The sequence below is a fragment of the Ursus americanus genome, chromosome 14 (genome assembly GCF_024610735.1).
Source record: "Ursus americanus isolate L20-20 chromosome 14, mUrsAme1.1.p, whole genome shotgun sequence".
Classification (NCBI taxonomy): Eukaryota; Metazoa; Chordata; class Mammalia; order Carnivora; family Ursidae; genus Ursus; species Ursus americanus.
The window spans coordinates 56383198-56524472 of record NC_142140.1 but is presented as its reverse complement, the minus strand read 5'-3'; the positions used below and the strand labels follow the sequence as shown (position 1 = coordinate 56524472).

The 141275-nt window shown below is 56.5% G+C and overlaps 1 protein-coding gene across 7 annotated transcripts; it reads right to left on the bottom strand.

Moving 5' to 3' along the window:
- Positions 1-22151: 22151 nt before the first annotated feature.
- On the bottom strand, positions 22152-118780 carry PTPRS (protein tyrosine phosphatase receptor type S). Of its 7 annotated transcripts, XM_087867371.1 has the most exons (35): positions 88622-88756; positions 81507-81713; positions 75654-75799; positions 74950-75091; positions 69557-69745; positions 63524-63634; positions 52514-52783; positions 50432-51013; positions 49400-49533; positions 48972-49116; positions 44256-44314; positions 44009-44123; positions 42528-42721; positions 39872-39989; positions 37837-38442; positions 37292-37389; positions 36379-36632; positions 35659-35752; positions 35340-35555; positions 34712-34869; positions 34176-34187; positions 33808-33920; positions 32001-32048; positions 30847-30944; positions 30647-30770; positions 29911-30086; positions 29698-29817; positions 28148-28302; positions 27789-28074; positions 27414-27592; positions 26563-26689; positions 26256-26381; positions 24309-24463; positions 24007-24142; positions 22152-23466 (listed from the first exon to the last, which is right to left on the bottom strand). In XM_087867371.1, the coding sequence occupies exons 2-35, from the start codon at positions 81595-81597 to the stop codon at positions 23398-23400; spliced, it is 5646 nt and encodes a 1881-aa protein (XP_087723497.1). In that variant the 5' UTR covers positions 81598-81713; positions 88622-88756; the 3' UTR covers positions 22152-23397. The 7 variants fall into 7 exon arrangements, with proteins under 7 accessions (XP_087723497.1, XP_087723495.1, XP_087723494.1 ...); XM_087867369.1 differs by lacking the exon at positions 88622-88756 and adding an exon at positions 118652-118780 and having other exon boundaries at positions 44009-44314; XM_087867368.1 differs by having other exon boundaries at positions 44009-44314.
- Positions 118781-141275: the final 22495 nt, after the last annotated feature.

The following is a 141275-nucleotide window of genomic DNA, read 5'->3' as shown; positions in this document are numbered from 1 at the left end:
TGGGGGAATAAGTCTGTGCCGTTTGAAGCCACTTGATTCTTGGCAGCAGTAAGACCCGAACGCATTGCTGTGGAGGACTGTGTTCTCTGCTCGCAGTTTTTTTTTTTTTTTTAAGATTTTATTTATTTATTTGACAGAGACAGACAGCCAGCGAGAGAGAGAGAACGCAAGCAGGGGGAGTGGGAGAGGAAGAAGCAGGCTCCCAGTGGAGGAGCCTGATGTGGGGCTCAATCCCAGAACGCCGGGATCACGCCCTGAGCCGAAGGCAGACGCTTAACCGCTGTGCCACCCAGGTGCCCCCGCTCGCAGTTTTTATCAGTGCGATCCCAAAGCGTGTGATCATTTGCCCCCAGCTACTTTCATGTGGCGTCTTGTTGACAGGCATCCCTGCTGTACGAATAATTCATTCCTTTTAATTGAAAAGTGGTATCCATTTTATGCATGGACCGGCTGGCTCCTGCATTCCTTCGGTCGTGGACAGACAACTGGGTGGTTTCCTGTTTGGGGCTATTAGAAATAAGGCCGCTGTAAATATTGGCACGTAGGTTCCTGTGTCATCGGACGTTTTCCTTTCTCTTGGGTAAATACCTATGAGTTGGAAGTGCGCGCCGTGAGTACGCAAATCATTAGCTTCATAAAAATCATTTCCCAGAGTGGTTTTACCCCATTCTGCGTCCCCGCCGGGACGGGCTGTGCGCTTCTGATTTCCCACACCCTCCCCAACTCCTGATGTCAGTCTTTTTAAAGTCTGGATATTCCAAAGCCACGCGGTCCAGAATGGCAGCCGCTGGCCTTGTGTGGCGATTTAAGTTCAAATTAATTCAAATGAGGGAAAATGTAAAATCCAGGTCTCGTGCCGGCCACGTTCCACTGGTCCTGAGCAGCACGGGCGGAGAGCATTTCCATCCATCATCGCAGAAAGTTCGATCAGACGGTGCTGTGCTAGTGGGTACGAGGAGGCAGCTCACGATGGCTTTGATTTTTCATTTCCCAATATCATCTCGTAAGTCCCCCCCCCTTTTTTTTTTTCTTAAAACCCTCCAGCGGGGGATCCTGTCACTGTCAGCCAGTAAGGGCCCTGGCTGTCTCGGGCGCGGTGCCATGTCCCTGCCCCCACTGTGGGCCGTGACCAGGATCTCCGGCTCTCTTGCCGCCCCCAGAAGCAATCCCTCACTGCATCCCACATCCCATGACTCTCTATCCCCACACCTCCCTGCGCCCGGCCCCCACCTCCTCCAGTACTTTCTCTGGGCAAAAGCCAGGTGGATCTTTTAAAACCTAAATCTGATCATATTTCTCAGTTGCTACTCTGTCAGCGTCAGGAGGGCAAGGATCTTGCCCTGGTTTGATGACTATTGGACGTTCAGGTGCCTGGTATGCAGTAAGTGCTCAATAGATGCTTGCCAAATGAATGAATGAACAAATAGCTTACAACTGTTACAGTAGAGATCATGGTTGGCCCACCCAAATGTCCTTTTCCCTCTCTTGTTTAGTCACAGAATCCTGGTTTTATTTGGGGGACCCATGCATCTTTACATGTAGTTAAAAGACTACATTTCCCAGCCTCCTTTGCAACTGGATGTGATCTTATGATTACATTCTGGCCACTGAGATCTTAGCAGAGGTTTCACGTAGGATTTCTAGGGAGGCTTTTTTTTTTTTTTTTAAGAAGCTGATTCAGGTGGAAACTGCATCATTTGGTCCCTCTGCCCCCTCCCTCACCCTTTTCTCCTGCCTGCTGCCTGGAATGAAGGCACGATGGCTGGGGCTCTGGCAGCCACTTTGGAATCTGCAGTGACTCTGAGAAGAAAGAAGCCTGGGACCCTGATGGCCCCCGATGTGCTAAGCAGCCCCGAGTCGCTCACCTGCAGATACCTTGTTTCTCTTGTCTGAGCCACTGTCACTTTGGCAGTTGCTATTTATCCTGGATTGAGCTCCCCAGAAGAAGACACAAGGATTTGGGGGCAAGTAGTTAATGTGGGAAGTGATCCCAGGAAGCCCTGGGAGAGGGTGGAGAATTGAGACTGGAAAGGAAGGGAGTCAATACACAGTGCTTTCATGGGTACGTGACGCCTGTGCGTAAATGGGGCTCAGTCCCACCAGAGCCCCTGGAGACCATATAGTGCACAACCTGAGTCATCCCACCCGAAGCACATCCCTGTGAGTGAGGGGTGAGTGAGAGGTGAGCTTTGGGTGGCAGCCAGCCTAGCTCCAGCACCCTGGCTCACCCTGCACAGGGCTGAGTTGGCTCCTGCAGCTGGAGCAAACCCCGGGGGTGGAGACAGAGACTTCTAATTAGCAGCCTTTGGTGTGTTGAGGCTGGGGTGTGACCCGTATCCACTGACCTCACAGTACCTGAAGCATCTGCCTGGGTTCCCTGTTGTTCTTAGGACAAATTCCTCAGCGCGGGTCTCCGAGTCCCACATGCAATGTTTCCACCTGTTGGACCTTATCCCGCGCCATACTCCCCGCCGCCAAATTCCGCAAATGCCCCAAGCCCCTTCCACCCTGCAGACCTTTCCCCGGGCTGTTCCCCAGAGCACCTTTCACCCCTCCTACTTCTGGCCCCAACTTGTATTCATCCTTTGGGTCTCACCTTGCGTGACACCTCCTCCAGGGAGGCCCCCCTGATGCCACCATCCAGCTTGAGCTCCCTGTTGCAGGCTTCCACACCTCCTTGTGCTCACCTTTGGAGAAATACTCACAGTCGTATTATACGATTACCTGAAGACGATTGAGGGGTTTGTCTCCTCGGCCTGCTCCCCCAAAGGTACCCAGCCCAGGACGTGGTATACAGTAGGTACTCAGTATCTACCAGGAAACTCAGGTCTGCCAAGGGAGGGAAGTGTGGCGCGGATCACACATCCGAGCCTCCTGGCATCCTTTCCTGCTGCCTCCACGGTCCCCCTGGGGGCCCCTCGGCCCTTTACTCCAGATCTCTCGTAATTGAAAGCAAATGTTCCCTCCAGAAGTTTACCATATCTGCGTTCATCTTCTGTGTGGGCTAATTTTATTAAAGTTCCCCAAAGAGAGAATTGTAAATTCATTAGCGTGCATCTTGGACCAGGCCCTCCTGTACGCCGGGTAAGAAAAGATTAGAAGTCAGCTGGGCCCGGTGATAATGAAACAGAAGATGCTCGAACATAATTCTTAATTAAACTGTAACGAGATAAGAAGTTGTCGCCGGCTTGTGGGCCTGGTCCGAGCCGCCCGCGTTCCCAGCCTAACGCCGTGATTTATGGCTCTCTCCCCTCATTGATGTAATTAGTTTTTCTCCCCTCTTAAAAAAAAAAACCTAAACATTGGGATTATGTATAGAACATAAACAAAGACTGGGCCACAGCTGGTTGGTCGGTTGGTTTTTATCCTGGTGGGATATTAACTTCCGCTGAGTAAAAGTGAACGTAGGAGAGGCTGAGGGAGGAGGGGCTCCAGATGCGAAAACAGGGCGCAGTAGTGATCTCGGTCCTCCCACCAGGGGAGACCTCCCATCTCCAAAGCAGGGTCACCCGAGGGCCCCCCGTCCGCCCGCCGGGCCTCAGAGCCAGCCCTGGTTTGAGGCGAGTGCCGCCTTGTGGCGGGTCCTATGGCCCATGTGCGGGGCTGTTTGGGGTCAGCCTCCCAGTCACCGAGCTCTGGGATCAGGGTGGGCTTGGCTCTCCCAGGATAATTCGGGAGCCAGGGGCAGAATCTCTTGCAGCCGTCTTGGGGGGACGGACCTCGGTGGCAGGATATGGATAGGGGGGGACAGTGAGGGCTGCCTCCCTCCCCTCGTGTTACCTGTTCCAAAGTACTAGGAGAGGGTTATTCAGCCTAAACCCGTGACTGCACCTTGCATGGGGTAGTGAGAGGGCATCGTGACACCCCCCAAAACCACATGCAGTGAGAAACTCTGTGACCCAGAACCAGGTGTGATTAAGTGTGGGGGGCACGGGGCCGCGACGGGTGGCTGTCTCCTGCAGGACTACGGCCGGCTGTTTGAAGAGAACACTGTGTAGGGGGTCCGGGTCCCCAGCCAGGACATCACATCCCCCTGGAGCCCAGTGCCTCGCACCCTGCTGTGCACGCTGCCGCAATGACAGGAGTCATCAAAACCGCGAGCACGTGCCGAGCCCTTCTTATGCACCTGACACTGGGGTCAACACGCGTATCGGTCAGTTATTGCTGTGTAACAAGCAGTACCCAAACTTTGCAGCTTGAGAAAACAACACTATGGCACGGCATCTGCGGGCCAGGGCTGTGGGTGCAGTGTGGGTGGGTCTCCCGCTTGAGGGTCTCGCAGGCTCTGATGAGCTGTGGGTCTGGGGCCAAGGCCTCGTCTGAAGCCTCCACTGGAAAAGACTCCGCCTCCACGCTTACAGCCACGGCTGTGAGACTAAGGGCCTCAGTTCCTTGCTGGCTGGCGGCTGGGGCCACGCTCTGTTCCTCGCCCCTGACAACGCCAAGTGGCAGTTTGCTTCATCAGAGCAAGTGAGCAAGAAGGCCAGAGAGTGGGAGCAAGACGGAGTCCCGGACACGTACGGCCTCCTCTTGCACTGACATCTCATCACTCCGGCCTTATTCCGTGGGTTCAAAGGGAGAGAATGGGTCCTGCCCGTCACACAGAGTGTGACCGCCAGGCAGCAGGGGTCCTTGGGGGCCATATCAGAAGCCACCTGGCCATGTCGTATTGGTCCTCTGTGCCCATATCATTCACCACTGTGACCTTACACCAGACACAGCGCCTGGCACATAGTAGGTGCTCAGTTAACAAATGTTTGTCGATTCAGCGACATTCATTCAGCTTCTGGGTTCATTCATTCATTCTTTTGCCTGTCTGACAAATATTTACCCAGCAACTCCTGGATGCCAGGTCTGGGGTGCTGACACCTGGTGGTTCTCAAGAGACCAGATCCCTGCCCCGGGGGACCTCACAGTCTGGTGAGTCAGATTGTGGTTCTCTCAACAAAGACCCATACGTGGAAATATCGCCAGTGTGGTCAACGCTGAGAAGTCGAGGAGCTAGGAGGATGTCTTAAGGGGGCTGACCTGGCCTGCAGGGCCTGTGAAGGCTTCTGGAAGAAGTTTGAGCTGGGCCCTGAACGGTGAGGGGGAGACACAGGAGTGGCAAGAGTGGGTGGGAGGGTTCCAGGCAGAGAGAGAACAGCCTGGACAGCCCAATGAGGTGGGACAGCAAGAGGGGGTGGTGGGGGGCTGGGAGTGCACAGTCGGCCTTCGGAGGCCCTGAAGATTTACAAAAAGAAGTTACATAGCATAAAGTCAACACATGAAAGTTTATAACTCAGTGGTTTTCATTCATTCAGAGCTGCGCAACCATCACCACCCTCTCATTCCAGAACATTCCATCACCCCAAGAGAAACCCCGTCCCTGTCAGCAGTCACCCTCGGCCCCCCTTTCCAGCCTCTGACATTCGCTAATCTGTTTTCCGTCTCTATGGAGGAGCCTGTTCTGGACGCGTCACACACGTGGACTCACACACCGTGGGGCCTTCTGTGACTGGTTCCCTCCCTGAGCGTCCTGGGCTCGGGGTCCGTCCCAGGGGCAGCGCATGTGGGCGCCGCGCTCTTTTTGTGGCTGAATGATACTCCGGCATGTGGATGGGCTGCATTTTTTTTATCCATTTGGCGTTGATGGACATGTGGGCTGTTCCACATTTTGGCTCTTAGAATCACGCTGCTGTGAGCAAATGTGTACGAGAGAACGCAAACGTGTTTGCACAATCACTTGCTTGTGACTCTTGGGTGGACACCAGGGTGCGGAGTCGCTGGGTCATGTGACCGTTGGGGGAAATCCCAAGCTGGCCCCTCTGATGCCCCCCGCCCCCAGCGGAGTGCTCGCCCCAGCACGGCGCGGGGGACCACGGCTAGCCATCCTGCTGTACGAAGCGTGGGGCCGCTCCCTGTGGCTCTCAAGGGTATAAACCCGGAGAGACCCTGGATCATCGTAGGAAGTCACCGCGGAGGGAGCTCCCAGCAGGTCGGCATCGCCGTGGGCTCTGGGTTGGGTGCACCTGCCAAGCCCCCCCCCCCCGCCCCGCCCCGCCCCAGGCTCTGCGGCTCTCCTGTCCCGCCTCCCCGCTGAGGGTGCCTGGGGGGCGGGAAGGAGGGGGTTAAGCCCATCCAATCATCCCAGAACCGGGAACCATCCGCAGGGCCCCAAGACAGCAAGGCTGGCTTTTCAGGAGGTTCATTCAGCCGAGCCCCGTTCTAAAAGAGCCAGAGGGAGGAAAGGCCGTGCGTCGGCCAGGCAACAAAGCTCTGAGACGAGCAGCTCCTGCCTGCCTTTGTGGTGTCCAGGCTGCTCTCGGTCTGGGGGGCTGTGGGGGTGCCGGCAGCCTCCGCCTGAAGCCCTCCGGCCGCAGCCGCCCATTGTTTGCCCTCATTGAAATGCAAAGAGAAAATTAGAATTCACCCGCTCCCTTTCCCCTTTCTTCTGGATTTTAATGAATTCAGCAGTTACAGGCCGAGCTGGGGGGAAAAATGGCTTTTGAGGTTTTTTAAAAAAGAACAATTTTCGTTTCAAGCCCGGTCCTCACCCTTTGTTCATCATCATGCAGCAGGACGCTCCCTGGGCGTGGCGTGGTGTGGACGGCCCTCTCCGGATGCCGCCGCCCTGCCTCCGCGCACTTCATCTGGAGTCAGGAGGAGACTTCAAAGAACCACAGGTGGCGTCACCTGCCACCTGCGTATGTGACAGAGCGTCATGAGAATAAATATGCGGGAGAGTGTATTTGCAAAAGACACCTCTGATACAGGACTGCTGTCCAGCACAAGCAGATAACTCTTAAAACTTAATCACAAGGTCCCATCAGACTCAAACCAGAAAAGGCAGGAGCTTCTCCTCTAAGCTCGGGAACAAGACAAAGATGTCCACTCCTGTCATTTCTGTTCGACATCATCCTGGAAGCCCTTGCCAGGGCAGTCAGGCGAGAAAAGGAGAGACAAGGCATCTGACTGGGACAAGAAGAAGTAAAATTGTCTGTAGACGGCATGATCATGCCTGCAGGACCCCCACTAGCCTACCAGGAACTGGTTAGGACACAAATGAATTCAGTAAAGTTGCAGCGGACAGCGGAGATCGGTTGCATTTCTTTTTTTTTTTTTTTTAAAGATTTTATTTATTTATGTGACAGAGAGACAGCCAGCGAGAGAGGGAACACAGCAGGGGGAGTGGGAGAGGAAGAAGCAGGCTCATAACGGAGGAGCCTGATGTGGGACTCGATCCCGGTACGCCGGGATCACGCCCTGAGCCGAAGGCAGACGCTTTAACGACTGCGCTACCCAGGTGCCCTGATCGGGTGCATTTCTATACACCAACAATGAACTACTCAAAAAAAGGAGTTAAGCAGACATCCCATTACAAACGTCAACAAGAATAAAATACTAAGGAATCAATGTTACCAAAGGGGTGAGAAACGTGTGCCCTGAAAACGATAAGGCACTGATCAAAGACACCGAAGACACAAATAAATGGAAGGATATTCCATGCCCGCAGATTGGAAGAATTAGTAGTGTTGAAATGTCCGTAGTACCCAAAGTGATCTGTACATTCAGTATAATCTTTGTAAGAATTCTAACGGTGGGTTTTTTGTAGAGCTGGAAAACACAATCCTAAAATCCATATGGAACCACACAAGTCCCTGAATAATCAAAGAAATCTTGAATGAGAAGAACAAAGCTGGAGGCATCACACGTCCTGATCTCAAACTCTCCTGCAGGGCTGTGGTAACCAAAACAGCATGGTACTGGCGTAAACCCAGCCACACAGGTCCATGGAACAGAAGAGAGAGCTCAGAAACGACCCACATGTCTATGATCGACTGATCTTTGACAAGAGTGCTAAGAACACACAACGGGAAGGGAAGTCTCTTCAATAAATGGTCTTGGGAGAACTGGACAGCCACGTGCGGAACACTGAAATCAGACCCTTACCTCATGCCATACACAAAATTCAACTCAAAACGTATTAAAGACGTTAAGTGTGAGACCTGAAATTGTAAAATGATAGAGGAAAACATAGGATAAAACCTTCATGACATTGATCTGGGCGTTGATTTTTTTTCAACACGACGCCAAAAGCTTTTAAAAAGCTTCCCCAACAGTAAAGGAAACCATCAACAGAGTGGAGTGACAACCTGGGGGATGGGAGAAAATATCTGCAAGCAACACATCTGATAAGGGGTTTGTCTCCAAAATACAGAAGGAACTTGAACAACTTGGTAGCAAAAAACGAAATAACCCAATTTTAAAATGAGTGAATGATCTGAATAAACATTTCTTGGAAGAAGATACGCAGGTGACAAACAGACACATGAACAGATGCCCAGTGTCACTCGTCATCAGGGAAATGCAGACCAAAGTCACATGAGGTATCACCTCGCACCTGTCAGAATGGCTAAAATCGACAGATGTTGGCGGGGCTGTGGAGAACGGGGAACCCTCCTGCACTGTTGGTGGGACTGCAAAGTGGTGCAGCCACTGTGAACAGTATGGAGGTTCCTCAAAAATTGAAAATACAGCTACAATATGGTCCAGCAAATCCCACTTCTGGGTACATACCTGAAGGAAACGAAATCAGAATCTCAAAGAAATATCCATGCGTCCATGTTCCCTGCTGCATGATTCACAATAGCCAAGCTATGGGAACGAGCTACGTGTCCACTGATCGATGCATGGGTAAAAATGTGATCTATACATGCAATGGAATATTATTCAGCCTTGAAAAAGAGGGAACTATCCTGTCATCTGGGACAACAGGGATGAACCTGGAAGACATTACACTACATGGATGAAGCCAGACACAGAAAGAATAAAACTGTGAGGTATTCACTTCTCTGTGGAATCCAAAAAAAAGTCAAACTCCTAAAAGCAGAGAGTAGAATGGTGGTTGCCAGGGATCTGGGCGGAGGGGAGCAGGTGTGACATGGGGAAGCCTTTAGTCACCTGGGGTGAGTATGTTCTGGAGATCCAGCGTACGGCAATGAGAGCATCGTTGATACCGTTGTAGAGTTGAAGTTTGCTAAGAGAGTTGATCGTAAGTGTTCTCACTATACACACAGAGAAGGCAATTATGGGAGGTGCTGGGTACGTTCACTGGCTTGATTGTGGTGATCATTTCACAGTGTAACCTATATCAAAATAAGCATGTTGTTTACCTTAAGTGGATACTATCTTTGTCAGTGATATCTCAATGAAACTGTGGGGGACAAAACAATAAGAAAACAGCTAACCCAGCTAAGAAATGGGCAAAAAACCTGAACAGACATGCCACCAGAGAAGATCTCCAGAGGGCAGATAAGCACACGAGAAGAGGCTCCACATTTTATGTCATCAGGGAAATGCAGTGGGGATCCCAGTGAGACACCACCACACACCTGCGGGAATGGCCAAAATCCCAAACACTGACAACTGCCAACGCTGGCGAGGGTGTGGAGCAAAGGGAACTTTCATTTGTTGCTGGTGGGGATGCGAAATGGTCCAGCCACTCCGAGAGGTTAGTAGTGTTCTTACAAAACTAGACCTACTCTTACCGTATGACCCAGCAATGGCACCCTTTGGTATTTACCCGGAAGAGTGGAAAATTTTTGTCTGCCCAAAAATCTGCACACAGAGGGTGATCAGCTTCATTCATAATCGCCAAAATTTGGAAGCCACCAAGATGTCCTTCCATTGGCGAATGGATAAATGAATCGTGGGGCATCTGGACAGTGAGAGATTTTTCAACACCAAAAAGGAACGAGTCATCAAGTCATGAAAAAACATGGAGGAACCTGAATGTATATGATCAAGTGAAAGAAACCAAGGTGAAGAGCGCATGGTGTAGGATTCCCAGTAGACGTTCTGGAGAAGCCTAAATCGTACAGACGGTGTTAGAGAAGACACGAATGGTTGCCATAGGTTGGGGGGGGAGGAACAGGAGGAGCACGGGGGATTTTCAGGGCAGTGAAACTACTGTGCGATACCACGGTGATGGATAGACGTCATTATGCACTTCATGTATGACACCCAGAGTGAACCCTAATATAATCTCGGGACTCTGGGAGGTGATGTGTCCACACGGGTTCATCGACTCTAACAAATGCTCTGTTGCGGAAGGATGCCAGTGGCGGGGGAGGCTGTGCATGTGGGGGGAGGGCAGGAGGTTTATGGGAAATCAATGCTTTCTGTTCAGTTTTGTTGTGAACCTAAAGCTACCCTAAAAAGGACAGTTTGTTAATTTAAAAAAATGTAAAGGAAACAATTATGTTCATAAGAATTCGCCTACCCGAGGACCTGAACCCCAGGCCTGATATCCTTTAAAATGAGAGAAGAAGAGGGGCGCCTGGGTGGCTCAGTCGGTGAAGCGACTGCATCCGGCTCAGGGTCCTGCATGATCTCAGGGTCCTGGGATCGAGCCCCGCATAGGGCTCCCTGCTCAGCGGGGAGTCTGCTTCTCCCTCTGCCGCTCCCCCTGCTTGTTCTCTCTCTTTCTCTCTGAGAAATAAATAAATAAAATCTTTAAGAAAAATAAAAAGACAAAAGAAGAAGACGAGGACCCAGCAGTTCTGCTCCTGGGTGTTTGCGCCAGGGCTGGCTCCGTGTCATTGAGCCATGGTATTCTACCGTCTCGGGGAGCATAATATTCCAAGCCTTTGTGCAAGAATGTCTGCAGCACTTGGGTCCTAAACTAGAAGCAAACCCTCGCGCTCATCAACAGTGGAATAAATGTCCTGGCCGTAGAAAATAATAGTGGAGCAGTAGGAAAGCGGGCACCATGTAAAGGGAGCGTGCAGAGCCCCCCAGGAACCCCCTTGTCATGTCATGGAGTGAACGAAGCCAGACTGCAAAGAGCGCAGGCCACGTGATTTCATTCCTCAGAAGCTTGAGAGTAGGCGGGACTATTTCACGGTGAGAGAAATCAGAACAGCGGTTGTCCCTGGGGTGGAGACTCCCCTGGGCTTCTCTCTCTCTCCCTGGGGGTGGGGGGGGGGACAGTCTTAGTCCGTTGGGGCTGCTGTAAGGGAAACCAGGGACTGCACAGCTTATCAGTGACAGACATGCGTTTCCCACAGTCCCGGAGGCTGGAAGTCCAAGATCCAGATGCTGGCGGCTGCCGTGTCTGGTGGGACCCCGCTGCCCGGTTCATAGCCGGGTCCTTCTTGCTGCGTCCTTGTGTATCGGAAGGAAGAGGGAGCTCCCCGGGGTCTTTCTTTTCTTTTCTTTTTTAAGATTTTATTTATTTATTAGAGAGAGCACAAGCAGGGGGAGCGGCAGGGAGAGGGAATCCTGACCTGAGCCAAAGGCAGACGCTTCACCCACTGAGCCCCCCAGGCGTCCCTCCCTGGGGTCTCTTTTATAAGGGAACGGATTTCATTTACATGGGCTCCACGGTCATGACCTAATCACCCCCGAAAGGCCACACCTCCTATGTTATCTCCCTGGGGGGCAGGATTTCAACATATGAATTTGGAGGGGACACCGGTCAGCCCGTAACAGTGGTTTAACTCCACAGAGAAGCAGAAGGAAGATCAGGCTGGCTGGACAGCCGGGGTGGAGGGAACCCCCAGGGGGGTGGGGAGCGTCCAGCTTGCGTGGCCCCTCCCTGCATCAGGGGCTGACTCTGGCCAGAGGGAGGAGCGCGGGAAGGCTGGCGGCCCGCGGAGCTGTGCAGGAGCCTGCGTGTTGGGCACTGGAGAGGTGGCACAGCTGGCCACCCCTGTGCTCCTCCAGGACTGGCGTCCAGCGCCCCCCAACCCTATCTGAGCTCATGGGCACAACCACTGGCCTTCAGAGGGGAAGGCCCACCGCAGTAAAAGTGAATGGGCCAGTGGGGTCGGTGACTTTATGTCTGTCCACATGGTCCTCTGCAGCCGTGTTCCCTTGCTCACCACTGCACGGCTGGGCCTTCTGCCCTCCGCCTCCATGAAGACATTAAATTCCACTCAACTCCCATCCCTGAGAAGCCTTTCCAAACCCCTCCTGTCTGCTTCCCAGCTTGTGTTCTCCCTGGCAAAGTAGCATAGAAATTTCATTTGTGGGTCTGTTTCCCGCACTTGGCACCAGTCCCCATGGAGGCAGGGGCAGGGGTGGGGGTGGGGGTCGTGTGTCTTGTTCACTCTTGAATATCCAGTACCCGACACAAGGCTTGTTCGGTATTATGAACACTCTGGTGCCAGAAAGCCCAGGTTCAAATCCTGCCTCTGCCATTTTTCTGGCTGTGTGATCTTGGGCCAGTTACTTAGCCTCTCTGTGCCTCTGTTTTCTCATCTGCAAAGTGGGGATGATGACAGTGCCTTATTGCAGCGGTGTGACGTACTACAATTATCACTCAATGGGAGTCGTTTTTCGTGATAGTGACGGGGCCGCAAGGGGAGACAGCATCGTTAGCAAGATTTCACGGTGTCTTCATTCTCCTGGGCTGCTGTGAAGTCTCTAATAGGCGATAATGGATGGAAGGGCTTTCCTTTACATTTTGAATTCATTTTTAGTCACATAATCACCATACGGATGCATTTTCCATCATAAACCCAGAAACCTTGGGGCACCCGGGTGGCTCAGTCGGCTAAGCATCTGACTCTTGATTTCGGCTCAAGTCCTAATCTCCGGGCTGTGAGATTGAGCCACGTGTCGGGCTCCACGCTGGGCGTGGAACCTGCTTGCTTGAGATTCTCTCTCTCTCTCCCTCTGCCCTCCCCACCAATAACTAACCAGAAGTCTTACTGTAAAACCCAAAGTACGGGTCCACCCATCTTTCATCGTGGCCACTTCCTTGCCCTCTGCTCTAGGTTGTGTTGCAAGCTTTCCGTGGTCCCCACCGAGGACTCTGGAATGCTGTGGGCCCCGATGCCGCCGGTCAGTCGTCCAGACCATGTAGGTGGGGGCTGGTTTCCATGGCGTGATGTCCGGGCCGCATCTAACAAGCTGGGGTTGCAGACCAGGGCACCTGCAGGGGGCCTCTCCATGTGGGTGGGGCCACTTCACCCTACGGGGGGACCCAGGGGACCACGTCCCAAGGAGCAGCTTCCTAGTGAACGTCTCCAAGAGCCAGGTGGAAGCTCATGGCATTTTATGACCTCACCTCGGGGATCCCTCAGCACCACTTCCCCTGAACCCTGCAGGTCTAGTCACAAGCCCGCCAGGAGTTGAGGGAGGGGATGCGAACTTCACCTCCCAGCGTGTGGTCCTGTGTGGAAAGGGCCATACCTCACGGGGGACGGGCATCGCGTGCACGTGTCGCTGCCCATCGCATTTTCCCTGGATTTACAATCGCAGATGTGTCCTCGAGAAAAGAGCTAGTGTGTCTTGTCTTCTTTTCAGTGTGGATACATTTATAATCCTTACTATTTTCTTTTTTCTTATTGTGTTAAAATACACGTCATGCAAAAGGTAGCGTTGTAACCACTTCGAAGGCACAACTCAATGGCATCAAGTGGGTTCACTTTATCCCACAACTGCCCCCCACCCCGTCCACGTCCAGAGCCCTGTTCTTCTGACAGATCTGCAGCCCCGTGCCTGTTCAACGCCGAGTCCCCATGCTCCCCTCCTCCCAGGCCCCGGAGCCCACCCCTACCATCCAGGGTCTGTGTTATTTACAACTTCTCCTTGGCTAGAGCTGCCATTACAACTAGCTGACTGTAGAAATGGATTCTAACTTTCATTTATCTATTTATTTTTACATTTCTTAATAAAGTTTTATTTATCTGAGAGAGAAGAGAGAGAACAAGTGTGCGGGACGGGGGAGGTGAGGGTGGGGAGAGGGGCAGCAGGAGAGAGGGAATCCCAAGCAGACTCCCCACTGAGCATGGAGCCCAATGTGGGGCTCAGTCCCACGACCCTGAGATCACCATACGAGCCGAAACCAAGAATCAGACCCACAACCCACCGTGCCACCCAGGTGGCCGTGATCCTAACTCTTAAACCCACACTTACACGGTCAGTTAATCTACAGCAAAGGGGACAAAAGCTACAGTGGGGAAAAGACATTCTCTTTAACTGATGGGGTTGGGAAAATCGGACCACTTTTTTACACCATACACAAAAATGAACTCAACGTGGGCTAATGACTTGAAAGTAAGACATGAAACTATCGAACTCCTCAAAGAAAAGGTAGGCGTCAAGCTCTCTGACATTGGTCTTAGCCTTATTTTTCTGGATCTGTCTCCTCAGGCAAGGGCAACAAAAGCAAAAACAAATGGGACTCCATTACACTGAAAAGCTTCTGCACAGCAAAGGAGGCCATCAACAAAATGAAAGGCACCCTAGTGCTGGGAGAAGATACTTGCAAGTAATATATCCGATATGGGGTTGAGAGCCAAAATATATAAAGAACACCTACAACTTAACAACAATGAAAACCAAACTACCTGATTTAAAAAATGGGCAAAAGATCTGAACAGGCATTGTTCCAAAGAAGACATCCAGATGGCCCACAGACACATGAAAAGATGCTCGACGACCCTCATCATCAGGGAAACGCGCATCAAAACCACAATGAGATCTCACCTCATACCTGTCGGAATGGCTAGCATCAAAACCACAAGAAGTAACAAGTGTTGGGGAGCACGTGGAGAAAGGGGAACCTCGTGCATTGTTGGTGGAAATGTAAATTGGTACAGCCTCCATCGAAAGCAGTATGGGGGTTCCTAAAAAATTGAAAATGGAACCACCATATGATCTAGCAATCCCACTTCTCAGTGTTTGAGAAACGCAGAAATATTGATTTGGAAAGATACGCGCACCCCTGCGTTCACAGCAGTATTATTTACAACAGCCAAGACATGGAAGCAGCCGGAGTGTCTGTGACCGGAGAGGATGAAGAAGGCACGGCGCATGTACAGAGCAGAGTATCACTCCGCCATTCAAGGCAACAAAGTCTTGCCATTTGTGACCACACGGATGGACTTAGAGGATTCTATGCTAAATGAAACAAGTCAGAGCAAGACAAAGACTATATAACATCACTTGTATGTGAACTCTAAAAAATGAAACAGAATCAGACTTAGAGGGAACAAACTGTTGGTTGCCAGAGGGGAGAGGGGTGGGGGCGATGGGTGAAGGGGATTAAGAGGTACAAACTTCCAGTTATGTAATAAATAAGTCATGGGGGTATAATGTACAGCATAGGGAATGTAGTCATAATACTGTGATAACTTTATATGGTGGGGGCGCCTGGCTGGCTCAGCTGGTTGACCATCCGACTCTTGCCTTTGGCTCAGGTCATGATCTCAGGGTCCTGGGATCGAGCCCTGCATTGGGCTCTGTGCTCAGCGTGCAATCTGCTTGTCCCTCTCCCTCCCCATCCACTCCTCCCCTTGCTCACACACTCTCTTCTCAAATAAATAAATAAAATCTAAAAAAAACCCATGACTTTATATGGTGGTAGATGTTAATTGGAACTATCGTGGTGACTGTTTCGTCATGTATAAAAACATCGAATCACTATCATGTATATGAAGCTAATTTAATATTGTGTGTGAATTATAATTCAGTAAAACTTATAATTATTTATTTTGAAATAGTTTTATACCCACAAAGAAATTGCTAGAATAGTAGAGAGTTCCTGTGTATTCTTCACTCAGCCTCTCCTAATGTTAGCATCTTACATAAACATAGTACATTGACTGGGGGCGCCTGGGTAGCGCAGTCGTTGGACGTCTGCCTTTGGCTCAGGGCGTGATCCCGGCGTTATGGGATCGAGCCCCACGTGAGGCTCCTCCACTGGAAGCTTGCTTCTTCCTCTCCCACTCCCCCTGCTTGTGTTCCCTCTCTCGCTGTCTCTCTCTGTCAAATAAATAAATAAAATCTTTAAAAAAAAAAAAGTTACCCCCTTTCTGAAAACAAAACAAAACAAAACAAAAAACATAGTACATTGACTGAAACCAGGAAATTAACATCAATACAATACCAGTAACTAATCTACAGACTTTATTAAAATTTAAGCAGTTTTGCCACTCGTGCCCTTTTTCTGGTCCAGAATCCAATCCAGAACCCCAAGTTGCATTTAGTCATCATGCCACCTTAGTCTCCTCTGGTCTGTGACAGATCTTCATTCTTTGGTCTTCCATAGTCTTGACACTCTAAAGGGTACTGGTTGGTTATTTTGTAGAAAGTCCCTCAACTTGAATCTGCCTAGTGTTTACTCACGATTAGATTGAGATGGTGCCTTTGGGGGCAAGAATATCACAGAAACGATACAGAGTCCTTCTCATGTGTATCAGGAGGCTTGTGATGTTGGTATGTCTTATCGCTGGGGGGGCGTTGACTTCGATTACTTGGTTAAGGTCTTGTTGGCCAGGCATCCCCACTGCAAAGTTCTTTCTTTTGCCTTTGTAATTAAAAAGTGTCTTGTGTGTAGATACTTTGAGACTATGCAAATATCCTGTTTTATATCCATTTTTTCACCCATGGACTTTATTATTGTTGTTGTCATTATTAATTTCCTCCCTTGCTCCCTTCTTTTCCAAAGCATCTGTCTCACAGCTAACTTCAAGCCAGGTAATACCTGTGCACATCCTAGTGATACAAAATAATGACTTAAAAAAAAAATCTGTTCTTTCAAACAAGTAATTGCAATCCAGAGAGAGAAGCTTTACTGACTATGCACAAAGGGTAGAGAAGAACCAGTGAATTCCGCCTGACTTTGCAGAAAGTCAGGTTCAAATGCCAAGTGTGGGAGCTGGGTGGACCTCTCTTTTATTTTTATTTTTTTAAAAGATTTTATTATTTATTTGAGATAGAGCAAGGGAGCCAGAGCCCAAGCAGGGGGAGGGAGAAGCAGAATCCCCGCCGAGCAGGGAGCCCTATGTGGGGCTTGATCCCAGGACCCTGAGATCATGACCTGAGCTGAAGGCAGATGCTTAACCAACTGAGCCACCCAGGTGCCCCTGGACCTCTCTTTTATATAGAAAATTACTTTTCTTCTGGCCTGAGGGTATATGGTCATAAAGGTCTTAATTTGAGCATGCTGAGCAGCTGATAGAAATTGGATCAAAGCTATCTGTGGCTGGAAGTGTTCTTAGTTGAGCTGCATCAACTTCAGAAATAGGCCAGTGACTTTTTATGGTGGTTTCATAATCGGTATTTTGTTGGATTTCCTTATGGCTTCTAATACAATTTAAGATGATTCTTCGGAGTTGTCTAGGTAGGCAATCATGTCTTTGGCAATATTAAAACCTTTGTCTTTTTCTTTTTCACACTTGTACCTCATTTCTTGTTCTTGTCTTATTGCATTGGCTGGGGTCTCTAGTACTGCATGAAAGAATTGTTATGATAATGGATATTCCTTGTCTCATTTTTGAATACGGTGGACCATGTTTGTAAAGTAGGGATTGACATGTTTGTAAATTATGGCCTGTGGGCCAAAGCCAGCCCACCACCCATTTTTGTAAATCACATTTTATTAGAACACAGCTGTGCCCATTCGTTTTGTCTGTGACTGCTTCAGTGACATAGCAGCCCACCTGACTAGTTGCACCCAGGCCTTCTGGTCTGTAAAGCCTAAAATATTTATATGTGGTTCTTTACGAAAATAGTTTGCCAACTCTTCTAAAATTTCAACATTACCAAGTAATAAAGTTAAAAAAGTTGTTTATTTTTCAAAATTGGGTGATATTTCTCCCTTTTCCAATTGATAGATTTATTATTCTATTATTCCTGATACACAAAAGTGATATAATAGCAAGACTTCTCACCTAACTTAAAAAGTCAAACACTACACATGGTTGGATGTACCCATGTACCCTTTGCTGAATTGTCCTTTCTCCAGCCAAAAGGGAGTAATTACCCTGAATGTATGAGTTTTCCTAAGAGTTTCATAGTTTACCTCTTACATTTAGTTCTTTGAGCCATTTTGAGTTAATTTTTGGATACAGTGTGAGATAGAGGCCCACTTTCATTCTTTTATAGGTGGATTTCCAGTTGTCCCAGCACCATCGGTTCAAGACTATTCATTCTTTGGGGTACCTGGTGGCACAGATGGTTAAGTAACCGACTCTTGGTTTTGGCTCAGGTTGTGATCTCAGGATTGTGAGATCCAGCCCCACTTTGAGCTCTGTCTTAAGAATCTGCTTAAGATTCTCTCTCCCTCTTCCTCTGCCCCTCCCCCTGTTCTCTCTCTCTCTCTCAAAAGATAAATAAATTAAAAAAAGAAGACTGTCCATTCTTCATTGAATGGTCTTGACACCCTTGTAGAAAATCTATTGGTTACAGATGTATGGGTTTTCTGGATTCTCAATTCTAGTCCACTGATTTATATGTCTATGTTTATGCCAGTATCACAGTATTTTGATTAGTGTAAGTTTTAAAATCAGGAAATGTGAGTCCTCTAAATTTATTGTTCTATTTCAAGATAGTGCTGTCTATTCTGGGCCCTTTGCAATTCCAAAAGAAATTGAGACTTGACTTTGCCATTTCTGCAAAAAAGATCTTTGGGATTTTGATAGGGATTGCATTGAATCAGCAGATTGCTTTAGCTACTATTGCCAGATAGATACAAATTTTTGGTAAAGATTTTATTTATTAGAGAGAGAGCGGGAGTGGGAGGCGGAGGGGTAGAGGGAGAGGGAGAAGCAGACTCCCTGCTGAGCAGGGAGCCCAACATAGGGCTCGATTCCAGGACCCCGAGATCATGACCTGAGCCGAAGAGGGGTGCTTAACTGACTGAGCCACCCAGGTGCCCCTAATTTCTGATTTTCTTCGTGTTTTCCCTAGAATTTCCTTGGGTAGGTCTTTTTTTTTGTAGATGATCAAGGTGAAATCTTACCTAGTTTATTTTATTTTCCTCATAAATTTATATAAAGGCTATGTATTTCCCTCTGAGTCCTTCTTTGGCTGCTTATTTCATTTATAGTCAGTGATCTCTCTCCCCCCATCAATGCATTTAAGGCTTTAAATTGACCTCAGAGTACATTTTTGGTTTTCATTTGCAGTGGTCTCCTCATCCAGCCCTAAATGTCTCGTACTTTCGGTGTGATTTGCCTTTCACTCCTATTTAAACTCTCCCAACTCCGTGGCCTCAAGGAACTACGGATCAACCCTGATTTATAATCTTACTGTGCTGGGGCTGGTGCGTGAAGTCTGAACGTTGAGCTCGCCGTTAGGGCCTCGCACAGGGTCTGGCTTTGTGATGGCTCCAAGTGTTCGGACAGAATGTACGTTCCTTGTTTGTTGGGTACACAGACCTTACGTATGGATCTGATCACGTTTGCTGTTGCGTTAATTATTGCCTGGAGATCCTGATTGTTTTGTCAGCTTGGTCTTTGCATTCCCGAGTTAGGGTCAGTCCCCTGCTCTGAAGGCTGGAGCTATTTCTTTGTCAGGGGTGTTTTTGCTTTAAACATTTTAAGGTGGTGTTGTTTGGGACACAGTGTGTATCACTCTGTCCCCCCACCCCCACCCCACGTGCTAGAAGGCCTTGGCTCCCTGGTGTTGGGCTTGGTGATGGGCTCTGTTCTAGGCTCTGTCCCTTCCAGCTGGGGGCTGCCCTGTGTGGGTGAGGCTGGCCACATGCAGGTGGGACGCCCTCACGATGCCTGTGGGAAATGGGCAGACTCGGCTCCGTGTCCAGGTTCTACCACTGTCTGTGGGATCCTGGGGGAGGGACCTGACTTGTTTGAGCCTCCGTTTCCTTATCTGTCCACCCGTGCATTGTTGCAAGGATGAAATGGGACTGTACGAGCTGAGCATACAGTAAGTGCTCAATGAATGGGGGTGGATGCCATGGTGTCCTGTGGTAAGGAACAGGGCGACTGGAGATGCCGTCTCCGTGATCACGTCTGTGGGTTGAGGCAATTCCGTAAGGTCCTCAGTTTCCCAGAAGTCTTCAGATCGGTCCCTACCCGCTGTCACCTACCACCAATCACAGGCACGAGCATCTCAAGGGCTGAACCCCAGAGCTGACAGTTACACACACTAACTTTCCTTAGAGACCCTCCTTAGAGACCCTCCTTAGAGACCCTCCTTGTCCAGTTTCCGGCACGGAGTGGAAGGTAGACCCTGTTTAGACGCTTCTGCTCCAATGGCTTGGGAGACCAAGGAAGGGAAAAAAGAGATGCTTCCTTAGAGGGCTTTGAGGACTGGGTTCCCTCTGAGGGCAGAGCAGTCTTGGTCAAATCTTGCATGATTCAGGTAAGACCAGGCTTGGGTTAGAATCTGACTGTTCTGAGGGAGCCTGGGGGGCTCAGTCAGTTCAGCATCTGCCGTCAGCTCAGGTCATGATCCCAGGGTCCTGGGATCAAGCCCCGCATCAGGCTCCCTGCTCAGCGGGGAGTCTGCTTCTCCCTCTGCCCCCTCTCATGTTCTAATATTTTAAAAAAATTAACAAAAAATAATCTGACTGTTCTGTCCCTTTTGTCCCACAATCTGTTACTAAGATCCCTCCTCCCTACTTGTCAGAACTTGGGAGGTGCTCAGTGCCCCATGTGAGTCTTAATATTCCTTCAAGGCCTGTCCTCCCCACCCCATCCCCCCGCCTCCCGTCCTGCAGCAGGACAAGGACACCTCCCACGCCAGCTCCCCTGCTTCTCCTGATACACTTCACAATTAAAAAAAAAATGCTTGTCTGTAGTTAATTCTCACCTTCCTGGTTACTCTCTTTTCTTGAGTGTACTTAACCTATGATTTACCTACTTTTGGTGTTTTCAGAAAGTGTTTCGTTTTGTTAACGCAACAGAATAACTCAAAACTGTCCAGAGTTAGAGCCAACTTTTATCTTTCTTTTTTTATTTAGATTTATTCTGTTCTTTTCTAGTTACCTGAATTGAAAGCCTGGTTCCTTTATTTCTGAAGCTCACTTGCTTTTTCAGAATTCCTTGTTTTCCACCTGTTCGAGGCCAGGCGCATGCCTCTGGGTACCCCTCTGTCTGCGTCCCACACATTTCACGGTGTAATGTGCTCGCTGAATCGATCGCTCAGTTTCAAAGGCTTTGTAATTTCTATGCTGGTTCCTTCTTTAACCCGAGCCTTATTTAGAAAAGTGCTTTTAGGGGCGCCTGGGTGGCGCAGTCGTTAAGTGTCTGCCTTCGGCTCAGGGCGTGATCCCAGCGTTCTGGGATCGAGCCCCACATCAGGCTCCTTTGCTGGGAGCCTGCTTCTTCCTCTCCCACTCCCCCTGCTTGTGTTCCCTCTCTCGCTGGCTGTCTCTGTCAAATAAATAAATAAAATCTTAAAAGAAAAGAAAAGAAAAAAAGAAAAGAAAAGAAAAAAGAGAAAAGAAAAGTGCTTTTAAATTTCCCATCGTAGGCCCTTCTCAGGGGAGGGCTAACTTTTCATCACAGAATCTACTCCTGGGGGCCCAAGTCTGGTTATCTTATCTACTATTTGTTTCTTGGGGTTTGTGGAGATCCCCACTGCTGATCCGTGTAAATGTTCCCTGTGTGTTTGAGAACTCGGGGGATGGGGGAGACAGGACTCGATACATTTGTTTGGCTAAGCTAATTCGTGGCATTAGTCACACCTCGTATATATACTTTCTGACTACTGGATCTGATGGTTTCTCAAACGGGTGGCCCTACCCTTCCTAGGCTGGGCCCCTGGCCTCAATAAGACCTCCCTGTCTTGTCCCTGTGACCATGGGAGGGACCGCCCAACCCCTATCTAGCACCTGTGTCAGAGCACGAAGAGGCTCGGGCAAGGCTGCGGACCAGCATGCCCCCCCCCCATGCCCCTGCGTCTGACTCGGTCCACTCACTGGGTGACCTCCAGCATAGGAAAACTAGTGACCCCAACCCCATGCTTCCCTCCATGGACTCAGTTCCATCACTGACCCCTCAGCCGTGGAGGAGACAGACCAGGGCACGAATCCCAGCCCCACTTCAAACCCACTGTGTGACTCTGGGTTGGTGTCTGCCCCTCTCTGAGCTTTGGTTTCCTTATCTGTAAATTGGGCTGATGACCCCCACACCTCAGAGAGCCGGCCCACGGCAGATGCCCAGCCATGGTCACGATTATCACTGAGGACGTGAAGCGGCCCCTGGACACCAGAGCCTTGGTTCTGGGCTCCAATGCCACTATAGCCCCTCAGGCCCTGTGTGATCTCGGGCCAGCGGCACTACCTCTCTGGGCCACCTTCCTTACCAGACGACTGTTTGTACGACCGAACGAAAACGCATCAGCTCTGTGGGCACCCGCCCGCCCCAGGGACGAGACGGGGGCATGACAAAGACTCCACCACCGGCCGGGGTCAGACCATCTTCCTTTAATACAAAGTTGATATATCTACATACGCAGAGGTGGGAAAACCACCCAGCTGCTTCCGTTGGAATAAACAGTGTTGAAAGCAACGGCAGATCTGCTCTTGTACAAAGAGAAAAACTCACTTGCTCAGGGGTGGGGGGGAAATCCCATCCTTCTGCTTCTGCCCCCAAACTGCCCCATAGTCCCGGGGGAAAGGGTCCCTGATCCGGGCAGAACATGGCCTCTCTCTCCCGGAAGACGCGGGACCCCCTGTTTTGTTCAGTCCTCCTCCTCAGGGGCGGGAGACGGCAGGGGCTGAGGCGGCGGGGGCGGGGGTGGGGGTCACTGCCCTCTCCTCGGCGGCAGCACCCACCCCGGTGGGTTTTTGAACCTGACGCTGGTGGGCTGGAGCCCCCCTTGCCCCCCCACTGCCCCCCACCCCAGACCGGTCCTTGATATGTTTCAGAATTAAAAAAGTAAAAGAAAAATGCAAAAAAAAAAAAAAAAAAACGGAAGAAACCAGGAGCACAAGGGCCTCCTGTTCTGGAGCGAGGCCCGCCTTCCGTCGGCGGCAGGGGGAGGAAGCCGAGCGGCCCCGGGCGGGTCACGGGCCGCGCACCTGCGAACACAGCCGCCACACAAGCGCGTTCTCTACGGTGTAAAAATAGACTGTCTGTGAACGGAACAGGTATAAGCAAAGTTCTTTTTAAATTTGTTGACTGGCGAGTATTTTTTTTTTTTTCCTTTTTCTGTTTGTTTCTTCTTTAAAAAAAAATGAAAAAAAAATACACTATTTAAAAAAAAGAAATGTCACTGGATACAGTTACACGGAGTCTGAAAAGAAAGCTGAATTTTGCAACCCCCCCCAGCCCGGCGGCACCCCCAGCCTGCAGGGCAGGAGGGCTCCCCCGGGGGGAGGACTGGGGCTCAAGCGCACGGCCCCGCCCTCCTCTGGTTCCGGGGAGAACCCCTGTTTGCTCACTGCCCCCCACCCCCCCACCCAGGAATCTCGTTTGGAATCGGAAGGAAATGAGGAATGTGCCAAGTATCGGAAGGCGGCGGCCGGTGCCGGGAGGCTGCTGGGCACCACACGGGGGGCTCGGGGGCCGCATCGCTCCTGCAGACCGTGCAGACGCGTGGCCGCTGCCTCCTCCCACCCCGGCCGCCGGGGTCCAGGCCTCCAGGGGCCCACCCGGCAGGGGCAGAGGCATCGGGGCCGGTGGCATCTGGCCGGCGGCGACCATGGCTTTAGGTTGCATAGTGGTCAAAGCTCCCGAGGTACTCCAGCGCCGCCTGGTAACAGAACTGATACTCGTCCTGTGGGGGAGGGGGGCAGGGCTCAGTCAGGGCCTCCGCCCGGCTCCTGCAGGGGCAGACTCACACAGGCTGGGCTCTGGCCCCAGAACGACCTCCCCTCTACCTGCCTGCAAGCCTCCCCTCCCCCTGCAGCAGGGCCCTCGGGGCTGGGGGTCTGACTCCAGCTTTGTCTCCACAGTGACGGGAAGGGACGGCCTGGAGGACACCTGGAATGCCCAACACGTGATCCCAGGGAAGCCCCTTCTAGCTCTGGGCCTCACTTTCCCCATCCGGGGAGCAGGAGGGAGCTTCCGGATCTCTGGCCTGTGTCTGGGTCCTAGCTGAGCCGTGGACTTGCTGTGACTTTGGAGTTGGGACAGACGCCTCTCTGCCCTCTCCATGGGCTGCTTCTCAGCTCTGGATTTCTCTCTACTCTTGCGTCAAGAGGTCTGACTAATCCCCTTCCGCCCGCGACAACCCAGAGTCAAGGCTGACTGCGCCCATCTCCCAGAAGAGGAAACGGAAGCTCGGGAGGACGGAGGCGTGGGGCCGGGCTCTCACCTCCGTCTGCACCATGGCCGGCCTCTGGGTACGCAGCATCTTCACGGTCTGGAAGATGTCCACCACGCCCTCGTACCGCATGCGCTCCAGCACGATGCTGAGTGTGATGAAGACGCCCGTCCTGCCCACGCCGGCACTGTTGGGGCGGGCACAGCGATTCAGGGGTGGGCGCCCTGGAGAACCCCACGTGCCTGCCCAACTCCTCAGGGACGAAGAGCGCCCAAACTCGTGAGCCTGGGGGAGGCTCGAGGCCGTGCTCGCTGGGCCTCAGTTTCCCCAGCCGGGCTTGAGGGGCGGCTCACCTGCAGTGGACGGAGATGGGGCCGTCCTGGCCAAACTGTTCCTTGGTCTTGTGCACTTGGCCGATGAAGTCAATGAAGCCCTCCCCCGACTTTGGCACGCCCTGTTCCGGCCAGTCCGTGAACTGGAACTGCCGGACCGTCCGGGACTGGCCGTCCTGGAATGAGGTCAGCAGTGGTCATGGCTGGTTTCCCTCTCGGGCCGGCCTCCCAGCCCATCTTCTGTCTCCAGCCGACCCCACCCTCCAGCCTTCCCCATCCCCGGCCCCGTTTCCTGCCTCCTGCCCTGGGGACTTGCAGTCTGTCAGCATCTCAGGGTGCCGACGCCACGCTCGTCCACATCCGGTGATGATGACATCTTAGCCGCCCACCGCCCGCCAGTCCACACCTGCGCAGTGCACGTCTCCGGGGCCATCCGCCACGGCCAAAGTGACGTCCAACACCACTGCTGGCCGCCACCCCGTGCTGCACCGACACCCGCCCTTCTCAGTCCACCCGCCACCACGCTCCTCAGCCTCCCCCGCTCTCCCGCCAGGAGCATCACGCCGTCGCACCACCTTCCACCCTTCACCACCCAGCAGGGCGCTGTCGTCCACTGTCCCCCCCGTTCCTCGCTCTCATCTGTCACTTAAAAACCAGCGCCATCAACCCACCTCTCACCACCCGCTGCTGCTAACTCCTAATCCATGGCCACCACCAGCCACCTTCCTCAGACCCTCTCCATCTCCCGTTCCCGCTCCCCGGCGGCGCCAGTCCACACCGCGTGCTCCGCCCGGCTCCAGCCACGGCGACCCAACTCGTCACTAGGAACCCTTCACCCTCGTCCACCCTTCACTCACCGTCTGCGTTCCCAGTCACGTTCTCCCCACCCACACGGTGCCGCCCGGCGATACCCGCTCACCCCGACGGCCTCCATTCCCGCCTCCCTTGGGCTCGTACCATCAACGGCACGGGTAGCACTGGTCAACGATTCCTCATCCTTCTTCGCCACCCAAAGTCATTTTCCATGGGTTCTCTCCACCCCCCACGGGCCAAACGCTTGCCCTCCTCCCAGCACCTCTTCCCCGGCCCGTGGCTGAGGACACCTCCCCCTTTGCCGACCTGGGGGACTGCGTTCTGCTGGCGTTCTCCACGTTCTGGCACCTGCATTCACGCTCCAGGTCCGCCTGCCTCCCGCCCAACACCGTCCATGCTTGTCTCCCTCCGCCACGTCCAATGGCACTGTCCGTGGATTCTCCAGGCCCACGTCCCCACCAATCCGACGGCACGGTCTCACGCCACCCAAGTGCCATGACCAGCCACGCTGGTTGCTCATCGGGCTTCGCCACCCACTGCCAATGTCACTACTGACCCGCCCCATCCCCCCCCCCCGCCCCAGAGTGATCCTCCGTCTCCCCACAGCGCCACCCACCACTGCCAGCCTCCACCAGCTGCCGGCACACCCCTGCCCCTTCTCCACGGAATCCTCACCCACCAATACCGCCTACCCTCCATTCTCCTCTCCCAGCCACGGTGCTGCAACCCAGCCCCGCCGTTCACGACTCTCTTCCAGTCTGCAGCTCCGCGCACCCTGCCTTGCTGCACCCTCTGTCACATCTCCCACCCTGCTTTCGGCCCTGCCACGCCGTCCTCCACAAGGAACACCCCGCTCACGCCCCCCTACACCATCCCCTTGGGCCTTGCTCTCCAGGGAGTGGTGCTACACATGCTCCCGGGGACCCTGTGGCATCAGCACCGGGATGCAGAGCTCTTTCCCACCCGTTTGGTGCCGGAGGGATCGGTCCACTCGACAACCCATTCTGCTTCCTCCCAACACCCAGTGCTTATTCCTACCCCCGGGCCTTTGCTTCTACCCCCAACTAGGGAAGCCCTCTCCAGATCACGAGGTTCCATGCCGCAGGGCCCGGCCCAGGTTCCGGGATCTCCCAGCGATCCCTCCTCCGCACTCACCCGGGCATCCGTGACCTTGAACTCCCGCAGGATATACTGAGGCATGTTGTATTCTGCCATAGGGTCCACTACGAAGTACTGGTAGCGGGCGGAGCGCTCAGCGGGCCAGTACTGGTGACATTTTTCCTGTGGAGGAGACGGGAGCTGCAGTCAGCCCAGCCTCAGGCTGGGCCCCCCCAAGCCCCCGGTCCATTGCTCACCTAGCCACGCCCCACTCCCAGTCCATGCCTCACCCCCCCCACCACCACCCCCGGTCCGTGGCTCACCGCCCTCCCCCCCGCCCGCCCCGCCCCGGGCTGTGGCTCACCCGGCCCATCTCCCGCAGCTTGGTCAGCATCACTACGATGGTGGAGTTGTTCTCCCACAGCATGCGCCAGAAGTCCTCCGTGGTTTCTGCCAGTGGCCCCTGCGTCGCGATGTAGGCCTTCTGCTGCCTGCAGTGTGGGGCGTGTGAGACCAGGGCCAGCGGGGAGACATGGGCCGGGGGAGACATGGGCCCGGGTGAGGGGCCGGCCTGACCCTGCCTGGCGGGTCAGGGCCCCACAGCCACACTTGCCACGCCCCTGCCTCCCCTGGGGTCGCCGGCCGGTGCCCCATCCCCCTCCCCATCTGGCTGAGCCTCCCCATAACCCCGTTTTGCACCCAGGGAAGCCATCGACTGCAGGATCAGTTCCAGAGCCTCAAGGAGGCTGCGGGACGTTCGCTGACCTCTCCTGCCTCCCCCTCCACCCCCTCGAGGGCCAGTAAACTCCTTCCAGGCATCTGCGCAGGCCAAGCTCTCGGCCACCCCCAGCCTCTGTGCAGCGCCCTCCCTCGGCCAGGGGTTCTCCACCTCGGCACCGACGCTGGGGCTGGACCCCGATGCCTGGTGGGTGCTGTGCCGTCCAGCACCCCGGGCCTCCGCCCGCCCCACGCCCATCACAACAAATGTCACCAGACACGGCCCCATTCTCCTGGGGTGGCAGAACTGCCCAGATTGAGAACCACCGACGTAAAAAGGACAGATGGAACCACGTTACAGACAGCAGCCATCCGTTAAATACCCAGCTCAAGATCCCCTCCACCTTAGCCACGACCACACGAGGCCAGCGGGGTGTCCAGCTCTGCTTCCCACGTGAGGCTGGAGACCCCTCGGGGGCCGGGGCAAAGCGAAGGTACCTGTAGCCGTCGATGAAGCTGGCGTTGATGTAGTCGGAGCCCTCCACCCCGCGGATGGGCTGCAGACAGACCCGTGTGCTCTCGTACGGCATGATGTTTACCAAGCGGTTCTTGAACTTGTTACAAGGCAGATTGGCACTGATGAAACGGGATGTGTGGGCTTTGGAGTTGGCCAGCCGCTGCGGGGACAGAGGAGGCCGGGGGTCACAGCGGGACAGCCTCCAGCCGGGGGCCAGCTTTCTCCGGGGCTGGGCCAGCGGGGCTGTGTGTCTTCCCGGCCAGAGCGCGGAGAGTGGGGGGTGTGTGGGGGAGGGGGGCAGCCCCGACCTCCAGCTCCTCGCCACCCCCCGGCGCCCACCGGGGACGCCCGCCCACCTTGAACTCGAGCTCCATGCCAGTGACGTGCTCGCCGGGCTCCACCTGCGCCAGTTTCTGGATATAGGCGTAGAGGCTGCGTGCGGGCACCTCGGTGTTGCCGCAGCCCACGGCCTCCAGCAGGGCCTCGTGGATGAAGCTGTACTGGTCCTCGGTCTGCACCATGTAGTTGCGCTGGGACCGCATGAGCGTCACGTGGCCGTACACGTCCACCGTCTTCTCCGGCTTGATCCGCTCCAGCATGGCATCGATGACGATGAAGCAGCCGGTGCGGCCCACGCCGGCACTGCGGGGACGGGCACGGCGGTCAGGGCCCCCGAAGGAGGCCCCGGGGCGGGAGCGGGGGGCGGCCAGGGTACCTGCAGTGCACGACCACGGGGCCCGCGTCCGGCGGGTTACAGGTCTTCACTCTCCGCAGGAAAGCCAAGAATGGCGTCGGGTACTCGGGCACCCCGTGGTCCGGCCACGCCGTGAACTGGAACTGGCGGACCTCACGCTTCTCACTGGAGCCGTTCTGGGGACCACAGGGACACTACCGGTCACAGCAGCCCTCCGTGCATGGACAGAGGACGCCAAACTCACACCCAGGGGCCCACCTGCCTCACACACCCCCACCGGGTGTGTCACAGTGGCCAACATCATGCCTGACTTTCTCCCCAGATCCGCCCCCATCTCAGCTGGTGGCAGCTCCATCCTCCCAGGTGCTCGCCAGGACTCAGGAGTCCCCCTTGACCCACTGCCCCTCCCACATCCAACCGGCTCCGCCCTCATCTCTCCCAAACCCGCCCGATTCTCGCCCCCTCCATGGCGGTGGCCATCCTGGTCCAGTCCCCTCCGCCCCGGACCCCCTGTTCAGACCCTTGCCCCAACAGTCCGCCCTCCCCACAGCGGCCACCAGAGGGCGACGGTGAGCACTGGAGTCAGGTCTGCCCCACCTCCCCCAACAGGGCTCCCATCCACCTTAGCCCAAGTCCTCACTGAGGCCCTTGCCTCCTCCCTCTCCCCCCATCACTCACTCTGTTACAATCATAATATAAGCCTCATTGTTTCTCCATCATGCCCGGCATGGTCGTGCCCCAGGACCTTTGCACGGGCAGAGCCTCTGCCAGGAATGCTATTTTCCCAGATCTCATAGCTCCCTTCCTCACCATCTCCAGGTCCCCTAACAGTTTACTTTTCTTCTTCTACATGTAAGATTTGTCATTTTACGTATTTACTGTCAATGCCTTGTTGGCACTGGAGACTAAGCTCCAAAAAGACAACACATTTTGTCTGTCTTGGTTCTTGCTGTGTCTTGGTGCCCAAATCGGGGCCTGACACACAGTGGGTGCTTCGTGTTGACAGAGGACCTGGCTGGAGTCTGGGGAACATTGTGGTGCCAACAGCCCTCCACCTCCCCATAATAACAATGAAAAAATGTCCTTCGGATGGCAAACTGCCCCAGTTGAGAACCATGACATAGAAGACACATGGAACCACATAACCAACAGCAGCCATCAGTTAAATACACATCTAAAGATTCCCTCTGCCCCAGGCCTGACTGCCCAGGCTAGCAGGGACTCTCTAGCTTTGTCTCCCACCCGTCATGGGCCTAGGCTGGGTGGGCCAGAGGGCAAGGAGGGAGGGAAGGCCTGGGACATAACCGATGGCAAGGGGACGACAGGCTCATTGCTACATTGGGTTCTGCTGGTTTTGTCTCCTGATGTAGCTGGACACGGGAGGTACCCTCCTCTGGGCCCCAGCTTCCCTGTCTACCAGTGGGCTTTGAGAGAATATGGTCAAGCCTGGGCCCACACGCTTGCTTCTCTCTGTGATGGGGAGCTCCCAGGACAGAAGCTGGGGCCTTCTGTCTGCCTCTTCCACCCCCATATCCCCCTCCCACAGGCCCCAGCCCCAGCCCGGGCCCTACCTTGTGCAAAGAGAACGTCCGGACACAGAACGTGGCCAGCTCGATGGTGTCTAGCAGCGTGACCTGGATGAAGCCGTATGTCTCCGTGCCCCTATTGGGCCAGTACTGATCACACTTGATCTGTAGAAAGCGAGAGAATGGAGGTGAGCGTGGGCTGGGGCTGGCGCTGGCCCGGGGCATGGGGATGCAGGGGCCGCAGGGTCTGGGCCCCACCCGTGATTTCTCCTCTAGCCGTGTCATCATGACGATGGTAGCCGAACGCTGTTCCCACACCATACGCCAGAAGTCGCCGAAGGTCTCCGGCAGCGGCCCCTGCGTGGCGATGTACGCGTTCTGCCGCCGGTAGCCGTCCACGTAGTTGGCGTTGATGTAATCACTGCCCACGATGCCTAGAGCCGGAGCAGAAGCAAGAGGTCAGCAGGCGTGCTGCTGCCTCCCACACGGGTTCAATCTGGCCTACCACTTCCCGGGAGCCCTCCTGGACTGCCCCAAGCTGCCCCCAAAGGAACCACGGAGTCTGAATGCTGCGGTTTCTCCACCTCCACACTGCCGTCACTGGGGGCCAGACTGTTCTGTGGCGGGGCTGTCCTGGTCTGAGCAGCAGCTCTGGCCTCCAACCTTCAGGTGCTGCTTGCTCTCTCTCCCCCAGAATGTGAACACAAAAATGTCCTCAGACATCGCCAGTGTTCCCTGGGCATTGAGAACCACTGACGCAGAGGCACAGACGGGAACATGTTACAACCGCAGCCATCCATTAACTACACGTCCAACAATCCCCAGCAGCTTCTGGCTGGAGCTGGACTAGGCCTGTGACCAGCATCAGGCCTCAGTTTCCCTAATCTGTGCCCTCGCTCGTCCACACTGGCCCTGCCCCGTGGCCAAGTGGAGGCATGGTGTCTGTACGCTCTCTCTGGCCCAGGGAACGGCGGGACGGGGCCTGGGCCACTACCTTCAATGGGCTGGAGGATGACGCGGGAGTGGTCGTACGCGATGACGTTGGCATAGCGGTTCTTGGGTTTGTTCACTTCCAGGTTGGAATGTTCCCACGTGAACTGCTGGCCCGGATCAATGGACTGCAGGGGAAAGTGATGGGGGAGGCATCAGGGCGGGGCGCTGGGGGGCCCGGGCGGGGGGCGGGGGCTAGCTCACCTCGTACTCCTGGGAGAGCTTGAGGCTGTCGTTGGCCTTGAGGCGTTCTGTGTGCTCTGCCATGTCTGCGATGGGGATCGGGGGGTGGCTGAGCATGCCTGGGGGGAGAGCAGACCCCGCGGTGCGGGCCGGTCACTCGGGAGCCAGCCCGGGGGCCGGGGGGCGGGGGGGCGCTCTACAGTGTGAGTCTGTGACGGACGCGCTGTGGTTAGAGCGAGTGGCGGGGGATGGGGAGGGTTCAGGACGGCCCACGCTGGGGCCGGGGGCCCAGGCCCGCGGCTCTGTCTGCAAGTGGAGCGTTCGAGGAGCAGCTCCCAGCTGAGGCTGACACCCCCTGGCTCGTGATGTCCGCCCATCCCAGTGCCCCCAACCCAGCTGGGGATGCAGGGACCGGGGAAGGGTGGCCCTGGAAGAGTCCAAGCTGCTGGTGCGTCGCGGCAAAAAGCAGGCCAGTGACAGATATGAAGCAGACACGGCTGGCTGGGCCCCTGGAACCTTGCTCCCCGGGGCACGGGCCGGGCACGGACTCCCCTGTCTGCACCTCTGGGATCAGAGCGACTGCGAGGTCTCCTGCCAGGGAGCGCTGGGGAACTGGGGAGGGGAGACGGGTGTGTGTGTGTGTGTGTGTGTGTGTGTGTGTGTGCTGGCTGGAGGGGGGTCCCCATCTCTCTGTGTGCCTGCATGGGGCAGGGGCAGGGAGCCCCTGACCTCTGAGAGCTCATTTCCCCGTCTGGTGCATGGAGTGGTGTGGGGTGGGCCTGGCTCTTTCTCCCCAGTGTCTGGGTCTGCAAGACCCGTCTCCTCTCCTGGGGCCCGATGGCGGAGCTACGTGACAGCCCAGAAGTAAAACGTGGCCAGGCTGGCTGGTAAACACCAGCCGTCCCCCACGCCCCGGCTGCTCCCCGAGAGCTAAGGAGTGAAGCTGGGTCCGTCTGCCCAGGGGGTCCCCCTGCCTGTCACACAGGACGCCCCCCATCCCCCGCACACGCAGTCACAACCAGCGACCTAAGGGCCCAACAGACTCCCTTGAGAAGCCAGCAGGACAGGTGGACAGAAATTGGAGGCAGGATGGAGAACCAAGGATGAAAACAAACAGGGGGTGCGGGGGTGGGGGCGCGAAAGGAAGCCGAGAACAGAGAGACACAGGAACTAACTTTCAAAGTGAAACCCCGGCTCCCTGAGGGGGCTGCTGAGGCCCGAATCTGCAGAAACAGCAAACAATAAAAAAATGAAAACACAGGGGGGCCCCCGCCTCCCCCACCCCTCGCTGGATGCACGCACAATGGCCGGCCGACAGACGCAGAGGGCAGAGCGACTTCAACAGGGGATGCATGCTGCCCCGGCCCCGCCCCGAGGACCTACAGGAGCTGCCGTTCATCCCTCCGACTGGACTGAAGCCAGTCCCGGTTCTCAGCCGTGACTTTGGGAAAACCCCAAAGCTCTCAGCCTTTTGTCAACGAGTCCCCCCAGACCAACCTGGCCTTGGGTCCCCTGTTGGGGTCAGCAGAGGAGATTCAGACGAGGTGCAGGATGGTGAGGGCGAAACTTGGGGGCAGGGGAAGGACCTGTGGGCCCATGCCATGAGCTTTAAGAAGGACAGCAACTATCAGTTAAATATGTGTGTTAAAAATCCTCATTTGGAGGGCGCCTGGGTGGCACAGCGGTTAAGCGTCTGCCTTCAGCTCAGGGTGTGATCCTGGCGTTGTGGGATCGAGCCCCACATCAGGCTCCTCCGCTATGAGCCTGCTTCTTCCTCTCCCACTCCCCCTGCTTGTGTTCCCTCTCTCGCTGGCTGTCTCTATCTCTGTCAAATAAATATATAAAATCTTAAAAAAAAAAAATCCTCATTTGGATGAAAATAGAACTGACATGATCTAGTCCAGAGACAGATAAAGGAGTACATTAGGGGTGCCACATGGGACCTTGCATGATCCCTTATGGTAGACTGCAGCCATCAGTTACACTTGATCTTAGCCAGAAGGCTGAGAAGCAACTGTAGCCATCAGTTAAATATAAGTGCTCAAAATCCTCATTTGGATAAAAACAGAACTGATGTGAAACAGTCCAGCAGCAGAAAAGAGAAAGGAGTATATTAAGAACCGCATGTGAGGCCATGCGTGAGCCCTTAAGGAGGACTGCAGCCATCAGTAACATATAAACGTTTAAAATCTCTGGAAACAGTTATTATGGAAACAGGAAGTAGGCAGGAAGTTCAGAGACAGGAAACAGAGAGTGGGTGCAGGGAGAGGGACAGATGTAACCATGCTGTGATCTCATAAGGAGAACAGCAACCATTAGTTAAATGAAAACCTCCTTATTTGGTTAGAAGCAGTTGGCATGAGCCCGCTAAGAGGGAAAAGACGAGGGAGTGCGTGGATCACCGTACATGAACAAGACCCTGGGTCACTGAGTTCCCCCTCCAGGCATGGCAGGTGTCCTCAGTGGACTCGTGTGACTCTACAGGGAACTGGGAAGAGGCAGGGGGGCATGAGCATCTGTGGCCATGGACAAGAGGCATGCAGGGCCCGTGGGAGGCACAATCTCTGTACCTCGCCAGGGGGACATCCCACGGGAGCGTGGGAAAAGGCCGAGGAAAAACCTGAATGCCCACCCGAGTGTCCCCAAGACCAGAAGTGGGGACCAGAAGCAAGCTCTTTCCACAGGAAGAAAGGAGGGCTCTCTGGCTTGTTTGGTTGTTGAGGGGTCCCTTCTGCTCCCAGAGATGACCCCAAACACCAGTGAAACGCAGCTTGCGAAAGCCTCCCTTGGTTGTAACCAGAACCGACCTGTGGAATTCCCAAGCCCAGATCCACAGAGGGGTTTGGGAATCGGGCGTTTCGCTGCACCAGACCACTCAGCAGGAGCGTATGAGGGTCCACCGCAGGGGCCGCTTCCTCGTCCCTCATGCTACAGCCCCCGCCCCCGGCGGTGTTGATCCTGGCACCTGGGAGACTCACGTACCTGGCGTCTGGAAGTTAATGCGTCTCATTTCCACGGGGTCCTTGGGGTGGTGGGGGGCGAGGTCAGCGTTGTTCAGGAGGCATTTGGTGCGGGGCTCTGAGTCCTTGCGTTTACTTTGGGGGAGCAAGCGGAAGATTCCGTGAGTACCGGTGCGTGTCCAAAGACACACGTGTACGTGCGTGAACGCAGCTCAGGTACCAGGAGCGTGTGACCCAGCCGGTGGGAAGGCGTTCCCGGGACCAGGCACGGACGCGCGTGCAGCCTGCCGGCCCAGCCGAGTGTCCCCTCACCTCCGCGGGCGCAGGGCCACCCCGATCCCTCCCCTTGGCCGCTTGCCTGAAGCCCCCCAGGGACGGGCCGGTTCTCACCTGTCAGGTTTGCTGCTCCCGATGGCAGACGCAGGTTAGAAGGAGGGAAAAGAACACAGGTGAGGGAGTGCCGGCTACAAAGCACTTGTTTGTGACGGCCAGCGGCTTTCTTACCCACCAGAGCCTGGGGCTCCCCTGGACGAGGGGGCTAATCCTGCCTGCCTGGGTCCCCACCACAAGGAGGAATGTCGCGGCCTCCCCCTGCTAAGGTGCGACGTGTCCCACGTGGCCACTACAGTTACTCCCCTCGCTAAGCTGGACAGAGGCAGCCGCCACCCCAAATCATCCTGCTGAGTGGCGTGCGGAGCTCGAGAGGCATAGGGGCCCTCGCCTGCTCTGAACCCCGGCCCTGCCACTCCCCAGGCTGTGTGACTTTGATCTAGTGGCTTAACCTCTCTGAGCCGCGTTTTTCTATCTGTATTGTAGAGAACCTCTGCGGTCATCCTGTGCAACCAGCCTTCCCTGGACCTTCCAGACCCTCCCTCCTTCTCCAGGAAGCCCTCCCTCCTGTCCAGTGGGGCGTGCACAGGGCTCACTTCTTGTAGAGCAAGATGGCGATAACGATGCAGATGATGAAGACAACGGCCAGCACGGGCCCGATCACCCAGATGAGCCCCTCCTCTCCGTCCACAATGGGCTGCGGGTCTGGGTTATCCAGCTGGAAGGGATCTGAGAAGGGGCTGGCCGCAAACGTCTGCAGGAACAGGGCGGGAGGGGCCTCCGTCAGTGGCCCTGCGGGTTACGGCGGCCAGAGGGGTCTTCCAACACACACCTGTGTCCCTCCCCTACCGAAACCCTCCTGTGGTGCCCGAATCTCTGCTCTCCCCATCCTTCCCCTGGCTTCAGCCACTCTGAAGTCCTTCTGCTCCTCTCGCGCTGCACTTCCAGGCCTCTGCGCGTGCAAATCCTGGAGACGGCTTGTCTTGGTTGAACTCCTACACGGCCACCAAAGCCCTAGGTCCCAAGTCCCTTCCTCTAAAAAGCTTTCCCCCTTGGGAAAAGACCCCCAACCTCAAGTCCTTCCCTCTGCCCAGCCCCGATCACGGGAAGCTGGGAGGGTCTGTGTCTGGTTCTGAGGTCGGGGCCCTGGGGGCTGAGGCCACACCAGGGCCTGCACACTCAGAGGGTGTGGCTGGACAGGGGCAGACACCGTTTGGGACTCACAGGCTCGCTCTTCTGCAGCACCGCAAGCACAAAGAGGACATATCGGTGGCCGGGCTCCAAGCCCCTGTTGTCGAAGCCCCCGTACTGCTTCTGGTCGCCGGGGTGGAAGGTGGACGGCAACATGGAGAAGCGAGCCGCGATGTAGGGACGGGGCGCCTCCAGCTGGCGTGAGTGCCTCAGGCTGCGCCTCTGTAGCCGCGAGATGTCCTGGATGAGCTGTGGGAACAGAGGTGCAGGGTGCTCAGAGGCCGGCTGGCAGCAACAGGGTTTCCAAAAGTCAGGACAGGTTTGGGCCTGGCAGGTCTGGGCCCCACCTCACCTCCTCCAGATCCATGTCTTCCGGGCTGCCCAGAGGGGTCAGGAACTGGCCACCACGAGACTTGCGCAGCGGCACCATCACAATGAAGTAGCTCCTGTAGGGAGATGAAGGATCAGGGGCCACGTGCGAGCAATGCCTGCTGGAGGTGGGTAGGGGAGTCCCTGTGCTCCGAACCTTCCCTTCTGCTTCTACGCCCCTCGAACCCCAGCCATATAGGACTATAGCTCCTGATTCAAGCCTCCAGGCTTCTCAGTATGTGGTTCCTTCCGCCTACAGAGGCTGCCCCAATTATATTTCTTGAACTCCTACACATCCCTCAAAGCCCCAGCTTCCACACCCACACATCCTTGTAGTCCTTAATTCTTCTCTGCTTCCCAGGCAGAGTCCCCCTCTCCCCGCTGGGGACTCTCACTATCACACCATGGGTCTTTAAAGTGTCTGTTTCCAGATCTGTCTCCCCACTAGCCTGGGAAACCAGAACCCAAAGAAGGTCAGGCACACAGGAGGCATGTTGGAGGAGAAGACACAGGCCACGTTTAGTGACGATGCCCGCGAGAGGCATCAGGGTAACCACACAGGCTGGGGCTGACACGACCCACGTTTTAGACACAGGCGAGGGCACTAAAGCACAGACAGGTCACGTGGCTAGCCCCAGTCACAGAGTTGGCTAAGGGGGGGGGGCTGAGGACCCCTTGGGGCGGTGGGTGGTTTTGGTCGTACTGGACAGGCACGGGGCTCTGGCCGTCGGGCAGATACACCATGATGAAGCCGTCGGAGTCGGGCTTGGGGGCCACGCTGGGCTTGGCACTGAGCAGGTTGAAGGCGGTCCAGGCAGTGACCGTCTGCTGAAGGCCCCCCAGGCTGCTGCCTCGGTTGGTCAACACGAAGTTGTAGAAAGTGTTGGGTTTCAGGTGCGTGATGAGCTTTTTGGTGGTGCGGCCGTCCACGTCCAACGTGAGCCCGTTGTACTGGATCTGCGGGCCAGGGCTGGCTCAGCGGGCGGTCCATGCCGGGCCCCGACCCTGGCTGAACCTTGATCCCAGACCCAGCCTCAACCCTGCTGAACCGTGATCCCAGTCAGAGCCGCAAGCCCCGCTGAGCCTCGACTCTAAGCCCAGTGTTGACTGAGCCCTACTCCCAGAAGACGCCTCAATCCTAGGCTAACTGCTGACCCTACACAGATCGTCAATCCCAGCTGAGGCCTGGCTCTGACCAGGTCCCAATCCTGACTGACCCCTAATCCCAGAATGAGCCCCAATCCTAGACGGAGGCTCAATCCCAGCTGAGTCCCAACTCTGACCAAGCCCTAATCACAGACCGTGTCCCAGTCCAGACTGAGCTCTGACCTCAGACTGAACCTGGATCCGAGGCTAAATCTCCCTGCTAGGCAGATCCTCAACCCAGCTGAGCCCTGACCCGACTGAGAACCAACCTTGAATGAGCCCCAATCCTCATGAACCCCTAATCTCAGACTGAGCCCCAATCCCAGGTTAAGTCTCGACCACAGACTGAGTCTCAATCCCAGCTGAGCCCTGATCCCACTCAGCGCGGAGTCCAGCTGATTCCCAACCCCGGCCAAGCCCCAACCCCTAACCTGGCCCGCCTGCTCCCGGGCCGGGGGGAGGGGCCGCACCTTATAGGGTGTGGGTGAGTTGTAGTTGTCAGGAAACTCCCAGCTCAGCAGGACTGACGTCTTCATGATCATTTTCACCTTGAAGTTCTTGGGTGAGACTGTGCCGGGCAGCAGGCGAGCGGGAGAGAGCAGAAGACAGGCCTGTGAGTGCTGGGGGTGAGGCGAGGAGGGCCGGTGGGGTGGGGTGGGGCGGCCCAGGCGCTCCCTGTCATCCGCTGTGCCTGTGCCCATGGCCTTACTGCCTGGCCCTGCCTGGCCCTGTCCCAAGTCCCTGCCGGGGTAGGGGGAGACGGCGCTGCTGCAGAGAGAAGGCGGAGCAGGAGGGGGGAGGGGGAGGGGGGGTGGGGGTTGGTGGGGGCGGCGGTGCCACCTAGGCACGTCCCACCTTTGCCAACGCCGGAGCCTCGGGGTCCGGACTCGCCTCGAGTGTCCACAAGGAAGCAGAAAAGTGACCACTTACCTGGGCGGGGGAGAGGGAGGGGGCTGGGGTGGGGGTGGGCACGAGGCCCGGTCCGGCTCTGGTGCGGGGATCGCCGCGCGCCTACCTTGGTCCCGCAGGAATGTCCGGTAGCGGACGGGGGGGCTGTAGGGGCCGGGGCCCTGGCGCGTGTGGGCCCGCACTTGGAGGTCATACGCCGTGTCGGGCTTGAGGCCCTGTAGCGTGAGCACATTCTCGGCGCCCGGCTCGGCCGCCGCCGGCAGCTCAGTCTCTCGGGCGGGGCCCAAGGCTCCGGCCTCCCGCACAGCCACCGTGTACTTGACAATGGCCCCGTTGCGCTCGGCGGGCACGGGTGGCAGCCAGCGTAGCAGGACGGTACCAGCTGAGGCGTTGCCGGCTGCCTCGAGGATCTGCGGGTGGCCACGGGGAGTGTCCTCAGGGATGCTCAGGACCTCGGCCGCCTCCTCGCCCAGGCCTCCTCGGCTCCGGGCCGCCAGCCGAAACACGTACGTGGCCCCCTTATGCACACCCAAAGCCGTATAGTGGTCCTCGGTCGGGGGGAACTCCAGCGTGGCCAGGGGCGAGTCCTCGCGGCCAAACTGCAGGCGGTAGCCCAGCACCTGGTCCTCGGCGGTGCCGGCTGGGGGCTCCCAGTGTGCCAGCAGGCTGCCCTCGGGGGTCTGCTGCACCGACAGGGTGGGGCGGCCCAGCACTGCGGGGAGACAGCAGGAGTGTCAGGGCCACGTGGCCATCCAAGTCAGGAAGCAAGGGGTAGGGCTGCAATTTTTAAAAGCAGGCCTCAGGAAGGCTGTACTCCGAAGCAAAGACTTAAAGGGAGCGAGGGAGGCAGGGAGACCTGGGGGAAATGGTATTCCGGGCAAAGAAACAGCCTGTGCAAAGGCCCTGAGGTGTCACTGTGCTGGGTGAGTAGAAGGAAGAGCGAGGAGGCCAGGGACTTAGAGAACCCGATAAAGGAAAACATCTGCAGATGCCAGAGCAGGCCTTCGTATGTTTACCTCTTCTTTTAGTTCATAAGTCACTCATCCCTTGCCTCACTGATTTGCCCCCTTGCCTCCTGCTGGCATATGATTAATATCCACGGGACACAGGAATGTCCAAAACCCTGCCCTTGCCCCACGGTTCTCACGGTCTCCGTAGTAATCAGTGTGCCAAAGTCCTGGTAAGTCCTGCAGGAGAGAAGCACCACAAATAAAACCAGTCTTCTCCTCCCGCAGGACTTATCAGGACCTTTCATGAACTGTGCTTTGAGCAGTCACAGCATATGCAGCGGGTCTGCTTGACAAGCATGGCTGTAGTGCAATGTGGCTGAGAGAAGAGGAAAAGACCAGGGGAGGCTTCTTGGAGGAGGTAACGAGGGTGCTGGACACTGCAGGATTCAGAAACTAGGCAGATGGAGGGAACAGCATGGACATGGACCAGCGGCAGCGTGGGGAGGGGCTGTGTCCAGCTGGCCCGGAATGTTGGGCTCTGTGGGCTGAGGGAGGGTCCGTGGGGAAGGGGTAGGTGTGGGCCGTGGGGTGGAGGGCTCAGGGCCTATCATCCCCAAAACACAACAAACATGTTCCCCTTTGCCCGGGCTGTGCCATCTGCCCACAACACCCTCCCCTTGTATTTTCACGGTTGCCTCTCCCTCCTCCATGTTGGCTGGGGTAAAAACAGTCCCTTGGGACTGATGATAGGGCCCTGGCGGGGCCAGAAAGGGAAACTAAGGCAGGGACACTAGGAGAAGAGGCTTCACGGTGCAGTGGGGGCGATGGGCACACCACCTCCAAATGACAACCCACCCAGGGTGATCAGAGAGCTGTGACGAGGGAAGGGGGGCGCCGGGGCTGCCCGGAGGGAGCACTGGACTGAGAATGCGGGGTGTGGGCGGGGTGGGGAAGGGTATCCAGACAGAAGGAACAGTCCAGGTGAAGCCGGCATGGGACAGAGGCCTGGTTATGGTATTCACCGGGCTGGAGCTAAGCGGTCAGGGAAGCCAGGGAGGAGGAGATGCTGGGGGTCGGCCCCTCACTTCTGTTCTCACTGGCCCGGCTGCCTAGTGCTCTCTCCCTGCGTCAGCTCAAGAACTCCGTGGGATGCTCTGGGGGCAACGGGGCTGCGGTGGGGGAGTCTCCTACCTGCTCCCTTGGTCACGACCACCTTGGGTTTGCTGCGAGCACCGTCGCCCTTCATGGTGTAGGCGGCTACCGTGATGGAGTAGGCGGTCTCGGGCTGCAGGTTTGCGATGACCATCTCCTGCAGGCCGGGGTGGCGGTCAGCGATGCGAGCGGGACTGAGACCGGCCCTGCCCACCCCCATTCCCCGGGCTGGGGTCAAGCAAGGTCTGCGGGCAGAGGCGTGCATCCGAGCTCATGCACAGACCCCGACACATAGCATGTCCATGCGAAGATGGGCACATGCGGCCTGCTCCCCCATCATCTTCCACCTGGACCAGCCCTGTCCCCTGGCTCCCGCCCTTGCCCCCAGTCCATCCTCCCCGCAGTGACCACCAGAGGGCGCCCGTGAGTGCACGCCCGGGCCCCCGGCCCAGTCAGGTCCTGCCCTCCTCTGCCCACAGCCCTCCAGGGCTCCCACCTCCCTGGGGTACAAGCCCAAAGCCTTCACTACCTGCCCCCACCTCCTCCCGCTTTCCCCCTCTGACCCAGCCACCCGGGCCTCCTCACTGCTCCAATATGCCAGGCACGCTCACACCCTAGGGGCTTTGCACAGGCTGTGCCCTCTGCCTCCACTACGCCCACTGGTGTGAGGGAGATTCCCTCTACCAGGCCACGAGAGCCAATAGTTAAATTCTCAGGAATTTCGCAAGCCGGTATTAAACACAGCTGTTATCGGGAAGTCAATTATATAAATGTACTGATAAGTACTAAGAACAATGGTAATACATACTCGAAACCCACCCTCCCCTAATTGTTTCACATCTTACTACTATCGATGCTCCCCAGGTGATTCTGTCTCGTGTCTGCAGCAGAAAGCTACAGCGTGACTACCACACCCCCCACAGGGCGCTCGAACTGGACACGGTGGGAGTCTTTACATCCCAGAAAGGGGGGGAAAGCTACAGATCAGGACTGCCCACCCCCCAACTCAGAGAGCTCATCAGTAAACCTTTACCCCACTGTCTAGACCTCGCCCCAAGCCAGAGCTGTCACTAGACACGTACAGTTGACCTTGGACAACGCGGGGGCTAGGGGTGCTGACCCCCATGCAGTTGAAAATTTGCACAGAACTTCTGACTCCGCCAAAACTCTACCATTAACCTCCTGTTGACGAGAAGCCTTACTGATAACTAACTGACCAACGTATCTTTTGCATGTTACACATACTAGGTACCGTATTCTTACATTAAAGCAGCTGAAGAAAAGAGGTCACAAGGAAGAGAGAGTCCACTTACAACACCACACTGTGTTTCCCAAAAAGAAACGGGCAGATAAGCGGACCCCTGCAGTCCAAACCCGTGCTGTCCAAGGGCCAAGTGTATCTGTGTCTTGTTCCAATTAGCCGTCCTCTCCCACACTGGACTGTGACCCCCAGGAGGGCGGGCTCAGGTCCGTCCTGGTCACCGCTCAGGAAATTACGGCTTGTCCAACACATGTCTGAGCCACCCAACCCTGCACGCGTATCGGCGTCGGCCCTCACGGTCCCACACGTGCCCACGTCCCCGCGCATGCACAACCACAAACACAGTCCGGCATGCCTGGGGGCTGGGGGGTGGCCCCAGGTCAGGAGCATGACGAGGGGGCCAGGGATGCATGAAGAGAGGGTCTCCTGCCCCTGAGCCCTCAGTGGGAATTCACCCCTCCAGCCTGGGGGTAGGGAAGAGGCAAATCCTATGTGAGTGGGTGGGTGGGGCTGGTGTCAATTTAACATCAGACTTGGGGCTCTCAGAAGAGCCCGTGCCTCTGTGTTAGGGCAGGAAGACAGCCCAAGGAGAGGCAGCAACTGGCCCAAAGTGCCACACAGCCATGTGGACTGGTTCAGGGCATCCGGAGAAAGCTGGGGTGGGGTGGGGGGTGTGTGTGACAGAAACAGTCCTGCAGGCAGCCTTCCCCACCCCGGGGCCCATTGACCCTCTCACCACTCAAGGGCTACAATGAAGTGGATGCTGTGGCCAGAGAAAGAAACTTCAAGGTCAGAGAAGCCTGAGCTGGGTGATAAAAGGGTCTGGCTGCGTTGGAAAGTGGCTCAGTTTGGATCTGCCAGGCCTGGGTCCAATAGGGGAGACTGTGGAGTGTAGGGCTGGGTCTGGGCTGCAGGAAAAGCTTGAGCGAAGGTGTGGTGGTGAAAGCCACAGCAGAAGCAAGGCTGGGGGCTGGGCAGGAGGGACACCGTGTGAGCCCACTGGGTGTAGGGGCCATCCAGGTAAGAGGGCTAACGTGTACCCTCTGGGTCCAGGACCCCAGCAGGGCGCCCATGCCCATTTGCCTGATTGAAAACTGAGGCTGCAAGCTCCAAGTAACCAGTAGGCATCTGGGGCCCAGGAGAGAAGATCCTCTTATAAGAGACATGCAGGGGGAGTGTGGGAGGGGTGTCACATCACTGCACAGCCCGCGGGAGAACACTGCAATGGCCGGGCAGGGGTGCTACTTACATATTCGGCTGTGTCGTCCATCTCCCACTGAGCGTGGGAGGAGGCGGCAGGGGAGAGAGGAGTAGGTGAGCAGGTGGCCAGAGAGAGAGAGAGAAGCAGGGAGAAGGCAGGAGCGCAGGGTCTGGGTGCCGCCCCGCCCACCTGGAGCCCCGCCCACCCAGGCCCCGCCCCAGCGCCCTGCCCACCTGGGCATCGGCCAACATGATGTCCTTGATGCGCGGTGGCCCGCGGGCCTCGGCGCCCTCCATGCGTACGTAGTGGACCTGGTAGCCGCGGATCTGGCCGTGCTGCCGGCCGGGCGCGGGCGAGCGCCACAGCACGCGGATGGCCGTGGCGTTGAGCGCCTCCGCCTCCACCTTCCGCGGCGGCGCGCTGGGCACTGGCGGGGGCAGGGGAGGGGCGGGCAGGGCCGTTACTGGGGCGCCTGGCGCTGCCCCCGGGCAGCACCGCTGCCCGATGCCAGGGTGCCAAGTGGCTGCCGGTTAACTTGGCGGTCTGCACACTCACCACCAGCTGGGAGGGCAGGCCTCCTTCACGGCTCCCACGGCCCGGGGGCAGGAAGGGGGCCCGATGCTGTCCCCCACTTACAGATGGGCAACTGAGGCCCCCCAGAGCCTAAGCCACCTGCCCAGGGCCACGTGCCATGGTGGGCCCTGCATGCCCCGCTCCATGGGCATTACCCACCTGCCTCCATACTAACAGCATCCCTTCCAGGCAGGGGCTCTTACTACCATTTTATAGATGGGGAAACTGGGGCCCGAGAGCTGGGCCCCTGATCGCAGAGTTAGTAAGAAGCAAAGCCCGGATCTGAACCCAGGCAGTCCAGCTGCACGCTCCCATGCGTCCCACTATGCAGCCACCCCGCGGATCCCAGCCCTTCCTACCCAGCCACACCCTGAGGTCTGGCATGAACAACCGCTTCGTCTCTTCCCCACTCTCCTGACCTAATGTGGGGCTGCTCACAGAACCTTTTAGGCCATGGCTCAGAAGGCAAGCCAGCTTCCCAAGGCCCAGGAACTGCGTTTTATCGCAGAAGCTGGCTGCTCTCATTTCTCCCCATGCCCCAGCTTCTACCAACTGACTCCAGACCAGAGCCTCACCTCCCTTTGCAGCTCAAAGCTTTCTAGCTGGAAAGTCAGCCCCCGTGGGGATACTTACACCACAGAAACTGGCCATTGCTACAAATTGGGCTCCGTGCCCCAGAAGCTGGTTGTTAAACGTCACCAGCGCGCACAGCCTACCTACTTGCCAGATAAGATGGCCCAGACCGAGGAAGCTGCAGATCCTGGCTTATCCCGGCTGATCCCAAGAGTCTACAAGCTAGGTTTCTGGGGTCAAGGACCCTAAGTTTGTTGCAAGTGCTGCTGGCTGTTCCCCTCACTGTTTCCATACTTTCCACCATCGGACCAAAAAATACGGGGCTGCCAGCTTAACTTTCCAGGTACAAGGGCCCGGAAGAAAACACTGCCTGGAACGTCTAGCACGCAGAATTCCAGAATCAAGGAGCCCAGGATTCCGTGGGGAGGCTGCTTGCTTCATGTCTCGCCCTCAAGACTGTGCCTTCTACCTTTTGACCACCAGCCAGCCCCGTTTTGCAGAGCCAGAAGGTGCCGAGGTGCGGGGCGGGCTGGGGCCTGCGGGGTCCCCGGCTGGGGCCAGTGCTTACCGTCCTCGTCGGTGCGGATGACCACGGGCGAGCTCTCGGGCCCTGGTCCCACCTCTGTGTGAGCGACAGTCGTGATGCGGTACTCGGTCCACTTGTCCAGCGCCTCCAGCAGGATCTGAGTGGTGGTCGGGGGGATGCCGTTCACCTCCTTGGGTTGCGGATCCTCCGAGCCCAGCGGTCGGTAGCGGACGCTATAGCTCACCAGGGCCCCGTTGTGCGTTTCCGGCGGCGGTGGGCGCCAACTTACCAAAATGGCCGTGGAGCGCGTGCTGACACATTTAACGTCTTGAGGGGGGGCTGACGGTTCTATTGGAGGGGGGAGAACGTGGGGGCGGGGAGGGGAGGCGGGATGGGCGGGGAGGGGGCGGGGAAACAAAAGATGGGAAAGAGAAAATAAAACAGAAGATGATAACAAACAAAACAGAACCAAACCAAAGAGAAGTCGAACCCAAAAGAAGTGGGTGTCAACCAAAGGTGAGATGGACGGGTGGGGATGGGGGCCGGGAGGGCTGGCCAAGAACACTGCGCTCAGCGCCCAGGGCTGCACCTGCCCGGCACGCAGGAGGTCCCGGGGGGGTAGCGGTAACATCCGCGTGCGTGAGGCACCTACCGTGCACTGGGCACGGCGCCAGGGGCATCGCAGAGGAACAGGAAGAGCATCTGTCTGTTGAACCCCTGCTATGTGCCAGGCAGCGCCAAGGGCGTCACAGGAGAACAGTAAATGGACTTGTTTATGGAACACCTACTGTGTGCCAGGCACCATGCCAGATACTTGCAATAAAAGCCCATTTATCAGGCACCTACTGTGTGCTAGGCATAGTGCTGAGCTTTATATAGGATAAGAGTAAATGCGTTTATTTGCCAAACACCTACTGTGTGCCAGGGGAGTAGCACTGCTGCGTAAAAGCAGTGAAAGTCCCATTTACTGGGCACCTACTGTATGCTGGACACAGTGTCAGAGCTTCACAGGTTACCGGGAAAAGCATCTATGTACCGAACACCTGCTCTATCTGGGGCCCCGGAGGCCACTCCATGGCTTATTTCAACTAGGACCACCCTCTCAGCCTCCTTGGAAGACAAAATAATGTCCGTGTCTTGAGCACCTACTGTTTGCCAGTTAGCGTGCCAAGGGTTTTGTAAGGCATAATACAAGTGCCTGTGAACGGGACACCTGGGCTGGTAGCAGGCTCAGGATTTTACAGACAGGGCAGCCCCGATTACCGTGTGCCAAGGTCTTTGCCGATCATAGTTCTTAGGACACTACACTAACGCCGTCAGAATCAACGGCCAAGTCTTACTGAGCGCCTGCTGTGGGCTGGGCATCCAGAGCCCTCCAAAGATAAAAACAGCAGGTGCCATTCACACGGAACCTACTCCATGCCAGGTACCGTGCTAAGGACTTTATCAGACAACAGTACTAGCCCCCACATAATGAGGACCTACTATGCGCCAGGCCCTGTGGTAGGGGCCTTACTGAAAAAACAGCAACAGTCCCTACCTACTAAACACCTACTATGTGTTAGGCAGTGTGCTAAGGGCCTTGTAGAACATTAGTAGTTCTCGCTTCTTAAGCACCTACTGTGTGCCGAGGGCTGTGCTAAGGGCCTTCTATATGAATGGTACCAGTTTTCACTTCTTGAGCACCTACTGTTCGCACACCCAGTGCCAAAGGCTTTGCAGACAACAATGTTACGTTTTGAGCAAAACCTGTGTACCCAAAACCCATGCTAGGCCCCATCAGATGGACAATGGCTCCTATCTGAGCACCTACTATGTGCCTAGAGCCAGGCCAATCTTCTTCAATGAAGTGCCACTTATCAAGCACTTACTGTATGCCAGCCATTACGTTAAGGGCTTCACGCAACAATAATCATAGCCCCCGTGTTTGTGGTACCTACTATGCACGGGGCACCAGGAAAAGCTTGTTACAAATGACTAACAGCTTCCATTCGTTGGGTGCCAATTATGGGCCAAGCACCATGACAAACCGTGCTTAGATTTAAAAGAGCATTTATGAAACACCCATGGTGTGCCAGGCAGCGTGCTAAGAAAGGGCTTTGTTAAATAACAGCAATAGTTCTCACATATTAACCACCTACTGTGTGTGTTAAGGGCTTTATGGGAATAACATTAAGTCCTCATCTGCTCAGTACCTACTATGAGACTGTATTAAGGCCATTCCTGGTAACAAACCTCACAGTCTATGCATCGCATCTTCTGCACACCCCGTACCCTAAGCCCTTTACACTCAAAATGTGTCCCCCGATGATACCTCATTTAATTCTCAAGACACACAAATGGCCAGAACTATCACCCCTCCAGCCTCATTCCACATTACACGTGGGGGGATCAATTTCAAAGCCCAGCTGCCTGGTTTTCTATGGCCATTGGCTGTGTACCTACTGGGTGCCAGACCCCACCTACCCTGGGTGCTTTCTGCGTATCACCTCCCACTTTACAGATGAAGAAACTGAGGCCGGAAACAGCAAAGCTGCCTTGCCACGAGCATGTGGCAAGACCCAGGATTTGAACCCCGGCTCAGCGGTGGTCCAGGGGCTGTCTTGATGTGAGAATGGGGACTCAGACCTCAGCCTCAGGCCAGCTGAGGATGGCTGGAACCACAGGACTTCAATTGCCCATGGCTCCAGAATTTTCCTTGCCTGCAGGGAGGCCCAGAGAGGCCACTGGCTTTGCTTCCTGTCAAGGCACAGAGAACCCTTGCCATCATGGCAGGCCCATTTGTTCCCTGAGCACGTGTTTAGAGAGTACTTGTTATGTGCAGACCCCATGCCAGGGCCACCCAGGGAAGAATCAGAGGCCCCTGCCCTCGAAGACATCAGACTACCAGACACCTCAGAAGCCTCTCCAATGGCTTACTTCAACTAGAATGACCCTCTGGCCTCACTTAAGGTGAATGCCGGCATCCCCTCCTCTGATACCAGACACTTAGGGCCCTCTCCCCCATTTCTTGACCAGCCACCCCAACCAAAAGTGCCTGGGGGAATCAGGCAGTGGTGGAAAAACCAACCAAAGAATGTACTGGAAGGAATGGATTCGCTGAGAAGGGGGGGGGGGAATAAAATCAAAACCATAATAAAATAAGAAACAACAGTGATGGTGATGATGATGAAAAAAAACCATAATAAAAGAAAGAAAGACGCCTTCCAGAAAACGCCCAGTCTGGTTACCTACCTTCCACTCTTCAACTGCTAACTTATAAGACTTTCTTACGAGAGAGGGAGTGGCGGAGTGCTGAGCTACAAGGCCAGACCGAGCTCTGGGTGGGTCTCCGGACGCAAGCGGGCCCAAGCCCTGCTCTGGCCCCCAGTGTGGGCACGCTGCAGTTCCAGACTGGCGCCGACGAGGCGGGAAGGTGAGACGGTGTGGGGAGACCCACGGCTGAGTGGTCTGGCCTCCACCTACCCTTGAGTTCAGCCTAAGAAGCCCGCAGTCCCCAGGGGGTATGCCTGGCCCTGAGTCTTGCTGCCAGTTCTCTCCGGCCCCACCCGTCTTGGGGTGAGAAGTGGGGAGTCCCTTCTCCCCCACTCCCTGTCCTGGGCCGCCCCGGAGGTTCGCATGGCTGGGCCAAAGACTCTTTCTTGACGACCGTGGAGGCCGCCTCCTTCACAATCCAGCCCAACCTGCGTGACATCTTAGGGGATGGGAGGAGGGTGGGACAGACCCATGGACAGGCATGGGGGGCAGGTAGTTCCAGATTCCCCATTTCGGGGCAGGCGTGGCTCTTGGCCGTGGGCCAGAAAGTTTGAGGGGGCTCAATTTGGGCTCTGGACTCTGTGTAGCCCAGAGCAGCTGGGGCACAGGCTGGGGGGGGGGGGGCACGCAGGGTGGGCTGTTTTTGTGAACCTGCTTGAGACCAGCGCGTACTCACCTTCGCGGCACCTGTGCCAGTCTCTCTCACGTGGCCACCCAAGCCACAGGACACCCTCACTGATCGCCTCACGCACAAACACACCCAGACGCTGGGAGCTGCAGAGCGCTCGGCTCAGCACGGGGGAGTAGGGAGGAGGGAAGGGAGCTGGGGTGGCAGGGGTGCTGCATCTCCGAGGCCCCTGATCCCAGCGGCTCAGATACCCAGGCCCAAGCTGCTGTCACTCACGACTGACCCGTGACCCCCTGTGTGCACACACCCAGGGGGGACTTGAAGGTCTGAACACCGAGGCTGCTTCCGGAACAAGGCCTGGGGCAGTGCGCTGTGACTGACTGAGAAGGGGGAGGAGAGGGGAAGAGGGCCACGGGGGTGGAGGCCACAGCGGTGGAGGCCACACCGGGCTAGGCTGAGCACAGAAGAGGGGCAGAGGGAGGAGGGGAGGCAGGGAGACAGCGGGATCAGGGGCCTGCCAAGGCCTTGAGCTCAGACCAGGCAAGGAGGGTGGCGGTAGGGGCCACAACGTGGCCCAGAGCCAGCTGCCGGCTGCAGTGTTCTGGCCAAAAGGTGACTTGTCTGTGACAGGGAGGCAGGGCAGGCACAGCAAAGAGCTCCAGGGATTCAAGAGCCTGTCCTGGGACCTGTACCCCCACCCCTCCTACTCCTGCCCCTGGCAATGGGGGACCTTGCCTCGGGGGGCAGGGCCATCTGGGGGGGCGGTCGGTCTCCGTGCACTGTGCTCGATGGGGTGTGAGCTGGGACGGCCTCACACAGCCCTCCCCACGCCTAGGAGTGGGCACAGCGTGGCTGTTCCATGAGCCCCAGATACAGGACGGGGGCGAGGAGGCGAGAAGGTGTGGTCGACACCTGTCCCCGACCTAGGGGGCGAACCTGGGCCCCCCAGGGCTCCAGGTCCCGGGGGCTGGGGGGGGGGGAGCGGGGCCTGCGGGCACCACCGGCGCAGCGCGGGCAGGCACGTCCGAGGCCAGGCGCCCCCCACCCGCTGCGGCGGCGCGGCCAGGGTCGGCGGGCGCTGGGGCCCCCCGCAGGGAAGGGCGGGGTCCGCGAGACACCTACTGGACTGCAGCGTGCGCTGCCGCACCACCGAGGTGAACGCGCCCAGGCCCTGCGGAGAGCGGGCCGCCAGGCGGAAGGCGTACTCCGTGTTGGGCTTGAGGTCGTCCACCACGAACGCCGTGGCCGGGTCGAAGGTCCTCCCCACCTGGCGGGGGGGGGGGGGGGGACAGAGACAGGGACACAGAGTTGTGAAAGAGACACAAAAAGAGCAGAAGAGACAAATGGAGACACAGAGACAGAGACGTCAATGAGGTAAAGAGAGACGGGAGAGATGCGAAATCCACCCGCGGCCAAGAGCGGGGGGGGGAGGGGCGGAGAGCAACATCTGGGCACCGAGTCAGTGAGCCCTGATGGCGTGCCTCACCCCCCACCTCCCTGCCACCCGCCCAGGCCCTGCGCCCCGCCCCCCATACGGCGCCCCGAGGTACCTCTCTGCCGTGGTCGCCCTCCCGGAACAGGAGCTCGTACTTGATGATGCTGTCCTGCCGCGGGGGGCTCCACGAGAGCCCGATGCTCGTCTCCGACTTGGCCTCGGCTCTGAAGTTCATGGGCTGGCCGGGCACTGTGGGGGAGGGGAGAGGAGGAGAAATGGGGGTGGCCGGGGAGGGGTCCACTCCACGTGGGGTGCCCAACCCTCCAGGTGTTCCCGTTCTCTCAAAAAGAGCCCCATAAAGCTCAGCACTGCCCTGGAGGAAAGGCTGCTTGTTCCCAGATGCTCCTGGAATGTTCTCCACTGTTCTTATTTCTCTTCTTTGCCCAGGGGTCCCCTACCACCCTTGTTGTCGTCCCCCTACCCTCTCTGCTTCCTCCAAATTAAACGACAGAGAGACTGTGGGGGTGATGTTTCAACACGTGGATTCCCCATCTTTTATGTGCTCTGTGGCGACACAGTTCTGACCCTTCCGTCCTCTCGTTTGGGCAGCTGCTGAGTCTTCTCAGCTTTGAGGTTCTGAAGCTTGAGCCCGACCGCAAAGGACGGGAAACCCACAGAGAGCTGGGGCCCCGCACACCTAGATGCCCCCACCCCCACCCTGCCCCTCGACCGGAGCTGGCAGGAGGCCAGCCCAGCTGCCTTTGGACGGACGCGCTTCCCCTTTATAACTTCAAAGCAGGTGGCATCAATCCCTCCAACGAGCATGGAGAACAGGGGTTCTCAAACGCAGACAGCCACCAGGAGCTGTCTGGATGTCCAATCAGAGCCCCGTGGGCTTGCCAAATCGAATTTCCCAAGAGAAGACAGAAATGTGGGTTTTCTGGGACAACTTCCTGAGTTTGAAACGCTAGCACGAAAATATTTTATGGCACCACGCAGGATGAATAAACCACTTTGTGGCTTCCAGGCAAGATCAGCCAGCTGCACGCTCCCGGATACACGTCTGCCCCCAGCCCGCCCCTCCCCATCTCAAGGGCCCCGAATCCTGCTGTCTCCACAGAAGCCGCGCCTCCCACGGGCACCTCACCTCCCTGCTGCGTCTTGACCTGGATGGGGTCCGAGAGGGGCCCGTCGCCCACGGACGTGAAGGCCAGCACGCGCACGGTGTACGTCTCGTCCTCCAGCAGGCTGCCCACGGTGGTCAGCAGGCTGTCATCCACGTTGTGTTTCTGCCAGTTGCCCACGGGGTGCTCGGGCTCCATGGTGTAGTAGACCCGGTAGCCGCGGATCAGGCCGTTGGGCTCCACGGGCTCCTCCCACTGGACGATCATGGTCGTGGCGCTCAGCATACGGGCCTGCACGTTACGGGGTGCGCTCGCTGGGGCCTGCTCGCCTGTGCGGGTGACCACCGACTCACTGGGGGGCCCCTGGCCGATGGAGTTGACAGCAGACACCCAGATCTCATACTCCGAGTTGGGGCTCAGGCCCCCGATGCTGTAACGAGTCGTGGTGATGTCCTCCTTGATCTGGTACGGCCCGTCCTGGCTCTTGGATTTATATTCGATGACATAGTAGGACACGGGGTCTGGGTTGCCTGAGTCCCACGTGATGGTGATGCTGGTGGCTGTGTTCTCGGTCACCACGGGAGTCCCCGGGGCTTTGGGGAGAGCTGTGGGGGGGAGGCACAGTCACACATCAGGCACGCTGGCTGCAGACCCCGGAGGCCGTGTGACTTTCAGCCGCACCACCGCCCTCGCTGAGCCTTGATTTCCTCGGCAGTGACCACAGGCCTAATGACCCCCGTCCCCTCATCTATAGCAGGGTGCGGCAAAGTGTGGCCTGAGGACCAGCACCTGTTTTTATAAATAAAGTTTTATTGGGACGCAGCCGTGCCTACGATTTGCAGGGCTGCTTCTGAGCTACGAGGGCAGAGCTGCGGGGCTGCAGGGGCTGTCGCAGAGACTAGATGGCCCGTAAAGCTGAAGATAGTGACTTAAAAAAAAAAAAATCAATCTGCTCTTCAAGAAAAATACTTATTTTTAAGAATCCAAGAAGTCTGTCCCTGTCTCTGTGGTTCACTCTGCTCAGCCATACTGTGTGTTCCCATGTCACACCTGCTGTTCCCTGTACCTGAAATGCTCCATCCCCAGAGGACTACATGGCCAGCTCCTTCGCATTCCTTAAAGCCGCCCACACCACCCTGGCTAGCGGCGCCCTTGCCCAGCGCTTAGCAGGGACCAGAGTCTTGTTCACAGCTGTGTCCCTGGCACCTGAATAACCACGACTTTCTCTCCCACTTGTCCCAAGTTCTTACGCCACAGAGGCCCCAAGAGAAAGTCGATCCCTCAGGAAAAGGACCAAACAACCAGCTGGCGCTGACACTTTCTATGGCCCGAGGACAGGGCTTGGCAAACTCTGCTTGCGAAGGGCTCTACAGGAAATATTTTCAGCTTCGTAGGCCAGGAAGTCTTCGTTGAGAGTACTCAGCTCTGCCCCTGTTGCCCAAAAGTTGCCTCAGACAAGACACGGATGAATGGGTGTGGCTGTGTGCCAATAAAACTTTATTTACAAAAACAAGTGAAGGGCCAGATCCAGCCTGCAGGCCGTAGTTTGCTGGCCCCTGTTCTAAACCTAGAAAAAATATTTGGAGGCACCTTCCTCTGAATCTCACCACAAACTTGAGACGTCAGGAGAATCTATAGTCCTCTGTCCCGGCCCCATCTCTCTGAGCCTGCACAAGCTGTTTCCTTCCCTTAGAAGCGTTCTCCATCGTCTCTGGCTCATTCCTTTTCAACTTTTAATCTTTCTCTGACCTAACTTTCCTGGGAGGTAAGACCTTTACTCTGGGGGGGTCTGAACAGTGCCGCGTGATCCCCGTCACAATCCCCATCAGGCTGTATCACAGCTGCCTGGCTACGTGGGTGTCTCTCACGCTGGACTCTACATGCGGCAGAAAGGGACCATGGCTTGCTCCAAAGGGCCGGGCCCAGAATAACGCGTAACCAATAAGTATCTGTTCATGAAACAACTGTCCCCTTTGCAGCCACAAGTGACCACAGCCAGCATGGAAACTCAGAGCTTTTCCACCTGTACCCCCCAACCTGTGCCAGGGGCGGGAGGGGAAGTCAAGAGGTGACCTGTCTTCCCGGGCCCCATGGACCCTGCTTACATTTCACTGTGATCTGGGCCACGGCCTCGATGACACCCAGGCTGGACATGGCCACGCACGTGTAGTTGGCGGAGTCCTTGACGTCTGTGAGCTCCAGCACATTCCGACCCACGGGCATGTCGTCTTCGGGCGTCAGGTCTTCGGCCCCTTGCATCCACTTGACGTACGGCATGGGCGAGCCCACGGCCACACAGGTGATGTTCACGTTGCCACCTGGCATGATCTCGTGGCTCATGGGCAAGATGGAGAATCGCGGAGCCACGCGGCGGACTGGGGGTGGGCGGCGGCGGGGGGGAGGGGGTGCAGGGTTGGGGGGCGGGGAGACGGGATGAGAGGGGAAAAAGAAAGAAAAGCAGGAAGAAAGAAAGAAAGGAAGGAAGGAAAGAAAGAAAGAAAAAAAGGAAAAAAAAAGTGGAAAACAATTTAAATATAAACAGGGCTGTTTCCTTCCCCCCAGCTGAAAATTTTTTTTCCTTCCAAATGAAAAGAAAACAAAAAAACCAAATTAAAAAATCAAATTCCAACACAAAGAAACCAAAACTTCAAAGGAAGGTACTTCACAAACAATATATAGAGAGATATATCGATATATAATAAAAAGAGACATGAAGCATTATTTCATAGCAACAGGGTTTCAGAGACCAGAGTGGCTGGTCACAGCACAGTTACGAACACAAAAATTTATCAGCTGTTTCTCATCTTTGCTGACAGATGTGGCTTCGGGGAGCAGCCCCTCCACCCGCTCTCCCAAGTGGGGAGCTTCGGAAGATCGCGGCTGCAGGTGTCGGGAGTGGGGCTGGGGGGCTCTAGGGAAGTCGGACGGGGAGCGGGGAGGTCACGGAATCTGATGGCGCCAGGAGGCAGAGGGGGCCGGGATCTCGGCCCCCGACCCTCGTCCCCTCTGGTGACTCAGGGGCCCTGCCCACTTCCCGGGGGCCCTCGAGGAAAAGATGAGAAACTCTAATGAAATTTTTGTGGTTTTTGGGTTTAGAAACCCTTCTAAAAGCTTCTGTCGGATCTGACAAGTTTCCATTGATAGATGCAGCTCTCAGAATCACAAACAGCATGCAAGATAGGTTGGTTGAGAGAAAGAGAGAGAGAGAGAGAAAGAGAGAGAGGCAGAAGGAGGGACAGAGACAGAGAGAGAGGTAATGCAAGGGAAGAGGCCTGAGTTTCAGGGGCCTTCAGTGCACACTCATGGGTGCCGGAGAAGAGAGAGAGAGGAGCCATGGGAGAGAGAGAACAGGAAGACAGGCCCAGAGAGAGGGGGGCAGAGACAGAGAAGGAGGGAGGAGGGGGCCCACTTCAATGCTGCATATTAATTCTAGCGGATGTGACCCAATGTGACACATCACATTGTCACATCACAGCCCTGGCAGAATCATAAATAGGATATTAATTAATAATAATAATAATAATAATAATAATAAAACGAGGGAATGAGCTTGAACGTTGAAAAAACAGGGACATGTTCTGTGCGTTTCTCAGCGGGGAAGCGGGTGCAGCCTTCTGTCCCAATCTCACAGACCGTGAAGGCAGCAGGATGCATTTCGGGGGCTCCATTTTCGGAAGCTGGACAGGTTTCGGGGGTGGGAGGGGAGGGGCGGACCCTAATGGCACCTGAACTTCCAAAAGGCGAGGCTGCTCCACGGGAGATGTTAAACTGCAGCGGGAGGGACCTGGGATGAGCTAGGAGATCCTTCGAGCCAGAAAGAGGGTGACCCTGGCTAAAACCCTGGGGCCTCGAGAAGCCGCATGGGTGCGTCCCCAGCCTTGGGCGGGTCAAGGAGTCTTGTCCCGCGAACTATAGAGATGACAGACTGGAGACTCAACAAGGCTCAAGAGGGCCGCAAGATGACTTTTGGCACCCCGACCTGCCTCTGATTCCACATGCTGTTGGTAGGGGGGTGGCTGTCGGGGGGTCTGGTTGCCTTACAGAGGAGGGGGCTCCAGGGGACAAAGGGAAGCCGCCCGGAAACCCTGCTCTTCCAGCCTGGCTTCTAAGCTGGAAATCCCAACCCTTGCTCCCTGAATCCGGATAGCTGGAGGCAAAGGGGGGGGGGGCTCCATGGGGGTGGAAGGCAGGGCAAAGAAGCAGCAGCCCTTCGGAAAAGGAAGCCCCACGAAAAGTCCAGTGTCACGTTGGAGACGGGATGGAGGAAGTGGAAGGTATTGCTGGAGGGGAGGAGTGGGGGTGCAGGGGGGAAGACAGAGGGGCCATGCAGACAGACTGGGGGTGAGGGGCGGGGCAGGGCACTGGGATGGGGGGTGGCTTTCTGGCAGGGCTGGGTGGAGGGTGGGGGGAGTTGGGGGAGAATGGGGTCTGGCCAGCCAGCGGACGCGGTCCAGGCCAGCCGCCGGCATCCACAGCGAGGCACGAGTGGGATGCCCGACGCTGCGTTGTCATGGAAACGGAACACGATGGGGGATGAGCGTGGGGGAGCTAATTAATCAAGGACAGAAAACGGCATCGACGTCCAAAACAAAACCAGGAGGAACAAATGAAAACATAAAGTGGAAAAAAAGGAAAAATCCAAAAAACCAACCAAACAAAAATCCCCTCTGAAACAAAACACCCAAAAGCAAAAAGAAAAAAAAAAACACCAAAAAAAACCAAAACCAAAAACAAAAAAAAAATCAAAAAGACATGGAATGTGTGGGGCTGAAAATCGGGGTCTGAAAGGGAGGAGGGCTGTGACTTCCCCAGGGAGGTGCCCCCCGCCCGCGGCAGAACACAGGGTCTGGCCTCCCCACCCAGCACTCGAGAACCCCGGCTGCGGGCTCGAGGTGGCCACGGGGGTGAGATCCTCACAGAAGAAGCACCTTCGGGGCAAACCAGCCCAGCCCCACTTCTCGGGGACACCCTGCCCCTGGCTGAGGGCTGGACGAACAACCCTCGTCTCAGACACGCTGAGCACAGAGCAAGGCCTTTCCTCACGACCTCAGAGTCTCACAGAAAACCTCTCCAGGCAGAGGCGGGAGAGCTGATGTAGTCGAATAAGCCCCATGGGCCTTGGGAGGATCCCTTAGGCGCCTCGATTTCTTCATCTGTGAAATGGGGGTAATTGGGGACATGCTCAGAAGGCCATGGGAGTTTAGTTAAAAAGGAAACAGGATTTCTGTAGAACCCCATATCCCTTTATCCGTAACTTCCAATTTGGTGTGGCAAATAGGTGTACTGCCCATCTTGTGCATGAGGCAGTGGAAGCTCAGAGATGTGACAGGGCTAGCCGAAGACACCAAGGAAGTGGTGGGGCCAGAGCTCAAAGCCAGGACTGCCTGGTCCCTGCCTCTCAGGTAGAGAGAGTCTTCTCTCGCCATGGCAAGTAGCAAGGATTATAGCCAAGTGTCTCTTCTTGGCACCTGGCTCTTTCAAACTCATGTGTCTTTACCTTCTGGGGACAGCAAAGAGGACAAAAGTACCCCATCACCTATATCTACCTATCAACTGAATAATAACCAGTGACCACCAGTTGAATACTATCCAGCGGTCATTATAACAAATGTCCAGAAGCCATTAGTAAGATACCCATACAGAAATGGATTATTGGAATATCAAAGGGAATAAATATTAAATATTTATTTAATTATTAGCCAAATTTATCCCTGTGTAATAGGGTTCAACATCTTGCCCCAGAGACCCTGTTCACATCTGAACTTATCTTAAAATACCTCCACTTGAGGAGATCTGGAAGATACCTCCAACTTTTTTCAGAAGCAGGGACAAACGTCTATCTTGAATATGTCAAAGATCTGTGGTATAGGATTGTTAATTATAAGTCAGTTAAATGTGGAAGGGCATTTATCAACAACTGTAATTTTAGTGCTCACAATCCTGACCATGGCCAGCAGCCATCAGTTAAATGGATCTGCCAACATACTGTAAAAGCTGACAGCCGAGAAACTTTGCCTACCTGCTTTCTCATTCATCTCATCTGCTTCTAAGTGTGTGCTGTGCAAAGAGGGCTGGTTTGCCGCGAGTTTGGTGGGGGATCATACCCATTGGCACTAGGTGGTTCAGACCCCCCTGGGGGTCTCATTAGGCCTCCGGGCAACCTCCCGGCTAGCAAGGGCGGGTGGCTGACGCTGTGTTCTGCCCAGTTTGGTGCTGACACCCACCCACATCTTTCCACCCCTGGCTGCAAGCTTGAGGTGCAGGTTAGAAAGTAAGGTGGGTGCAGAGCCCACAGGACGGAGTGGCCCCGCGGGACCCCCGCCCCCAATTACCGACCTGAATGGAGGGTCCAGGCAGGTTATAAGGGGACCACACCAGCCTTGGTCCTCAGCACGCTCCAGCTGGCTCTCGTTTCCAGCTCTTCTCGTCACCGAGTAGCCGGGGGTCCCAGCGGGGAGGACCCGCATGGGTGAGGGGGTCAGGAGGGTGGGCGGTGGGGGGTGGCAGGTTGGGGGGGGTGGGTTGCTTCAAACCCCGATTCACATGGAAAAACAACTCAAAAACCGTCAAAGCAACCGGGAGACGACCCCTCCCCCAGGCAGGAAGAGGCAGAAACTCAAAAACCAAAAGGGGGAGGGGGTTCAGGGGAGAAAGGGTGGGGAGGGGTGAGGGGAAACTCAAAAGTGAGGTGATCTGGTTGAAGCACTAGGTAGGGAACTCGACAGTGTCAGACATCTCAACGATTCGGCAAGCCGCAGCTCCAAGGGAGGGAGGGGGAGCTCTGCCTGGCATTTTGGGGTAAGAGGAGCTGCTGGGTGCTCCTCCAGACTCCAAAATGAGGATGCAGGTGGGGAGGATGGGGGAGAGATGCCAAGAAGTTCTGCAGCCCCCACGGGCTCACTGAAGCTTAGATTACACCTGTCCAGGGAAGGGAGGGGGTCCGAGCCTGACTCCAAAGCCCGGTTCTCAGCCCCTCCGTTGAACCCCAGCCTGTGGCCCAGGGAGGAGGGGTACTGCCCCATGGCCTGCCTTGGGCATCTTCCTGCTCCTGCCCCCTTTCCACCATCCCGCCTCCGCCCTCCCACCGCCAGCTCCCTCCGCTATCGAGATAGCGTGCAAGGCCTGGAGGGACCTGGCTGGACCCCGGCCCATGGGCTGACCAGCGGCCTCGGCAAGTTGCTAGCATTTTTAGCTGGACATTTTGCTGCACTATCGATACTAATTTTATTCTCCTTTTTTCCTTTTTTGGTACCTTCTCTCTTGCCCCCCCCTTTTTTTTTTGGTTCTAGCAGAAAATGGGATGACATCTTGCCAATCGAATGACTCTTCCTCATCCCCCCTTCACTGTGGCCGCCAGAGACGTGGGGCTTTCCAAATGACAAGGTGTAATCTAATATTCCCCTCCCCCTCCCCCCCCAGAACAGAGGAAACAGCAATGCAAGGGGTGTGAGGCAGGCAGCAGGCGAGAGGTTCTAGAGCTCAGTGTTCCTGCAGAACGCCCCCTCCCTGCCGCCCCACCTGGAGCCCCCTCTCCCCTTGGGATGAGGGTAGGATGAGGAAAAGGGCTGGGTCCTGTCAGGGTCATGTCAGGCGCATTGGGGGCAGGGCAGGGGGAGGCACGGCCAGGTATGATCAGCAGGAACTGGGGAGCTCACCAACACACCCCAGTGCAAATCTTTCTGGAGATACGGGAGTGTTGGGGGGCAATTCCGGGCCCAATATCTGTATCTACTCCTGTTTGGGGGTGGGGGTGGGGCTGGAAGTAAGGAGAACGCCTAGCGGTCATACCCGCCAATTTGACATGGCTTGGGTGTCAGAGAGTTAATTTTAAAAACCATCTGTCCCATACAAATCCCATGGCATGGTTTGATCTGCAAAGGCCTGGGGACGGGTCACAGAGACGGTTCCGGGGAACACCCGGAAATCGGGGCAATCTAGACCCACCATAGGCATTGGGCATCGAGTCCCGTTCCTGAGCTCAGGATTCGAGACTTGTCACTAAAGTATCCCAGCCCCATCTGACCTCCTCCCAAACCCTAAAGGCATCCTGAGTCCCTGGAAGGCAGACGGCTCTTCCCCATGCCTCCGGCTCGCTGCGAGCTCTCCCCGCAGCTCTCACACCCTCAGGTGGGTGACACATCATTGAACTGGGTCCTGCGCATCAATGATGCTAGGTCGCTGGACCAGTGGTAAAGGCGCCACCTTTAGCCCCGAAAGCGAGACCCTAAAGCCTTACAACGTTAAAGAGACAAAGGAGAAAAGGAACAGCCAGGGAGAATGTAACCTGATCAGCTACCCCCTTTGTCAAAAGCCTGAGCTGCCTCTTCCCCAGGGGAGTCCTGGAAGTGGCATCACCAGCTGTATTAAACACTGGGCTCGGTTTTGACGTCGGCCCTTAGCATCTCAGAGATCCGTTTCAAGAGGAGAAGGGCCGCGACTGAACAGCCCGCCCCCCGAACCACCCGAGGTCAGCAGAAGCTGGTGACGGGGGAATTAAAGGAGTTCAGCTGGGGGTAGGGACTCCTGGCAGCCGGCTCTTGGGCCAGGCTGCCCAGCAACAACGTAATGGCTTGTAGCTCTCAGGGCCGAACGTGCCAGGTGCCCCCCCTTCTGGGGGGCTGGTGCTTCTGTGCAAGGTAACTCAGCACCCAAGCTGGGCCTGTTGTTCGCCTGTTCGGACTCTGTGGCCACCGAACTCCCTGGCAGAATGACAGGGGGGCAAGATGAAAGATGTGACTCTAGGGCAGCCACTAATCTCACAGGAATTGGGTTGGGACCAGGAGAAAATGAAATCATGGGATGGGTTCAGAAAAAGCACCAGCGAAAATGAGATCTGAGCAAATGAATTCACTTCTGCCCTGCAACTCTCTGCAGAGCAGTTTGCCGTAGCCACCTCACTCACGTGGAGTACGTAATGGCCCAGACGAGGTCCCCAAAGAAGGGAAGTGACTGCTCGGACTCTTTCCTTCCTGCTCCACAACTATCCCACTAGTGATCGCTTACACGCCGTGCGCCGCATGGGGCACCTGGGCGTGGATTAGCTCAACGGAATCCTCCCAACTCCCCTGTGAGCTAATGCAGGGACGACCCTTCTTGCGCAGATGCAGAAATGGGGCCCCAAGAGATCAGGTGACTAGCCCAGGGTCACACAGCCAGGGAGGGGCAGAGGCGGGGTTTGAATCCAGGTGGGCCGGAGCCCAAGACCCTCGGCCACCTCTCAGCTCCAATTCACTGCGACCCGGTTTTGGTGGAGGGGCTGGGAGACCTCTCCTCTATGTTTTGGAGCTCCTCTGGGGGTCGGCCTGGCAGCTCTCACCCTGGGTTAAAAAGGAGACAGGAGAAAGCCATCTCCTCTTACTGCTTCTAAAGTCCTCTTGCCAACTTGGCCCCAGACTTCCCAAGAAGTGGGAGATTAGGGAAGGAAGGTGAGGGACAAGAGGGGAAAAACAGTGGCCCCAACAGGCTGGCCTCTCCTCTACCACCTACATTGGGTAGTCAGCTGAGGGTCCGGGGGCTAGAAATCTAAATGAACTTTTTTTTTTTTTTTAATTTGGGGTTGGAGTAGTATTCTCAAGGGCTTGCCTTTTTTTAGGGAGGGAGCAGAAAATGGGAGCGTGCATCTCTGAATCTCCAAAGGTTTGCAGGAGTGAGAGAGACACTTTGATGGGGGAGGGAGGGTGGAGACAGAGAAAGAGAGAGAAAGGGAGGGAGAGAGAGGGAGAGAGAGAAAGAGAGAGAGAAAGAGAGGCAGAGGCAGGCAGTGGGAGAACCGGGGAGAGAGGCTACGTCCAAAGTTCCCCTGGGTCTTCTCCAGAATTCCACAGTTCTGATGCTTAGGTACTCAGAAAGTGACCGTGCTGTGCTGCTGGACAAGACGCCTGTGACTGGGGCCAGAGCAGGTGAGGGGGTGGAGGGAGTGGCCAACGTCACCTGGGAGGCGGAGGCATAGCACTGAAGGGTGGGCTAACTGCCTGCATATTTCTTCCAAAGTCAGTCATGCTACATTTTCTGACAGTTTTGTATTTGTGCCCAGCCAGGATGCCAAAGGCATCACACCAGCTGCCATCTTGAGAGCTGTCTATGTGCCAAGCACGTGTCATCCAATGTAAGGCAGCCACTTCTCAACTTGGACTGTGGCTCTCGTGACCAACACCTCGAAAGGCTGGTTGCCCATTTAGCTGCGCTTCGAGTGCCTGTTCTCTGGGTCGTTTGGGGGAGTGGGAGGTGGTCTCATGCTGAGGCAGAAAGACGGGAACATGCCTGCTTAAGCCCCCTTCCAACATGGCTGCACTGCGGGGCTGAGGCGCCAGCTCTGGGGAAGAGGGGGCTGGCCAGCAAGGCCAGGCAAATGGGGCTGCTCTCCCCACACACCCCACCATCTGTCTATGTCACCTCCCTTGTGCCCTTGCACCCGGGCGGTCACTTTCTGCCCCAGCATCCCAGCTGTGGGACCCCTACCGCCCTCCTGGATGGTAGCTGGGACAGGAACACTGGCTTTTAAATCACAATGCGTTTGGGAAGAACAACCACAGAACAGCTCAGCCCAAGAAACTGAAACCAAATAGCACGGAAACACGAGACAGAACCAAAGACGAAACGCTTTGGGGTAGAAGGGGACCGGGTGAACGGGGATGGGAGGGGGAAAAAAAAACGAACTGATCGGTTTTTTCCCCCCAAAAACAAAACAAAACCAAAATCATAGTAATAATTATTAAATAAAAGAAAGAAAGAAATACAAAGGAAACCAAAGGAGAAAAACAGAACAGGAGACGAGAAACACTCCAACAGAAGGCGCTGGGAATTCACCAAACCAAACCGACAAGAGTGGCATGCAGAGAAATTTTTACATTCTCCCGGCATGCATCAGGCCCAAGTTACCATGACGACGAGGAGTGCAAAAAACTTAGCAACAACATTACCAACGGATGCATAGAGGCGACCACAATGCAAGCATCGCATGTGTGCGGCCGGCCCTAGGCCGGGCTGGGCGCGGCTGAAATTTTCGTGTCTTTCTGGGTTTTTGCTCTCGCTTGGCGGTTTTTTGTTTTGTTTTGTTCGCTTTGTGCTGACTATTCGTATTCCGTCATTTATTTCTTTATTTATTTATTAGTTCTTTTGCTCTTGTTTTCCATGTGTGTGTCTGTGTGTGCGCGCGTGTGCGTGTCTGTGTGTGTGTCGTGTGTGTGCGTGTCACTTTCAGAATGTAAAAATGTGGGTAAAGAAAGTAAAAAAGAAAAAAACACACCAACCTTCTCGAAGCTCTGAGGGATGTAAAGGGGGTTTGATGCAGAACACAATGACATGGGGAGAAGAGAAAAAATAGGGGAGATACAGAGAGTAAAAAGAGGACTTCCCAAGGCTAAAAGCTGCAATAGTTTGTTGTTTTTTTCTTTAAACCAAAAAAAAAAATTAAAATTAAAAAATAAAAAAGAACAGCAATGACCTTTTTTTTTCTTGACATATTACAATCGTCTTCCACGTTTTTTTTTTTTTTTTTTAATTCATTTCTGGAGCGTCTGAGACCCAGGCAAAGACTGGGAGGTTGGACCCCCAAAAGATCAGAGGCTCATGCTGGGGACCCCACCTCCAGGGGGCTGAGGACACGGGGGTCCCCCTCCCTCGTCGCACCCTCGCTAGAGGCCTCCCCCCCACCCCATGCCTGCTGTCCACGCTCTCTCCTTGAACCCTGCCAGACTTACAAACCCCCATCCCACGTGTTTGCAGAGAAATAAGCAGGTTAGACGAAGACCAGTCAGCTGGAGTCACGGACGCGCTATAACTCACCAGAGGTGCCGTGGCAGTGGATCGGTGTGTGCCCCCTGCCCACCCTCGCGCCCGCGCCCCCGTTCCCCCCCCCTCCACGTGGCCTCCTCCTCAGAAACAAGATGTCAAACCCAAAGTGCAGAACCAAGGAGCTGCTTCGGGGCCGGTGGGGCTGTGCCTGGTGGGGACCAAGCAGGCAGGGTCTGTGGGGGAGGGAGGAGCTGCCCCGCCTCCCAGCTGGAAAACGGCGGGGGCGTGGTGCCTCGCGCGGGGGAAACTGAGGCCCGGAGAAGTGTGGGTGCAGTCAAGTATACAGAGCCAATCAGGGCAGCCCTGGGGCTTGAAGGGGGCCCTGTTTCCTGGCAGCAGAAGCTGTTTCTACCAAGAATCTGATAAGAAACAGCCACTGGGAGGCGGGAGAGGGAGGAGAGCGAATGGAGGAGGAGGAGGCAGATTAAAATTTCTAGAAGAACTGAAGAGAACCAACACAGGAATGAGAGGGGTCAACCCAGGTCTCTGGGGACAAGGGGAGCCCCCCGGCGCCTCTGAGGGGACACCAAGGGACCGAGAAGGAAGTCTGTGTAGACGCTCCCCAGGGCTGCCTTGGGGGGCGGGGGCGGGGGGCACTGGGGCAAGGACCCGGGCTTCCGGGCATGACGAGAGCGACAGGCCTCGCTGGCGTGCCGTGCCTGCCGCAGCCTGATGGGGTGCCAAGCCCCAGGCCTGCGTGCCTGCCGTGGCCTCGGCCTCGCTTGGGCCGGAACGAGTCCTTTCCTGAGGGTGACTAGGAGACAACGAGCACCGGGCTCTGGGACAGCCGGAGGTGCAGGGGCCGGCGGGGGGCGGCCTCAAAGACCCCCCCCCAGCTCTCAGATTGAGGGCACTGGGGGGGGGTGAAGCAGGGAGCTACGAGAGGCCACGAAGTTTGGAGAAGCAAAGCAAGCACACAGCAAGGGGGGGCACGGCACGACACACCACAGAAGCCGACTCGGATGGGCGGGTGGGCGGGCGGGGCAGTGGCCTGCAGGCTCCCCCAGCCCTGTGGGCCCAAGACTGACCCCCTTGGCCCTGCCCCGTTCCCTCCTGCCTCCCCACCAAGTCCTGCAGCCCACGGGGTATCTGTCACAGGCATGGGGCCGGGGGGTGTAAGCAGCCCCCATTTTAGAGGTAAAGAAACTGAGGTCCAGAGAGGGGTGCCGCCTCACCCAAGGTCCTGCTGTGACCAGGGGGTGGGGGGCCCTCCTGCTCGGGTCTGCAGGGAACAGGGGAGCCCGGAGGCTGTGAGCCCAAGGAGGGAGGGGGAACAGGACAGGACGGGTCCCTGCCTTTGACCTGGATACGGCGTTCCCTACCTCGCACGTAGAGGTTGGCGGGTGAGGAATAGCGCACGCCGGCACTGTTGGTAGCCACGCACTCATATTTGCCTTGGTCCGTCTCCTCACTGCTCTCAATCTGCAGGGCCCCTGTGGGGAGAGGGGAGAGAGCCTGGCCAGTCAGGGAGGGCCTGGGCCTGGGCTGGGTGGGCTGTCCCAGAGCCCCGTTCCGCCTGTCTCTTGTTCTGTCTGGGCCAGAGAGAGGCAGACGAAAGTGATGAGTTAGCCTGGAAACCCTGGCTGGGCTGGGGGCTCCCTCGCTCGTCTCCCCTGCCCCCCGCCCCCCTGCTCCAAGCCTAGCCCAACACCAGCCTAAACACACTGCAGTCCCCCGCAAGTCCTCCACCGGGACACCAGGTGGATGCCTGGCTCGTGCTTCAGAAATGACCGCCAGGTTTAACTCCAGAGCGGAGAGGTACGTGCCATGGAGATATGTTTGCAAAAGCACTGAGTGATGCTCTCCAGGCAAAAGGGAAAGAGTGAGCTGGCATTCACCACCCACAGCAGCCGTCTGCGAGACCCCGGGCCCTCGGGGGAGCCACAAGAAATGTGCAAGTTCAGAAAGCCGGTGGTTGTTCGCTGGTTTCCACCAGTGCCCATGTGTAAATGAACATGGGTCTGGGTTCCTTGAGTGTGTTTGAAATGACAGGTCTCAAAGCCTGAAGTGCCCATAAAGAGAGACAAGGTTGCCTTTCTTTAAGACGAACTGAAATTGTAGGACTGGGATACCTCTCACGTTAGCTAAGGTAAAGGATGTGGAGACCGGTATGCATCAAGTATGTTTGAAATAAAAAAACTTGGGATCGGGCCGCCTGGGTGGCACAGCGGCTAAGCGTCTGCCTTCGGCTCAGGGCGTGATCCCGGCGTTATGGGATCGAGCCCCACATCAGGCTCCTCCGCTATGAGCCTGCTTCTTCCTCTCCCACTCCCCCTGCTTGTGTTCCCTCTCTCGCTGGCTGTCTCTATCTCTGTCAAATAATAAAATAAAAAAATCTTTAAAAAAACAAAAACAAAAAAACTTGGGATTAAAGCCCCCTGTACCTGAAATTAATTGAAGAGGAGCTTGAATTTCCCACGGATTCCCCTAATGTCATCTAAGCAAGTCTGAATTCACCCACCTGTTTTAAAACCACAGGCCTGGATTCAGGATCCTGGTGCTGATGAGTAATCAAATGAATTTCCTCAAGTGTGTTTGCAATTACGGCCCTAGACCCAGGTCCACGGTACTCTCGGGTTAACGGGGAAACTTTTTGAGTGTTTGAAATCAAAGATCTGAATGAAAACCTCTAATACCCACAAATAAAATTGAAGTTGAAGTGCCACAAGTGTGTTTGAAAATCACAGGCCAGGGTCAAACAATCTGTTGTTCGTGAGTGAATAAAAGTTTAAAGAAGAGGCCAATTTTCTCCAGTATCCTTAAAATCATAGGCCCAAATCAAAGGTCTTAACGCCTATGAATATAGGAAAATAGGGCTGGTTTCCCCTCCCTGTGTTTAAAATTACAGGCCTGAAACAATATTTGAACACCCACGAGTAAATAAAAACGAGGCAAATGTTTCCACAAGTATGTTTGAAATAAAAGGCCTGGATCAAAGTTTTCGTTTTCATAACTAAATACAACTGAGTGAACATCTCCGAGTGTGTCTGAATCACAGGCCTGGACCCACATGCTTGTTGACCACGAGGGAACGAAAGATGAGTGAACATCTCCAAGTGTGTTTGAATCATAGGTATGAGTTCGTGGCACCAGGAGTCCAAAAATCCAGTCCAAGCTCCCAAGAAGACCCCTCTACCCAGCTGTTCCTGGCTGTTCCATAGACATGACATGGACCCACAAATCAGGACCCCAGATTAGCTTCTTGGGGGGCTACGGAGGCAGGTTCTTCCCCCATATCCCACACTTCCTACTTTCCCCCAATCTCAAGGCTCTGAATATCAGGCAGGCAGGCAGGCATTACTGTGGAGGCCCAGAGAAGGCAGGGGGCCTGCTCTAGGTCACACAGCATTCCGTGGCAAAGCCAGGACTAGACATTGACTCTTCCCTAGGGCTCCCACCCAGGCCTATTCTAGTCTATTGCAGTCAGCACTAGGGGCTGGCCTTTGACACTGCCTGACTCTCTGATCCCTCGGGCTGCACCCTCAGGTCAAAAGGAGCAGCAGAGCCAGAAGGCCCCCTCTGCATGCTCATTTTAGAGACGAGAAGAATGAGGCTGGAGAAAGACAAGGCCTGTGTACAGAGCAGTGATCAGAATCTGGCTCCCAGAGCTCTGGGGGGGCATGGGAGGCACTGCCCCTTCCTGAGGAGACGGCCCCTTCCCTGCAGCCAGGTGGCCTGAGGGGCAGTCACGGCCACACTTGGCCCCCCAGCCACACACAGCGACACAGACACAGAGACTGGACAGACACTGGGCAGGGTGGCAAGGGGGAAATATGTGGAAGGGGCCTGGGTGTAGCCCCCCATGGAGCCTGGGGGGCCAGGTGGGCAGTAAGAGAGAGCGTGAGTGGGTGGGTGGGTGAGGGAGGAGCCTCTTACCTCGGATCGGAGTGCTTTCTGTAAGGGAAGCAGAGAGAGTCAGGTGAATTTCAGAAGGCAGTCCTGGGGGGCCGGGGGGCCCCAGGGAGGCCAGGCTGGGCCACGAGCCAGGCCTGTCCACTCTGCCCCCAGGGGGTAGGGGACTGAGCCAGCCCTGAGCCTATGGACCCTGCAGGAGCAGGGCAGGGTCTGAGGGCTTGTCAGTCAGGAAGGCTTCCCACAAGAGGCGGTAGTCTCCTGGGGAAGGAGGGACTGCGTCCAGAAGCCCCTCTAGCCTGGTCTCAGGGGTGTCCCTATGGCCCAGGGAGGTCTATGGCCTGGCCTGGCCCTGTTGGCTGCCTTCCTTCTGGGCTAAGGGAGGGAGGTCACGGACCTCCCTTTGTTTTTTCCTTCTTGGAAGGGACAGGGAGCAAGGAGGGTCTTGGGAGTCTTGTTAGAGACGGGGGAAAGGGGTTAGCGCCCCAGGGCTGGGCATTAATAAAGCAAAGGGAAGGTGTTACAGACAGGCCAAGTAAGAGGGACAGGGGAGAGCAGCGAAAGGGGAGCGAGGGTGGAGGGAGGACCCTCCCATCTCCTTAACCTCCAAAAGGAAAAGAGGAAAGGGCGATCTGCATGTCATGTCGACCTGGGGGCTGGTGGCAGGGGACAACTCAGGATGCACACAAAAGGCAGTCATGGCTTAGAGATGTATACCCCCAGCTCATCTTCCTGGGATAGATCCGGAACCCTCTCTCTCTGCTGATGGACAGCTGAGAACCCCTCCAAGAACAAGGGGGCCCCAGGGATCCCAAGGCCAGGGCAGAGTGAGAGAACGCAAGTCCTTTGGGAAGGCATAGGCAAACCGATGGGCGAATGGATGCCCAGAGGGGCCAGCGAATTGTCACACCATGAGTCAGAGGCAGGGTGGGCTTTGAACCCAGGTCTCCAGCCTCTAGACCTCTGTATTACTTCTTACAGAAGCCTCAACCTGACGAGGCCCCCAAGGCCACTATATTGAGAGGAGAGAATATACCTCTTAGGTATTAAAGGTGGGTCTACTGCTTAACCCGAGGAAGAGGAGAAGGAACTTTCATGGGCCAACATCAGTCATTCTCACTCTAGTATGAATTAGCCCAGCAGTTGGTTTCAGGGGATTCAGGCTGGATGTTGGTAAAAGAAGGAAGTACCCAGTGCCAGCCCAGCTGGAGAAGTCCTCTCTCCCCTCAGACCCAGCTCCCAAGCTTCTCTAAGTTCCTCATTTTCCAGCAGTGTCAAGGCTGGGGGACTATTAGGTGCAAAACTCCACTACCTCTAGGATTCCCCTAATTTCCCCTTAACCCCTCTTCTGGGGTCTGACTGGCCCCTTGTGGCCTTGTGCTTTTTCCTCTTTTCCTCTTGGGCTCCTCTCTCTGCAGCCCCCTGATGCCTGATGGAGGAGGGCTGGGTGGCTGGTGGGGGAGGGGGGTCGTTAGTAAACATGCCACGTGGAGTGGATCACCGTTACTGTCACAGTGGCTGTTAGTCTGGGGGGGGAGGGGGCGGGGGGAGGGGAACGAAGAGGGGACGTTAGTTGTTGACGTGGGGAACAAATGAGACTTACCAAAGGTTTCTGAACGTTTACAACAGAGGGACAAGAAAAGAGAACAGGATCATTAATGGGTGTTATATAAAAGCCTGTATCCTCCCTGGGGCGGGGCAGGGAGGGGAGGTCAGAATAATAATCAGATAAAGCAGCTGATGTTCGCTGAGCACCTAGTCCCTGCCAGGCATTCCGTCTCAAGCCCCTCACACCAGTGCCAGGGAGCAGGCGCATTTTATGGCCCCAGAGGAAAAGCCCTGCTCTAGGACACAGCAGATGCTGGCCCAGGTGCCTGGGCCCCGGGGTCCGTGCTCTCCGTCAGCTCTCTCTATCGGGGCCGTGAGGGCACAAGCCAGCAGGGAAGCAACTGGATCCTCGGGCTATCATCCCCCCACTGAACCCCCAGCTGCAAGTATCCTCTGACAGCACAGGAGGGGGAAGGCTGTCTCTCTCCCCCCGGGGCAAGGTCCCCATCTCTCCAGGGAAGAAACTCTGCCCCTTCACAGAGCTTGGCTCTTCGCTGGGCAGAAATGGAAAACAGGACGGGCAGACGGACCAGTCAGAGGATGAGACCGGGCAGTGAGTGGGGGCATTAAGAACAACTGGGAGGCCTTCAGGCAGGGCTGGCTCCAGGGTGGGGGTCCTCAGAGGAAGGGGGGAAAGAAAACAAAGTGTACCCCAACATGTGTAATCACAGTGGACTGACACACGGGAGCGCACGGGGGGGCACATCCCTACCATGTGTCTGCACACATGGGGATGGGGGCGTGGCCTCAGACATATGCACGCACCGGGAGGGACAGTAACGTGGGTCAATGTGCAGCCAAGATGCAGGTGGACAAGCTCTGCTCCGGGAGGGAGAAGGCAAACCCACGTGCAGGCGGCTCAGCCGCACACGGGAAGCGGGTCAGGCCGGCACAGCGAGCCCAGACAGGCACATGTGGACTTGTCATGAAGCAGTGGGACAACTGACATAACACACACACAGCCCCCGAGACAGACAGACTCACAGATGGGGCACGTGGGCGCTAGGCCGAGACACAACCGTGGAACTACCCATCCCAAGGTGGCCAAGGCCTGGTGCTCTGGCTCAGCCAGGGCCCGGACAAACAAGCTGGACTGCCTGTCTGTGCCCCGTCACGTCCTTAGTGCTTCAGTCTTGGAGTCACTCTCTCCCTGCAGCTCTCTATGGCTCCCCATTACCTTACCTGTCTAAGGCCTCCTACCTGCTCCAGAAAGGCTCACTGCAGCAGCACTGGAAATACTCTCTTGCCTTTGCCTTAGACATCTCCCCTCTCCTCTGACGTGTCCGGACCCCATTACATCCTCACTGGACAGACCGACTGCTTCAGCAGGAAAGACACTCTCCCTCCACCACCTTCCATGCCTCCCCATCATCTTGACCATCTGTGCCCCATTACATACTCAGTGGTGAGGCACTCGAGACGCCCATCCCTGCCACTCTCCATGGCCCCCCTCACCTCCGCCTGTCTGAACCGCACTCTGTCCCCACTGCGGGGGCACTGCAGATACCCCCCACTTATGTGGCTCTCCATCACTTGCAACATCTGTGCCTCATTAGGACTGCACTGCTTGGGGACTGGAGACACTCTGCCCCTGGGATCTCTGTAGCTCCCCATCACTGTGCACACCAGGGTCCCTTATAACCCCACTCGTGCACGGACACACTCCCCTCCTACCATCTGCCATAGCTCCCCAGTATCCCTGCCTGTCCACGCTCCATTATATCGCTTCTAGCTCAGCTCTGAAGATACTCTCCCCACGCCAATGCCCTCCCTATGGCTACACATCCCCTCTGCCTTTCTGTCTCCCATTAGTCCTCAGGGCTTGGCCCTGGAGATGCCACCCTCCCCCCGCTGCCCTCCATGGCTCCCGCATCCTCCCAGCCACCTGTGCTCACCTGACCGCAGCTGCTTTATGCGCCCGTTGCTGGCACTGGGGTCCACAGGCAAGAAGTCCTTGAACCAGGTGATCTCAGGGTCAGGGTTGCCACTGGCAGCACAGAGCATAGTAGCTGTCCGTGTCCGCTCCACCACCTTCAGCTGGGGGCCCATGTCGATGTTGGGGAAACCGGGGGGCAGCTGGTCCTCTGAGGGTGGAGACATGGGAAGAACAGGGCGGGGGCCCCGTTGCCACATGGCCGACCCTGCGGCGGGGGTGGTGGTGGCTGGGTCCCGCCCCTGCCTGGCCGGGGCAGCTCCTATGGCCTGCTTCCTGCTTGCCGCGTGGGGGGATTACTCCCACGGGAGGGCGTGCTGCGGGGGGTGGGGGGGGGTTAGGTCAGACCGGCGCTTCTCACTCAGGGCCACTCTGCCTCCCAGGGGGCTACTGGAAAGGTCTGGGGTGATTCTGATGGTCACACCTGGGGTGGGGACCGGGGATGTTCTCAACACCCCATAATGTCCAGGATGCACCCCCTTCCCCGAGAACGATCCAGCCCCAGGATCAGCAGCGCCCAGTGGGGGAGACGCTGGGGGTCCTTTAGAGCATCCAGAGCTAGTAAAACATAAACACAGGCGCCTGGGGGGGCTCAGCTGGTGAAGTGTCCGACTCTCGATCTCAGCTCAAGTCGTGATCTCAGGGTCGTGGGTCGAGCCCCTCGTGGGGCTCTGTGTTCAGCGGGCAGTCTGCTTGAGATTCTTTCTCCCCCTCTGCCCCTACCCCCGTTTTAAAAATACACACACACACACCGAAGCCCACTAACTCCGTGCTGCACGCCTTCCGCTGTGGTCCTCGCCACCCCCCGGGGGGACCCAGGATCCTCGCCCACCGCTGCCCCGCCAGCCTCGGCAGCCCCATTTCGAGCCACCCTCACCCTGTCTCCGTTCAGCCACACAGACCTCCTTGTTCCTCAGAGACATCAAGCTCCCTCCTGCGTCCCCCTTGGCCCCTGTCTACGCATCCACGTCCCCTCAGGCTGGCTCACACACCCGAGCTATACATCCTCCTGGACCCCAGAACATCTGTCCAACTCTGTCATGATGTACATGTGTCGCTGCCACGTCCCCACTGCCCAAGAAGGGCCTCGCATACAGTAGGTGCTCAATAAATGCGTGAAAAGCTCAGTTCCAGTTGCTGTTAACCCACGAGAGTCTCACCACACCTCCAGGCCTCAGTGTCCCCGTTCACTGGCAAGGTCCAGCTTCCCTCTGCAGTAAAGGGGGTGGGAGGGCCACCAGGAGAAAATGCCCCTCTCCCTGGAGGCCCTCAGCCTGACGTCCAGGGCCCGGCAGGAACGTGGTCATGGGCCGAGGTGATGAGCAGGCCAGCTAACTGGCAGGTGGCCTTCATTCGTATGCCTGAGAACCTTACCGGACTCTGTGGCCTAATTGAGCTGGAGTCTCGCCAGGGAAAGGAGGAAACTCGGGGGCCTCCCAAAGGGTCCCACCTGCTCCCCCACCTCCACTCTCCCTCTCCAGCACCTGGAGTCCAGGTGCCTTTTGCTCTGACCCCAAACACCCCCAGCTCCAGTCTAGCCTGTCATCCGCAACGGACGAAGGATTCCCCAGGGCCAGGGACCAGGCTCCGCCGTGTGATTTTAACAGCCACTCACCCCATTACAGGCCGAAAGGAGCCTCCCCCCCAAGTTCATATTGAAGCCCAAACCCCCGGAACCTCAGAATGTAAAGATCAGGTCTTTAAAGGGGTGATTAAATTAAAATGAGGTCACCGGGGCGGGTCCTAATCCAATCTGACTGGTGCCCTTGCAAGGAGGGGAGACGAGGACACAGACGTGCAGAGGGATGAGCACGTGAGGACAGGGGAAGAAGACAGCCGTCTGCATGCCTAGGAGTGAGGCCCCAGGAGGAACCGGCCCCGCCGACACCCCAGTCTCAGACTTCCCGCCCCCAGGACTGGGAGAGAATATGTCGTTTAAGCCGCCCAGATGGTGGGACTTGGTTACAGCAGCCCTGGCAAACCCATGCGGTCCCCACCCCATCCCTGATGGCCAAGTGACAACAAAACTAATCACGTGTGGGGGCTGGTGAAACTGAAGGCACACAGGAGGGAACGGGGGTGGTACAAACCCTACGGGGGGGGGGAGGGTGGTGCCCTGGGGCCACCTGCCAGAGACCCCTGACCCCCAGCTGCACATCCACGGTTTCTACGTGCCGTGCACCGGAGGAGGAATGCAGAGTGGCTCCGAGCAGCACAAGGCTGGCGACAACCTAACCAGCTGTCAACAGGGATTCATTAGCTACACGCCGGGCCACCCATGGGATGTGATACAAAGTCCAGACACACCGCTAAGTGGACAGGGCTCAAAGTGAAAGATGCTATAGACAAAGGATCAAAAACTACCGCCCCCCAGGCCAAACCCGGCCCTTGGCTTGTTTTTGTTAATAAAGTTTTATTGACACACGGCCACGCCCCTCTGTGTCCATGTCATCTACAGCCGCTTTCTAGCTACGACAGCAGAGCTGAGAAGTTGGGACAGAGACTGGCCGGCAGAGTCAAAAAATTTCCTCCCTGGCGTTTTACAGAAAAAGTTTGCTATCTTCCGGAACAGACGATGCTGCTACCTGTGTGAAGGGAAACACTACCCAGGTATTTGCTTACAAAGGCCCAGAAGGGTCAGTGGGCATGGTGAGTGCTTTGGGGCACGGGACTGGGGGACTGGGGAAGAGGTGGGCGAGAAACCACCATGCAAGAGAGATCGGAGCCCCAGGCACACCGTGGTGGTGGGGGAGGGACAGGAGGCCAAGACGGGGCAGGGGAGAGGCAAGCAGGGACGGCACCATCCCATTCCTCCAGTGGAACGAGAGCTGCGGTCCTGGTCCAGGGGTGCATGGAGGGCAAACGGCCCCAGTCCCAAGTCCTGAACGCCATGTACCAGGCACTCCACAGCAGCATTCCTATGTCCTCCTCAAAGATGGCACCTAGTTCACAGAGGGGGAAACTGAGGCTCAGACAGACACACAGCTGCTCCAGGTCATACAGCCAGGACACGGCCAGGCTGGGTAGGATTTGTACCCAGGTCCAGCTAAGCCCAAAGGAAGCTGGGAGGGGCCAGCTGAGGAACCCACAACCCCCGGACTGGACCTCCTGGAGTCTGAGGGGGTGGCTGGACCCTGTCCAAGGTGGGTCAGGCCCTGTTTGCTCTTCTTGGGCCTGAGGCCTGAACCCCAAAGGTGGTTCTGATTGGCTGCCCATGATGTCACTGGAGGTTAAGGCCAAAACAACTGGGCCTCGCTTCTTGGCGCTCTAAGCTGGCACGTGCGCGCCTGTCACCCGAGAACGCATCCACGCCCCACGCGCGCTCATACGTGAGCACCTCCCATGTGTGTGCGGCCCTCGGGGGTCCCCGTGAGTGCGTGTGGGTGGCAGCCAGCCGCGTGGGGAGCAGGCGTGCACGGGGACTGGGGGAGGCTGCGGCTGCCCGACGGTACCGGGAGCTCCTAATTAAACAAAAATGTTCATCGCGTACCACATTGTGCCCGATTCCTCGGAGTTTAATTAAAACAACAGCACGGGAGGCGTGCGCAGGGTCCACAATCAGAGGGAGGGGGAGGGAGGCGGGGAGAGCGGGGCCCAACAGCCTAGTCCTTCCCTGCTCGGCGGGAAGAACCCCGGGGCTCAGGGCCCGGGTGGGGGGGGGCGCCGGGAGGACAGGCGCTCCTGGGTCAAAGGCTCCGGTCTGGGCATCCAGCCCAAACACCACGTCCTCTAGGCGGCCCGAGAACAGAGCGAAGCCAAGGAGGCCTTGATGGGGGGGGGGGGGGCAGGGAGCACAGACGGATCTTTCCCAGACTCCCAGCGACTGGGCGGTTAATAGATTCACAGCATGTCCTTTTAACTCTCTGAGCGCTTACAATGGAGGCTGGCACGGGGCAGCGGGAGGCAGGCTGTTCCGTCTGTGCCCAGGAAAGGTCAGGGCAAGAATATCTGCTGGGAAGAGGCGGGGCGGGGCGGGCCTGGCCGAGCCGGCTCCCTGCCCCTCCCCCTCCCCCCCTCCCTCCCCCAGCAGGACCTGCTCCAGGACCCAGCACGGATGAAACTAAGGGGCCTCTTGTTAAACAGATGGGATGGGCAGAGCGCTCCGAGGGAGGGACCCCGTGCAGGCTGCACCCACGGTCCGAGACCAAGTGCCCCCGGGGCCAAAGTGCCGCCCACCCCGGCTCTGCTGCCCTACAAGAGGCTGAAGAATGCCACCCCGGGCGCCACAGAACGCCACAGAACGGCTGGTGCCAGTCGTCCCACTAAACTCGGGAGTGCGAACAATAAGCTCGCCAAGCCCTCGGGCCTGGGCCCTCAGGAGAAGCCCCAGCCTCTCCTGCGCATGCTCCACCTACCTGGATCACGTGACTACCCCTCCAGTGAGCCTCGTTATTCCCCACTGTTATTCCCCACTAGGGAGGTGAGCAACCACAGCTCACGGAGGTTTATTAACTTGCCCAGGGTCACACAGCTCACAGAGGCTAAAACGCCCTTGCCACAGAGCAGGCAGGAGGGGCAGCTGGGTGGGTAGGGGGTCTGTGGCGGGACTGCCTGAAGGGTGCTGTTTTACAAGGAGAATGTGATTTCCCGGTGCCCCCAGCCCGCCCCAGCGACGCTAGCCAACAGCCCAGCAAAGCAGTGTTCCGGAAGGATCTGTGTGAATGCATGGAGGGTAGTGGGCAGATGTTTGCGCCTGTCCAACATATCTATTCCTCCTTTGTCCCTTTGGGGGAACCGCCCCTTGCTGACCCTGTGTGGGCTGACACACCCCTGACTCCAGGGAGGACCCTGCCAATCGGAGTATTTGTTCCTCTGGCCACAGTAAGTGGCTCAGGGATGGCCATCTCACCCAACCCGGGCAGGATCACCTGGTTCTCTCTTTGGGGTGGCGGCGTGCAAGCCTGGAGCTACTGGGGGTCATCCCACTAGGACATAGTCAGTATGGAAGAAAATAAACCCAGAGGCAGAGAGAGGGTGAGACCTAAGAACACCGTAGGAGTTCCTGGATCTAGCTGAACCTGAAGCTACCTCATCCACAGAACTTTTCATTACACAGATCAAGAAATTTTCTTTATTACGTGAACCAGTTCAAGGTGGATCAGGCTCTTCTAATCAGAGAATGATTAAGATGACAAACGGATGACGCTAGTCCCTTAACACCGCTCCTTCCTGCAAAGGCTCAATAAATCCCTACTGGCAGGCTCAGGGCAGCACTGGTGTTAACAGGCTGGGGAAGAGAGATCAAGGTCCCCCAGAGAGAAAATCTAAACCAAGATCTTTAATGATTCTTTTAGTATTTGCCCCAAAAGCCCGGGGCCCGGCTCCCCTCCACCCCCACCCCAGGGAGCCCAATACCTCGGAGGACAGTGAGCTTGGCATGGACCGTGACCTCCCCAGCGGAGTTCTGGGCCACGCACTCGTACACATTCTCATCCCGGGGTGTCCGTAGCGGCTGGATCCTCAGCACGGCCCCCGCACTCTGGTCAAACTCGATTGTCTGCCACGGGCAGGGGAGAGAGCAGGGTGAGACTGAGGTCCCCGGCGTGGCTGGCAGGGGAGCTGGGGGCTGTACTGTCCACGTGGATGGGCGTCCTGTGCGAACGCACCGCAGGCAGAAACCGGGCCCAGGTCTGTGCAAGTAGGAGGGCTTGTGTGTATGTGGGTGTGTGAGAAGCACGGGCAAGTCTGTGACAGGCGTGTGAAGGCACGTTGGCCCTAGACGCGTGTGCGTCTGATCGTGTCCGTGTTATGGAGTTGTGCGGAGGCTCCGTGTGAGAGATGGGACAGAGAGGGTGGGGCCTTGCTTGAGGCCACGCAGCACACGGCCAGCAGAGCAACCCAGCCTGGCCGGGCCCTCAACTGCGCAGGCAGGTGGGGCGCATGGCAGGGGAAGGGGTGAGAGCTGCCCAGGCCACGGAGGGTGGCAGCCTGGCCTGGCCGCCAGCGTTCGCCCGGGAGACGTTTCTGTGACGTCTGCGGCTGAGCGTGGCTGAGCCGCTGTGGCCCCGTCTGGGGAGGGGGTGCTGGCCCCAGACCGTCTCCCCTCACCCCCGACTCACCTCAAAGCGCTGGGAATTGACCTTCTTGCCTTTCTTGTTCCAGGTCACCCGTGGCTTGGGGTCACCCGTGGCCTGACACACGAAGGAGGCCACACCCCCCGACACACCGATCTGGTCCTTGGGTTCTTTGATGAACCTGGGGGGCTCTGGAGATAGAGAAGGAAGAGGAAGGGTCTGGTGGGCCCAGGCGTGAGGCCAGCAGCCCACAGGGCCATGCAAACACGCCCTCCCTCCCCACGCTCACCCCTGAGACCACAGCCACACATGCTCACACGTGCTTCCAGCCTCACAGGGGCCACAGAGGATGGTGGAAGGGAGCCCTCCCCCAAGACTCCGGGGTCCTCAGATTTAGCGCCTAGAAGCCCCCCGTGGGGTGCCCAGCCAAACCCTGGAGGGTCCTTGGCCCGGAAAAGACTTGCAAGGAGATAATCCCCTAGTGGGACACATGGGGAAACTGAGGCATCAAACAGGGAAGCAGGGGGTGACCAAGGGATCTGAGGTCCCAGCCCACATTCAAACCCTGGGCTCCAGCCTCTGAATCCATGGGAGACGTCCAGACGCGAGGGGCCAGCGCTGGAGGCAAGAGCGCAGAAAGGCTGATCCCGTTTCCCTAGGGGTACGGTGCTGACAACCTACTGAGTGCCTAGTGTATGCCGCGGGGTAGTTCAGTAATATGTGACCCTCTGATGGCGCTGAGCACGGGGCCCCAGGGTCCCCATGTGACACATGCAAGACTGAGGCACAGAGAGGCAAAGCCTTTCCTTGGACATACACAGCCAGCCGCCCGAGGGCCGAGCCGGAATTGGACCTCGGCTGGCTCCTGAGCCCACATTCTCGGCCGCTCCCAGACATATGAAGTATTAACTCTCCAGGACAGTCTCGAGTGGGGCGGGCGGGGTCTTTAAGCCCGGACAGCCGCTACCCTGCACGTGGACAGGCTGCCGTCCGTGAAAGCACATTCCCAGTGCTCTCTCCTTACTGAGTCTTCTCAGCTACTGCTGAACGGCCCAAGCGATAGGGGACCTCCACTCGCGCTGATGCTACAGCCGAGCCCATGAAGGCAATCCGGTGACTCCTGAGGTTCTCACCGGCAGATTCAAGGGCTGCGGTGGGCTGGCGAGGTCCTTCAGGAAACAACCTAGCTACCCAACAAAAGGGGACGGACGCCATGTCCCCGGGGCACCCCAAAGTGGGATGCTGGGCAGCACAAAGGGATGAGGGGGCTTTCCTAACTACTAGGGCAGGAACAGCAAGATCCAGAAACTGTAAGACGCAAAACAGCGAGGGGTAGAGAGTACAGCGGATGTTACTGTTTGTGGGAAAAGAAAAACGGGGGTGGGGGACAGAGAAAAACAGGGCGGGGGGCGCACGGAGTGAGCATGTGTGCGCATGCAGAGAAGTAAAGGCCGCCCCAGAGGGAAATGGGGTGCCTGGACACGGGGAGGGGGAGGGGAAGAGGCCTCCTACTTGGTACCTTTTTGAGATTTTCAGCTGTTTAAAGATAAATAGAAATTCTTCAAATAATTCTTTGAACAAAACGGGGAGCCCATCCCAGTGGCCTCGCCTCCCCTCTTCAAGGCTCTGCTCCCACTGATGTGACCACGCGCGACTTTACTGGCGGTCCGTCTCTTCTGAAAATCTGTAGACCCACTGCGAGCAGGCCCGTGCGGCCTCCTTCAAGTCCTGTGCTCCCTGCGGAGCCGTGGTGGTTTCTCACGTTGTGCGGATTCAGGGTGGAGAAGCTTGGGTGAGGCCATGCGGCCCAGACCCGACAGCACCCGCATCTGAACCCGGGTCTTTCTGTCCACAGGCGCAAGTCTTAGGCTCCTATCACCTCCAGGCCTTGGGCCTGACGGGGATGTTTTGCTGCACGCTGAGCCCTGCACTGGGCCCGCCTCCCTGGCTCTGCCTGCCTGGGCGGCCCCTCCTGCAAGCCTCAGGAATGGTGACCCAGGCCATGCGAGTCCCCAGCCGATGTCACGGAGGAAAGTCACTGTGGCCGGGTCAGGGCTCTTACTTAGGGGGAAATCCTCTCTTGGGAGGCCCTGGAAGGAAGGGCAGGAGCGAGCTCCGGGGGGCATCCAGCTGCCTGTTTATGACTCGGAGCTGGGACACGCCCCCAGCACCCTCCAATCCGGGGGAGGAGACAGCGGGAGCCCCTGCTGTTCCTTCCTGCGGGAGTCCCTTCCTCCTCCCTTCATCTGGCAGCTTCCACCTCAGCGAGGCCAGCACCTCCCCTGGGGAGCCTTCTCAGATGACCACATGCTGGGTCAGGAGCTGCTTGGTCCTCACCGCTGCCTGGGGACCCCCCATCACAGCCTTGCTCATGCTGGGCCGAAATAACTGGTTATGTGCCGCTTAGGGTGGGCACGGGGTCGCCAGGACCCCACCACACCTCTCTGGTGACCCCTGACGCCCACCTAACACTGGACCCAGTGAAACAGCCCACTTGCTCCTGGGCTCCCCGTCTCTGCAGGGCGGACGTCTTCTCAGCCCATCTCCAGGTGGCTCTGGGGTCGCAGACAGTCTGGAAGAGCTTTGTCCCCTCACTGCACCCCATTAGAAAATATCCTGTGGACACTTGGATTCTCTCCTTTGGACGAACCCTCCCCTCCTCTTCTTGGCAAAGGGACCCCAACACAAGACAGACGCCCTGGGTATGGCAGTCACTTGTGGGGAGCCACCGTCCCGTCTGTCCTGGGCCAGGTGGCACTCAGCACTGTTCCTGCACCTGGGACACATAGAAGCAAAACCAGGGGTCAGGGAGGGTGAGAGACGTGCACAGGGTCACCCAGCTCGTGACAGATGGGAGCTAGGATTCCACGGGCCCGGATCCAGCGACCTACCCCCGGAAAGGGCACATTCGATAAATAGGGTTGTGGGTCCTCATCCTGAGAGTGTGCCCCAGGGGTCTCCCTATCTTCGTTCCGAGCGGTGATACCACCAGCATGGAGGCTGGGAGAGCCCTGGCCCGGATTCTGTTTTTCCACTCTGGACTCTGCAGCGCCGGAGACCCACCCTCCGGTCCCCTCCAACCCCGCCTGGGCCAGCCCCACGGCATCCTGGGAAGGCCCCACAGGACCCAAAGCCCTTTCTAAAGATGAAATCGCTCCTCTTGGCGCTGGCTGGTGGTTTCAGCTGCCCACTTGGGCTCTCTGTGGCCCAATGGCCCCCACCCTCTGTGGCTCCCCAAGGGCCTGGGTCATTCCCTGAAGCTGGCCGTGCAAATCGTGGTGGGTCCCAAGGACGGAGCTCCTGTGACACAGACCTGCCTTTGGAGGCAAGATGCAGACCTGGGGTGTAGGGCAGTACCAGCACCTAAAGCTACACAGCAATCATAACTCCAGGGCTCACTGCAGGGGCACCCACTGGGCCTGCTCCAGCTGCACACCAGGTGCTAATATCCTGGGTCACCCTCTCTGCTCGCCTGGACCAGCGTCCTCACCGGCGCCCTGGTCCCCCAGCTCAGGCCCTTGCCCCCGGTCTGTACTCCCCTCAACGACCACCAGAGGGTGCCGGTGAGCACTTGAGCCCGGTCCTGCCCTCCTCTGCCTACCGCCCCTCCAGGGCTTCCACCTCCCTGGGGCAGAAGCCCAAGTCTTCTCTGAAGCCCCCAAGGCCCTGCACGACCTGCTCCGGCCCCTCCCTACCCTTCCCTCCTCCCTCTCTCCCCCTCACCCACTCTGCTCCAGCCACACGGGCGCCCTGGCTGTTCCTCCAACACCCTGGGTCTTGCCCCTGGGCTTTGGCACATACTGTTCCCTCTGCTTGGGAGTTTCCCCCAGATACCCACAGGGTGCACTTCTCAGCTCCTTTAGGTCTCTGCTCAGAGGCCACCTCACTGCGACCTTCCCTGATGTTCTCCCACGCCTTTAAAATGCAGCCCCCAACCCTCCCCTCACACCCACATCCCCACCAGCCAAGTCCACCAGCCTGTCCACCAGCCAACACACTTAGTGCTTCTCCCTTGCTAGATTATGAGCTCCGTAAAGGGGTGGGATGTTTGCTTCATTCCCTGTGGCTAAACCAGTGCCTGACACACAGTAGGTACTTATTAAAGACGCACTGAATGAATGAAACCACAAGTCGCTGTGGTCACACGACAGAGCCCGGATTTAAACCCAGGCCAGGGCAGTCTCCAAATCCTGTGGTCCCCCCTCAACCACAATGGGTCTCCGGCTCTGGCAGCCTCAGTTTCCCCAAGGCTGGTAATTATCCCTAGAGTAAGACGTCAAAGGAGTAAACATATTATTTATTCAATCAGTGTAAGTTAAACCAGCAATTCTCACCCTCGGGGGGGGGGTGAGACATTGTTGCCTGTGGATGTCTGTGGTCGTCACGACTGGGGGTAGTTCCTGGCATGGAGTGGGTGAGGTCAGGAATGCTGCTTGACCCCCCCACAGTGCCCAGGATGTCCCTTCCCAGTGAACGATCTGATCCTGCATTAAATGAATGAATGAAATGTTCAAATGCTTGTCGCCTTCGCCTTGCTGTTCCCACGTGGGGAACAGAGCCCCGGAAGGCACAGGCTCGGGGAAGTGACCGTACGGATCCCAGCCCAGCCGCGGCTGGCTACTGTCCTGGAGGCAGTGTGGTGTGATGGTCAGGGACCCAGGCTCTCACGCCACACGGCCCGGGTTCAAATCTTAGTGTGGCTACTTCCTGGCTGCCATGAAACCTCGCTGTGGCTCAGTTTCCCCATCTGTACAATGGGAACAATGAGAACAGCATTCATCCCATCAGGCTGTGGTGGTTGATCTGAATGTGTTAGGCATCTACTAAAAAACAACACGAAAACAGGGAAAAGCACGAACCGCTAAGGCCAGCGTGCACGTCTCTGGTGTTCTCACCCAGCAGCCATAATTACTGTGCTCATGGGAGCATGGGATTGTGGGCCTACTGTGTGCCAGGCAGCATTATCGCGTGTCTTTGCCACGGGAATGCGGGGGTGTGGATCTGTGCTGAGTCTCATTCAGTCAAGATGGAAATGGCAGCTGAGAGAGGCTGAGTCACTGGCCCAAGGTCACACAGCAGGTTGATGGCAAAGTCAGGATTCAAACCCAGACTAACTACAGATCCCAGTTTCTTTCCTGCTGGCCTGACCCTGTGTGTCCCCACGGGCCTGAGTGACGCCTCCTCTAGGCCCCCCGTGGTAGCTTCAGTCTTGGTGTTGGGCCCAGGATGAGGGAAAGGACCCTCATCCTTTCCATGTTACGGCCAGAAACAAAGCCTTGCCCACCCCAAACTACACCAACCCCTTTCTTCACCTCTAGGCCTTTCCACAGGCTAGCCCCTTCACCAGTAATGCTCTTTCCATCAGCGAACTCCTACACACCCACAAAGCCCCAGCTCCAATGTCTTCTCTCTCAAGAAGCCTTTCCGGGCTCCACCTGGGAAGGTCTGGTTGCCCGTGTATCTGCCCCCCAGGCCCTGGTGTTTCTATGTGTGGCAAGGGAAGGGGAACTCTGTGGCTTCAAGGCGTGACTTCAAGTAAGTCCCTGCCCCCCTGAGCCTCAGTTTCTCTCACTGCGAAATGCGGAAGGTAATGGAACCGGCCGGCTCAGTGTTAGGAGGCTGGAGGGAGGTGACACAGGCGAAGGTACAGAGCTGATGCTGGGGAAACAGCCATCATCATCATCATTGTTCCCGTTACTGCTTTTAATGCCGTCGTTATTATTGGCCTCTGAGCCTCCCAGGACCGGCGCACGGTGAGCACTTTGCTCCGCCTCCTCCGTGGAGCACAGAGGCTCTGCCGGGCAAAACCAGGGACCTGGGGAGGAGGTGGGGGCACGCGCACTCACGCACACGTAAACACGGACGCGGACGCCCACGCGGCCCGCACCAGACTCTTACCTTCTGCTGCGCAGCCTCCGACCAGCAGGACCACGAGGAGGCCCATGGGACCAACCACAGATGCCACGCCGGGGCCCCAGGCAGGCGCCATGCTTGGCAGCTACCTGCAGCCTCCGGCCTCTGCCCTGGAGGGGGACGTCCCCCCCCCCCCCCCCGGTCCCTCACAAAGAGGCCTCGAGCCGAGCCGAGCGTCAGACGGGGCAGCGTCTGCAGAGACAAGGGAGGCACCGTGAGAGGGGAGACGGGCAATCCGGGCGCCTTCATGGAGGAGGCAGCGGGGGGGGGGGGGGGGTCACAGAGGGGCGGAGGAGAGGGAATGGGGCCGGGGGAAGGGGTTGTAGGACAACGGGGGGGTGGGGCAATGATGGGGCGGAAGGAAGTGCTGAGCCCCTGCTGAAGGCCTGTGTCTCCCCCCACATCCCTGTGCTGAAACCCACCCTCCCTGTGACAGCGCTAAGAGGCAGGGCCGTCGGGAGGGGATTCGGCCACAAGGGCGGAGCCCTCAGGAACGGGCGCAGTGCCTATGAAAGATCCCACAGGGCTCCTCACTCCCTCTGCCGCCCCAACAAGGCGAGAGGAGGGCCGGCTCCAACAGGGTGAGAGGAGGGCCGGCTGGGAAGCAGGGAGCAGCCCTCACCAGAGCCCAGCTCTGCCGGCGCCTTGATCTTGGACTCCCAGCCTCCAGCACCGTGAGAGACGCGTGTCTACTGTCGCTAAGCCCCCGGCCTATGGTATTTTGTACAGCATCCCCGACGGACGGAGACTGCCCCCAGCCCCCAGCTGACTGCGGATCAGTCAGCCTCCACTCTGATGGAGCCCGGACCTCAGACCCCCGCCGATTGCCAGGACTGAGCAGCAGCTCCAGGGGTCCTCTGAATACCCACTGCTCTCCGCCCAGGCTGGGCCTCCGGAAGGACGAGGCTCCAGCGAACGCTGCAGGCTGTCTGCATCCCACCTCAGCCCTGCTCAGCCCGCAGACAGATCTTCCCCAAACACACCTGCCCGGCCCTGCCGCCTGCCCTGTTCTAATGCCTCTGTGGCTCCCGCTGCCCCCAGAGGAAGCCACTCCTGCTGATCTCACTTCCTCCGCTCACGGAGGTGTAGCTCAGTCCTGCCCGCCAGCCTTTGCCCCTGCTGCGCCTTCTGCCGGCACTGCTGTCCCCCCACCACTGTGTGACGGGTCTCAGCTCAGCTGTCACTTCTTCCAGAAGCACCCCACCCCGTCCCCGCCACCCATTCCACATCCCACAGCCTCAGAAATGAGTAAGACCATCATCCTCCACGACTTCAGCCCAGTTTGCAAATTACATGCGAATGTTAATCACTCAGGAGTCGGTTTCTCCCACAAGAATCTAAACTCTTCTAGGGCAGAAGAGTCCCTGATCACAGGGGCCAAAGCCCCTCCCCAATCTCCACTTTGGCCAGAGCCGGGGCAGAAGGCCGGGGCAGAGGGTCGGAGAGAGGCAGGGAGAGGTGAGGCCTAGGTCAGCCCCACACCCACCCCAGGCCATGCCCCGGGCGGGTCCAGGCCACGACCACAGGGATGGGTGCCATATAATGGTGGGGCAGCCCCTGTGATTCTGCCTCCCGAAATACCCAGCTGCGGTCACCTCGCCCAGCCCCAGAGAGGCCCCAGGAGAAGGCTGGGCTGGTGGTGGCCTGGTCATGGCTCAGGGCTGGGGGTGGGGAAGCCAGGATGGGAGAGTGAGGGGTGGGGGTGGGGGCTCAACCTGCACGTAGTCAGACCATGGACAGACAGACCAGACAGAAAGAAGGATGCCTGCACCCGAACCACAGACAGACCCACAGTCAGACCACAGACACACAGGGAGACCAGACGCAGACGCCGACGTATTCGCACAGCCGGGCAAGAAGGATGGGTCCACACGCGTAGTCACGCAAGGACAGCTTGCACAGAGACCACCAACAGGCACAAAATCAGACCTCGGACACCCAGGGTCAGATAAGATGCACGTACAGGGTCAGCACGGGGCAGACAAGCCACGTACCCAGTCAGACCACAAGCACGGTGGGATCAGACACATGGGTCCACGCAGAGACCACAGACAAACAGCATGACCAGATACACAGAGTCGTGGTCAGGCAGACGACACACATACACCGTCGGGCTGTAGGCGAATAGGGAGTCAGATCAGAGGTCTACGGCTTGCAAACAGGCAACCAGAGCGCACGAATCTGAGACTCAGATGTGCGCACAGTCAGACCACGGAGACAGGCTGGGCAGGCAGCATGCCACACTCGTATCAGCCAGACAGTAAATACAGAGACGAAGTCAGACCCCCTCGTCTAAGGACACACACAGACTGGCACGCACAGTTGCAATCCAGGTACACACTCAAACACGACTAGTCGGGGACCGGGCAGGTAGGGAAAGAGAAGCCTAGAGCACAGCCCCTTACCCCCAGCCGGTACCCCCACCATGGGCCCTTTAAGAGCGAAAGTGGCCCAAGAGCAAGGTGGAGGCCCCAGATGGGGAAAGGAGCCGCAGCCGGCTGGGGCCACGGTGACCACAGCAGCCCGATCCCACCCACAGACACACAGCTGCCGGGCACATCTGAGTAGGGGGCTTGGGCCCAGGCCACTTGGGCAGGCCCTCAGAGAGCCTCTGGGGAAACTGAGGCCACACAGAAAGCCTGTAGCCCAGGGGGGGCTCACACTCAGGGCTGCTAGGCCCACCATGGACCCCCAGGAGGGGGACCTCCTGCTTTACCTCGGCGCCCCCCCCAGAACGCAGGCGTGAGCCGGGGCTACCTGCACGGAGATGACCTCCCGCTCCAGCCACAGCCGCCTCCCCCACTCCCCGCACCCCCAAGAGAGCCAGGGGCAGCCGCCTTCAGAACAGAGAGGCCCCTAATTACCCCCTGGCTCCCGGAGCCCCCGCCTCGCAGGGCCCACGCCTCCTCAATAGTCCGGGCAGGATGGGGCTGATCCGGGTGCAGGCTCCTTCATATCTGCCACGCCAGCCCGCTGGGGGGGCGGGGGGGGCGGTGGCACTGGGCGCTGCCGGCGCCTGGACGGTCCAACGGGAATGGGGGTGGGAGGTGGGGGCAGACTCGAGGAGGAGAGGGTCATGCACCGCAAGGAAGAGGGAAAGTTCCGGGGTCTCTCAGGACGCCATCCTCCCGGAGGAACTGGCCATGCTGGAGGCAGGCCCCTGCCGAGCCCCCCTGGGGCTCCTGCCCTTCCTTCTCCCTGGGGGACTCTGAGTGGGGTCTCCTGCAAGGGCTCAGGGAAGAACAGAAGCAAGTGCTCCCAGCTCTGCCTTCAAAATCTACCCCAATTCCTCCCATTTTCTGCCCCTTCGTCCACCTCCACCTGGTCCAGCCCCATCATCGCCCACGGGGACCAATGCAGCCATTTCCTGCCCTCGCCCCCACAATCTGTCCTCCCCCTGAAGCCAGAGGGCGCCTCTGCCCACAGCCCTCCAGTGCTCCCACCTCCCTGGGGTAAAAGCCCAAGTCCTCCCCTGACCCCCTAGACCCTGCATGACCTGCCCCATCCCCTCCCTGCCCTCCCCTTCTTCACTCTGCACCAGCCACACAGCCCTCGCTGTTCCTGCCCCAGGACCTTTGCATGTGCTGTGCCCTCTGCCCAGATTTAGTATTATTTGGCTGAGAATAAAAGGGTGAATGGGAACAGGGAGGGTGTCTCTGCACAAGAAGCAGCATGAGGAAGGGCAAGAAGCAGAGAACCTAGGAGAGAGATCAGGGCAAAGAGGCAGGTATGGACCGGACCTACAGGACATCAAGGAGCTCTAGGCAGCTCTGGGCTGGGAGGGACATGGTTAGCTTGGCCTTGGCCAAGCCTCCTCCCTGTCCCTCTTATAGCAAAGCAGCCTGGGCCACCACCCCTGCCACTGCCAAGAAAGGGAAACTGAGGCAACCACATTGGGGCCACATGACGCAGCAATCCGAGTTCCTAGACGATGGCGTGGCTGTTAACAAGGGAGCAGCCACCCGTGGGAGTCACAGAGAATAACTTGGATAGGAAACGAGTCTGGGCTTCGGGGAGGGTAGAAAACGGCCTCTGGACCTGGACCGAGGGCTGGGGGGTCCCTGCCCACCGCCGGGCCATCAGTGACCGAGCTTCCTCCGGGGCAGGCGCGGAACCATCCAGTGTTTGTTCTCGGCAGCCAGCCAGAGGCAGGTGCTCCCTTTCACAGATGACAACACTGCGGCTCACAGAGTGGGGACTCGCCCAAGTCCCCCAGCTGGGTGAAACCCTGGGTCCAGAGCCCACATTTCATCACATGACTGTGCCCCTCCCTGGCCCCTCTGGGATCCCAGCAAAGTGGGTGATCCTCTCTGGGCCCAGTGCAGCCCGCTGGGCCGCCTCTGAGTGCTCGGAGGCCTTGATCACAGGGGTGGGAAGATACCCATGCTAGCCGGTCGCCAGGGCGTGGGTCACGAGATCCTGGAGCCAGCCTTGTGTACCCACGCGGAACAGGAAGCATAAAGGGGCAATTATGACCCAGGACTGGGCAGCAAATAGGCTCTGTGTCACCCGCACGAGATGCTGTCCCTGAGGCTGGAGGGCACCCCAGTGCCTCTCCCTGCCCCCACCTCAGGGTTTGTCCTATCCAAGAGGGGCAGGGGCTTCTGTGCACAACCCGACCCTCAGGGGACTTGCATGGCCCCAGGCCAGGGAATCTAAGACCGGGGATGCTGGCAGTGGGCCTTAGGGGAAAGCCCCCCCTCCTCCCAGCACAACCTTCCATCCCCACACTCCCTCCCTTCTGGGCCCACAGACTGTCCTTCTGACTGGAATCCCTTTTCCAAGGCAGACCCTCAAGGGCATGACCTGTGCTTCCAACCTTCCTGGATCGCTGTGTCCCCAAAGTGTCAACGAGGGTCCAAGCTCCAGCTCTGTTGTCACTTGTGGGCTCAAAGTGGCTCTAGCCAAAGCCCCTCTCCCTCTTGGGCCCTTGATGTCCCCCCCAACCCCCCCCACCAGGAAATGGGCTCAGGGTGGGGCTGAGCGGGGCCAGCCCTGCCAACCTTCCGAGAATGGGCTAACACTGGCCAAGGGATCCGCCTTTAATTAACTCTAGATTTGTACTGGGTGCTGTCCCCAAGGGTCGCCGCAGCAAGCAGCGGATGGGAGGTGTGGATGGGGAGCCAGGCCCAGTCCCAGAGGGAGGAAACGGTAATGCCAGCCGGGTGGCCCCACCACGTGCTGAGCCCTCTTACACGCTCCCCATGCGTCCTTCCACCGGACAGATGAGTACATGAGCTCAGAGAGGGGTAGCTGCCCGGTGAGGGGCATGCAGCTCGGGGAGACAGGGCTGGGCTGAGATCCGAGGCCGGAGACCAGCTCTCAATCACCCTCCTAGGTGCCCGGGCTGCCAGGCTTGCCCCTGCCCGTGTGTCTGCCACGCCAGCTCCATGGAGAAGCCTGAGATGCCAAGATTTGTACATTTCAGCCCCACTCACACCCACCAGGGCTCTCAGCTCCTGTGCTCAGCATTCTGGGCCCTGAAGGATGTGACCCTGGGCCCATCCTGCTGCTCTTCCCACAGGTTACTGTGGTTCCCAAGATGCACTGGGCTGCCTCTGGGCCTTTCTTAAGGCCTGGCAGGTACACCCTTCCCCAGCCAGCCCACCTGTGGACTCGTGCTCCAAGACCCAGCCACAGATCTCCCAACCCTAGACCGAATCTTGACCCCTCTTGACCCCCAACCCGGGACCCTTCCTTCACCCAGCGCTGACCCGTCACTGGGGCTGGGAGTGGCTAACTGACTCTGTCCCTCCGTTGCTCTCAAACGTTCCATCAATGTCATTAAAATCCAGATTCCTAACCTCAGCCTGCAGAACTGCTGACCCCACCATGTTGCACCCCCAGAGCCTGATGCACTCCATGGGTGCCCCTACTCACTGCCCTCTGGCTCACAAAGGGGAACGAGCACATGCTACTCCTTCTACCCAGCACACCCTTCCTCCTTCCTCACTGAACTTCAATCTTCACACTCATCCACAGGTCTCAGTTGAGCTGTCACCTCTACCAAGAAGCCCCCCGGATGTCCCAGGCTAGATCAGGGCCCCCTCGGGGCTATCCCCACACCCTGTGAGTCTCCCATCACAGGCCTGTCATCCTCCAAGACGGTAGCTTCCTCCCCACCCTGGGAACGTGGCAAGGCCCCTACATATATCAGACGCCTACTGCATGCCCAGCCCCAATGGGCACTTTACCCACATCATTCCGGTGGTCACATCCATTTCAGAGGGGGAAACCGAGGCCAGAGGGAGACACCACACACAGGGGAGGCCAGCAAGGGCACGGCCTCCAGCTGGAACTTACATCTGCTCTGAGGGTCTGCTGGAGCCTCTACGGGATGGAGATGAGGTCCAGGACAGACCGGGCAGGACTTGGGTGGCTGGGACCCCCAGCCGGGAAGGCAAGGGAAGACACTGGGGGTTGTTGCCCAAGACTCGGAGAAGGAATCCTGGGAAGCGGGACTCTGGAGGCAACAACGGGGTGCTGGCAATGATGGGGGGCAGAGGCATGGAGCTTAAGGACAGGAACAGGAAGTGTAAAGGTGGGAGATGATACACTTGTCCTGATGCCCCAGTTCATTAAACCTCCAACAAGGTACAGCATTAACCTTGGATCCACAGACCCGAGGGGTACAGGGACAAATAAAAAGAGGGAAACTTTCTGTGAGTTTGGGGGGGGGTGGCTAAGAACAGGGATCCCAACCCCAACCCCGCAGTCCAGGTTCCCAGCTGAAGGGTGCCGAAGCCCCCTATCAGAGCGCCCCTGGGTTGGCAGAAGGCTGCCCTGAGCCTGGCTCCGCCCCCAGGAGGTGGGGGAGGAGGTCGGGCTGGGGGCCAGGCGGGGGAGGGGACCCCGCAGAGCATAACGGTCTGGAGTTTTCCTAAGTCCCAGCGACCCGCCTGAATGGGGGTGCAGGGCGGGCGCCAGGCAGAAGCGGGCTGGAGCTGTCCCTGGAGGGTGGCTGGACTGGCCCGAGCAGAGAGGGGGTGGGGGAGAACGCGGGGGTCCCCCCCTCCCGGGAGCCTGGAGGGGGGCAAGGAGGGGGACAAAGCCCAGGGCACACTGGGCCTCGGGGCAGAAGGGGCTCCGGGCGCACTCACCCCGCGGATCTCGGCTTGGAGATCGGGCCCGGGCCCCTCCGGCCGGGCCCGCGGCAGCCCGTCCCTCGGTCTGCCTGGAGCGCCGCGCGCAGCGAGGACTCGGGAGAGGCCAAGGCCCAGCTAGCTCGGCCTGGGGGCGGGCCCGGGGGCGGGGCCTGCGGGTAGGGCGGCCAGGGGGCGGGCCCGGGGAGGGGGCTCCGGAGCCGGGCGGGGCGCTGGCCGGAAGTGGGGCGGGGGGGACCAGTGGGGAGCTTCATCAGGGGGGCACTGGAAGCCCAGATGGGGGTCCAGTAGGGGGAGGCCTCCAAGGGGGTGACTGTGTTCCCCCAACGTGCACACACATGAGGGGGTGCCCCAAGAGGCAGAGCCCAAGACTCCCCCCCACTTTGTAAGCCTGATCCCAGAGGGAGCCCCTACCCTGCTCCCCCTTCTCTTCCAGGCACTGATCGTGGCCATGGCAACGGATGAAGGGTCTAGATGCCGGACACAGCGGCCGCGGGCTCCCCACACACACCCAAATACAGGTCGGAGAAGGGGCAGAAAGATGCCCTCCCAGTCTGGGTTGGATGACAGAGGCCGCGCCCCCTATGCACAGAGACCCAGAGGGTGGGGGAGGGGTGCGGGCACAAAGAAGCTTCCCTCCCGCTGGGAGTCCGGCAGGGGTCTGGGAGGATGAATGGGGGACACCAAGGCAGAGGCCCCCACGCTAGCCACAACCCCGAGGAGGGGGCGGAGAGTGCACGCAGGGCCAGATTGGAAACAGATGGGGCCACCGTGCCAGGTCCCAGACATCCCAGGGGGGGTGCGGGGGGGGGGGATGGCTGGAGAGGAACGCGAGAAGGAGGGGCAGCCCCACGCAGGGAGCCAATCCCGGCCAGCGCTGCGGCCCCCGTGCGGGTTTGAAAACTCCACCGGAGAGGCAGGGAAGGCAGAGGCCCAGTGGGTCCAGGGAGCTCGGGGAAGCGGTCAAGGAGGGCCAGGGACCCTGATGGAGTCCCAGGGCCCGCTGCAGGGGGGCCGGCTTCCCCATCTGCTCCTATTCCGGGTGAAAATGCTTCCAGTTCCACCATTAGCGCTTAGGATGAATCCCATAGCCAAGGTGTAGTGGGCTCTTACTGTATACCATGCACTGGTCCCGTCCCCCCCCATCACCCCCACTTTGCAAAGGAAGAAGAGGTAGAAAAGAGAAAAAGCACTTGCTCAAGGTCAGAAAGAACAGAGATTCGAACCAAGGTTTGGGTCCAGAGGCAGAGCCCTTACCCACAATGCTGCAGGAGGCCTGGAGCCCAAAAATAACAAACCACTACAATTTTAAGCCCCTGGGGATAAGGCCGTGCAGGAGCCAGACAGGCCCCGCCCTCTAGAAGCTCAGTGCCCAGTGGAGTGAAGATGGGCTCAGAGGAGGGACACACAGGCAGCTGGAGGAGCCCAGGGGAGACCTAGACGCCCACTCCCCACACCTCTCCCCTGCATCCTTGCTGGGTGATCTGCCCCTTTCGAAGTCCTGCACCTCAGTTCCTCGTTCCACACAATGGAGCATATAATCCCATGTCCTCTGGCATTGGGGAGGCCTGTACTGGAGTCCCCCCAAGTACCGAGCACACAGTAGGTGCTCCGTGAATGTGTGCACGCAGACTTTCCACCTGCCCCCTCTATAACGAGCACACAGTGGGTGCTGCTAAACGGATGCTCTGACATCTCTCCAGCAAAGCCCCAACCCTGGGAGGCACACAGTAGGTGATTTATGAGGCGGGCCACCTGGCACCCTGTGGGAAATACAGGAGGTGCCCTGTGTCAACATGGGTGTGGAATCTGCAGCATAACCTCCCCCAGCTTGGCCAGGCACACACTGGGCCCTCAGGAAAAGCCACCGGGAGCGTAGTAGGTGTTTCGCTTGCATCCGCATGCTGACCGCCCAGGCACAGGGCTCGTGCAGACCTTGGTTTGAATCCAGGCACTCCCCGTGTGATCTCAGGCAAGAACCTGCGCCTCTCCGAGCCTCAGTTTCCCCAGTTGTAATATAAGTCACGCATCAGGCACTCCATGAATCCAGTTGTCAGGACGCCCAAGGCTGTGTGACCTGGGACAAAAGCGCCTGAGTACCTGCCACCCTCCTCCCCAACTGGCCCTGCTCCATCTGGGCCTCTTGCCCATGTCTCCCTGGAGACGACCTCTTGCCAACATACAGTGATGGTGACCACAGCCACCCCTGTGGTCAGGGTGGGGAGATCTGGGGCAGGAGGGAGGCAGGAGCGAGGCCTGGCCTCTCCCAGCTGAGTGGCCCATCTACACAGCGCCCAACACACCCTCACCTGACCACCGCACATGCTACCTGCTTGGTCGCGGGGCCACCTCTCCCACCAGACTGCGACCTCGGGGGGCAGGGCTGGAACTGTCTCCGTCTGGAGCAGAGCACATCCCGGGCGCCAGGCCTGACGGCACACAGCAGAACACGAACATAAATAGCCAGGACCCGCCTCACCCGGGAGAGCCCTCTCCAACCTTAGTCTCCCCCCAGAGGCCACACCGTGTGGCATGGCGCCCTCACGATACAGCAATTTTCACCCATGTTACTTTTCAAACATTTTGAACACCTACTGTGTGCCAGGCCCAGCTGAGGCATGGTGGACACAGCAGCGATGAAGACTGACAAAGACCCCTGCCCTTATGGAGCCAACATTCTGGTGCCGGCAACAGATGGGAAGTAAAAGACATGAAATCCACTGTGGGTCAGTTGGTGGTAAGTGGTGGTAAGTGCGACAAAGATAAATATGTGGGGGGTATGTTCACCGAGGTGGGACGCAGTATTAAAGACGGGGTGTGGGGGGGTGAGGACATGACATCTGAGCTAAGACCTGAAAGAGCTGAGAGAATACAAAGCAGGTATGGATGTCTGGGAGGAATACTCCAGGCAGCGTGAACAGCCAGTGCAAAGGCCCTGAGGCAGGACGGTGTCTGGCATGATGTAAAAACAGCGAGGAGACCCATGTGGCTGGAGCAGAACGAGCGAGGGGGACAGAGGGAAGAGGGGAGGGTGGAGAGAGGACAGGGCAGGTGGAGCAGGGCGTTGGGGGAAACCCAGGGGAGGTGCGAGCCCTGGAGGGCTGTGGGCAGAGGGCAGGCCCCGACCCAGGTGTTCGCAGGCGCCCTCTGGCGGCTGCTGCCCCGAGGGGAGATGAGGGAGGCGAGGGCAGGAGCTGGGGACCAGAGAGGAGGTGACTGAGAGCACTGGCTCAGACCAGGTGGAAGCAGAGAAATGGGGCGTAAAGAGGGAGCTCGAGGATGACACCAGAGTTTTTAGCCTGGACACCTTGAAGGTTAGAGCAGTCAACTGCTAGAAGACCTACCTGACTGCTTCTCCCACCCAGCGCCCTGGGGGGCTGACTCTGGGGGCCCCCCAAAGCTCAGTTGATGTGTCCTCTGGATACACCCAGAAGCCAGATGCCCTTGGGGAGGAGCGTGGGGCTAGATCACGTCAGCTCCCGCAGCTGGGACATTTGGGGGTTTTTTCAAAATAACTTTTTTTCTAATTATAAAATAGGCGCGTGCAGCAGAAAATTAGGGAAAATCAGCATAAAGAAGAAAATAAAAATTGCCCACAATCCACCCCTCGCCTGGAGAGAAACTGTCAGCATGTGGTCATTTTCATTCCTTCTGTCCACCAACAGTTATTGAGCACCTACTGTGTGCTGGGTTGAAGACACAGCGGTGGGCATGACAGGGCCAGCTCGCCTACCCTCACGGGGCTCACAGACAAGTGGGGGAGATGGACACCCACAGGGAAACAAACACTGTCAATAACATAATGCCGGGCAGTTATAAGAGATGCCAAAAAAGAAAAGAAGGTTCGCCGTAAGGCTCTGAAAGCCTGGAGAGGTCTGCGGGCCTCTCTCAGATAGTCCGGATGAAGTAAGCAAATCAGACATACAAACACCTATGGGAACAGAGTTTCAGGCAGGAGGAATGGTAAGTACAAAGGTCCTGAGGTTGACTGTCCTATGTGTGCAAGTGGGTACTTTTCTTTTTCAAGTGGGGGAAAATGTTATGAGACCATTTGCCAACAGGGTTTAATCAGTCCCCACTTGCTCTCCATTATAAACAACACTACGAGGGACATCCACAGGTGAAGCTGGGGCTCATCATTTCCTGCACAGAACTTCCAAGCAAAGGATGACTGTTGGCATGTTCTCAAGCCTCTGAAATGGGCCCTGACACAGATGCGGGCAGAACTGCACCCTCGGCATACCTGGGCAGGACCCCCAGTCCCAACCCTCCCCCACGCTGTCCCAGCTTCCTCACCTTTGTCAAATTTGCCAAAATTCCTAAAAGTTTCATTTAGGGGCAATCACCAAACTCCATATCCTTCGCTTCCAGAGTGAGAAAGAAACTGGTCGGGCAGCTTTCTCCCTTCTCTAAGCCCCAGGACTCCTCTGCCCCAGTTGCCCAACACCTCCTCCCACCCAGCATGGCATTCATGACCTGGGGTGATGAGCGTGTGCCGACCAGCCAGAAGCCTGCCTCACCCACACTCACATCACGCTCCTGGCGCCGTGTCTGCCTGCCGGCTACACCGCAGCAGGCAGGCTGCCCACCCCAGGCACGCCCGGGCTCCTCCTCTGCCTTTTTCACCTGCTGGTTCCCCCAGGCCTCCCACTTTCCTTTCCTTCTGGACAAATCCAGGATGTCTTCAGGTGTGGCTGGATCCAGCAAATCCGTTCCTCCCATGTCCTCCCCTTCTCAGCTGATGGCAGTTCCATCCTTCCGCGGGCTTAGGCTAGAAGTCGGGGGCCAGGCTTGACTCCTCTTCTTCCCTCACCCCCACATACTGCCAATCTGGAAATACTCTCAAGTTTCCCTCCTAAATTTCTTGTGTATTTGTCCACCTTTCTCCATGCACCCTTGGACCCTGCCCCCATTATGTCCTCCTGGACCAGCACAGTCCCCTGTATCCTGGTCCCCCAGCTCCCGCCTTCGCTCCCCAAAACATCCACCAGAGGGCGCCCATGAGCACCTGAGTCAGGTCCAGCCTGACCGGGTTCAAAAGCCGCCTGGCTGAGCCTCCCGAACATGCCAGGCCCAGTCCTACCCCGGGGCCTTTGCACATGTTGTCCACGCCACCTGGAACATCTTCCCCCAATTTTCACGGCTGTTTCTCTCTCACCATTCAGGTCTCCCTCAAACACCACTTCCTCAGAGATGCCCTGGCAAATCACTCCGGCTCCGGTAGCACCCCTGTCAACCTTGATCATTCATCCCTCTATTTTTTTTTTCTTTTTTGGCACTTATTTTCATCTGAAAGTATCACTTGTTTACTCTCTAGATCTCCGCTGTCCAATATGGGAACCACTACCCAAATGTGACTAGTTAGATTAAAAAAAAATGAAATGCAGCTAAAATTCCAAATTCGGTTCCTCGGTCACACTGGCCATGTCTCCAGCATGGCTCTCGGCCACAGGAGTGAGGTGTGCAGACAGAGCACCTGTCTATCACCGCAGGAAGTTCTGCAGGGCTCTGCAGGAGACGGTGGGGGCAGGGAGGGCAGGGCTGTGTCAGCTCTGGTAGCTTCTGGGTCCCAGAGCCGGGCACACAGTAGGCACTCAGTAAATGCTTTCCAAATGGATGACTGAACTAATGAATGGCTGAAGAGCCTCCGTGAGGCCTGGAGGGGCCGACTGGCAGGGCAGGGCGGAGGTCGGCAGGCACCATCTGCAGCCAGAAAAACCCACACGGCTGCGCTTTGAACCTGGGTCTCCCTGGTTTACAAGTCAGGCACCAACGAGGGGCCACTGCTCCAGCCCCGAGGGCAGAAATGTGTAAAAAGCTGCCCCAACCCCAGCCAGCCTCCGCTTTGCATCCCGGCGCCAGGGTTCTGAGTCAGCTAGAAGGCGGCAGAAGGAACAATCCCCCTGCCACAGCCCAGGCAGAAGGAACAATCCCCCTGCCACAGCCCAGGCCTCCGCCTCTGGGGCTGGGAGGCTGGGACCCCGCCAGGCGCCATCTCCCACCTTAAACCCGCCAGGGCCGCATCGTCTCTGCGAGATGCCTCCGCACTCACCAGGTCCCCAGTGAGGACGTGCCTGGTGTTCCCCAAAAATCCTCCCCTCCTTGTTCACAACTTCTGCCACAGCCCCAAATCCCTCATTAAATCTTTCATTCAACTGGCTCACGCCTTTCCCTTAAACTAATTTACTTTAGCAACGAACTCTATAATGCAGGGCTCTAACTGCCAAGCCTTGAAAGTCGCCAGAAAAAAATGTTACAATGAAAATATGTACCCAGTTCTTCCATTTTCCCTGGATACTGTTGCTAAAGCCGGCAGCCCAATGGTTATAAAGAGACTGGCAGGTGTTGGTGTTAAAGATCACACCGCACCCGACGGAGCCTTTCTCCTTGAACTGCTATGAAATGAAAGGGGAGTCATTACTGATCTGTGATGCTGGATGCCTCCTCCGTAACAGCCCCCCCCCCAAAAAAAAGCCTCCCCCCTAGGGTGTGTCCGCAGAGTGCTATGTGGTCCTGAACAAGTCCTTGCTATTCTCTGGACCTCAGTTTTTCCCACCTGTGCAGAGGAAGCCTGGCTGTTTTGGTGCTTGGGGCTGAGTGTTGTGGGTTCAAGGTCTTTGGAGATCATGGAAACGGACGGACGCACAGGGCGGAGAGGTCCCCGAGGCAGAGCTGGGTGCTGCCCTTGACTGACTTCCCTCGTGAAGGTGGGACCCAGTCTTGGTCACTGCTACGCCAGGTGCTATCCTGAGTTCTGGGGAACAGGCCAGGCACCAAGGCAGACAACCTCCCAGGATTCTCTTCTTAGGAGGGCCAGTGACAAAAGGCAGCCATGCAAAGATGGGAGTGAAGAGGAAGTTCTGGGCAGAGGGCACAGCATGTGCAAAGGTCCTGAGGTAGAAGGGGACACACTAAGTTCTAGGAAAAGAGGGGGCTGGTATCGCTGGGAGACAGGGTTTTCAGGGTACGGGGTGGGGCGTGTCATTTGAAGACTGAACATATATGAGGAGCGAGCAATCATCATACTCTGGTAACAATGCTCCTTTTACACACACACCTGCATTTGTAGAGGACCTACTGTATACCCAGCTCCAGCCAGAGCACTAGGGAAGGGACACAGGATGACCCAGGCAGCTCCCGCCCAACCTCAGGGAGTTCACCCGTGGAGGAGGCAGGCTTCAGGGAGGAGGTGGCATCTAAGACGTGAAGGAAGAGAAAAAACCAGGAGAGGAAGCATAAGCAGTACTGAACAGAACAGAAGAGGCGAGGCAGGAATAGGAACTCTGGGCCAAGTCCCAGCCCACAGGTGAGAAGCCAGAAGGACCAGGCACCTGCTGAGGGGGGTGGGGAGGCAGGGCTGGCTCTCTGCTGCGTGAATTCAAGGGCTCGCACACCCCCCTGGGCAGCTCCCGAAGCTCTCAAGTGCTGGGCGACCAGAAGAAGGGGACATCTTTGGACAGGGGTTTGCATGTGGACCCAACCCCATCTCCCCCAACACGTACAAATGCTCGGTAAACAGTTCGTATGCGCAAAGCACGCAGGACTGAGCTGGGCACACGGCAGATACTTGATAAGCGCACTGCCCGTTACTCCTGGCTTCCGCCACCGGCCGGGCATCCACGAAGCAGTTCACTGAATCCCCTCAAAGACTGGTTTTATTACTCTCCCACTTTTCAGTTGGGGAAACTGAGGCACAGGAGTGGGGCCCAAATTCTCACCACCAACGACTGGCGGAGCTGGGACTTGAACCCAATCTGGTTCTCAACTTCTCCCACCACCTATCTGGGCCTCAGTTTCCCTTCCGCAGCCCTTGCTCTCCCGCGCCACCTAGAATCGCACGGTGCTGGAATCCACAGCATCTCTAACGGAGCCCATCTGTGACTAAGCCATCTCCACGTGGGCAGGGGCTGGCTGCCACTCGAAGGCATAAAGACAAACCACTGTATTAGTATTATTATTATTAGTTATTAATTATTTCCCAGCAGCTGCCTCTGGCAAGCAGTGCTCATTGGGAGCAGTGGCGGAGGGGACACGGGCATGTGGAAGGACAGCAGCTTGGGTTCAGCAAGTGTCCAGGGAGGTCTCACCGGCGGGCCTGTGCGCTCTCTGTCCACCCACCAGGAATGCTCTTCCCCCAGAAACCTCCTTGGCTCCCTCCCTCCCCACCTCTGTTCAAACAAGGACTTCCCAGACCCCTTATTTAAAATCCTGCCCCACTCTGGCACTCCCCATTCCCTTTCCCTGATTTTTTTTCCCCTAGAGCAACACAACACAACACCCCCTGACATCTGATGTGGGTTTTTTTTTTCTTCTGTGCTTTGTTTATTCTCTTCATGTCCCCAACTGGAGTGCTAGCTGCAAGAGGGCAGGAAATCTGTGTGTGTGTTTTTTTTAATTCTTCCTGCCTGGAACAGAGAGCAGCTGGCATACCGCAGACACATTTGTGGAAGGGAGGAAGGGAGAGTCCCTCTTCTCTGCCCCCAGAAGCCACCTCTGCTGTTGCTCTGTGCCCATCTCTGCACATCTCTGCCACGAAGTCACCGACCAGAGGCAACTCTCGAACGGAGTGAAACTCTACCATCCCGTGTGTATCACGTCCCAGCGGCCACCTCTGGCCACCTCTTTCACATGATGCTGTTATCTACTGAGCCCACACATCCCCAGGCTCTTTTTTTTTCACCTGCTGTGTCATCTTCCCTCACAAGGCTGAGTCCCATTATCCCCATCCCCTGGCGAGGGACACTTACGTTGGCTCCATTTTTTTTTTTTTTTTTTTTCTTCTCAACCTCACCCCATACCATGGTGAATCCGTGTCAATGCCTCCCAAGCCTGGGGGAAGCAGCTCGCTTTCTCGATGCTGAGGGGGGCCGGGGAGTGGGAAGGGGGTTATGCATTCCCTTTGGGTCTGCTAACACCATCTCTAGGAATTTATCTGATAGATGCATCCCTGTGAAATGACGCGCATAGGAAGTCCCCACCGCAATCGACTTAAAGCAACCTAAGCAGTCATCGGTAGGGGCTCGGTTAACTGTGTAACAGCACAAGGGCCTGAAGAGTGATGGACGAGTTTTGTATCTCTTAGTATTACGAGATTAGTATAGCAGCTGTGAAAGGGAACGGGGAAGCCAGATGTACAATTATGAAATTACTTTGAAGATGCTATATTTTTAAGTAGGGGGAAAACACACACACACACCAAGGTACAGAACAGCATGTAAAACATGCTCCCATTTGGTTAGACAAAGGGATACAAACCTACCCGCCTGCGAACCGCTCCCAGATCTCCAGATAACGGCACTGTCCAAAATGGTAGCCGTGAGCTGCCTGTGGCTGTTTACAGTTAAATGGAATAAGATGCAAAATTCCAGCCCTCGGCTACACAAGCCACATCTCAACTGCTCCCATTTGAATAGCGCACACGGCTTAGTGGCTCCGTCATTTGAAAATGCAGGCAGGCACATTTCGGTCATCACACCAGTTACACCGGACAGCGCTGCAGAGCAGGGGAGGGGGCAAACTACAACCCACAGGCTACACGGCCCCTCGGGCTGCTTGTATAAATAAAGCTTTATTGGCACACGGGCCACGCCCCTTCATTCACCTACTGAATCTGGCTGCCTTCACGCTACAATGGCAGAGTTGAGTAGTATCAACAGAGAGAGACCTCAAACCCACAGAGCACAAATGATTTACTATCTGGCCCTTCACAAAACATCTACCTACCAACCCCTGTCCTAGATGGAGGCTGGTGGCTGCTCGCGGGGAAGGAAGGGAGGGGAACTGAGGATCTGAGGGAGGGGTAGAGAGACTCTCCATTGTGCGTCCTTCTGGGTGTCCTCAACTGTGTCCCACATGGAGGCGCTCTCTGGCCAGAAAAATGAATTAAAAATAAAAGATGTTTCAAAGTGGTGATGCTTATTTGTTCTCCTGCTGGTGGGGCTCTGAGGGCATGATCCCTCTGCCGTTGTCACTCTGGATATTACAGAAGCTTCCGAACTTTTTGCCACGCGAATGGACAAGAGATGGGCTCTTGTTGATTTAATTTGCATCTCCTGGGCAAGAGATGGGGGAAATCTTCAAAATGTGGATAAATGTGTGTCTACCCATCAGCCATGAGCCCCCAGACTCTGAAAGGGTGGCACCTCAGACACCCAAGCATCCCCGGCACCCACAGCGCCCACGTGGGGCCGTGCAAACAGTTGGAGCCCAATAAATGTGTGTTGAGCGGAGGAAGGACTGAGGGAACTGTGCCCAGGGCCATGCGGTTCCACAAGGCCTGGGGTCACTGGGGATGGCGGTGGGCATCGAATGCCGAGCCAAGCTTCCCGGAGGCAGTGTCCCCCACGGACCCGTATAGGCCTGACAGCCTTGGAGGGTGGGCTGCGTTCAGCAGTGGGGGGCACGGGCAGGGGGGTCCTGCAGCCGCGGAGGTGGGGGAGACCCCGGGCTCCAGGCCCGGAGAGGGATTATATATTCATCAGAATCTTAAACAAAAGCCCCGCAGCCGCCTGTCAGCCAGGCTCTGGCTTTTATGGTAATCGGCGATGAATTACCCACAATGCCCGGCCAAGCGCAAGTGGTTCTTGGCCCAGATCCTAAACTAATTTTTATATGTTCGTGTGTATATAATTTCGCTTGCTCCCTCCCATTCCTCGTCCATCATTAGCGGGAGCGTGGGGGGAGGGGCAGGGGCAGGGGCAGAGGAAACCCTGGGTGTAAAAGGGAGGAGGGTGCTCCCCGAGACCCCTGTCCCTCGAGCCCGCCTGGCATCAGGCGTCGGGTGCGTGGAGGCGGGAGGTGAGTGCCAAGCTGGAGCCTAGGGGAGCCTGGAAACCACCAAGAACTGAAGTTGGCAGCCCTGGGGGTGGACAACACAGAAGGAAGAAGGAAAGAAGCAAACCAGGAGGGGCGTGGGCCCGTCAGTGGGGTCCTGCCTCTACCACGTGCTCTGTGCGCCCTTGGACAAGCGCCTCAACTTCTCTGGGTTTCAGCTCCCTGGTCTGCAAAACAGGCCCCCTTCAGATCCCCACCTATAGGCCGCCAGCGAATTTCAAAATGTGTGCTCCCAGGGTCCCGGTGGCGCTGGGAGATGGCACAGCTTCAATCCCAGCCGCATCCAACCCCCTGTGCATAACTGGCCCCTGTTCTAAGCGCTTTGTGCCGAAGGCGGAACGAGACATGTGCCTTGCCCAAGCCGGGAGCCACCACCTCCAGGAGGCCCGCTCCAGCGCTTCCAGAAAGAGCCAGACCCTTTGCCTTCTGGGAACTTTGCGGGTATTCAGTAACATAGGGGTCCCCAGGCCTGCCCCTCTCCTGTGGATTGCAGAAAACCAGCCATCGCCTTGGATTCCACTCAGTCCCAACCTGCACCCACTGCTTGGCCAGTTCCACTGGTTCTTCTGAAAATCTTTTCCAGAATCCTCCCACTTTTCCACCCTCCTCTCCATCTGGTCCCGCACCCATCCCTGCTCACCTGGACAAACGCAGTCACCCTTACCCCTCTCTGACCCTTACCACCCCAGTCCCCCATAGCCGCCACCAGAGGGCGCCCATGAGCACCGGAGGCGGGTCAACCCTCCAGGGCTCCCCCTCCCCCCACCCTCCAGGGCTTCCACCTCCCTGGAGGGAAAAGCCCAAATCTCCAAGTGAACCACATGGCCCTGAATGACTGCCCTCTCCCCTCCCTGCCCTCCGCGCCTCTCTCTCTCTCCCCAGCTCCCTCTGCTCCAGCCACAGGGGCCCCCTTCCTGCTCCTCCAATGAACCACACCTGGTCCTGTCCCAGGGCCTTTGCAAAGGCTGTTCCCCCTACCAGGAACACTTTTCCCCCAGAACTCGACACAGTTCACTCCCTCACCTCCGGCTGGTTTTACTGAAATGTCACCTCTTCAGAGAGGCCTGCCTTGATTCCGCAGTTAAAATAACCCCTACTTATCATCTCTGCCCTTCCCTGGCTTCATTTTCTTAAAATTTTCTTCATGTTCTTAAAAGCGTGGCATCCAGTGTAAGTCCCTAATTAAATCCTTAATCTAGACTATACTCCAGCGAGGGCAGGGCTTTGAGCTCTGTCTTCTTCACCACTCTGTTCCCAGCACCTGGATCAGGGCCCAGCATACAGAAGGCGCTCAATAAATATCCACTGGTGAATGTCCCAGAAAGACCCCTATGATCGTTCTCAACACTCAAAAGCTCTTCTCAGGGGCCCAGAAGAAAGTTTCCGATCCGAAGCCATCCCCTAGGCACCCCTTGCTCCGTGGGAGCAGCCAAGGAGAGCAACCCATCATTCCTGTCCCGCGAAGCTGTTCCGGGGAAGCCGGCCGCTCTCTGCAGGGTGACCAGGCGAGAGCCAGCCGATGCTGTGTGTGAAACCTCACACTCGTGCCTGAAGCCGGTGTGCGAACAGGCTCGCCTCGTGGAAACGGGAAAGAGAGAGGTGCCTGGGTCTGTCGGCCAGGTGGGGCTGGGCCCACCAGTGGCGTGACACGCAGCCCAGAAGAAGAAGGCACCAGCTGTGTGCATGGGGTCTGTTAGCGAAAGAGTACGGCATGGGACAGCAGGTGCGGGATGGGTGGAAAGAGGGACAGGAGAACCGTGGACCTATATTTACTAACACGAAAACAGTCACAGCAGTAACACTCACTAATATTGAAGACTGTTCAACGTGCCTCATGTATAGAACCTCGCCTAATTCTCTCGCTCTTACAGATGAGGAAACTGAGTCTGAGAGAGGTCAGGCCACCTGCTCAAGGTCACAGGCTGGGGGTGGCAGAGGGAGATGAGGGATGACAAAGTCGGCTCGTAGCCAAGCATAACACCCGGTACACAGTAGGTGCCCCATAAACGCCATGAAGATGCCCAAGGACAAAGCCAGGAGAGGCAGGGCTGTGCCCAGGTGGAGACGGCAGGAGGTACTGAGCAGTCAGTCGGGCGACCGTGGGGGAGAAGGGGCAAGGGCTCGAGCAGTCAGTGCAAACATGTAGGAAACTGGGCATCGGGAAGAGAGGCGGCTGGCTTGGAAAACAATTGGCTGCCAATCTCATTTCCTCCTGTGACAGAGCTGGGCAGGCCTGGCCGGGGCCCACGGCTGGCGCGGAGCCAGGGTCGGCAGGGACCTCCCCACCTGTCACCCATGATGTGTTCATCAAAAGCAAGGAAAACGTCATGACCATCCGGGGTGGCTGGCAGGAGGGACATGAGTGGGCGCTTCTTGGGTGGGGAGGGGAGAGCTGGCCCAAGGTCCATGTGGCCTCTGGCAAACCTGTTCTCCTCCTCTGCCTTGGTTGGACCAACCCACCACTCAACTTGTGTTTACGGAGAGCCCTGTGGTGTGTGGTCCAAGACCATGGGTTTTAACATGAATTCGATCCCAAGCTCTGCCCCTTGCTTACTTCAGCAAGTCGTTTCCCTTCTCTGAACCTCAGTTTTCCCATGTGGAAAATGGGAGCTGTCACCCCTAGCCTGGGACAACGTTCCCAAGCCATGGACTTTAGATTCAGAGCCACGTGAGTCTGAACTGTGGCTTAACCTCCTCCTAGCTGTGTGGTCTCAGGCAAGTAGTTTACGCCACCTGGGTCTGCTTCTTTCATCTGTTAAAAATGCCTTGTTTGAGCCCCTGGATCAAGCCATGCCTGAAGCTATTCTAACATCAACCTTCTGAGTTCTAAGAGCCAATCAGTTCATCTGCTTTTTTAATAATGCACTTGACTGGAGTTTCTCCTCCTTTCAAGCTGCAGGCCCACTGTGCGCCTGACGATGCGGCCTCATCAGGAGCGAGGCAGGGAGCTGAGGATAAGAAAGAAACCTTGAAGGTTATTCCTGCTCAACAAAAAATGGGACCTCTGGGTCTCAGGTCTTCCAGAACGCAGTCACCGCAAAGTGACACCCACACGGCATCATCCGAATCAGAGATTGTGGGCAGTGCCTGTTTACTGAGCACCTATCATATGAGCATCGACTGAATGCCTATTACGGACCCACTAACCTAACATCTACCAGGATCCACTTAGTGAGTGCCTGCTAGGCCCAGTGCAAGGCACGGGTGACACTATTTCACCTTAAGGGCTCACAGTGACTTCACAACTCTGCCTGGAACACCCTTCCCCCCCCCTTCTACCCAGATAACTCCTACGCGACCTCCACATCTTAGATCCGCCACCATTTCCTCCAGGAAGCCTTCCCTGATCTCCCCTCCCATCATTCACCCCCAGAGCCTCTGTCCTCTCTTCCCCTCCCCCTGTTCCAGTTCCGGGTCTGGTGATTTCTGTATTTCACCGAGTTTAAGATGCTTTGTTAAGTATCCATGCTGGGAAAACATGGACCAGCTGAACTGGACACAACTTCTTTACCACAGAGAAGGACCTGACAGCTACTGAAAGAGCTTTCTAGACTTTGTTAGACCTAGACTTTGATCATGTTTTTTCTCCCGAACTAGGTACTTAAGTGGGAAGTGTCAGTAACTATAAGGTTCGACTTGAAACTCCTCTGTGGCCCGAGCCCGGCTCTTCTGAGTTGCTTTGCAGCCCGGACCTGTCCGGCTGGGGTTTTGCACACAGCACGGGTCTCTGAACTTCCAAGCCCTAGAGCCTACCATCTTCCACGGGCGACCCTTGGAGCAGCCAACGCCCCCTCAGTGCACTCCCACCCAGCCTCGCCGGGCTTGAACACTGTGCTTTGTCAACGGACGCTTTGGGGGCGGCGGGTGTCAAGGCGGGAATAACTCTGCCTAAAACTGCCCGGCACACAGCACGCGTGCAGCCGATATCACTGGTATGAACAAACAGCTGAGTCCGCTTCCACAGCAAACAGAGCGTTCAGAGAGGCCAGGCAACAGCCACAAGGTCACACAGCTCAGTAAGAGGTGAGGGCAGATTGCGAATCTGGATCTCTATCTAACAGAATCCCCAGTTTCCCAAAGGTTCATGCAGCTGACAGCCCCTACAAAGTATTTCCCCAAAATGGTGGGGGGGGGGGGCAGCCCCCCCAACAGCTCAACTAAGAGAACCCAAACTCACACAAGTTTTTAAACACATGTCTTTGGTCAAATCTATAAATTAGGAAAAAGTGGTGGCCAGTCAGTGCTTGGGGACCAGGCTGCATCCCAGCCAGGCCCCAGCAGTGAGTCAGGCCCTCAGGCCACCCGGCCTCCACGCAGCAGCCAGCTGTGTGACCCTGGCCAGATGCCTTGACCTCTTTGGGCCTCAGTGTCCTCACCTGTTACACGGCAACAGGAGTGCCTCACAGAGCTACTGTAAAGATGAAACCCACGAAGTCGGCCTTCAAACTCTATCCCAAATCTGCCTGCTTCTCCCCCCTCCTCTCTCTCTACCTGGTCCAGCGGCAGGATCTCCTGCCTGGGCCAACTGAGCCACCACCCCTCCCAGTCCCTCCTCCCACAGCAGCCACCAGAGGGCGCCGTGAGCACCCGAGTCAGATCTTCCCTCCCTCCTCTGCCCACAGCCCTCCAGGACTGCCACCTCAATGGGGTAAAAGCCCAAGTCCTACCCGAGTTCCCCAAGGCCCTCCTTTCCTCCCTTTCTCCCCAGAACTCACTCTGCTCCAGTCACATGGACCCCCTTGCTGCTCCTTCAATGAACGAGGACTGCTCCGGCCCCAGGGCCTTTGCACAGACTGTGCCCTCTGCCCAGACCATTCTTCCTCCACGTATCCACTCAGTTCCCTCCCTCACCTCCATCAGGGCTTTCTCAGACTGTCACCTCCTCGATGAAGCTGTTCCTACAATCCCGTTTAAATGACAACCCTCTCCCCTCCCCTCCCCAATCCCCTTCTGTCCTTGCTTTCTCCTATCACCATCTAACGTGACAAATATTTTATTTTGCTCATTGCATCTCCCCAATCAGACCTTGAGTCCCACAAAGGCACGCACTTCCTCCCGTGCCAGGTCCCAGAGAGAGCCTGGCACCCAGGAGGGTCCAAGAAACCTGCCCAGACGACTGAGGGCAGAAACGCGAGGGAGGCAGCAGCTACAGCTGAGCCAGCCGCGGGGCCACAGGGGCTGGCAGCGGAAGCTTCCACGCCTCCTCCCAGGGGGCCCTTCCTGTCCCCATTTCTGAGCCATCCCTGGACGCTGCCCCCCCTGCCCTTTCCTGAGCCGCCAGCCCCGGTCTGTGCCTGTGTCATCCGGCAGCCCGACACCTGCTGAGCGAACGCAGGAAGCAGAGGCCGCCTCCGCAGTGCCTGTGGCCTGGACCAGGCACGTCCCTCTGGGCCGTATAATCCCGCCCCCTCCCCCCGGTGGGCAGGCGGGAGGCCCCAGAGGTAGAGCCAGGACCACGAAGCCAGACACACACACACAGATGGACGAGAGGAGCGTTCATCTCCCCGCCCCCACCCCCAGGCAGAGCCAGCATGGGGAAGCGGCCTGAGGTTCAGCAGATGAATGCCACACCACCCCCCTCGGAGCCCAGCACTGCCCTGGGGCTTCACCCTCAATGACCCATCAGCTGCTCTGAGGGACCCCGGGGGGGGGGGACAGTCATCAGTATCCCCACTTTACAGAACAGCACACTAGGGCTGGGAGAGGCCACGTCACAGCAAGCAAGAAACCCCTGGCCGTCTGGCCCCAGAGTCCGGTTCTTAACCACGGTCTCCGTGGTCTCGGTCGGTGACAAGAATAAACGAGGCAGGAAAGCGTCAGTGACGTCTCCGGAGCATTTGCTGTGCACCCAGCCAGGAGGCGAGGGGAAACCGCGGAGGAGGTGCCGGCTGCCTCCTGGCTGCCTCCCAGCAGACACGGCCGTGAAATGGGCCCATTTTAAGGATGAGGAAAATCGAGTCCCTGAGGGAGGAAGTGGTTTCCTGAGGGTTCCTGGAAGTGGCAGGCCCAGAGCTGACACTAAATTCACTATATCCTTCCCTCGGAGGGATGGTGGCGGTCATTCCAGAGGGACTGGATGGTGTAACGAGGTCAGCTTACATCTCGAGAAAACCCAGTGGGCCAGGCCCTGAGGGGAAACCCTCAGTCGTCTCGTTGGCAGATGGATAAACTGAGGCTCAGAGAAATTCAGCCATCTGCCTAAGTCCTGAGACGTCCCCATGTCACAGGCAGGTAAACGGAGGCTCAGACGAGTTCCACCCTTTTGACCAAACCTGGACATGTCCCATTTCCAAAAAAGTAAATTGAGGCTCAGAGAAGTTTCTACCTTGCCCACAGTCACACAGCCAGCAAGAGGTGGTGCTGGGTCTCCAGCCCGAGGCTTCCCAACCAGACTTGGAACTGCGGGCCACACAGGGCCACCTGGGCTGGCTGGCATCAGCCAGCAGGGGAAGCCCCCAGCTGCACAAACCAGACACCCCTCGGGAGCCGCAGCTCCAGGGAGCATCCCCGGTGACACACAGCACAAAACCTAAAGGGCGAGTGTCGAGAATGGGAAAGCAACCGTGTGGACGGCTGGGCATCTTGAGGCATAAAAGAGGGGGAAACACCTAACACCAACTATATTTTTAAAAATCCCACAGCAATAAGGAGGCCGGCCCGTCAGCACGGCGTCACGACCGTGGGCAGGCAGAGGCCCGGGAACGTGGGGACGCGGCTATTTTAAAGGGGCTATTTCTGGAGGCGAGGTGAGAACACGGGGGCGAGAGGAAGGATCAGGAGCAGCCGCTGGGACGCTGGGACCGACTCGCCGGCAAACTGACCGACTCTGGGGGGTGGGGAGGAAAGGGGAGAGCTCGGGAGCCACCAGCCAGCTGGAAAACCTCGGGCGTCCCCCAGCCTCGTGTCTCCCGCTGTGAACAGAAACCTGTTTATGCAAAACACAGGCACTGAGCCCTACTGTGCACGCACAGGTGCTGCTGTGGACACAGCGGAGGAGACAGGCCAAAAACGCCTCCCCAGGGAGTCCCAGCCAGAGCGGGAAGCAGAGGATAAGTAAGAGGCATACAACAGGAAGCCGGGGACAGGTGCCTCACCTAAAATCAGAACAGGTAAGAGGTCAGTCGGAGAGTGGGGGAGAGGCGAATTTTGCAAATGATCATTTTACCGATTATTTTGCAAATAATAATTTTGCAAATCTTAGTAGGGAGGTCAAGAAAGGCTCAGTTCACAATGAGCAGAGACCTGAAGGACAGTATGTGTCTGAAGGCTCACATACGACCACTGTTAGGACCAAGTTGGGTTTCAGGTGCCAAAAACCTCACAGGAGAGGCGTCCTTGCTCTCTTCACGTAAAGGAAGCTCCCAGATTGGCCTTTCAGGGCCATTTGGCCCACTTCACAATCTTTGGGACCAAGGATCCTTCATCCTTTTGTTCCCCCATTCTTGTCCATGATATCTGCCTCGTGGTCCAAAAGAGCTGCCCGAATGCCTACCATCACCTCCATATTCCAGCCGGGGGGTAGAAGGGAGCATGTGCTACTCCCTTCGAAGGCATTTCCAGGAAATTCCATTCATCTATCCCACTGGACAGAACTGAATCATGGAGCACAGACAGCAGCAAGGTGTACTGGGAAATTTTTTTTTTCCTACCAGGTGTCCCTGTGCCCAGATAAGTCATAGAATTCAACTGCCTTGAAGGGGAGGAGAAGGGATATAGGGAGACCCCACCACAAACATGTGGCCCGAGAGGGTGAGGCCTTAGGTTTCAAACCAGCGCATCCGAGAGACTTTAGCCCAGGTAGAGAAGAGAGAGGTCATGGGAGCCAGCCCCTGCCTCCACAACCGGCATAGTTTTCACTCATCCCTGAGCCTGCCTCCCCGAAGACTCCACGGTCAGAAACAGTGGCCGGAGCCCAGTTCAGACCCTGCGTTCCACAGCTCCCCAGAAGCAGGACCCCACCCACGGTCTGCGCTCCCAAAGCACCAGGGCCCGAGGCACCCGGCCTCCCCCATCCTGCCTCGTGCCTGCCTGGTGAGGCCGCCTGGCCGATCCATCTCCTTCTCCTCGGTAAACAACTGTCAGGGAAAATAAATAGTTTTTAATAGGCTCATTAATTGAATTCAGGGAGAAATAACCTTCTCCCCAGGCTGTTGGGAAAGAAAACTCAGATGCCACGGGCAAGTCCAAGCACCTTGGTCAGAAGGTGGGAGGGGACCCAGCCGCCCAGCACGGCCGGGAGACCCCCACGCCAGTCCACCACATTCGGGGACACTGACGCCACCAGCAAGGGGGCCGGCCCTGTCCTCGGCTCCCTCCAGCCTTTGGAAGCTTGGAAGTCTCCAGTGGGTGCTAACTCGGCTTTAACGCCTCAGGAGCCCTTGGCCTCTGCTGTAAGCCTGCAGCAGCGGGATAATTTAATGTCAGGTTGTGTGGTGTGGTTTTTTTTTTTTTACTCTCATCACATTTATTTTTGAGGTCCCACCTACTTATGTCAAGGACATACCAGGTCCCCCATTCATGAGAGTAAGACAAAGTTTCCTCTTTTAAGTTTTAAAAGAGATGGGTTTAAAAGAAAACGATCATCGGGGGACCAGGCAGCTGGGGCAAAAGGTACACATCACGGTGGGTGGAGGAAATTTGGGTGGTGCTGGGCAGAGCACTGGCCAGGGAGTCCAGAGGCCTCGACACAGCCTGCAGGGTGACCGAAACATAGCCCTCCAAGGTCAGCACTGAGTCCCCGCGCCCGCCGAGGGCTCCGGCCACGCTGGATGGGTTTGCCCCACTGCGGCTCAGGTGGTCCTGGGGCAGCCTCTGGCCCACGTCAATCACGTCTGCCCGGGGCTTGCCTCCCGCTCCCGCCAGCCTGCTCTTGGCACTAGAGCGGGGAGGCTGCGGGCCTGACTTGACACCCCTGGGAGAAGCCAGATGTGGGCCCAACGGCCTTCCAGCAGCCCCAAATCCTTTGTCCGCCAAAGTTCTGTATGCAACTCCCCCGACTTGCTCCCAGAAGGTATTAATCATCAGAGAGTACTGGACAATGTTAAGCAGGTATCAGGGGGCCTTTGACATACCAGCACTTTCCAAACACAGTCAGTAGGGACCCTTCCAACCTCCCAAGAAACCAGCTCACTCCCATTTGACAGACAAAGAGACAGAGGCCCCAGCAGGTGAATCCACTGGCCCAGGGACACACTGCTCATGAGGCCAGGCCAAGCCCTGAATGTGGGTGCCAGAATGCCAAATACGGTCCCCAAAGGAAAGCCTGGTCTGTTCCTGGGGCTGCTTGGCAACTTCTCTACCCATCTGGCCAGACACACAGAGCATCAGATGAACATCAGGGTCAGCTGAGTCTTCAAATCCCCTGGCCCGGCTACTATGCATTTTGGGGGGTCCCTGGCCTTTGGACTTCTTACCTTCTCCCCAGGAGACAGGAAACCTCACAGACTGTTTCACGGTCTCCTGACCCCAACACCCATCCTCAGGACCCCTGGCTCTCAACAGCCACTCATCACTGCTTCTGTGCCGGACATCTCAGACATGTAGAGACTCAGAGAAGGCGAGCAAGTGGCCGAAGTCACACAGCATCTCCACTAGCGAGCTGCTCTCCTAGCCTCCCGGCCCAGGAAGCTGCAGACGCAGGGCTTTCCCCGCCATGACCTGCTCAATCTGGACAATTAGACACACCGATGCTCGTGGCGATGGGCGATGGCTCTCAAAAGCCAGGTCTGGGGAAAGCCCGGTAGAACTCCCATTCTGGAAAGCGCAGGCAGACAGAGCATTCAACAGCAACTGAGAAAGTAAAAATCAGAGCGCTGGGGACATGGATGGAATAGCTGGCCTGGCCAGAAATGGAGCTTCCGTCAGAGGGAACAGCAAGGACTGAGGCCTAGAGGTGGGAGTGAGGAAGGTCCCCCTGGCTGGCGCGGAATGAGTGAGGGAGACAGAAGCAGGAGGGGCTTTGCTGGCAAGAAGGGAGTTTGGGGGTGCTATCCAGAGAAGTGAAGCGACTTCCCTCAAGTCACACAGCTTGTGAGAGGCCAAAACAGATCTGGAACCCAGAAGAGCCAACAGCAATGTCCCTCCCTCTGCTTCCAATCCTCAGCTTCCCCATCTGCTAGATGGGGGCAACGGCTGCCACTTTGGGGGCCATTCTCAGGGTGAACGGAGAAAAGGGGAGCAGAGCCGGAGGGCCAGGCATGTGGCTAGGGGGATTTAATGCCTGTTTGGGCAACGTCCCCTCTGTGGCAGTGGTCTGGGAAATTGAAGGTTTGGGGTCCTCCGCTCCCTCCAATTCCTCATGAAGATGACAGGTGGGAGGGCACAGTCATTGAGTCCCTATCTGTGCAACCTGGCCGCCCGGGGCTGTATCAACATGACACCATTTAATCCCCATGACACAGCAGGCAAGATGTGTCCCCATTTTACGGATGAGAAAACCAAGGCTTGGGCGGGGGGATAACAAGTCGCCTCACACAGCCGGGAGAGCCCGTGTCAGGATTCCAACTTCGGCTGCTCAGGCCTCCCGAAGCCTTTCCCTGTGGGGACAGAGTCCAGGCTCCCAGGGCCAGGTGGAACGGAAGGGAAAAGGTCTGGACGAGGTAGCCCCTCCACACTCCAGACCCAGCACGCCGCCAGAAACCCCAGCCGGCCACGCTTTCCAGAAGTCGTACGTCAGGGGCAATTACCCACTTCTGAAAATCAGTTGGGCAGCGGGGCCGGGACAGGTGTGCGGCGGGATCCCATCAGTAATCCTTCGTTCCGTCCAGCACAGCCGTGCGGAGCGTGGGAGGTGCAAGGTCACGGGCAAGCCGACAGCCATCCTGCCTCATTTCTCCCGCCGCCACAGGTCTGGAGCACGAATCAGGGTTTCTAAACCTCGGCACTGTTGACATTTAGGGCCGGGTCATTTTGGGGGGCGTCCTGGGCACTGAGGGGGGCTGAGCAGCGTCCTGGTTCCACCCACCCGATGTCAGGAGCACCCCCAGTCGTGACGACCACGGATGTCCCCAGAGATGGCCCGGTGTCCCAGGGGGAGCAAAACTGCCCCTGGTTACAAACCACTATGACAAACTACACATCATGCTGGTGACCGGTGGCCCGGCCCAAGACCAAAGAGCTACATTCCAGAAAAGACCAGAGCCTGAGGAATGGGTCCTGCAGCCAGAAGATAATTCACAGCCCTGCCCCTCGGGACAAGCAGGCTCCCTTCTGTGCGGCATTTCATCTAAGTCAAGTTTATCATTATTACCAATATTAATATAATCAGAGCCAACGTTTATCAAGCGTGGACCTGGCCCGGGCCGTCCTCAGCCCTCCCCGTGAGTTATCTTGCCGGGGCCTCCGAAGAACCCGTCCAGGCGGCAGTGACTCTCAAACCCATAGGACAGCCCGGAAAACTGAGGCTCAGGGAGGGGCAAAGGAAGGGTCGAGGCCACCACCAGCAAGGGCAAGTGTTTTCAGGAAAAGAATGCTCCAAGGATGTAAAATGGGGCAATTTCATGTAAAATTGGGACTTTCTGCTTTTTCTCAGATCTGGCTGTGGAGCCGCTGCGGGTTGGTCAGGAGGATGGGGGGGCCCGCCTGGGGCACATCACCCACAGGCATTACGTTCCTGCCACATCCTCTTGCCTCAGTTTCCAGCTCCAGGCTGGTGGGAGGGCAAGGCCCAGCCCAGCAGACAGTCAGACGTGGCTGTGTGGTCTCATGCCAGTTCCTCTCCCTCTCTGGGCCTTGGCCTGATGGCTGTTCCAAGCAGTGTTTCCCCATCTCCCCACAGGGGTCTCTGTCGGCAACGATATTCACGCCCAAGCTCAGGGCGGGGGGGCCTTCCAGCAAACTCTGGCCGCACATGTTTAAAATACAGTAGGAACTGCTCAGCGTCAGGGTCTGTGTGGTCGGCCCGGGCTGCCTTACCGCCCGCCTCCCCCCTCCCGGAGGCCCCTCTCAGCTTTGCGCTGCTGTCCCCAAGGCCTGAGCATCTGACTGCCTTCAAGTCTCAGCTCGGAGGTCGGCCCCTCAGAAAGGCCCTCCGTGTCCTACCAGACAGAATAGTGGCCAGTGTCCTGCCAGGTCCTGCCCGCATTTCCGGTCTCAGCAGAACCCGACCGTAGTCAACCCTACCTTGCTTATTTATGTACTCACTGCCTCCCCCAATAAACTCCAGGGTCCAAGGAACACGGGACCGAGCCTGCCTGGTTTACTGCTATATCCCCAGAATTAAATTTCAATTTGCCTTTATTTAAAACAAAACAAGGAAAAAGAACACACACAGAGCTTTCTGTCTGTCGGGCAGACTTTAGCTCCTAGAGCCCTCATGATAACCCCACCGTGAGTGAGGCAGTGCCAAAGCACCCATTTTACAGATGCGGACACCGAGGCACGGGTCAGCTATAGAACTGGCCCGAGACGTCATAGCTGGTGAGTCGCAGAGCTGGATGCAATTCGAACCCAGAGTCTGGCTCCCGCGTTCTCTAGCCACCAGTATTCAACAAAGGCTAATTGAGTGAATAAATGAATTTTGAACGAATGAATGGCCCTGCGCCAAGCGTACACACTGACCCTTCGCAGGGCGCCTCTCCATGGGGCTGCCGTCTAAGCCGAGACCTCCCCCAGGGGGCGCTCCCTTAGACCCACCCTGGGCCTTGGAAGCCCCGGGCCACCACCCAGGGTCTCAGGAGTGCCCGACTCTCTCGAGTCTCTCTCGCGGCGGCCGCCTGCCTTCCCCGCCAGCCTCGCCGGGCCTCCCGTGGCTCCGATCCTGCCGCAGAAGTGGGGCGGCCTTGATTAGGCAGCCAGTGACGGGGAACGCCCCAGTTTGCAGTGGCTGAGTCATCCTGACATCCCTCCCATGCTGGACCCCATCGGGGGGCTGCTGGGGAGGCCCTGCTGGGCAGGTCTAGCCACACATCAGTGCAGCGCTTTTCACGTATTCACTCACTTAATCCCCCCAACAACGCCGAGCGAGGGGTACCATTATTCTCCACTGTGTAGACGAGACAACGGGGGGACAGAAGTTGAGCAACTCGCCCCATCACATAGACGGAGTGGGGATGCGAACCCCAGGCAGCCCCAGTCCAGCGTCCACGCTCTCGCCCTCCGAGGAAGGCAGCGGGGAGCCTCAGTGTCTCCACAGGGACCCTCAGGAGCCCCAGCAGGTGAACCAGCATCAGACTGACGTCTTGGACAACTGGATAGAGAGCCAGGCAGGCACCTGTCCTCAGGAGTTAAGCCCCAGGTTCTAATACCCATTGGCCCCGGGTAAGACTCCTTGCTCTGTCACCCATCTGTGTGACCTCAGGCCATCCAGGGCCCTTCCTGGGCCTCAGTCTCCCCCTCTGCAAAATGGGGCTCCGCACTTGAACACTGCAGTAACGGCGGGGGGCAGGGTGTGAAGGTTAAAGGCGACGGGAATGCTCCTTATATGCCTGCTCAGCACAGGGCCTGGCACGGGCGCCAAGTCCAAACAAGGCGGAGTGGCTATTATCATCTCCCCCCGACATCCCCTCATTTGCTGATCACGGGGTTAATTATAAGCAGCATTAAATTATACACACACAGACGCGCCGACCTCGCTTCCCCAGAACCCCTGAATTTCTACCCACGCAACAGCATGACAGGAGAGCATCCTTCCAGCCCCTGTGCACCCAGCCTGCCTCCATCCCAGAGTCCCAGGCCTCTAAGCCTCTGGGGCTGGGGCTGACGGGCCACGCGGGGGTCTGGGTGTCGCAGGGCGTGCGAGGCCAGCGGCGGTCACATCTGATACCCGGGGGAGGTGCTTTACCAGAAGCATCCTGTGTCCTGGCTCACCATGAACGGGGTGGTGACTGTCCTGATCTCAGAGATGGAGAAACAGAGAGGCCAACCAACCTGCAAGTTTGCACAGCTCTGGTAGAGTAGGGGGGCAGAAGTCAGGACCCCGAAGCCAGAGGCATAACCTCATTTTGCAAGCAAGGAGGCTCCCACACAGAGAGGTTAAGGGGCAGAGGTGAGGCCACACAGAGGGAGATAGGAAGGAGAAAACCTGGCAGGGAGAAGAGTTGGGATTTTCAGTTCTCCCAGTAGGACAGCACACTCCTGACCTTCCCAAAGGGGGCTAACAGCAAAGATTTTAAAAATCAAACAAATACAAAATTCAAAAGCCGCAGACACCGCCTGGGGAGTTCGCGACAAATTCTGCCCCTTCAAAAAAAAAAAGAAAAGAAAAGAAACAAAGAAAAAAACACTGTGATCCAGCCCCAGTTAAGGCATTTTTGGGGGAGGGGTCACTGCAATCTGGAAACCCAAGCCCCAAGACCCCACCCCCCACCCCCAACACCAGGGTAAAATCCATGGGAATGACCAGGGAACACAAATGCCGGGCAAGACCCTGGGTGTATTTTCAGGTACGGAATGCCTTTGGCTTCCGCAGGACTGAGGACGCCTGGATCCCAGGGAACAGAAGAGGGGATTCCTGGGAGCTCGGAATAGCACCCCCCCCCCCCCCCCGCCAACGTCCGGCCTGGCCAGGCCCCAGGAGGGGCAGGGGCACCAGCGTCTCCTCGGAGGAGGGCAGGGAAAGGAAAGACAAAAATGAGGCAGTGTGAGAAAGTCGAGGCCCTGTCCATGAGTCACTCCCGCCCGCTCGTTAATTTTCGCCTTTGCAGAAGTGTAAGCCAATTGATTTTTCATATTCCCCACGCGCAACCCCCCCACGCTTCTGAAATATCAGCCAGAGACAAGACAGAAATGGTACGTCGGGGTTTTTTTCTTTTTTCGTTTTTTTTTTTTTTTTTTTTTTCCTGAGTGTCTTTTCTTTCCTTAAAGAAAAAAAAAAAAAACCCACATACTACACTTGATACCTGGAGCTTCTAGAAGGCTAGGCGGGTGACACTCTGGACCGCAAGGTTGAGAGACCCAGGTGTCAGCACCTCCTGTGCATGTCAGAGCTAGGACGGGCCTGTCTCTGGGCTGTCCCTCCTCCCTGTGACAGGGTGACAAGCACCTGGACCTCCATCCCCTTCCAGCACCCTCTCTCCTCCACCCTGTAAGCCAAGCCGGCAGCTTTCTGGTTCCAGACCAAAGCCAGGCGAGGAGAAGACAAAATTTTAAAAAACATCCGAAAAGCCCTTGAACCCTCCTTCCCCTCCCCCCGCCCCAGGACAGGCAATGGTGTGACTGTCCACGGACCCACAGCAGGTTTTCTGTCAGATCGGCACGTGCATCCCACACAGGGACAGCAGTCATGCCTTCATCTCGTCCCCTCCTGTCCCCGCGGGAGGCTGAGCCTCCCTGCCCGGCAGGCAGATGGGGTCTCTCCAAATACCCCACCCAGGCACCTTTCCCTGCAAGGAAGGACAGAGCAAGGGCAACGTGCGCCAGCTTCGCAGGAGAGGGGCGGCCCCCTTCTTGCAAATTCTGGGAAATGGGATGCCCACCCGTGGGAGGGGTTGCCGGGAGGCTGCTCTGGATGTGCTGGGAAGCTGGGGCCGCTGGCGTCTCAGCACGCTGGCCTGGGCCCCCTGCCTCCCTCCAGAAGCAAGAGAGACCCCTGAAAGGGGACCACAGCCGGCAACTCACCCACGGAGCCCACTATACTTCAAGAACCTTCTGCCGGCTCCGAATGACTTCACAAATGGAACTAATGCAGTCGGGGGGGGGGGGATCGCTCTCAGTTGAAAACATTAAGCTTTGTCAATTATCCCCCAAACCCGCTGGGTTTATAAATATCCACCTTTATTTTTAGGGTTTTCCTCCCAAACCCGAACTCTCTACACGCCCCCCACACCCCCCCCCCCCCGACGCACGGCGGCTGTACTAAAGTCACGGGAAGCAGGTGAACGCAGGCTGCAGGGCACCTGGGTGGAAATGCCACACTGCGCCTTGGAGCCTCAGCATCCCCGCCCATCCTTCGTTCCTCGTCTCTGTCCCTCCCGGGCCACCTCGCTGACCATCGTTCGGGCCACTCGGCTGCGGTAGTAATCAGCGGAGCCACAGGTCTCCCGGCGCCCGGCTTCAGGAAGCAGCAGCCGGAGGGGAGCGCTGCACTCCAAGCCCTGTGACAAGCTTCTCAGGGCTGACCCAGAAGGCAGGAGGGGAAACCGAGTCACACCCCTCAAGTGGACAAGTGGAGGCAGACAGTCTCTGTCACCAGCCCCGGGTCCAGGGAACCCGAGGCAGAGCCCCAAGCTCTGTGTGACCCAAAGAAGAAGCAAATGGGTGGATGGTGGTGGTTCCAGAACCGCCCACCCAGACGCCACCACTAAGTCCCTGACGTCCGGGGAGCTCCTCCCCCTTGCACCCGCTCCTCACACCCTGGTCCAGACCTACAGTCCCGGGGTTAGGAGAAAAATGCCTCAAGTCTCCAAGGGTGGCCCAGGGGCATGTGGAGACACCCAGAACCCCCTGGGAAGCAAAAGAGGTGCTCAGAATCTCCGCTGGAGGGGACAGAACAGAAGCACGAGTCCACGGGTGGTGACCCGTGCAGGCAGCAGGCAGGTGCCTGGCTCTTAGTACCCCTCTCCCTGCACCCAGCACTTGCCCAGCTCAGGGGTCTGGAAGGGATCCTGGGGGGAGGATGGATCCCCCGGGGAGCCCAGCGACCACCCCGGGCAGAGTCCTCCAAGGCCATACCCGGCCACACCAGAATGCCCCATCCTGTCTCCTACAGCGGGTGGGGAGTGGGCCAGGCCATGGCCTCTCCTCTCAGGACAGCCACTGGCATGACAGCGCCAGCCCCTGTCAGCCCCTGGGGGGCCGATGTCATCGGATGGGGTGGCAGGAATAGGAAAGCGCATGAGCTCACCAGGCAGGCCGGGTCTCCCGCGACGTTTTGTTTGCCTGAGCCCAATTATACCAAATCTCAGGGCAATTGAGTATGGCGGGTGGCATCCCCCAGAGGGCTGCGGGGGGCCCAGGCCCCAAGCAGAAGTGCACCGTCACGGTGAAGGTGCCCCCGGGCCCAGGGGATGGGGCAGGACGAAGCTTTCTGGAGAAGAAGAATGGAGACACACGCAGACAGCAGGCAGCAAGAGAGGCTGGGCGGAGGGCATTGTAGGGGGCAGGGGGCTGCAGCCGGAGACCCAGGTCCAAGTTGGTGGGCTCTGCGATGTGGGGGAGGCAAGCAGCCGCCCCCTGCCCCAGCTGCCTGCCTTCCGCAGCCAAAGTATCAGCTGGCAGAGGAAGAAGAGAGCTGAGGGACAGAAGGCGGGCGAGATTGGCAGGAGGAGGGGGGCACAAAGGAAGGGACCCTGGGAGGGGGAGGGGAGCTATGCAAATGGCAGAATCGACCGAATCCCTGGGCCATTAATAAAAGCTCCAGAAGCAGCAGCTGGTATCACAGGAGTAGAGGAGCGGAAGGCTCTCTCCTCTCTTGGGCGGGAGGCGGCTCTGAGGGGGAAGCAGGGTGCCCAAAAAAAAAGGAGCCCTTGCCCCCTGCACACCAGGAACAGTAGCGATGGGGGACACGGAGGGAAAGCAAAAACCCCAGCAGCCATAGTCTGCGTGGAGGCCATTGGGGGCTCAGAGCAGGTGGGTCCCTGTCCTTGGGACTCTCAGGGACCCACCAGCTTTGTCCGAGCTTCTTAGAGTGAGTGCTAAGACACAACCTGGACAGCTAGGACACCCCCCCCCTTCGCTAGCTGGGTTGGCCAGGCTTGCTTTTCAGGGGTTTGGCCAGTGATAGAAGGGCCCCACGCTCAAAATGGGGACTCCCCCAGATGGAGATGGGGGGAACAGGGGAATCCCAGTTGAGCCTTAGGAAGGAGAGGGGAGGTGTCCCCACTTGGAGGCGCGAAGGAGGCTTCTTAATTTGGGAGATGAGGTCCCTAGGGGGTGACTAAATTTGAGGAAGGGGTATTCTCAAAAGCTGTCCATTTACAGGGCTACCAGAGGAGAATTTGAAATGGGGACAGGGTCACTAAGCAGGAGGTTCCACACGGCGGGGGGCGGGGGGTGCAGACTGTGGCTGAAAAGAAAATCCCAGTTTGCGGAAGGGTTCCCTAATTTGAGAATTCTGGAGAAAAGCAGCCGAAGGGGAGTTCTCCGATTTAGGGGGGTTTCGCGGAGGGAAGTGTCCAGGACTTGGGGGGTGCTAAGAGGGATCCTAAATTTGGGAGAAATTTCCATAAGGAGCAGCGGACTTGGCCGCAACCTGGCCAAAACCCTTTCGACCAGGGCTCGGGCACCCTAACTCCGGGGGCTCTCCTCAAGGCACGCCCCCCCCCAGCGCCCCCTTCACCCGGTTCCGACGGCTCCGCCCCCTGGATGACGTCACCTCCCCTCCCCCCCCGCCCCTAAGGGGGCTCCCGGGGCACGCAAAACCCCCGGGGCTGCTGGCTCAAGAGGCGGCTTCCCCTCTCCTGGGATCCCAAGGGGCCCCCAGCGCCGAGGAGAGGTCAGGTGCCCGGTGCGCGCCCCCGTCCGTCTGTCCGCCAGAGTCCCTGGGGCTAGGGGCTGAGCCTCGCCCCGCCTGGGGGGCTGGGAGGGGGCGCCCGGGCCGCAAAAGGGTGGGGCAAGGCCAGGGTGCTGGAGGGGTGGCCCCCCTCCCCCGGGATCGACGAGGCCGGGAGGGCGCTAGGGTGAGACGGCGTTGAGTCAGAGGTCTCCAGGGGAGGGGGATTGGAGAGCGAAGGCGGCGAGCAGAGCAGCCGTCCTGGGCGCACCGGCCGGTCCGCCCTCGCTCCCACCTGGAGCCACCCGTCCCGGGCTGGTCTCCACTCCGGGGCGCCCGCGAGCCCCCCTCCCCCAGCACAGCGCCCCCTGCCTCCAGGACCCGCCCGGGGAGCCTGGCCGGGAGCCGCCGCGGCCAGCTGCCCCTCCGCACACACGCGCGTCCCCCCTCCGCGCCTCTGCCCCGCCCGCAGCCCGGGGTGGTGCAGCCGGCGGCTCTGGGCAGCTTCCAATGCCGCGCTCCGGGTGATTCCAGCCCAGCCCCCTCCCCCGCCGCGGCGAAGCCCCCCAGCCCCGCCCGCAGAGCCCTCCCCGCGGCCCCTGCCCGCCCCGGCCCAGCCCCTCGGGGGCATTGTTCGGACGCCGCTCGCCAGGCGCAGCGGCTGGGCGTGCAGCCGGCTGCAGCGGAGCATCCTCCGAGCACAATGGCCGTGCAGGCTTTCCCGGCACAAAGCCGGCGCGCTGCCCACTCCGCTGCCTCCGAAACCCCCACTGGAGCGCCTGCAATTTTTTTTTTAATCGAATTCACGTTTTTTCCCCTCCCTTTACCTGGAGGCTGGCTGGGCTGGGCTCCCCCGGCTCTGCCCCGCTTCACATCCTGGCTGTTGCATGAGATTCGAGCGGAGCCCGAGCGCCAGCGGCTCGCGGCGTGCGCGCGCCGGCCGGGCTGCCGGGCGGGCGGCGCGAGGACACTCACTGCGGCTCGCGCTCCCCTCGCGCCGGATCGCGCGCCCCCCCAGCCGGTGACGTCATCCCTTCCGCCAGCGCCGCCGCCGCCGCCGCCGGCCGGGGGCGGGGCCGGGGCCGGGGCGGGGCCGGTCCGCGCGCGTCACTGCGCAGCCGCGCGGCAACCACGCCCCCCCGCCAATGAGAAGGCGCGGGTTGGTCAGGTGGCCCCGGGGCGTTTAAAGGGCCGCGAGAGCACGTGGGGCGCGGGGCTTTGGGATACGCGGGACGCGTGGGCGGTGGCGTCAGCGCGAGGGACTCCTCCGGCCACGATTCCGCGTCTGAGACCCAGGACGCTTGACACCTAGGGCGTGGTGCTTGCCAGGCTGTGCTTTCGATTCTGCCGCGGCTCCCCCAGCGCCCTTCGAATGCATCCACACTGGCACCCCTACTTGCCCGTGGGTGCCCAGGCTCCACCCCAGCCGGCTCTTTACGGTTCCTCCACCCTGCTCCGTCCTCACTCGGGGTCCTTGCCTCGGCCGTTCCTTCACCTGGAATAGTGCTCCCCCGAGATCTTTCCCTTCTCCTTACGATTTCTGCTCAAACGGCAGCTCCTGGGAAAAGCCCTCCTTGATCACCGCCACCAGCCACCGAGGCTCCATTCTCCAATCCATCATGCTGTTTTTATTCTGGTCACAGTAGGGCGTGACTGCAAAGGGCCTGGGGATCCCTGCGTATTGGTTGAATGGACGAGGGAGCATCTGCTACCGAGTGAGCACTTTACAAACATCCCACCTCATTACCGTTCACTACTGGCCTGGAGTCAGGACGAATCACCGTAGGAACCCCAGCTCAGGCACTGCCTCGCTGTGTAGGTTCCTGAGCCTCAGTTTTCACACCTGCAAAATGGGCTTGCCCCTTGGGGGTCAGTGTCCTGTCCGTGAAATGGGGCAAGATAGAGAACGTAAGGATGAACTGTTGAGGATGCGCTGCTTAGCCTGTAGTTGGTGCTTGGAAATGGAACGAGAAAAAAAGAAAGAAAGGGGAAGGATTACCATAGGAGGTTGGAGGGCTCAAAGACACCAAACAAGATCGCACACTTCCAGATGAGTTCTGAACACGCAGAAGGTGTTTTATTTCCCCAAGGTATGTATTTGGAGAGGGCCTTGTGCCCACGAAAAGGACACAAGTTGAGAATTCGGGGTTTTTCCTCCAAAATCGTTGATTCATTCATTCCAGGCCAAAGATGCAGATATAAACAAAAGGCATTAACCCCGGGAACAAAATGAGAAGGCGGAAGTCATAAATAGGAGAAGAGAGAGGAGAGAATGAATAATTAAACAAGGAACCTAAATTAAGCTCGGAGTTTCCCAGCGGCCAGTGCAGCGGCCAGGTTTGCGGAGCCTATCTCGTTCTCCTTCCTAGCTGCATGACCCTGACCTAACCATTGACAATCTGGCCTTGGTTTTCTCATCCATGCCACGGAGACCCAACCCCATCTTGGTGATGGTTTCTCATACACAGTAGGTGCTCGAGCTGTGTGTGCCCGATGAGGGCAGAGTGAAACGAGGCTGCTGGCTCTGGAAGGCTGGGTATGGCAGGAGCCCCAGCCTGGCCACCTGTTAGGGGAGGGACCTTGAACAAGCTACTCAGCCTCACTGTTCCCATCTGCAAAAGGGGCAACTACATCTCCCACTGAGAGTTCTTGTGACCAGCGGAGGCAAGGGCCTAAGAGGCAGTGTGGCATTTGCTCAGGAAACCCATCCATTCGGGCCATCACTCTGTGTGCCCTGCTGTTTTAAGCATTGAAGACCCAGAAGTGAACAAAACAGGCTAAAAAACGTTCTTGCCTTCCAGGAGTTAACAATCCAGTGAAAGAGATAGATACTATCTCACTCAGGGAAAAAGACCCAAGTCCTCCCTACAGACTACAGGTCCTGAACAACCTGCCCCTGTCACCTTCCTGTCCTCACCTCCAGCTGTACCCCTTGCTCACTCCACTCACCCACACCTCCTCTTTCCTGTTCCTTGCAAATGGCACCGTCCAGCCTCGAGGCCTTTGCACTGCCTGTTCCCTCTGCCCAAGACACTGTTCCTCCTGCTCTTCCCATGGTCGGATCCCCCTTCAATTCTCTGAGAGACCCTCCCTGATCATCCTGCTAAAGTTCACCATTGTCTCAGTACCAGGTTATTACAATTTGGACTGACTTTATATATTTGGCCAGTTTGCTTGTCTTTGTCTGTCTCCCCATGCGAGCTGTGCCTCCATTTGCCCATCTGTAAATGGGGGATTGGAATAGTCTCCATCTCCTAGGGTTGCTGGGAGGGAAAAATGAGTTACATCATGTCAAACACCTGGCACCTAACCTAGAAGAGTCTTCTTGATAAATGGGGCCATCGTAAATGGGAAAACCAGGGTAGCTAGCTGGTTGACCAGAAAAATCAATACCAGGAGAACAGAACACTCTAGTCTGATATTGTCACAGCTTTCTGGCAGCCGCAGGAGCTTGACAAGTGTCAGGAAGGTGTTAAGGATTCAGTAACACCAGACCAAGGCTTCCCATAAGCCGAAGCTCCAACAGAACCAGGAGAGAATGTTCTCCCCAGGGGCATGGCTTAAGCCTCCAAGCACCACACGGTGGAAAGCAGTAGGATTGGGAGGTGGGGACTGGGGGGCTCTGGGTCTCTTTCGTGTCTGCAGACCCCAGCACCTGGCACGCTGTGGCTGCGATTCATTCTTTGTTGGGTGAAAAGTTCAGCCCATGAACACTTTCATCTTCTTCTGCAGGCGGGTGGGGAGGGCCTCCTCCTTCCCTGCCAGCCCAGCCTCCACCCCAGAGTCTCCCAGAACCTGGTAATTAGCTCCATCGTGTTTTTGTGGAGACAACTTCAAGAAGACCGTCAGCTGTCCATTACTGCAGAGAAACAGGACTCCTCATGCCAAGTTCAGGATCGTCTGCACAGAACCCAGCCTTAAATTCCCGCAAGACAGGTCCAAAACATCTCCCCAGCAACTTTGCCCCATGCCAGCAATTTCAATGTGATGATACATCCCCTCCAATTAAACCCTGTGCATATGCACCCTCGCTTTCTCTCGTTGTAGGTTTCCCTCAAATGCCAAGGAGAAAAGGGGCAGATGGGAACACCTCATTTGCTGACCACCTGCTCTTCACTGGGGTCCACGTGGGTCTCCTTCGGGGGTCCACTAATTTAGTATATCAGGCAAACACCGGCGCTCTGGAGTCAGAGAAGCATAGCTTCAAATCCTGGCTGTGGCATTTGATGAAATTCAACATCTCTGCATGATAAAAAACACTCAAGGCATAGAAGGCACTTCCTCAGCCTGATAAAAGCGCATCTATCGCTAACATCGTAACTTAACAGTGAAAGACTGGTTCTCTTCCCCCCAAGATCGAGAACAAGACGAGGATGTCTGCTCTCACCATTCCCACTGAACATGGTACTGGAGGTGAGAACCTGGCAATTAGGCAAGAAAATGAAATCAGACACACCCAGATTGGAAAGGAAGGAGTAAAACTAGCTCTATTTGCACGTGACCTCATGTTGTATTTAGAAAATCTTAAGGAATCCACTAAGAAAGTATTAAAAGTAGTATACCCGTTCCTTGGGGCTGCAGGACATAGGATCAATACACAAAAATCCATTGAACTTCCTATGCAGTAGCAATGAACAAACAAAATGAAGTTAAGAAACCAATTCCATTTACAACCGATCAAGAATACAATACATAGGAATACATTTACCAAAAGAGATGCAAAACTCATACTATAAACACAACGAAGTATTGCTGAAAGAAATGGAAGGAGACCTAAGTAAATGAAAGGCAGCTCATTGGTGGATGGGGTTGGAAGGCTTAATATTGTTACAATGGCAATATTCCCCAAATTGAACTACTCATCCCTATCAAAATCCCAATTGGCCTCTTTGCAGAAACTGACAATCTGATCCTAAAATTCCTAGGGGAATTCAAGGGACCCAGACTTCCCAATTTCCCAGTGGTATTTCAAAGCTACAGTCACTGGGGGTTCTTGGGCAGCTCAATCGGTTGGGCATCTGACTCGATCTTGACTTGGGTCTTATTCTCAGGGTCATGAGTTAGAGCCCCGTGTTGGGCTCCACAGTGGAGCCTACTTTAAAAACAAAAAGCAAACATAAAGCTACAGTCATCAAGATATTGCGATCCCAGCATAGGAACAGACATGCAGATCAATGGAATAGAATTGAGAGCTCAGAGTAAACATGTAGGGTCAATTGATTTTCTTTTTTTCTTTTTTTTTTTAAGATTTATTTATTTGAGGGGGAGTAAGGGAGAAGGGCAGAGGGAGAGGGAGAGAGAATCCCAAGCAGAGTCCCCACTGAGCTGGGAGCCTGACCCTGAAATCATGACCTGAGCCGAAATCAAGAATTAGTCATTTAACCACTTAGCCACCCAAGTGCCCCAGGGTCACATGCCCTTGTTGATTTTCAACAAGACTGTCGATTTAGTGAAGGAAAAAAATGGTCTTTTCAGCAAGTGGTCCTGGGGAAGCTGCATATCCTCATACAAAAGAATGAGTTTGGACCCCTACCTCACACCATATATAAAAATTTACTCAGAATGGATCATAGACCTAAACATAAGAGCTAAAACTCTTGGGTGAAAACATAGGCATAGATCTTTATGATCTTGGATTAGACAATGAATTCTTTTGGGATTTCTTTGGGGGGATGAAAATATTCTAAAATTAGATTGTGAGTGGTTGGTGATGATGATGGTTTGTTAATATACTAAAAACGGTTGAATTAATATACTTCAAATGGGTGAATTTTTTGGTGGGTAAATTATATCTCAATAAAACTGTCATAAAAATTCTTGCCTATGCCACTTCTGTGTCGTATGACCCTTGAAATTAGGTGTAATTGAAGCGATCTCGCTTGGTCTTTTCATGAGAGTCACCAGAGCTGTGACACAGGGAATTATTTTGGGGAGTGTAAAGAAATAATCAAATCTAAACATCCCAGTGGAGGGAACAAGGTTGAATTAACCAGGTACAACCCCACAGTGGAGTAGTATATAGCTATGAAAAAGGATTGGGAGCATGGACCCATGGGGAAGGATCTCCAGGATAATCTGTTAGTGACAAATGCAAGTGGAGAGCTTTGATGATCACATTCTACCTCTTACAAAAGTTTTCAGCTTATTTTTCCATTATTTTAACATGAGCAAATGCATATATTTGCATGTTTATAAACCCAGGTCAGCACCACCATCCACATTAAACAAGGAGTAGAATTGATGGGTAATTCAAACAATTCTTTCTTAAAATAGCATCTTTCTGTCTTTGTGGTAACAGAGTAGCTGTGCATCTTCGTGCTGGTAATGGTCGCACAAAGCTGACAGTGTGATAAAATGGTAAAGAATGACACACACACACACACACACACACACACACACACACACACACACACTTAAACCTCAAAAGCCTGAAAGAGGTTGGTGGATTGTAGAATGCCACTTTCCTGATGTTGACAGTGTTCTCTGATTTTGGAAGATGCGACCATTGGGGGAAGCTGGGTACAGCGTACATGGGCTTCTGTACTATTTTTTGCAACTCCTTCTGAATCTACAATCATTTCAAAATAAAGTGTTTTTAAAGGAACATACTGAAAGGCGAAGAAGCACCCCACAGTGTGTATGTGCAGGGTGCTCCCCGTGGCTGGACCTGAGTGTTGCTTCCAGGTTTTGGTGCCTGTGAACAATGCCAGGCTGCACATCCCGACTCACATCATCCCCGTGAGCTGCTTTCCCTAACTCTCCATCAGACCGCACCATTCTCCATGTGAGCTGTTACGGACAGTTAGTGAGAGAAGAAACCGAGGCAGCCCTAAGTCTCTGATGCAGGAAGATCAGAGGGCATTTGTGGGGTGGAGCCCAGGACTCAGGGTCCGGACCCCTCATGTTCCCCAGCCCTGGGAGCCTCTATTTGTTTTCTGCAGCTGCTAAACAATGGAAACGTGTTGTTTCCAGCCCTGGTGGCCAGAAGCTGTGTGGGCAAGGCTGACTCCTTCTGAGGCCACGAGAATGAGTCTGTCCCAGGCCCCTCTCCTGGCCTTGTAGACGGCCACCTTCTCCTCCCTGGATCGCTCACACCATCTTCCTCTGTGCCTGTCCCTCTCTGTGTCCATTACCCCTCTTCATGAGAACACCAGTCATACTGGATCAGGGCTCATGCCAACGACTGCATTTTAACTTGATGACTCCCTGAAAAAAAACTGACTTCCCAGTAAGATCACATTCTAAGGCCCCGGGGGGGGGGGTGTTAGGACTCCAGTGTATCTCTTTTAGGGGGGTGCAAGTCAACCTGTAATGGAACCTTGCCCAGAAGGTGACTCAGCTTAAACTCATCCAGCGCTTCTCTGCTCCTAGATAATTAAGGGGCTTGGCACCCCCGAGACACACTACTGGAGACGCCGGACCCCAGACCATAAATCACCAGCAACCAGGCAATGAGGTCCAGGCTTTAGGGCCTTGGGGAAGGCTGGGGGACCCCATACCTGCCGGGCACATGGAGAGATCAAGGGCTTTATGGCACCACCTCCCTGGGGATCCAATGACAGTCTTCAAAACTGGGCTCTATCATGTCCTACCAGCTGCTGGAGCAGACGGGCCTCCTGTCTTACCTGTTCTCAGGGGCAGAGTCCTAGATTTTCCACGGGTGGGGTGGGGGGCTACGCTAGGTGTTGCAGCCAGGGTCCAAGGGACACACCCGGCCTCACCATCCAGATGCCAAGCCAGGGGCCTCCCCCCACTTTTGTCACAGGCCCCGTGCGTGGCACTGGGACCTCAGGGAGGGCACGGGGAGATTTAAGTGATTCACATAGAGCATGAAAACCATGCAATCACTGACTGCCAGAGGTATTCCCTTGTATTTTCTTTCCAGGAGAAAGTCTTAGGCAAGTGCTAGGTGGGTCCTGAATGCTTGCCTGCCGATGTTTGCTCAACACTTTTCCCAAGAAGGAGAGCACCGACCTGGCTGGGAGTCTGTGCAGGAGAACCCAGCGGCTGCTCCAATCTGATAATTTCGCTCCTGAACATTTGTTAATTTCACGGCTGGGCCCCCATTGTCTGTCTCTGTAAACTTCAGCCTGACTCCTTGAACTTGCTATTTTTACTTGCCTTTGTGTACCCCTTCGCTTGGCTGGAGAGGTGTGGCGTATTGTTTCTCTTTAAGAAAGAAGTTTACTTACCTGGAAGCAAGTGAATTTAAGGAAAATACTAAGTAACCAGTGGTCAAGGTCAAGCACTACCCAGAGACTGCTGTTTGAGGAGCACTCAAGTCCAAATACAGCTTGAATTATCTTGTTGAAACTTGGTGATGCCCGGGCAGGATGGACCTTCCTGAAACCCATTTTACGGAGAAGGAAACTGAGGCTCCGTGATGTGACATCACGGGCTCAGGGACAAGATTGGAACAAAGACCAGCCTGACTGACCTTTTCTTCCGTGACAGTCCTGCCTCTGGACGTTTTCCCCACCTGTGCCTGCTGCCTCGCTTGTCCTCCTGACCCTTCCCCCCCAGCCCTTGGTGCTACTTATGACTTACTTGCGGAAGTCACTAGGAAAGCTCACTGGGGACGGGGGCGGGGGGGGGCTGCTCATTAACCCATCCCACAGAGCCAAGCACACCCTGGGGATAGCTGAACACCTGCTGAGTGTGTGGGACCTCCCCTTTGTGTGAAAAGGGTTAACTCACTTCATTTACATCTCACGCCCAGGTGCATCTTGGGAATAGGCTGTGGCACAGCTGCAGTGGGGTGGGGGCTGGCCCTGGAGCACCTGGGACAGGTAGATGAAGGGGAAAGGGTTTATTCTGGGCAGAGAGAGAAGGCTCCGAGGTGGGGCATGCGGGAAGGATGAGACACAGGTCACCCTTACTGCTGTGAGGTCGGTCAGGGTGACATCCCTTCTCCCCATGATAAGCCAGAGACGTGCAAGCATTTAGAAGTATGTTTCTCCCCCCAGAAGATTACAAAACTACCCTTAGTCTGTAGTTTGGGTACAAGGTGTGTCCTTCCAAAAGTTGAGAGAGTAGCAGCCAGTGGCAGGGGATTCAGCCCAGCCTGTGTGGACATGTGGGTGGTCCACACTGTGCCTGTCACTGGGTTGGCTTTAACCACATGCTTCTTAGGGCAGTACCCGGCACACAGTAGGTACTTGATAGACTGTTGCTATATCACGCCTCTGAACGAAATCGAAATCTCCTTCTTTGGGGAGCGGGGATGTGGCTTGGCCAGGACACACAATGGGCACGGAAGGATGTCTCTGTAGGGGCTGGAGCATCCCCCCCCCCCCGCCGTCACCCTCTCAAGCTCCCACCCAACCACGCGGCTGCGAGTGGGATCGTCCTGGCAGCGGAGACGTCGCGCAAGATAAAACGGGAAGTGCTAAATAAATCTGCTCGCCTGGCGTCCCAGTTACCCGTGCAGCTCCTCTCCTGGTGCCTGGCTCTCTGGGGCCCTTGAGGGGGGCGCTTTTCCTGCGCCCGAGAGACTTGGGGCCGCTGCATTTACACGCTGCCCATGGGCCCCCAGCTTATGGTCACTATCCTTGTCCCCCAATGTTGTCATGACTTTTCTTGGAACAGGAAAAAAACTGAAATATTGGGACGTTCCTGAGCTGGGAGCAGGTGGCCCAGGGAAGGGGGAAGGTCATGGACACAAGACAATAGAAACTTCCATCTCATGAGCACCTGGCTGGGGTCTGAGAGCTTCCCATACAGCCAAGCAGCAATAATCCTCTTCGTGGGGGGAGACTGATGATTTCTGCCCTTTTTACAGCAGAGCAAACCGAGGCTCGGGGCGGGGGGCACTGACATTCATAAGGCTTGGGGGAGGCAGGGCTGGGCTTTGGGCTCCAGGTCTGACTTTGCTCGTTCCTTGATTCATCCATGCATCTGACAGGTACTTATTGGGCGTCTACTGTGTGCCAGGCCCTGGGGACACAGCAGGGAACAAAATAGGAAACAATCCCTGGCTGGCTTGTTAATAGGAGAGACAGACATGAAATCAGACAAATAACTCTGTGGTGGGAAGTGCTGGGGCAGAAAATGAAGCAGGAAAGGGGAAGGGCTGGGGGTGTGCTTTTAAACAGGGTGGTTAGGGAAGGCCTCACTATGATTCGTTAACAAAGGCCAGAAGGTAGTGAGTGAAAAACATCCCAGGCAGTGGGCACAGCCGTGCAAAGGCCCTGGGGCAGGGCAGGGTCGAGCATGTTGGAGGAGGAGGCATGTTGGAGGTCGAGCGTGTTGGAGGAGGCCCCCGTGGCTGTAGCAGAGTGAGAGAGAAGGAGGAGGGAGGGGCAGGGAGGGAACAGGGAAAGTCACACAGGGCCTTGTGGGCTTTTACCTCATGCTTCCCCCCTCCCCCCAGAGGAGGGAGCCCAGAAGGGCTGAGGGCAGAGGAGGGAGGCTCCTGATTCAGGTGTTCACAGGCGCCCTCTGGCTGCTGAGGGGAGGACGATGGGGCGGAGGAGGGAGCGTGGCAGGGGATCCAGGTGGGCGATGATGGGAGGCTCAGGTGCTATGAGACAAGGTTGAGCTGTGCAAGCCCCCCACTCTGGGCAGGGCCCCAGGGGCCCCATGACTCAGTGAAGGGGTGCCCATTCCACCCTGGGCATTTGAGCAGGAGTCCCCAGAGGGCTGAGATGGAGACACGGATGCCATCGCTCCTAGTGGCCTGTCAGGTGCTGCCAGGCACTCCCAGTGTGTGCCAGACCTCGCCACAGCCCCAGGGACAACTACAGTCCCACTGATGGTCGCAGTTAGAGATACCACCAGAAATGATGTTTTCCAGGTGCAGTATCTGTTTCCAGACACTGTTCCTGGTGCTTCCCCGGGACCCCCTGCAGCCCTGGAGTTCTGGACTGTTATGACCCCATTTTATAGGTGGGGCACGGACAGGTTGAGGACCAGCCCAGGCCTGCACGGAAGATCTGGAATTGGAAACAGAGTCTTGGTGACACTGAGTAGAGCGAAGCCAAGGTTGCCTTGGGGTCTCAGTCGGGCCCCCTCTGCCCTCCCATCACAGGCACCCAGAGAGACAAAGGGCCTAAGAGGACAGTGGATTTCCCAGGCAGAAATCCCTCTCTGACATAGGCTGGCCTTGCACACTTCCAGGGATGGGAGCCTCACTCCCCATACGGATAGTCACCTTTGCTTGGGACATTGCTAAGAGCTATTTTCCTCTAACCTGGCTGGTCTGCATCTTCTCCCCGGCCCTGGTCCTGCTGCCTGGAGGGTGCTCAGAAAGTCTCCCTCCTCCCCCAACTTCTCCTTCCCTCTCCCCATTTCCCCCCTTTCTGTCCTCCTCCTGGCAGCCCCTCAGATTTTTTCCTAAGGAACAAGATCAGAGACCAGATGAATCCCAGGTTTTGGAGTCATACACGCCACTTGGCAGCTCTGTGGCCCCGGACAAGCCATGACATCTCTCTGAGCCTCGATTTCCCCATCTATTAAAAAGAGGGGCAATATTCCCCGTCTTGGTGGCCCCTGGGGCCCCCGCACCCAGCTCACATGGCAGATGCTCAGTGAATGTTTGTCAGATGAATGTTTCCCCTTTCAAGTGTTGGTCCATTGCTCATTCCTTGTATATGCTCCAAGCCTGACCCTTCTCAAAGCATCCCAGGGCTCCCGGGGTGACTCTCCAACCCCCGGACCCACAAGGCCTAGCCAACCTCTATCTGCTCTGTCTTCTCCTTCTCCACCATGAGCCCCTTCCTGGCTCACAACCTCTGCACGCGCTGTTCCCTCTTCTAGGAATGCTCTTCCCAAGCACTTGGCTTTCTCCCCTTTATCTGGTAGCTAAGAAGTCAGATGCGGTCCTCCTCCCTGCTTCCTGCCTCCTGCAAGTTTGTGTTTAAATCATTAACTGGGATAGTTAATTGTGTAATTAACTGCGTAACATCTGTCTTCACACACATTCTGTGTGCCACGAGGGCAGGGCTTTTTATCTGCTTGTTCGCACTTGTATCCCCAGAACCTTGGACTGCACCTGACATACATTAAGTGCTCAATAAATGCTTGTGAGTGAAAAAAATGAATGACACGTGTTATATACCCAGTTCCTCCTGCTTCTTCCCTATGTTCCAGTTTATCAGAGTTTTCTGAATTAAATACACTCCTCCTGGTGAGGTTCCAAACAGAGAACGTGGCACAGTCACCTCCCCATTTTTACACTCCATACTCCTGTTAATACAATCAAAATGTTTTCACTTTCCACCCCCACCCGCCCTTTTCTGCTTTTCTCATTCAGGAGAGGAAAACGTTAAAATGTGTTGATGTAGTCAGAAGTGTTTTAAGCCTTCAGACAATTCAGACTTGAGAATCAAGTGATGGCGGAAGAGCTAAAAAAAATACATTCTCGTTTATTAGGAGGAAAAAGAAAATGCCATTTCAATGAGACTGAGGCTCAGTTAATGCCGGAATATAAAGATAGACACTTCCTGTCCTCGACACGCAAACTTCACCCACAGCTGCGGGTGCCAGGCCCTGGAGAGAGGCTGGGGCAGGGCAACCACAAAGAGAATGTAATTGCTCCGGAGTTAAAACCCTACATGGTCGTGTTCGCGGAGCCATGCCAAGACTGAATGAAGGTCGCAGAGGATGTGAGACACTGTGGGGAGGGAATCGTCCTTGGGAGGAAGATAGGAAGGGCAGGGCCACAGCCCCCAGGAGAAGGGATTCTCGTGTCCTGTTGTCAGACACGCGTGGGGTCTTGGCTCGGTCTGGTCTTGTGCAGATGTTTATCCTCCTGGGGAGGGAGGTTTCTAGTGAAAACCCAGGTACTTACTGTGTGAGCCTGGGCACATTGCATTCCCGCCCTGTGCCTCAGTTTCCCCACCTGCCACGTATGGATCATACTTAATATTGAAATTTTAATATCAGCTATGATTACTTGCTATTATTATTCGCTCTACTTATTGTTTTACTGTTGCTTTTACAATACCTCTTCTGGGGTGTCTGCCCAGCCCATGGGCTTTTCCTAAGAATTGCCCTTGATCTCTGCCCCACTAACACGTAACCCCCCACCTCGTTCACAGTGTGACCCCACCCTCCTGTCTTAACAGATTGGACCAGGGGCCAGGCTGAGCCAACCAGATTATTTGCCCTGGGGGTTTAGACAGAGGACCCCCAAGTGCCAATGGCACGTTCCAGACCCTGCGGACCACACCCTGCCTTGTGGGAGGGACAGGCAACCTGAAGAATTGCAGATCACAACAATTGTTCCCAAGAAGTAAAAGCATGGTAACCCGATGGAGTGGGAGGTGTTGGGGAGCCTTTAGCCGGGGTGTGGTTGGAGGCAGAAGAAATCCCTGAAGAGCTACGAGACACCGTGGTGGGCAGAGCGAACAGCCAGGGCAAAGGTAGGGCTGGGAGTCTGGATTTCATCCTTGGGGTAATGAAAAGAAACTGAAGGCATTTTTAACAGGGAAAGGATTACGTTTGTGACTTAAAAATGTCATTCTGGAAGATGAAGGAGCTGTGTTTCCTGAAAAGAGAAGTCAGCCGGTGTTTACCCCACAACTCCAACTGCACACCTGCTCATTGATGGGAAGTTGCTGCTTGGGGGCTGTGTTGAGAAAGATTCTGAGCCAGTGTCCCAGTTCTGCTGTGAAAAGAGATGCTACAATCTATTAGTGATGCCTGGATCCTGTCTCCTGGGGAAAGAGTTCAGTTGTTGATTAGTGATGCCTGTCATGGGCAGCTGAACAGACTGTCTTGGTCTGTGTGTTATGTGTGTGCCATCCCAGAGTGAAGGAGTGCTTCTGCCCACAGAAAATCCTCCACACCCTTCTGGCCAGGACAATAGGACAGATCCAGGACTCAGACAGATCAGGGTTCAAATATTGGCTGGACTGCTTCTTCCTTGTGTTGACTTTAGTTAAGTTGCTTCCCGCCACAGAGGGTCATTCCCTCCTCTGCAAAGAAGGAACAGAAATCTTGCCCTGGAGGAGTTCTTCTGTGGGCTGTATGAAGTGGTATGTGTGACCTGCCCAGCATGCAATAGGGCTCGGCTGTGGTTGATGTCGGCCTCCCCAGAACCCCTTGCTGCACCCCAGGATCTGAGACCAAATCAGTTTTATCTCCAGACCCAGCTCCAGGGTTGCTTCCAACTCTGCCCTCCAGACCTGGCAGATCCCCTCGGCTGCATCTTGCACCTGGGTTCTGTCTCCAGAACTGCCAGTGCCTTGGCATCCACCATCCACCGGCATGCCCCCACCTGGTGGTGTCATACATGGAAAAAGTGGGCACAAGGACAGATTGGCCTTGGACTCCACTGTGTATGGGGGGGTGGGGTGGTCTCACGCCTGGCCTCCACTTGCTTCCCCCCACCTGGGCCTGCCAGGGAGGTGCTCCCTGCCAACCTAAGTGGGGACTGTCCTTATGCCTGACCGCCCCCCAGCTCTTGGCCTGCTATGCCATCATCAATGTTTATGTCTGCAGGTGGCCGGAACCACTTTGCCTCCTCTGTTACTTGGCATGGACTGCAGGGATCTTGGGGGACTGTGAGAAGGGGGACCCCTCAAAAGCATCTTGTTGGTGTCTGACCCAGGGGTGACTTTGGACAGCAGTGCATATGGAGGATGGCACAGTGGTGAAGCAAGCTGGGGACCAGAAGGCAGAGGTGGCCTCTCCCCGCTTCCCCAGGCCCTGCCTGGCCCCTTGACTCCCACTCCTACCTCCCACCTCAACATCCCATCTTCTACTCAGCAGCCAGAGGGAACATTTCAAAACACAGAGCCTACTCTGTCCCTGGGCTGCCTGGTTCCATCTGTGGCTGCTCCTGTCCCCAGGCTAAATCCAAGATCTCACACTGCCTAGGAGGCGCCCCCAGACCCTGAGCCATCTTCTTCCTCCTCATTCCACTGCCCCACCCTGTCTGGCCCTCTTTCTGTGCTGAGCTCCGAACTCCCCACCCTCTCTTCGTGTCCTCACATGGGCCATCTTTGATCTCACCTCCAGACCTTTGCACATGCTGTTCCTTCTACTCCAGTGCTCTTCCTTCCCCCTCTCACCTGGCTGACTCTTCAATCTTCAGGTCTCAGCCCTGATGTCGCCTCTCCAAGGAAGCCCCGTTGATGCCTTCCACCTGGGGTGGGTCAAATATCCTTGCCTGGGTTTCCTACCACTCTCTGTATGGCTGCCATTGAAGCTTCCACTGCCTGTTGTGCTCCCCACTCATGTGTGCCTGCTCAGTGACATTCCCGTCACCCTAAAGTGTTGCTTCCCTGGGGGTCCCCATGATTCACATGCAGACCTGGGGCTGAGGGAAGCTGCTAGAACTCGGGTCTGCCTGCTAGGCTTAGGTTCAAATCCTGGCTGTGCCACCCACGTGCCACGTGACTTTGGATCTGGGGTTCCAGCTCTCTGAGATTGTTTCCTCATCTGTAGATAGGGGCTACAGGTAAGGTTCATTCAGTGAATGACTGCAGAATGAATGGGTGAATGAATGAATGAATGAATGAATGAATGAATTGCCCTTGTCAGCCTGTTTTACACATGGCATCCAGAGTTTCTTTAAAACTTGACTCAGAAGATTGAGTCACTCCTGAACCAAAATCTTCCATAGGTCTCCAGTGCTCTCTCAATAAAGTCTGCATTTCTCCCTGCCCACCCACACAGCCCTGCATGACCTGCCCCGTCCCTTCCCTGGCCTCACCTCCTACCACACTCCCCCTTGCTCACTCTGTTCCAGCTATTCAGGCCTCCTCATTGCTCCTGCAACATACCAGGCATGGTCCTGCCCCAGCCCCTTTGCTGTGTCAGGCTGACACAGTTTCCCAAAGTCTTGGCTGAGCTTCCAGCTTCTCCTTATCACTGAACCCTCAGTCTAAATGTCACCTCCACTGAGAAGACTTCCCTGATCACCCTGAGAATACGCCCAATTATTTTCTGTCCCCATTCATCTCCTTTTTAGCTCCAACCCCCGTTTGGTAAAAATCCCTGCTTTTGTCAGGGATTATTCACCTGTCCAGTGTCCACCTCTCCGGCTAGAGCTGTGTCACCTGCCTTCTTTTGAACCTGAGTTTGTTGATTTGTCAAGAGGGGGAGTGTATGCGCCACCAGACATTGAGCCCATAATTGACCACCTTGTTCCGTTCCAGCACCTAGAACAGAGCCTGGCACACAGTAGGCGCCCAGTACGTGAAAGGATACATGAACAAGCAGACCAGCTGGGCAGCATCCTACCGGGCTCCTCTGGCAGGCTCTCTGAGCTCCATCTCCCTGAGGCTGATGAGCTGGGTCTCAGTGAGGAGGCACAGGGGAAAGGGTGTGGCATCTGTGTCCCCCACGTGTGTCCTTGCTCCTGCCCGTGAGCAGAGGCAGGTGGATCCCATGATGTCCAGGGACTCCCTGCGTGGGCACACGCCGCACCCGCTCATCAGAGGACACACACGGGAGCACATGGGACTGGTCCCTCCAGCATACCAGTGCCTGGGCTGCCCCCCCCCCCCCGCCCCATGAACCACCAACCCGCATCCCCCCTGCATGTTTTCCCCTCCCTGCCTCCCCATATGCCGTCAGCCAGTGGACAGACGCTCTGGATCTGGGTGGAAGGGCGAGGCTCTTTCAAACCTCCCAGGAGGACAAACATTAATTAAGCACTTACTGTATACCAGGCCCTGTTCCAAGCCCTTTATTCCGGTCTCCACATTTAATTCTCCCACCGTCCTATAGGGTTGGAAGTGTTATGAGCCCCACGTTCCAGGTGGGGAAACTGATGAGCTGAGAGGGAGCGTCTTGCCTGCAGCACAGAGCTGGAAAGGATGTGTATGGCGGTGTTGTCTGCAGTAGCAGAACGAAAATGCAAGCAACCTAAATGTCCATCCCCAGGGATGGGTTCCAACAGTCTGCTTTAATACCCCAAAGAATTGCAAACAGGTGTTCCAACCAAAACTTGTACACATATATTCCTCGCAGCAGGATCCACAGTAGCCAAAAGGTGGAAACAGCCCAAATGTCCACTGACAGATGAATGGATAAACACGATGCAGTCCATCCACACGCTGCAATATCAGTCATCCTTACAAAGGAAGGAAATCTGACACAAGCCACGATGTGGACGGACCCTGAGGACACTGTGCTCGGTGAGAGGAGCCAGACCCGGAAGGACACATCCCGCAGGACCCCACGCCCAGGAGGACCCCAGAGGAGTCCCGTCCACACAGACAGAGAGTGGATGATGGGAGCCAGGACTGGGGCAGGGGCTGGGGAGTCTGTGCTTCATGGGGATAGAGTCTCCGTGTGGGGAGATGGAAAGTTCTAGAGACAAAGGGCGGGGGTAGCTGCACGACGGTCTGAGTGTGCTTCCTGCCGCGGAGTTGTGCACTTAGAAATACTTAAAATGGTAAATTTTATACTATGTGTATTTTACCACAATAAAAAAAAAGCCCGGCTTAGTGTCTCAGAGGAGTGGTAGGCAGCTGTAGAAAAAGTAAGGGTCCATGTACCAGTAAGACAGTCTCTCAAAGGCGTATCGCTGAATGATGGCAAGGAAAGTGCGGGACAGCGTGTGAGTACACGCGCACGAGTGCCTGAGGAAAGCGGGTAGGAAGGGAAACACACACACACGTGCTTATGTGAGCACCTGTGGTCCTTGGATCTGTAACAATGGCTGCCTCTGGGGACGGGAGCCACGTGACTGGGGCCAGCTTGGGGAGGAGGATTTTTTTTCCCCTGTGAACTCTTTTGTACCCTGAAAGCAGAAAAACATGATGGTAAAAAGCCCAGCTCTGCCTTTGACCAGCTGTGTGACTCTGGGCAAGTCACTTAACCTCTCTGTGCCTCAGTATTCTCACCTACAAAACAGGAAAGGTGAGACCTACCTCAGAGGGCTGTTCAGATGAGGATATAATGAATTAACACCAAGCAGGTGCTGGAAACAGGCCTTGGCATAAGGTGGGTGCCATCTAAGCATTGCTCTTGACTTGTATACCCTGTTCCATCCTGATCAATCCAAACAAAGAAATCTCTAAGACTAAATTTTTTTGAACATTGAATGAATGGTGTGTGGAGAGTGCTTAGTGCCTGGCACGTAGCCCATGGTTGGCATCAGCAATCTCCGAGCTGGTGAGCTCACCCTTTCTCCTCCCTGCTCCCACCCTCAGCCTCCAGGGACCCAGACTTAGAGCAAGTGACGCAACCTGGGGAAACCGAGTCCCTCTGGCCACAGGCGCTCCTGCAACACCTTGCCTGCACAGGGGATGGGAAAAGGGAGGGCCCTCCGGGCATTTTGTCCTCTGGGGAGGGTTGAGGGTGAGAATCAGCTCCTATTTGCCTTAATTAGCATCTTGAAGGAGCTGGTTGCCATGACTTCAGGAGGAAGTTGTGGTCTGGGGTGGAGCCTGGCCCTGGGGCGCCCCAGGAGGAACCTCATTCCCCCTCCCACCAGCAGCTGGCCTGGCCTGCCCACTCAGCCTCCACACTCAGCTTGATCTGGGTTCCCATCCAGACTTTCTTCTCGCCCCCGCCGGCCCCTTTCCTCTTCTGTGAATTAGGACTAATAAAATCATCTCCTTTCTAGGGCTGTTGGGAGTACTGTGGCTGTGATTAATTATTTCACTGGGAGAGAGTGGTTTTAAATATGACCCCACTTGTGATTCCCAAACTATTTCCATGCATAAAAAAACGCAAGGAACACACACCACAATGTCAGTAATGGTCACATCTGGCAGCTGCAATATGAATAATAAGTATTATTAATGTTTTATAATAATTATATAATAATTTAAATAACACTTGTAACTTACTACTTAAATAATAATAATCTAATAATAATACTTATTAAGCAACTACTAAGTGCTACAAGCTTTAGGTGCAGAACTCATCTAGTCTTGAGGTGGGGGTAATGGTGACCCCATTGTACAGACAAGGAAACTGAGGCTCAGAGAGGGGACATGTCTGAAGGATAGTGAGGCAGAGCTGGGACGAGACGCCTCTGTGAGGGTTTCCACTTACCTCCACCTGTCCAATTCTGCCCACTTTTCAGGGGATGAGAGACACAGAAATATGACACAGCTCCAATGGGGAAATGTTTGGTGCAGGTGCTAACAGGTCTTCTGATCAACCAGAATAGCAGTGAGCAGAGTTTGTGGTGCAAGAGGAGGTTGGCTTTTCCAACCTTGCCCCAGGGCCGGAAAAGCCCAGTGAAGGGATTTTTTTTTTCAGCTGATGTGAATGTTGTGGACCCCGAGACTTGAACCCCAGAACCGGTCCTTCAGAGAAGGGCTCCGTGGGAGGGAGCTCTGCCCAAGCCCGAGCATGGCCCACAGCCAGGGAGGGGGAAGGCACGGCATGGCTGGTTCTGGTCCATTCAACAAACTCAGGTTGATGATGGTGAGCAAGGCAATAGGGGAGGGAACCATGGAAGCAAACCTTAGCACTACTTTGAGGATCTCAGGAGAATAACCAGAGGGAGCAGGGGAGGGAGCAGGACAGGCCTGGAGAATGAGCAGAGCATAGGACCCAGCATGTGTAGACACTGAAGGGATGGGTGGAAGAATGGATGGATAAAAATGGGTGGATGGGTGGATGGATGTATAGATGGATGAGTGGATGGGTAGAGAGGTAGTTGAGTGGATGGATGGATGGATGGATGGATGGATGGATGGATGGATAGATGGATGAGTGGATGGGTAGAGAGGTAGTTGAGTGGATGGATGGATGGATGGATGGATGGATGGATGGATGGATGGATAGGTGGATGAGTGGATGGGCAGAGTGGTAGTTGGCTGGCTGGCTGGGTGGATGGATGGATGGATGGATGGATGGATGGATGGATAGATAGGTGGATGAGTGGATGGGCAGAATGGTGGTTGGATGGATGGGTGAATGAGTGGATGGGGAGAGTGGTAGTTGGCTGGATGGATGGGTGAATAGATGGAAAAATGGAGGAGTGGATGGGTAAAGAGGTAGATGGATGGATGGATGGATGGATGGATGGATGGATGGATGGATGGATAGAAGGATGAGTGGATGGGAAGAGAGGTAGTTGCAAGGATGGTTGGGTGGATGGGTAGGTGGACGGATGGGTGGATGGACAGATAGCATTCTTAACTGTAACGACAATAGCCAATGGTAGTCCACTGGCTGGGCCTGACCAAGCATAGTATGTACTGAGCACATGACCTCACCAAATCCTCAGACAGATACTTTCACTCCAGAGTTGGGGCATCTGAGGGTCAGAGAGTTAGAGCCCTTCCCAAAAATCTCTGTGGTGAGCCCTTCCTGCTGCTGTTCTGAGACTGCCCAAGGTGGGAGGTCAAGGTGACCTCCCAGTGTCCCAATCCAGCGGTCACTTCTCAGCCCCCAACCTGCAGTCACTCCCAGCAGCATCTCACCTGGCCAGTCCCTCCTCCTCCTGGGAACTCTGTCCTCACTGGGCCCCTGGAGCCTGCACCTCACCTGGCTTTTCCCTGTCCTCTCTGTTGGGCCCCATTAATCTGTCTACCAGCTTCTCCCCTTTTCTTCTCAGTTTCCAAACACAGGGTAGCCCTTGGGCAACTTCTTTCCCCCCCACCCCCCAGTCTATCCCCAAGGGTTCAGATACCTCTGTCTATCACGGACCACTAGATTCATGTCTTCAGAGGGCATCTCTCCCCCAAACTCCAGACTCTAACGTCCAAGGGGCCCCTTGACAACCCATGCAGGTGCCCAATAACAAGCCAAAGCCAAACCTCAAATCTGACCCCGCCCCCACCAGCCTTCCCCTCCCCCACCCTCCCTATCTCAGCTGATGGCAACTCCACCCTTTCAGGTGCCCAGGGCAGACACCCTGGCATCGTCCTTAGCTCTCTTGTTTTCCCTACACCCCACAACTAGTTCCTTAGAAAATTTCATTGACTCTGCCTTCATAATCTATCCAGAAGGTGCTCTTCCTCCTCCCTCCTCTACATCCTCTGGTCCAGCTCCAACACCAACAGCCTGGACCCACACAGCCCGATCCATCCTAGTCCCAGACTCCCAACTTCGCCGCCAACAGTCGGCCCTCCCTGAAGCGACCACCAGAGGGCGCATGTGAGCACCCAAATCAGGTCCTGCCCCGCTTTGTTCGCAGCCCTCCAGGGATTCCCACCTCCCTGGGGGAAAAGCCCAAATCCTCCCTGTAGTTCCCAAGGCCCTGCAGGATCTGCCCCGTGCCCTCCCTGCCCTCCCCTCCTCCCCATCTCCCCCTCCATCTCTCTGCTCTGGACACGTGGACCTCTTCACGGTTCCTCCAACAAACCAGGCACCATGCTGCCCCAGGGCCTTTGCACAGGCTGTGCCCTCTGCCTTCCTCCCCACCACCTCCTTTGGTCTCTACTCAAATGCCATCTTCTCGCTGGGGCCTCCCCTGACCACCCTGTTTAAGATTTATTTTGTTTTAAATCTCAGTGGTAAGTCCTTCCTCACAAATCTTCATCCTCCTTTGCTGCTTGATATTTCCCCTTAGTCCTCACCACCATCTGACCCGCTGTCTGTTTTACTTGTTGACTTTTTAGCGTACAACGTCCGCTCTTGAAAACGGAGATTTTCATTCTGTTCTGTTTACCATTTCCTCCCAGCACCTAGGACAGCGTCTGACACACAGTTAATATTTGTTGAATAATTAAATACTTAAGGGAAGTCCCAACGCATTGAATAAGCATCCACTATTGCCAGACCCTGGAAGATGTGTCCAGGAAAAGAGAAAATACAATTGGAGACGGGTGGATAAGCCCATGACCAGTGTAGACCCGACTTTCCTGACCTCGGCCCCCAAATGTGGCAGCAGAAGGGAATCCCTGCCCTCCCTGCTCTCCCAGAGGGCTGAAGACTGAGACGCACCTCCCGTTCCATGGACTTGGACCTTCACCCTTGGCCTCTGCACCTCCCCCCCCAACCCCTCAGGTTTCTGGCTTTGAGGAAATTTCTCTTCTGAGAATATTCACAGAAGCCTTTGCACCCTGGGCCAGCAGCACGTGAGCCTGGGAAAAACACGTAAAGGTCAATGTCTATAATTGAATTTTCCCTGAGATAAAAATAGCATCTTTGTAATCGTTTAAATGGTTCTGAGGGAAGGAGAGAGAGAGAGAGAGAGAGAGAGAGAGAGAGAGAGCGCTACATGCAGCTGAAAATGTACAGGCTCCGGTCTCAGCCAACCTGAGTGTCAACTACCCCTAGCTGAGTGACCTTGGGCATGTCACCGACCTGAGCTTCCTGGGCCAGTCTCTTCCCGTGTAAAATGCTGTGCGTGTGTGTGTGATTGTCCTAACAAGTAGCTCAACTGAAATGGTAGCTATGTGCAAAACTGAGATGGGGCTCATCCAGGTCGGGGTCTCCACCTGGAGATGGGGGCTTGGCCAGGGTCGCGGGCTTGACCTGAATGAATGGGCAGCACATGGAGGACCCTGTGGGTGGCACCGGGAAAGTGAGGTGAGTCCGCTGTCTGCTGCCCTTTGCCTCGGTTTCCCCTCCCTGCACCAGGGTATGGGATTCTATCTTTTCCTCTGCCCTCTTAGTGAGAACATTCCATACTTGGGTGAATCTGGGCTCCCTATTCTGCTCCCTACTCTCAAATCCCCCAACCCCATCCTGTGTGGGGGCCGAGGGGAGGGAGGGAGGAGGAGAGGTGCCTCTATGCACCGCTGACATAACATTTCTCCCTATTAAGTTTGGATGTGGGAAGATTTATCCTCACCCACCCTCTCCTCTCCGCGATGTGGGCCACGAGTGAGAGCCTCCCTCCCGGCCAGGTGGGGCACCGGGCCTCTCCCCTGGAGCCTCTCCCTCTGCTCCCCTCTCCAGATCTCAGTGTCTCTGCTTGGGCACGTCACTTGCCTGGACCAAGACTCAGTTTCCTCATCTCTCAAACTGACTTCCTGGGCTCTTAGCCAATCATCAGGACCATGTGTGGGAGAATTCAGTCAACTCCCAGAGAATGGGGCTCTTCCTGAATTTGTGCACCTTCTTCTAGACCCGCCTGTGAGCCTTGGCGTGAGCTGTGCCTCCGGCCTGCTCGCCCTGTCTTTCTTCTCCCCCTTTGGAGGATCCCTTCCCCTTGTGGGGACTCCGTTTTTCTGCTCTGCGAAATGCACACGTACGAACAGTGCTGACCTTACAAAGACGCGAGAGTTTAAAGAAGTAATGTATGGGAGGCATGGTGCTTGGTACACAGTAGGCACTCAATAAATGCTCCACCAACAATATTATCATCCTTGATCCTCTGGCTGGAGGAACTGCCAGCAGTGGAACAGGACCAGCCGAGGACTGACAAGCCATTAAAACCACGTGCTTGCAAATTGCAGAGTCCCAGTCAGACAGCTCCCGGCCAAGTCGCCCCTCTCTTCTTACTTCGCTGTGTCCCTTTAGGCAAGATATTTCCCCCTGCCAGGTCTCTGTTTCACCAGCTGTAATGGAGAGGAGTAGACTGGATGCCCTGGAAGACTCTTTGGTGACCTCTTGACTTCCCACCAAGCTCTGTGTCCCAGG

Bases quoted from the DNA above. Each gene is read 5' to 3' on its own strand.
- PTPRS (XM_087867369.1), bottom strand. From the start codon at position 81,597: ATGGCGCCTGCCTGGGGCCCCGGCGTGGCATCTGTGGTTGGTCCCATG. The intron at 51,014-52,513 runs GTAAGCAGGGTC...TCCCCCCCACAG, and splicing joins GGCCCAGATCACAGTGAAAT to CTCTCCCCAAAGCCCCGGGG. The intron at 30,771-30,846 runs GTGAGCTAGCCC...TTTCCCCTGCAG, and splicing joins AGCTCTCCCAGGAGTACGAG to TCCATTGATCCGGGCCAGCA.